At 48.1% G+C, this 135,054-nt stretch overlaps 13 protein-coding genes, 3 non-coding genes and 1 pseudogene across 28 annotated transcripts; 9 read left to right on the forward strand and 8 right to left on the reverse strand.

Annotated features, from left to right (window-relative positions):
- Window positions 1-215: 215 nt before the first annotated feature.
- LOC126067422 (lymphocyte antigen 6G6e-like) lies at window positions 216-1,368 on the reverse strand. Its single transcript, XM_049869306.1, has 3 exons — window positions 1,317-1,368; window positions 577-702; window positions 216-439 (listed from the first exon to the last, which is right to left on the reverse strand). The coding sequence occupies exons 1-3, from the start codon at window positions 1,366-1,368 to the stop codon at window positions 216-218; spliced, it is 402 nt and encodes a 133-aa protein (XP_049725263.1).
- Window positions 1,369-6,278: 4,910 nt separating this feature from the next.
- LY6G6C (lymphocyte antigen 6 family member G6C) lies at window positions 6,279-9,131 on the reverse strand. Its single transcript, XM_049875145.1, has 3 exons — window positions 9,005-9,131; window positions 7,441-7,551; window positions 6,279-6,970 (listed from the first exon to the last, which is right to left on the reverse strand). Exons 1-3 carry the CDS (start codon window positions 9,054-9,056, stop codon window positions 6,756-6,758), a joined length of 378 nt encoding a protein of 125 aa, XP_049731102.1. The 5' UTR covers window positions 9,057-9,131; the 3' UTR covers window positions 6,279-6,755.
- Window positions 9,132-12,085: 2,954 nt separating this feature from the next.
- Window positions 12,086-15,520, forward strand: MPIG6B (megakaryocyte and platelet inhibitory receptor G6b). 5 transcript variants are annotated; one of them, XM_049888963.1, is made up of 6 exons: window positions 12,086-12,279; window positions 12,475-12,828; window positions 12,977-13,067; window positions 13,505-13,545; window positions 13,676-13,755; window positions 13,890-15,520. In XM_049888963.1, the coding sequence occupies exons 1-6, from the start codon at window positions 12,225-12,227 to the stop codon at window positions 13,992-13,994; spliced, it is 726 nt and encodes a 241-aa protein (XP_049744920.1). In that variant the 5' UTR covers window positions 12,086-12,224; the 3' UTR covers window positions 13,995-15,520. The 5 variants fall into 5 exon arrangements, with proteins under 5 accessions (XP_049744920.1, XP_049744935.1, XP_049744944.1 ...); XM_049888978.1 differs by having other exon boundaries at window positions 13,657-13,755; window positions 13,890-13,975; XM_049888987.1 differs by lacking the exon at window positions 12,977-13,067 and having other exon boundaries at window positions 13,657-13,755.
- A 259-nt stretch (window positions 15,521-15,779) lies between these two features.
- DDAH2 (dimethylarginine dimethylaminohydrolase 2) lies at window positions 15,780-19,302 on the reverse strand. 2 transcript variants are annotated; one of them, XM_049888935.1, is made up of 7 exons: window positions 19,071-19,302; window positions 17,881-18,239; window positions 17,637-17,736; window positions 17,440-17,513; window positions 17,181-17,300; window positions 16,358-16,507; window positions 15,781-16,169 (listed from the first exon to the last, which is right to left on the reverse strand). In XM_049888935.1, exons 2-7 carry the CDS (start codon window positions 18,175-18,177, stop codon window positions 16,053-16,055), a joined length of 858 nt encoding a protein of 285 aa, XP_049744892.1. In that variant the 5' UTR covers window positions 18,178-18,239; window positions 19,071-19,302; the 3' UTR covers window positions 15,781-16,052. The 2 variants fall into 2 exon arrangements, with proteins under 2 accessions (XP_049744903.1, XP_049744892.1); XM_049888946.1 differs by lacking the exon at window positions 19,071-19,302 and having other exon boundaries at window positions 15,780-16,169; window positions 17,881-19,027.
- A 333-nt stretch (window positions 19,303-19,635) lies between these two features.
- Window positions 19,636-24,899, reverse strand: CLIC1 (chloride intracellular channel 1). Its single transcript, XM_049888994.1, has 6 exons — window positions 24,631-24,899; window positions 22,605-22,714; window positions 22,282-22,407; window positions 22,018-22,124; window positions 21,035-21,216; window positions 19,636-20,033 (listed from the first exon to the last, which is right to left on the reverse strand). The coding sequence occupies exons 1-6, from the start codon at window positions 24,667-24,669 to the stop codon at window positions 19,872-19,874; spliced, it is 726 nt and encodes a 241-aa protein (XP_049744951.1). The 5' UTR covers window positions 24,670-24,899; the 3' UTR covers window positions 19,636-19,871.
- Window positions 24,668-32,986, forward strand: LOC126067470 (mutS protein homolog 5-like). The gene is made up of 9 exons (XM_049869441.1): window positions 24,668-24,734; window positions 28,455-28,578; window positions 28,967-29,136; window positions 30,684-30,764; window positions 30,937-30,999; window positions 31,799-31,920; window positions 32,106-32,215; window positions 32,461-32,496; window positions 32,848-32,986. The coding sequence occupies exons 1-9, from the start codon at window positions 24,668-24,670 to the stop codon at window positions 32,984-32,986; spliced, it is 912 nt and encodes a 303-aa protein (XP_049725398.1).
- A 280-nt stretch (window positions 32,987-33,266) lies between these two features.
- LOC126067522 (mutS protein homolog 5-like) lies at window positions 33,267-46,840 on the forward strand. Its single transcript, XM_049869566.1, has 16 exons — window positions 33,267-33,306; window positions 33,426-33,467; window positions 33,653-33,698; window positions 36,194-36,332; window positions 36,471-36,533; window positions 42,945-43,073; window positions 43,365-43,437; window positions 43,583-43,692; window positions 43,922-44,002; window positions 44,228-44,315; window positions 44,545-44,734; window positions 44,850-44,976; window positions 45,435-45,584; window positions 45,928-46,002; window positions 46,190-46,333; window positions 46,534-46,840. The coding sequence occupies exons 1-16, from the start codon at window positions 33,267-33,269 to the stop codon at window positions 46,807-46,809; spliced, it is 1,773 nt and encodes a 590-aa protein (XP_049725523.1). The 3' UTR covers window positions 46,810-46,840.
- A 155-nt stretch (window positions 46,841-46,995) lies between these two features.
- Window positions 46,996-49,166, forward strand: SAPCD1 (suppressor APC domain containing 1). 2 transcript variants are annotated; one of them, XM_049889002.1, is made up of 6 exons: window positions 46,996-47,255; window positions 47,746-47,863; window positions 48,078-48,218; window positions 48,704-48,799; window positions 48,883-48,987; window positions 49,080-49,166. In XM_049889002.1, the coding sequence occupies exons 2-6, from the start codon at window positions 47,750-47,752 to the stop codon at window positions 49,164-49,166; spliced, it is 543 nt and encodes a 180-aa protein (XP_049744959.1). In that variant the 5' UTR covers window positions 46,996-47,255; window positions 47,746-47,749. The 2 variants fall into 2 exon arrangements, with proteins under 2 accessions (XP_049744959.1, XP_049744964.1); XM_049889007.1 differs by having other exon boundaries at window positions 48,898-48,987.
- A 212-nt stretch (window positions 49,167-49,378) lies between these two features.
- On the reverse strand, window positions 49,379-59,145 carry VWA7 (von Willebrand factor A domain containing 7). Of its 4 annotated transcripts, none has more exons than XM_049888907.1 (18): window positions 58,972-59,145; window positions 58,395-58,643; window positions 57,799-58,080; window positions 57,126-57,222; window positions 56,411-56,521; window positions 55,750-55,945; window positions 55,466-55,635; window positions 53,675-53,787; window positions 53,330-53,446; window positions 52,675-52,860; window positions 52,074-52,206; window positions 51,774-51,926; window positions 51,569-51,661; window positions 51,166-51,216; window positions 50,747-51,048; window positions 50,529-50,668; window positions 50,155-50,329; window positions 49,379-50,046 (listed from the first exon to the last, which is right to left on the reverse strand). In XM_049888907.1, the coding sequence occupies exons 2-18, from the start codon at window positions 58,626-58,628 to the stop codon at window positions 49,873-49,875; spliced, it is 2,727 nt and encodes a 908-aa protein (XP_049744864.1). In that variant the 5' UTR covers window positions 58,629-58,643; window positions 58,972-59,145; the 3' UTR covers window positions 49,379-49,872. The 4 variants fall into 4 exon arrangements, with proteins under 4 accessions (XP_049744864.1, XP_049744855.1, XP_049744869.1 ...); XM_049888898.1 differs by having other exon boundaries at window positions 51,166-51,222; XM_049888912.1 differs by lacking the exon at window positions 51,166-51,216.
- Window positions 59,146-59,397: 252 nt separating this feature from the next.
- Window positions 59,398-73,255, reverse strand: VARS1 (valyl-tRNA synthetase 1). 2 transcript variants are annotated; one of them, XM_049889018.1, is made up of 30 exons: window positions 73,025-73,255; window positions 72,365-72,785; window positions 70,230-70,364; window positions 69,988-70,126; window positions 69,631-69,752; window positions 69,456-69,543; window positions 69,110-69,210; window positions 68,846-68,973; window positions 66,397-66,561; window positions 66,065-66,146; window positions 65,484-65,603; window positions 65,293-65,401; window positions 65,106-65,200; window positions 64,827-64,917; window positions 64,469-64,593; window positions 64,280-64,383; window positions 64,040-64,198; window positions 63,832-63,922; window positions 63,581-63,686; window positions 63,424-63,494; window positions 63,213-63,338; window positions 62,962-63,066; window positions 62,812-62,880; window positions 62,068-62,146; window positions 61,812-61,939; window positions 61,294-61,449; window positions 60,942-61,148; window positions 60,756-60,867; window positions 60,294-60,619; window positions 59,398-59,537 (listed from the first exon to the last, which is right to left on the reverse strand). In XM_049889018.1, exons 2-30 carry the CDS (start codon window positions 72,749-72,751, stop codon window positions 59,469-59,471), a joined length of 3,795 nt encoding a protein of 1,264 aa, XP_049744975.1. In that variant the 5' UTR covers window positions 72,752-72,785; window positions 73,025-73,255; the 3' UTR covers window positions 59,398-59,468. The 2 variants fall into 2 exon arrangements, with proteins under 2 accessions (XP_049744975.1, XP_049744984.1); XM_049889027.1 differs by having other exon boundaries at window positions 69,456-69,540; window positions 73,025-73,254.
- On the forward strand, window positions 71,059-71,282 carry LOC126078488 (cytochrome c oxidase subunit 6C-like; annotated as a pseudogene).
- A 1,406-nt stretch (window positions 73,256-74,661) lies between the features above and the next one.
- LSM2 (LSM2 homolog, U6 small nuclear RNA and mRNA degradation associated) lies at window positions 74,662-80,369 on the reverse strand. The gene is made up of 5 exons (XM_049889051.1): window positions 80,129-80,369; window positions 79,453-79,520; window positions 75,489-75,519; window positions 75,313-75,372; window positions 74,662-75,161 (listed from the first exon to the last, which is right to left on the reverse strand). The coding sequence occupies exons 1-5, from the start codon at window positions 80,129-80,131 to the stop codon at window positions 75,036-75,038; spliced, it is 288 nt and encodes a 95-aa protein (XP_049745008.1). The 5' UTR covers window positions 80,132-80,369; the 3' UTR covers window positions 74,662-75,035.
- A 1,712-nt stretch (window positions 80,370-82,081) lies between these two features.
- On the reverse strand, window positions 82,082-91,279 carry LOC126078505 (heat shock 70 kDa protein 1-like). 3 transcript variants are annotated; one of them, XM_049889060.1, is made up of 2 exons: window positions 90,953-91,279; window positions 82,082-84,465 (listed from the first exon to the last, which is right to left on the reverse strand). In XM_049889060.1, exons 1-2 carry the CDS (start codon window positions 90,970-90,972, stop codon window positions 82,527-82,529), a joined length of 1,959 nt encoding a protein of 652 aa, XP_049745017.1. In that variant the 5' UTR covers window positions 90,973-91,279; the 3' UTR covers window positions 82,082-82,526. The 3 variants fall into 3 exon arrangements, with proteins under 3 accessions (XP_049745017.1, XP_049745021.1, XP_049745027.1); XM_049889064.1 differs by having other exon boundaries at window positions 90,229-91,279; XM_049889070.1 differs by lacking the exon at window positions 90,953-91,279 and adding an exon at window positions 85,134-85,231.
- Window positions 85,615-98,819, forward strand: LOC126078518 (heat shock 70 kDa protein 1). The gene is made up of 2 exons (XM_049889086.1): window positions 85,615-87,736; window positions 98,435-98,819. The coding sequence occupies exons 1-2, from the start codon at window positions 85,820-85,822 to the stop codon at window positions 98,441-98,443; spliced, it is 1,926 nt and encodes a 641-aa protein (XP_049745043.1). The 5' UTR covers window positions 85,615-85,819; the 3' UTR covers window positions 98,444-98,819.
- Window positions 98,820-102,983: 4,164 nt separating this feature from the next.
- LOC126057948 (small nucleolar RNA SNORD48) lies at window positions 102,984-103,045 on the forward strand. Its single transcript, XR_007513027.1, has one exon. It is a non-coding gene; the product is annotated as a small nucleolar RNA SNORD48 (small nucleolar RNA).
- Window positions 103,046-103,567: 522 nt separating this feature from the next.
- Window positions 103,568-103,634, forward strand: LOC126057915 (small nucleolar RNA SNORD52). The gene has a single exon (XR_007512994.1). It is a non-coding gene; the product is annotated as a small nucleolar RNA SNORD52 (small nucleolar RNA).
- A 341-nt stretch (window positions 103,635-103,975) lies between these two features.
- Window positions 103,976-104,058, forward strand: LOC126058065 (small nucleolar RNA ZL8). The gene has a single exon (XR_007513074.1). It is a non-coding gene; the product is annotated as a small nucleolar RNA ZL8 (small nucleolar RNA).
- Window positions 104,059-135,054: the final 30,996 nt, after the last annotated feature.

The raw sequence follows: 135,054 nt of genomic DNA on the forward strand, positions 1-135,054 counted from the left end.
CAAGTGTTCTTTATGAGGCTGGGCTCTGTAGGGGCTGGGGCCACGTCCATAGGAATCAGGTCTTCAGAGGGGTCTGTGGAGGTGTTGGATTCAGGGATCTCAGGTCTCCGTACAAAATCAGGTTCTTGGCCATATCTAAGAGTGTCTGTGCAGGTGTTTCCAAGGCCATGGTGATGGTGGAGGTGTCCTTGGTTGGGGGCTGCAGATCTGCATGGTTAGTGGAGGAGGCAGCCTCCCCAGGCAAAGCTGGCAGTGAGGAGGAGTGGGGCGGTGAGGAGAGGGCTGGGGAGCCTTTGCAGGGCTGCAGCCACGTTGCACAGGTCCTGCTCACAGCAGCGGTGCTGCGAAGTGTAGGAGCGCAACCAATAGGTGGCGTGGCCCTGCAGGGGGCACTGGGACTTTGGGAGGCAGCTCCTCCGTTCAATGCTCTCACCCTGCTCTGTGGAACAAAGGGGAACACTCAGGCAGGGGCCCGGAGGAAGGCAAGGGGCCCTGGGGTGACAGGAAGGGCAGGAGGATGGATGGAGGTGGAGGTGGGGAGGGACCTGGAGAAGGGCCATGGGACTAGGTTCCTACCTGAGGTGCCAATACTGATGCCACAAGCTTCATCATCCTGACACTCGGTAGGGACAGGGTAGCAGGGTTTCGCAAAGTTGCAGGTGTAACAGTGGAGCCGTCTTGGGGTAGGGGAAGTGCTGAGACCTGTGAGGGCAGCAGAGATAGGGCAGAGGGGAGAGATGAGGCCATAGGAAGGAGGCGAAGGGGGGAGGGAAAAGCGCAGACGGGAGTAGAAACAGAGACAAAGAGAAGGGAGGGGAGCCCAAGCAGTAAAAGAAACAAAGGAGAGGCAAGAAAGGTTGAGACGTGACATAGATGTGAATGGAAGCCAAGAGAATCACACCAGAACACACAGACAGTGACAAAAAAAATCAGACGAGGCAAGTAACGACGTTAAGTAGATGGTTCCAGAGACAGGTGAGGAAACAGAAATTGACCGAGGGGGGCAGGCAGAGGTTCAAGCAAAGAAGCAAAAGATGAGGTGAAGGACAAAGAGGACAGAGGCAGGTTGAAGGGTCAAAGACAGAGCAATGAAGAGACAGCCGTTCTCAAATGCCTTTGAAAGAAAACTTTTCTTCCCTCAACTTTTCCCGTTACACCCTACAGGCTGGCCTGACACCATTCCCAGTAGTTCTGTCTAAAGCTCCCACAATTCTCCTCTCAACCTCTTCTGGACAGCCCCTCCCCAGTCCTCAGGCTCCTCCACAACCCTCTTCCCCAGCCCCCTGGCCATGAGGGTTCCCGGAGACCACCTGTACCCAGCACCCCACAGAGGTACAGGAGGCAGAGGAAGGTGCTATAGGTGCCCATGGCTGGCTTTGGACCCCAGGAGTCTGGGAGAATGTGCTCTGCACCCAGAGATCCTCGAGAGTTGGAGCATGGGCGCAAGACAGGGAGGGATCGGAAAACAAACATACCTAGGGAGTGAATCTGCGAGGGAGGGAACCAGGACAAGACTCACCAGCCTGACACAGCAGCAGAGGGCTCCTGACCTCCTCTCCTGCAGCCCCACATTTCTCACCTCCTCCCTGCCCCCCACTCAAGTCCTCCCTGCCCTTGAGGGTCTTCTCAGTTCCCTCAAAGTGTTTGTCTCTGTTACTCTTAGCTCTGTCTGCCACGCCACTCCTAGGGTGCGTCTGCCACCTTCCCTTCTGCTCTTCTCCCTCCCTCCCCTTGTCTCAGCTGTTCTCTCAACTCAGTCATCCCATCTTTGTTTTCTCTGTCTTTCCCCAACAGTGTGTTTGTGTCTCCCAAGGTCACCCAACTAAACAGACTCATCCCAGATCTGAGGGATTTGTGAGTGAGGAGTCAACAACACGCCCCCCTCCCCACGCACAAAGCCCAGCTGTGTGAGAGAGGACCCCACCCAGCTTCAGATCCCTTTGATCCCCCCAAGCCTCAACATTCCTACCCCATAATTATCCCTCCTAGCTTTACTACCTTGGAGGAAAGACTTAATCATGGGTGGACAGGAAGGACAGATGTGTTCCACTGGTGGGTGGGAGGTTTGGCGGTCCGAAGGACTGGAAAGGAAAACGTGGATAGGATACTCTAGGAGGATTTGGGGGAGGGGGATGTTGTGATAGAATCTGGAAGACTGGAGCTTAAGAGTTTGGAGGGGAGAGAAAAGCTGCTTCTAGAAAATCAGGGCGAGAATGTGCCAGGAAGATTAAAACTGGGAAGGAGGTAGATGGGACCGGGGAGACACAGGTTCTGTAGAACAGCAGTTTTCAAAAAAGTTTTTGGTCTCAGAAAATAATGCACACATAATTTTTTTTTTTTTGGTCTCAGGATGTCTTTACAATCTTAAAAATCATGAAAGACCTCACAGAGCTTTGCTTTATATGGCTTAAATCAGTATTTACTATACGAAAAATTAAAACAGAAAAAAATTTAAATAGCCATTTATAAATTCTTTTAAGGATAAAAAAAAATAAATCCATTACATGTTAACATTTTTACAAAAAAATAACTACTATTTCCCAACAACATAGTGAGAAGAGTGGCATTGCTTTACATTTCTACAAATCTATTTAATGTCAGGGTTAATAAAAGATGGCTGGGTTTTTATATCTGCTTCTGCATTCAATCTGTTGGAATATGATGTTTTGGTTAAGTATATGAAGAATATCTGGCTTCATACAGATATGTAGTTGAAAAAGGAAGATACTCGAGGATCCTTCAAAAGGGTTTTAGGAACTCCTAGGGGTTCTTGGAGGTCCCTGGATAGCAAATGGTTTGCGCTTCTTGGCTGCTTACCTCAAGATTGACAGTTGGAACCCACCCAGTGGCACCTCGGAAGAAAAGCCTGGCCATTTGCTTCCATAGAGATTACAGCCAAGAAAACCTTACGGAGCACAGCTCTACTTTGCCACACATGAGGTTGCCATGAGTCAGAACAGACTTGACAGCAATGGGTTCATGGGTTAGGGGTTCTTGGGTCAGTTTTAGAATGGCTGCTGAGGATGGAGGATTTTGGGGATTCCAAAGGATGCAGAAAGGTCTTTGTCCTATGGGGGCCCCTCCCTGTCTGTCCCCATTTAGGCGCCCCCCCCCCAGCCCTTGGGCTGAGACACAACTCTTCCCTCCCCTTTTTATATTTTATTACCCTATAAAACTCAAGGCAAGGGGGATATAAGGCTGCCAGAACAGAGCCAGGGAGGGGGGTGGGTGGGAGGGAGAGGCACTACAGACACAGGCAGACACAATGAACCCCCAACTAGTTGGGATCCTGCTGGGCACCTTGCTGGGGGCTGCCTTGGGTAAGGAGGAGGCCAGGAATCTCTCATCCATTCTGCCCTCCGCTCTGCCAGCCGGCTCCCCTGGAGGGCCCAGGTATCCCCATCCAGGGCCTCCTCTCTCCTACCAGGAAATCGCATGCGGTGTTTTGGCTGCGGAGGAAGCCCAGGAAGTTCCTGCAAAGAGACTATGACTACCTGTGATGAGGGTGAACGCTGTGGCTTCCTGGAGCCCAGACCCCACTCAGGCTCAGAACAGATGAAAGCTTCTGGGAACCGTGAGTCCTCAGTTTCTCCCGCTTCCCCAGTCCTTTCCTGCCTCCAGCCTCCATTTCCTTCCAATCCTTCTGGCTTCCAAATCTTCCAGGCTCAGCCTGGCTCTGGACAGATGGTGAAGCTGTCAGCGTAGAGCAGTCTGTAGCCCCTTCTGGCTCCTGGCACTGAGCCCCTCAGAAGCCCAGGGTCCTTGTGCTTCACCTCCCTCCTCTTTCCTCTCCAGAAGGAACCTCATAGACCCATTCACACAAGTGCAAATGACCAAAAAAGTTCTATCCCTTGAAGGCAGGGACCAAAATACTAAACCAAACTTCAACTTTCAGGCATCAGCTAAGGACTAGGGAGGTATGTATGTTTTAATGTTTTATTTTGAAATAATTTAAGATGGACAGAAAGTTGCAAAAATAGTACTAGTTTCTGTATATCCTTTATCGATCTTCCCTTAATGTTAACATCTTATATAGCCATGTCATTGGGTGCCATTGAGTCGATTCTGACGCATAAGGACCCCACGTGACAGAGTAGAGCAGCCTGATAGGGCTTCCCAGGCTGTAATCTTACAGAAGCAGACTGCCACATCTTTCTCCTGAGGAGAGGCTGGTGGGTTTGAACCGCTAACCTCTCAGCAGCTGAGTGCTTAGCCATTGTGCCACCAAAACCAAACCAAACTGGTTGCCATCAAGTCAATTCTAACTCATGGCAATCCCATGAGTGTCAGAGTATAATGTGTATTCCACAAGTTTGTCAGTGGCTGAATTTTTGGAAGTAGAGTAAGTGCCATGCCTCTGGGTGGACTCAAACCTCCACTCTTTTGGTTAGCAGCCAAGCATGTCAACTGCTTGCATCACCCAGGGACTCCATAATCACAGTACAATTATCAAAACCAGAAAATAACATTTGGTACCATACTACTAACTAATATTATTCTATTTAGCCAATTGTTCCACTAGTGTCTTTTTTCTGGTCCAGGATCTCACATTGCATTTAGTTATAATGTCTTCTTAGTCTCCTTCAGTCTGTGACAGTTCTCAGTCTTTCTTTGTCTTCTGTGACCTTGACAGTTTTGAAGGTTCTTGGTAAGTTATTTTATAGAATATCTCTCAATCTGGGTGTATCTGATATTTTCTTATGATTAAATTGAGATCACACATTTTTTGGCAGGAATGCCACAGAAGTGATGTTGCGTCTTTCTCAGTGCGTGCTAATCAGGAGGTTGACAATATCAGTATTGATTTTGATCACTTGGTTCCAGGAAGGTGTTTTTTGAGGGGGCAGAGAATCCCTTTGGGCTCCCAGAAATCACACCTGCTCTGCCCCAGAAAGCAAGCCCTCAAGCCAGGGTCCAACACTCCAGGCTCTTTCTCTTCCTCAGCCTCAGTGACTGTGAATCATCATCATCTGGCCTGCGTGGAGGCACATCACTGCAATCAAGTGGAAACAGAGCTGGTAGGAGACGTGACTTATACAACCCACAGGGACTGCTGCCTTGGAGATCTATGCAACAGCGCCGTGGCAAGCACTGGAATCCCGGCATCCATCTTGACTGCAGCAGCCACTGCTCTGGCCTGGCTCTTGCCAGGGCTGTGGAGAGGGTAGTGGTAGGGAAGGGCGTGAGGGAGCAAGGGAGATCTGGACATCTAAGGTGAGGAGACAAACACTGCTCTGTGAGCCATTAAAATCTACCAACCACTCTACAGCTGACTGGAAAATTCCATCTACCTTTATAGGGTCGCTAGGAGTCAGAATCGACTCGAAGGCAACAGATCTGATTTTTGGTTTTTCTTGTTGGGTGGATCCCTGATGGTGCAGTGGTTAAGAGCTTTGTTGCTAACCAAATGGTCAGCAGTCTGGATCCACCAGTCGCTCCTTGGAAACCCTATGGGGCAGTTCTACCTTGTCTTATAGGTTCTAGTTTTTTGTTGTTGTTGTTGATGAGAGGGCTGAAGTGGTAACATGGAGACATCCAGGTTCTAGTTTGGGGGTTACCAAACCTCAGTGGACTTTATTACAAGGGTCCATGCACTTCTTAACCAACTAAACCCCAAGGGACAATGGCAAATCTGCCCTAGGTGACTCCTTGATCCTGTCACTAGGGACAATCTTCCTTAGCGAACAAGAATCACTGAGAGAGCTGGCTCTGAGTTCTGAGTGGAGATCATCAGGACTCCATGAGCCTGATGGTCTGTGTTTGTTCCCCTCTCCCCGCTATTTACAACTGGCTTCCAGTAGGACTATTTTGAATTGAGAAAGGAAATGTAAGCACTGTGATAGGAGAGTTGCTTGGTGTCCCACTTAGTAACCAGGCCAGCTGAGGCCTGTGGTTGTAACCTGAGAGACCGAGGCCTGGGAAAAGAGTCCTGGACCCCATCTCCATCCAACTCTCCTGCTCTTTCTGGGGAGCCTTCAAGCCAGGCAGCACCTCCTTTGGGGCAACACAACAGAGGTGTGGCCTAAATTTGGGAAAAGGATTGTTTCTTCAAACACTGGGGCCTATGTGTCTCCCTTATCCACTGGAAAGGAAAACAAAGGCTGCAAAACCTGTTCTTCCAGTCCCCCCAGCCCAGCCCCCCCCCCCCCCCCCCGCCCCAAACTCCCTGGAGGATTCTTGTGTGAGTGACAGGGACAGAGAGTATTGTAATGGGGATTAGGTTATTTCATGGGAGAGTGCTGACAGGTCTACCAACAGCAAATACACAATTTTCCAGACATAGATGTTTATTATTCAAACTGGAAAGAGGTGAGCTTGGGGATGGGGTACATATGGGGAGCCAGGGGTTGGGGAATCAGCCCCGTGCAGTGAGGTCATATCAGGTCCTTTCTGGAAGCCTTCACTTGGGACAGGACAGAAGCCCAATTTCAGGCCCAGATCCCAATCTCTCTCCTAGTGGGGCAGGGGAGGGCACAGGAGGCAAAAGGGGGAGCCCTTCAAGGGGGGCACTGGAGGATCCAGGGTGGTCTAGAAGGGAAATGGGAAGGGACTGGATAGAAGCAGAGTGGAGGGGTGGGGATGGAGACCACTCAGGGAGTGTCTAACAAAAGAAACGGGAAGGGATGGGGAAACCTTCACAGAGCAAAAGGAGATAGGGAGAGACCATTCTGGGAAGCCAGGGGAAATGGAGACACAGGAAGAGAGGCTCTGGCTGAGGCAGGTGGGAGGAGGGGCAGCCACTGAGTGAGTGAGTCTCAGTGCAGCAGCCAGAGGCCAACGCCAGCCAGGGAGGTGAAGAGCAGGAGGGCCAGGGCTGGGGTGGGCCGGGGGGCTGGGCTGTTGCAGTTGTCCTTGTTGCAGCAGGTGGTGTTATAGGTCAGGCCCAGCTTGCTGCTGTTTTGGTTCAAGGCCTCAGTACAGGGCTCTTGTGGTGTGCCACAGCGCAGGTTGGAGAAAACCCACATTTTACCTGGGGGTAGGAATGGGCAGGGGGTCAGTTGGGATGGGCACCTGGCAGGCCTGTGTCCCCCTCTCCACCCCTTGCATCTACCCAGGTTTCCTCCCTTCTAACCCTGCCCTTGGCCCTCCCCTTCTTTATCTGTCCTCAGTCTAATCTTCCTGTCATACTTCCTTACCCCCGCCCCACCTCACAATTCTGGTTCCATCACTTGCTGGCTGTGAGGCCTGGGGCCTGTCACTCTCTCTTTCTGAGGCTCAGTTTCCTCAGTATAATAAGAGCACCCACATCATAGAGTTGTTATGAACATTAATTGAAACAACCCATGTAAAGACTTAGAACAGTGCTTGACACATAATAGTCCTTGGCCACATATTATTATAATTCTCTGTTTCATCTCAGCCTTAATCCTAGTTGGGCCTCGGTCCCTTCCATGGAGTCGCCCACCTGCCCCTTGTCCCCACTGAAGAAGGGGCTGTTACCGAGGTACACTTTTGTTGTTATGCATTGCTGGTTTGGCTCCAGGCGGCAGGACTGCCGGTCCACACAGCCCAGCACAGGGAGCTTGTAGCAGGAGTGACAGCGAATGTCAGCTGGGGAGACACAAATTGGGCTGAGAAGATGGGGTGCCTGGCTGCCTGGCAGGTAGCTGAGCTGGAGTGGGGAGCAGGGAGAAGAACCAATCCATGTAAGCACTGGGACTCTGGTCAGGACAGAGTAGGTGAGTGATGCAGCAAAAGTAGAACGTCAAGTGGGGGTGGCGGGGGTGGGGGTGAAGTTGTTGCTTTGTGAAAGGCCCACACCCTAAATACCTTCCTTCACTTGACGCCATTTGCAAATGAGTCAAAAGGGGCAGAGTTCTGAACAAAAACTAGAACACAGACTCCGGACTGGGAATAGAATGGAATGTGGGGATATCATGGGGAAGGACTAAGGGGAAGTGAGGGAGAAGATGAAGTAATTCAGAAGTGGTCACAGACAGAGACCTGAAATGGGGGGAAACTTTAAAAATAGAAATCAAGGGGTTTACAACATTGGCAGCAATGCCAAGGACCCTGAGGCTGGAGGGAAAGCCATCTGTGGCCAGCTTTTAGAAACTTACTCTTCACCCCCTGGGATTGCCAAGAGTGTAGGAAGAGGAGCCACACCTGACTGGAATCCTCTCACCATAGCAGCTCTCCGGGAGAAAACATCTGGGAAACATACTGTCAGATTCCGTCCTAGCACCGTACTAAGATGGAAAGGGTGGGTGCAGAAGGTGGCGCCCCCAAAGTTCCTGCCTCTGCTATTTCAAGGTTTGGACATGCAAAGTTTGGGGAAGGAAGGCTCCAGTCCAAGGGTGGAGGAGCCTTGTGAATATACCTCAGTGAAGCCCATTCTAAACTGGGTGTGAGCCTCCCTGGCACCACCTCCCCCCACCCCAGAAGGCTCACAAAGTCTCTCTGGTTCCCCAGGAAGTTCTAAAGAGAATCATCCAGAAAGCCACTTCAGTCTTCAGGAGGATGTGGGGGCTTGTGTCCCTTGAAGGGAAGGGGGCTTTGTGACCCAGGGAGAAGCAGGGGGTACTAGGAAAGGCCCAGGCTGAGGGGCTGAGCATCTAGTCCCTAATGGAGGAGGTGGAAGGGTGGGGCACAAAAGGAAACTGGGGCTGGACATCTGGTTTTCTGAGAGGATACCCTGCTGAGCACAGGAGAAGAGAGGAGAAGGCAAGTGAGCTCATCCTGGAGAGTTGGGTATGGAAGTAGGGGCCTGTCTCGGGAACTGAGTTTTGAGAAAGGGGCTTCTTGGGGTGGGGAACAGGGGCCAGGAGCTTTGGCAGGTGAGAAGAGTGGGTCTTAGAGGCAGGGAGGAGTCTGAGGATGGAGGCCTGGGCCCCTGAGAAGTGGGACAAGGGCTCTGCAGAAGGGAGGCCTAGTCCTGGAGGCCTAGGAGCGCTGAGCCAGTTTGGGCTGGGGTCCTTGGGATCCTGAGTAGTAGGTAGTGTAGGGCAGGGTGTATGAAAGTCTTGGGCAGGTTAATCAGGTCCTTGCACCCTCAGATGCTCACCTGAGACCCAGCAGAGCAGAGTAGACAGGGTGAGCAGCAGAAGACCTTTCATGGTGAGGATCCTGAAAAGGGTAACAGCCACAGCAGAAGACAGTAGTATTTCAGGAACCCCAGCTCTGGGAGCTGAGTGGCCTTTTGTGAGTTTATATTCTTAAAGGCCCCTCCCTTCCCTGCCTCTGATAGCCCTTCCCTCTCTATCTACGCACAGCTCACCATAGGGAATAACAAGGGGTGGGGAGAGGTAAGGCAGGCTTAGGTGGGTGAAGAGGAGAGAGGACTGGGAGAAAACAGGTGTCAACTCCATTTTCATTCTTGCCTTCCGGCCAATTTCCTCCTGGTCCCCAGCTGAGGGCCTCTGAAGCAGTGTCGCCAAAAGGCTCCGTGATGTTCTGATGGCCATGGTGGTGGCTTCTGCTGGTTCCTGGGAAGTGGACAGTGGGGTACAGTCCAAGCTGACTGCCAAATTTGGTTCCTGTCTGGATCCCCGGAGAGCACTTGTGGGGGCATGCAGCAACAAGCAAAATAAGAGGATGGGAGGGGTTGAATTAATCTTAATTCTGCTCTACTTGATCTTCCCAACCCCTCTGCAGCCCCAGGATGGAGTGGAGTTTGTGACTTAAGGAAGGATTTCTAAGACTTCATAGCAGCACAGTCATGGGCTATGGCTGCAGGTCTAGGAGATCTGCCTGCTGAGAGGCAACTGCTTCAGGCCCCCTGAAGGTTCTTGGAACCCTGCCCTGACTCCACTTGGAGTTGGCCTGGCCTCAGTCACTTAACTCCAAGGAGGGCTGCTGAAGTCCTGGATGTGGAATGTGTGTACCTTCACCAGAGCACGCCTACCCAACCAAAGCATGTCAGCTTGGGCAGGGCACCTCAGCTGGGAGGGGCAGCGTGGCCACCAAGAGGTGAGGTGAGGTAGAAGCTAAAATAAGAATAGTAATAATGGAGTCCTTGAGTGGTTAACTAAAGGTTAACTAACTCGATCCCCTGAATGCTCCAGTCTACCCAGAGGCATCTAGGAAGAAAGGCCTCGCAGTTCAAAAATTAGCCATTGACAGCTAACAGATACATGAGAAAATGCTCTCGATCATTAGCCATTACAAGAAAAAAAAATGCAAATTAAAACTACGATGAGATTCCTTCTCACTCCAACAAGGCTGGCATTAATCCAAAAAACACAAAATAATAAATGTTGGAGAGGCTGCGGAGAGATTGGAACTCTCATACACTGCTGGTGGGAATGTAAAATGGTACAACCACTTTGGAAATCTATCTGGCATTATCTTAAACATTTAGAAATAGAACTACCATACAACCCAGAAATCCCACTCCTCGGAATATACCCTAGAGAAATAAGAGCCTTCACACAAATAGATATATGCACACTCATGTTTATTGCAGCTCTGTTTAAAATAGCAAAAAGCTGGAAGCAACCAAGGTGTCCATCAATGGATGAATGGTTAAATAAATTGTGGTATATTCACACAATGGAATACTACGCATCGATAAAGAACAGTGACGAATCTGTGAAACATTTCATAACGTGGAGGAAACTGGAGGGCATTATGCTGAGCGAAATTAGTCAGAGGCAAAAGGACAAATATTGTATAAGACCACTATTATAAGATCTTGAGAAATAGTATAAACTGAGAAGAACACATACTTTTGTGGTTACGAGGAGGGGAGGGAGGGAGGGTGGGAGAGGGTTTTTTACTGATTAGTCAGTAGATAAGAATTGCTTTAGGTGAAGGGAAGGACAATACTCAATACATGGAAGGTCAGCTCAACTGGACTGGACCAAAAGCAAAGAACTTTCAGGGATAAACTGAATGCTTCAAAGGTCAGCAGAGCAAGGGCGGGGGTTTGGGGACCATGGTTTAAGGGGACTTCTAAGTCAATTGGCAAAATAATTCTATTACGAAAACATTCTGCATCCCACTTTGAAATGTGGCGTCTGGGGTCTTAAATGCTAACAAGTGGCCATCTAAGATGCATCGATTGGTCTCAACCCACCTGGATCAAAGGAGAATGAAGAACACCAAGGTCACACGATAACTAAGAGCCCAAGAGACAGAAAGGGCCACATGAACCAGAGACCTACATCATCCTGAGACCAGAAGAACTAGCTGGTGCCCGGCTACAATTGATGACTACCCTGACAGGGAGCACAACAGAGAACCCCTGAGGGAGCAGGAGATCAGTGGGATGCAGACCCCAAACTCTCACAAAAAGACCATACTTAATGGTCTGACTGAGACTAGAGGAATCCCGGCAGCCATGGTCCCCAAACCTTCTGTTGGCCCAGGACAGGAACCATCACCGAAGACAACTCATCAGACATGAAAGGGACTGGACAGTGGGTAGGAGAGAGATGCTGATGAAGAGTGAGCTATTTGTATCAGGTGGACACTTGAGACTGTGTTGGCATCTCCTGTCTGGAGGGGGGATGGGAGGATAGAGAGAGTTGGAAGCTGGCAAAATTGCCAGGAGGGACTGGATGGGCTGACTCATTAGGGGGAGAGCAAGTGGGAGTACGGAGTAAGGTGTATATAAACTTATATGTGACAGTTTGACTTGATTTGTAAACGTTCACTTGAAGCTCAATAAAAGTTAAAAAAAAAATGAAATGATTAAAAAAAAAAATTAGCCATTGAAAACCATATGGAGCACAGTTTTCTTATATACATGGGATCACCATAAGCCAGAATCAACTGGATGGCAATTGGTTGGTTGGTTATTAGTAATAATAATGGCAAGCACTTAGGTAACCTTTCTGTGTCAGCCTTTGTTTTAGGCGTTTTACATGTGTTGATTTATTTAGTCCTCACAATACCCAATGAAGTAAGTGCTATTATCTCCATTTTACAGATGAGAAAACAGGCCCAAAGACGTTAAGAGACTTGCCCACATCATACAGTCAGTAGAGGGCAATGGCAAGACTTGAACTTAGAGAGCCAAGACCCAGAATTCTAAGGTGCTCCCGGACCCTGCTAAACCGCAGGAGTTAAAGTATGCGGAAGTGCTTGTGTAAACGGCCAGAGGATGGATTTTAAGTGAGCACTGTTTGAAGGCCCAGAGTTGGCCTGCGGGGAGGATCCCATTCCGAAGGGATCAGGGCAGCTGCTGGCCCCGCCCGGCTCTTATCTGAGCCCCCTGCGCCCCACTTCCCTCCGGTCTTCCCCGCTGATTCATTGTTCCCTCTCCCCACCACATCCCAACCATGGCCCTGGTTCTGCAGCTGCTGCTGCTCTCAGGGACTCAAGGGGACCCGGGGGGTAAGCGATGTCTGGGGAAGTGGGGATGCGCGAGTAAAGACGGAGGCGGGGTAAGGGCGCCTGGACGGGGGACGCGGGAAGACCCAGGATGGCTCAAGGTCAGATGCCCTGAAGAGAGGAGACAGGGAAGGGGATCGTCTCGCTCTATTTAGCTGTCCTAACCACTGCCCCCCCCCCCCACCGCCGCTCTCCTAGCTCTACCTTTCTTGGAGGGCCGCCCTGGGGACCGGGTGAATCTCTCCTGCGTAGGAGTCTCCCACCCCATCCGCTGGGCCTGGGCACCTAGCTTCCCAGCCTGTAAGGGCTTGTCCAAAGGACGCCGTCCGATCCTGTGGGCCTCATCGAGCGGAACCCCCACCATGCCACCTGCCCACCCCTTCGCCGGCCGTCTACGCGCACTGGACCCTGGCATCCAGCGGCTGGAGCTGCTCCTGAACGAGGGAGATTCGGGCACCTTTTTCTGCAAGGGCCGCCAAGACGAAGAGAGCCGTACGTTGCTTCATGTGCTGGAGGACGGGGCCGATTGTAGGGCCTCGGGGCCTCCCCACGGTAAGTCAAGGTCTGCCCGCACAAGGGACCTTATCTTGGACATACACCCTTAGGAAGGAGAGGGGACTTGGCTGGAGGCTTCTGAGTGGGAGAGCTAGGTATCAGTCTTTGCACTCGTGATTTGGGTACCCTGATCTCTTTCCTCCAGGGCCCACGTACCCGCAGCTCTTGATCCCGCTGTTAGGCGCCGGCTTAGCGCTGGGACTGGGAGCGTTGGGCGTGGCCTGGTGGTTGCGCAGGTGAGCACCGGCAGCTGGGTCTGGTTTAATGGGACCCGACCAGAGGCGGGAGGGGCGGGGCCATAACCCGGAGGGGCGGGACCATAACCCGGAGGGGCGGGACCATAACCCGGAGGGGCGGGACCAGAAGCCGAGCAGGCGAAAGATCTAGATCTGGAGCCCTCGGGTGTGGGTTGGAGAATGGGAGAGGTCAGAATTTGGGGGCGAGGCCAGAGGCCTGGTGGGTGGAGTCCTGGTAAGGAAGGCGAAGCTAAATGAGGGCGAGGGAGGAAAAAAGGATCGCGGAGTAGGCGGGGCTGTCTCTGTGGGTGGGGTCTATACGATTTTGTGCGTCTAAGCCTCCAAGTCCCTGAGTTGTCTACGGTGGGGCCTGGGGCCCAGGAGAACAAGCAAGAAAAGATTGGTGCCTCTCGATTACTCCTATACTTCCCTTTCAGGCGCTCTCCCCCACACCAGCTTCCACCATTCTCCAGATTTGGTGAGACTAACTCCACCCCATTTTCATACCCGCACATCCCCACTCCTCAGTTCCTGAGTCTGAGCCCTTGCTGGGAGCAGACAAGTTGGTCATCCTCTCTCCATCCCTCAGCTCTGTCCCCCCCACATAGCTCCACTCGTGAAAACCGAGCCGCAGAGGCCAGTAATGAAAGAGGGGCCCAAGCTGCCACAGGATCCTGACCAGGAACCGGTAAGGGTGTGGAGATGGGGGGGGGGGGGAGCTGGACAGAATCCCTGAGGGAAGTGGGCTTGGAAAGACAGAGGCCTCAATCCGCAAGGGAATCAGACTGCTAGTTCCATCCTACCTTCCTCCCCACCCTTCAGAGCCTGCTCTATGCGGATTTGGACCATATGGCCCTGAGAAGCTCCCGCCCGCTGTCCCCAGCGGTCCCTGCTGATGCCTCCACCATCTATGCAGTTGTAGTTTGAAGGGAAATCCTTACTCCAAACCTCATAATCTGAGGCTCATAGCTCTCCATAGCTGCTGTCTCCCCCCCTCCCCCAAAAAAAAACCTGGAAAAGGAAGGCACCATGGGATAGAAATGAGAACTACACTGGGTGGGTTCCAGGCTCTTTCTGCCGCTGCCCTATCTTCTTCAATTACTCCAATCTCTCCTTCATCAATCTCTCCTTCATCACTGGGACCGTCTCCCAACTCCTAAACCTGACCAAGTCCTGCCTCCCCATCTTAAGACATCAACAACTCTCAGATAGTTGCCCTATCTCTTCCCTGCACAGTTAGCTTTGTGAACAAGTGTCCTACACCTGCTTCTTCCACTTTCTTCTTTTTCCCTCCCACTGCTCATTTGCGCTCCATAAGGTGCCAATGGTGTCCTAATGGCCATATCCAGTAAACATTGTTTAGCATTCATTTGGTTGGCCTTTGACTGCTGCATTCTTTGAACTTTTCATTCACTGCTGGTGACTTCCTTCTGGACTCCTCTTCCATGTTCCCCACATCCACAGCATTCTCAATCATTGTAGGTTTATTTTATTCTTTCTTCCTCTTTGTCTTCTGGGATGCTCTTATTCACAGCAAGGCATTCAGCCCTCACCTCTGCAAATGACACCCAGATCTCTCTCCACCTCACATCTCAGATCTGGAATTTCCAAAACTGTCCCTGGAACATCCCTGCCTGGCTGGCCCCAGGCATCTTAAACACAGCATGTCCAAAGTCCAACTCATTGTCACTTCCCAAAACACGCACTCAATCCTCTGGATTCTCTCTTTGTCAACCCAGTTGCCAAGCCAGAAACTGGGAGTCATACAGATCTCTTTCCCTTCTCACCCTCAGACAGTGGGCTACTAAGTCCTCTCTGTTTCTATTTTATCACTGTCAAATCCACACCCAGCATTGCTGCCTAAATGTATTCTCATTTCCTGCTTGCCTTGCCCATAGCCCCACCTCACTCCTGCCCTTGTCCACCAGAATTTTTTTTTTTTTTAGCCAGAGGTCCTCCCCAATTGCTAACCTGCTCTTAACAGCCCTTATTCCAGAAATGTAGTATTTCTCTCCTTAGTCTCCAGCTCTGAGCCCATGGCCCTTGGCTTTGGGTTCAAGGTGCTACAGGACTGTCCACTCTCCAGGGTCATCCCTGTCACTAATACACATGTGTACAATATACCAGCCTTAGTGAAATTCTCCTCAGCCCCCACATATGCCTTTGCCTATGCAGTTCCTTCTTCCTGGAGTACCCTTTCCGCTCCTTCCCACTACTTGCCTAATTCTTATTCATCTTCAGGACTCAGTTCAAATGTAACTTTTTCTGGGAAGCCTTTCCTGACCCTTCTTGCCCTATCCCTGCATATTCTCTGATGCCTTGGAGAGCCCCTGACTTTTCTCATAGCAACAGCCTCCTGTGAACTGTTCCATTACAATCTGTATTTCAGTTTGCAACTGAGCTCCCTGACATCAAGGGACTGACCCTTTCTGTATCACTGCTACACCTCAGTAAATGAGTGAATGAAAATGAATGTCATCATTTCTTCCTCTCTATCACATGAGGTGGGCTGGTAATCTACCCTTTTCTGAATCATCTGATGTTTAGATAAATACAGAGAGTGATCCACCCACATTCTCCCTTCTCTGTTCTGGACGCACTCCCCACAATAGAAATTCTCTCTTGTCCATCTTACAGCCAAGCACCCATGACAGGGATGGGCAATGAGTAAGTACTTAATGAGGGTTTGTTTAATGAGAGGCCTCCTTCCCAGCCCTGACCCCAACCTCAAGTTTTAGCCTTGCCCCGTCCCTCTGGCCCAGTAAGACAGCAGCCACAGGCCAATCTAAAAGGTCAGTTCTATTTTATTGGTTCTGGGGGAGAACACTCACCCATTGGCCCCTATCTTTTTTCCCACACTCTGCCCTCCCCCCATCTTGGGGCCTTTCCCCACTACTGTCTACTCACCATCCTCTATCTAACCCACCTCTCCTTCTGTTCCCTTCACTGCCCTACCCCTAGCCAGCCAGGACCCAGGGCCAAGCCTCAGCTGTGGGGGCGTGTGCTGAGCACCAGGCACAGGGAGCTGAGCCCAGCGCCCACCTTCTCCAGTTCTGAGCAGGACACAGGTACCAGGGTGACATCAGTGAGCTTCTGTAGTGCCTGTAGGGAGGGCATAGTGGGGGGACGGTAAGATTCTGAAGCCATAGCCAGGCTCCACTTCTAGTCAGCGCAGAGTAGCCCACCCTGGCTTCTAAAGAAGGCACCCCACACTCTGTCCTCCCACCAGAAAGACCTGTGGCAACTTTCTGCTTGGTAGTGGTGCTAGTGGGGATCCTGCTGTCCCTCACCTCCTGACTGTTGGGCAGGTCCCCACCTCCACGGTGAAGGAGGAAAGGGGATGCACCAGGTAACCCAGGACGCAGAAAGAGACAGTCAGCTGCTGTGTCGTCTGGGAGGGTCAGAGAGGCGTAGGGGTGATCAGTCAGCACTGCCATTGCCTGGGGGAGAGATGGGTGGGGAGGGAAGAGGAAGCTTTCAAATCTCAGAACCTCTCTGCAACTGAATCTGTCTGCTTGACCACCACTAAGGGCTGTGGACGTTAAATTTGGAATAATAATGACAGCAAACACATAGCACTTACTATTGCCAGGCACTGTGATAAGTGCTTTAGTTACATTTACTAATTTCTACCTCAAATTCAAGAAGCCCTGGTGTTGCAATGGTTAAAGCGCCGGGCCGCTAACTGAAAGGTCCGGGGTTCGAACCCACCAGTGACTCTCGTAAGGATTACAGCCTAGGAAACCCAATGGGAAAGTTCTATTCTGTCCTAAAGGGTCATTACGAATTGGAATCGACTTGATGGGCACACAACCACCACCTGGAATTCACATGCAGTTCTTTCCGCTCGCAGCCCTCCCTCTTCTTCCCTTCTCCAGCCTGTCCCTGTCTGTCCAACCGATCCTTCAAGTCACATCTTAGATGCTTGAAACGCCAGAAGTAATTGCCTCTGTTCTGTGGCCTCCCAGTGTTCTCTCCAGCTATTGTAACTTATTGTTTTCCACCAGATGGACAGCTCCGTGAGGGCAAGGTTGGGTCTAATTCTCTAAGCCTCCCTAGCTCCCCGCCTCCCCAGGCCGGGGCCACGCCCCATCCCAGTCCCGCCCCCCTCACCCTGACAGCCTTTTGCGCAGCGTCGCTGCTGCCCGCCACTACAGTGCGGGGTCCTCCCATACCGCAGAGACTGCGCAGGTGGGAGGAACCCGAGACCGGTACAGTGGAGACTGCGAAGTCCTAGAAAGAATAAGGGGAGGTATTTAGGGGCGCGGGAGGGGTGAGGGAATGACCTCAAACAAAGATTGCTCTCAGGCTCCCCGGTTCTCCGTTCTCCGCGGGTCCCCTCCCCCCGCCCAAGGCTGGGCTAGGTCCTCACCCGGAACGTGTCCGCCACGATCTCAGCTCCTCGATGATTGGTCCATTTGGAGAGGCCTACGAAAAACTCCCGGCCTGAGCCAGGGAGGCCACGGAGGGTTAAGAGCGAGATTAAGTTGGAAACAAAGCCTGAGACGGCCCAGTCTCCCACTTTGCTTCCCTGTATCAGAACCCGCTGTGCCAGCACCCCAGCCATACCAGTGAAGAGAACATCGGTGCCATCCAGCGTCGCGCTCTCGTCCCCCATCTCCACAATTCGGAGTCCCAGGTCTTGGAGGGCTTTCCGGACTCCATCGACCTTGGGGCAGGAGAGGAGGAGGGCGCGAGGCTGAGAGATGTCCACCTCCCCAATTTCTTCCCATTAGCCTGGGATTCTAGCTCCTCCCGTGCTCGCCCTCTTTCCTCTGGTCCTCTTTCCTCCAGTCTGCGCCCTGGCGCTCACCTCTGGCCTGCGGGCGGGGCTCCAGGGCCGCGTGATTAAGGCTGTGTCCCCTTGGATCACGGCCGTGTCACCAAGCAGCGGTCCTAGCGGCAGCGACTCCTCAGGAGGCAGTTCTAGCAGCTGCAGTCCCAGTCGCTGCCTCAGTTTACCCCCCAGCACTCCGTGCTCCCTCTGAGCTTTGGCCAGGTCCAGCGCTGGGAGACCAGCCCCCGAACCCTCCCCCGAGCCGAGGCTCTCAGGGACCCCCCGGATCAGGGCATGGGAGCAGCGGCCCAGCCCCTCCCCCGGCGTCCCCATCCCATCCACACAAACGCCTCCTCTGGCAGTGCTGGTTCCTTAGTTTTCTCTTTTTACTTCACCTGCCCGGGAGAAGAGACAGAAAGGGGGGGAGGAGAGAAAGAGACATGCAGAGAAGGGCATGGGGGTGGTTAAGAATGCCCAGGTCTTCCTGCCATCTCCGGGCGCCCCTCCCACTCGCCCCACCTATTCTAGACCGCCTCCTTCTGGCGAACCCCCTCCACCCCGCACCCTAACGAGTATGCTGCTTTAGGGGAAGTCCGGCCAACAGGACCGGGATTCCTAATCTCCAAAACACCTGTTGCCCCTGCTTGGGGCCTTCTCGAGATTCCTGTTGGGCGCCCCTTTTGGCAGCCGCTAGGATGCGCTCACTCCCCAAAAATGCAGCGGCCCCGCCTCCTTAACCCTCAGCTGCTCGCTGCCCGAGGGACCTGAAGTCCAGCTAGGGACTCACAGGGGTTATGGGACCGGGGGAGACAGCTAGGGAGAGAGTCAGGGTCTGGGGGATGGAAGTTCCGGATCCCCGAGCAAGGAAAGGAGAGACCGGGAAGGAGGGATTAGCGTGTAAGGAGTTAAACACCCCTCCACCCCGAACGGTCACGCTGCCCCTAGCGCGACCCAGTATAAACCAGACCGAGCCCCGGGGGACTGGGAGAGGTCGAAAACGAAATGAGGGGCGGGGAAACGGGGGGCGTGGTTCAGGGGAGCAGCCGCCACTCCCGGCTCCAGGAGCCGGTCCTCCGGTCGATTTTCCCGAAGCCCACCCACCAAGCTCCACGTACAAATACTGGTCCCCTGAACTCTCCGTCTGGTGCCGCCACGGGCCCAGCACCCCCAAGAACCAAACTCTGGTCCCCACACGGTCCAGGGGACACCCTTCATCCCAGACTCACCTCCAGCGGCCACCCGCACTCCTGCCGTGCTGCGATCTCGGCTTGGCTCCCTCCCTCCCGAAGGCAGAGTTGGTGGAGATGGGCGTCTTAGTCTTCAAGCCTTGGGGATTGGAAGCTCTGGCTTTTGGGGGGGTGCCCCGGGGTAGGCGAGCTGATGTACTAGGATCGGGCGGGGGCGCGAAGGTCTGGCGGCTCCGGGGCATTGTCTAAGCGGGACGGGGAGGGGCTCCTCGAAGCCACACCCACTCCGCCCAGCTAGGCCGCGCCCATTCCACTCAGACTGTGCCCCCCTTCACTGGACTCCTCGGGCCCCGCCCCACGAGCGCAGACTGGGCCCACCCAGATCTGGCCCGCCCTGGCGGCGAGACAGCAAACACGGCATGGACCACCCGGCTGCTATAGGGAGGACGGTGCAGTATCCTGCTTTCCAGCTCACAGGAAAAATGGCAGCCCCCACCACAAACACCCCTTCATCTTAATTCCTGGCTTTGATCTTGAGTTTAAGGTCATTGACCCACCATATCACCCATACTTCAAGACCCCTTCATGTAAAAACACCACTAGATTTTCATTCTGTATTTTATTACTGAAATACATTGTCCTACCCACCCCACCCTACAATAAAAATCTCACCCAGGCCTCCCATTCTTTCCCCTCATCCCCCTAGCCAGCCCTGAACAAATGGCCCAGGATTCCCTGCCCACTGGCCGTTTTGGAGTGTGTCCATTGGGTAGCAATGTGGTAACTACCCAGGGCCTTTGTAGAGAAAATGGAGGGAGGCAAGGAAGCCCCAAGAGGGGCTTATTTGAGGGCTTTGGCCACTTGCTCATAGGCCAACTCAATCTCCTCATCATCTGGACAAGTAGAGGCGAATTCTTCCCGAGCATAGGCATTGCGCAAGTACCGATGCACTCCCCTTAACTGCTCCGGGATGGAGAATCCCCGGTACTTCTTGCATACAACCTAGTGGTGGGGAGAGGAGAGGGACCAACATGTTAGCCCTGGGTAGCCACATTGGCTGTCATACTGGTGGTCTCCCCCTTCTCCCACAGCCTACATGATAAAATCCAGCCTTCTTGTCCAGTCATTAAAGAACCTCCACCATCTGACTTCTTTTCCTATTGATTATAATCTCCCACATGAATCATCTTCTTCAGTCATCTTAACTCCTCACTATCTTGCAGTGTCTTCACCCTTCCTCTCCACTTAACTGAAACCCTAACCATTTATAGCCAGCTCCTTTCCAGACCACCCTATTCCATGGTGCTACTTTTCTCCTCTTGATTTTAAAATTGAGACTCTAGTCACATGCCATAAAATTCTTCTCTTGAATTTCCACAGTGATTTTTTGGTCTCTATTTTTTATTTGGCTTTGAATCATGTATTATTAACTTTCAATTGAGTGTTTTATTTTAGTAAGATTTCAAACACTTTAAGGGCAAGGACCAATCATCACACATCTTTGTATCTTTCAATGCCTAGTACATAGCAGATGTTCAATACATAGTTGTGTGCCAGATTGACATTGGGCCTATGTTTCAAAAACTAAACCATAGCTTTGAGGCTATGAGAAACATTGGGAACCAGCGGTTTTCATCTTCCACAAGAGGAAGTAGAGACTGAAGCTATAAAGGGAGGTAAAGCTTTGACTTCAGGAAAAGGCTGCTTTGTCTGATCTAGGGATTTGGCAGTGATACAGAGGCAGGAAGAGCACTCTTGAAAGTAATACTGGGATGTATTACTTTTGGACAGTCTTTTTGCACCCACAGCTTATATTATAGAAAGTGGTCCTCTCAAGTAGTGGTTTTGCCAGCAGTGCTGACAAGAAGGACTGGGTGGGGTCTGCCATTGGTGGCAGTCTATGGAAACCACCCTAAGAAGAAGGCATCTTTGGAGTGGTTGTCATGGAAAGCCCATGTGGGAGTTCCTTAAAGAGCCATCCTCTCCTCCCATTGAGCACCCACCTGCACAATATGGAGCTTTGGCAACAGGTTGCAGTCAGCCAGGGTAAGCTCATTGCCATCCAGAAACTTCCTCTGAGAGATGCCCTCATCCTCAGCACTGGTCTCATCTACTTCTTCTGGGAGGGGGGATATCAAGTAATTGTCCAAAACCTTCAGGGCTTTCAGGAGTCCCTTCTCCAGATCTTGCAAGAGAAGAATTGATTAGAACACTGGCAATAATCCTTCCTAGCCAGTCCAAGAAGGTCCATGGGGGGGGGGGGCGGGGGCTAGATAATAATGGTTAGGTCAGCCCAAAATAATAACTAACACGAGTGTAGTTAGTTTTCTAAGTTACTCTGAGCATTTTACACATAAAAACTCATTTAATTCTCACAACAACCTATGAAAGTAGTTATTGTAATCTTCATTTACAGATCTGAGAGTGGATTTACAGAAGGTTAAATGACTTGCCCAAGGTCACACAGCTAGCTGGATTTGGACTCAGGTAGTCTGGATCCACCTGAGTCATTGTTCTTAAACCAAAACCAAACCAAACCCACTGCCATCAAGTCAATTCCGACTCATAGCGACCCTGTAGGACAGAGTACAACTGCCCCACAGAGCTTCCAAGGAACACCTGGCAGATTCGAACTGCTGACCTCTTGGTTAACAGCCATAGCACTTAACCACTACACCACCAGGGTTTCCCATTGTTCTTAAACACAACCTATTCTGCCAGAAAGCAGTCCAGTAGCCAATTAATGTCCCCCAGTGGAGCATAAAAAGGTAGGAAACAAATGAGAGAGGTTTAAAAGTCATGGTCAGTGAGAATGTAGGGAAATATAAGGGTCAAGCAAAAATAAGGGGGGGAAGAGTTTTGCCTACATCTGCTCCATCTCCCTGATATTTTGATAACTGAACTTCTAGATGACTCTACTGCCTCCCAACCCTGTGGATCTCCCCCATTCCTCTTAGGACCCAGGCTTCTGACCCACAAGACTCACTGTCATTGAGGGCTGGGTTTGAATTCTTGATGTAGGCAGAAAATTTGGCAAATACATCCAGCCCAGCTGTGTTGGACTCAGGGTTCAGAGCTGCCAGCTTGGGGTACCTGAGAGCCAAGAGGAGAAACAGGGTTAGATATCTTCCTGGGAGGAGCCTCAGCTTCCCTGCCCTAGCCCCACCACCATTCTGTCTTCAACTTCTTCAACCTCTCTCTTTTCCAGAATCCGCCAGCTCCCGTCTCCCCTTTCTGAGTGCCCCTATACCTGGGAGGACACAGTACTGCCTCCAAAAATTCCTCGATCTTGTTGGTATCTGTGTGTACTTCGGTGCCATACAGGAGGAACGGGAGTTGCCCTCCTGGGCACAGCTTCTGCACTGTCTCCGTCCGCCTGGAGGAAGAGGCCAGGCATCAGGACAGGAAAAGAACGCAAGAACCAGAAAGGGGAAATGGAGGGATGTGGGAAGATAAAGGGACTCCGGGTAGAGGGAAAAAAGGTTCTAGATGGAAGGACTCGGGTGGGTGAGTATTTGTGTGTGGCACATGTGTGTGTACAATGGGTGTTTAAAGGAACAGAAGTGGGCCCACCTCTTGGTGTCAACAGTGGTGACGTTGAAGGTGACTCCCTTGAGCCAGAGTACCATGAAGAGTCTCTGGGAGAAGGGGCAGTTTCCAATCTTGGCCCCATCACTGCCAGCCTGAAAAGCAACCCCACCCCAAGGTTAGGCCTGGAGCACCCCATCCCCTTCCCCAGACCATTCTCCGCATCTCCTGTTCCCAGACCCAGCTGTTTTCTGCCTAGTCATGACACACACACCATATGACCCATAAAAGCTCCCCCCAAAACTCAGCTCTCCATCTTTGAGCTGGGTCAAAGCGGAAATTTTCTGCAAAGACAGATTTCTGGCTCCTCAGAGAGTTGAGGACAGGTAGGAGGTAGGCAGAGGGAGTGGGTCTTGGAAAACTTGGACCCCAGAGAGGGAAGGGGAGTGGGACTCTGGTGAGGTCGGAGTTGCAGCTAGAGGCCCAGATTCCCAGTTCCTGAATGGATTAGGACCTGAGGGCAGGATCTGGGGTGGAGCAGGGTTTGGAAGCCAGAGTTCCGGGTCTTTACACCTCTAGGCAAGCTGCTTCTGGGTGGGGAGTCAAGGGGTCCTGAGCCTCCCCCTAGAGATGTGGAGGGCCTTGCAGAGGGGCTGCTCTCTGATTGGCAAGTGGTGACCTCATCCCCCAAGGGACACACACCTCCCCGTATGCTGAGGGTGATTCATCTCTCTGTGTCTCAGGCCTCAGCAGCTTCCTTCCGGGCAAGGAAGTGGGGGCAGGGACCTGTGAAGCTTGGGCCTGGGTAGCTAAGGCAACCTCCTTCTTCCCACCAACCCTGCTGGGGTCTTCCAGCACAAGGAGTCAGTCCTCTGGCTCCAGATGATCCTTACACAGGGCCAGGACTTCTGCTGCACAGCCTCACCCAGGAGTAAAAATAGCCCTGAGGCAGGCAAGTGCAAGAGTGAGGTGGGGACCACACCTAAGGAGGCGGGACCCAGGCTCGGCTGCAACTTCACGGGGAGAGGGAATGGCTGCCTGAGGAACCCAAGCATAAAAGAGAGGGAGAGCCAGGCAGGAACACACAAAGATGAACGAAAGGAAAAAAGCGGAGAGAGGAGACTGGAAAAGGAAGGGTGAGAGAATGCGCAGACAGGGATACAGACAGATGAGGAGAGGATACCAAAGGAAAGGAAGGAGGGGCACAGAGTCGAGGTCCTGGGACAGGGAAAGGCAGGCAGTATGGGTGGGAGGGGAGTGGCTGCTGGCTGCAGAGGGAGCAGGGCAGAAACAGAGAAGGCTGCTGCCAGTGGTTTGATACCCAAATGCCATGAGACCACCTTTTAAACGCCCTACCTCACACTACCCTCCTCCTGATTTCTTTCCCCTCCTATCCTTGTAGCTACAGCTAAACTCTCATATTCTAGCCACCTCCCACTCATGCTTCCCCAAGTCCCCGGGATATGTCATCCCATCATCCTTCTAGCCCTGCCTCATGATCTTGCTCCCACTCTCTTCCCTCTTTCCTTCCATCCCACAAGTCTTTCTAATTCACTTCCTCCCATACCCAGGCCTCCCACCACACACCCTCTTCCTTGTAACCTCGCTTCCCCACACCCAATCTCTTCTCCAAGTCTCCCCCACTACGCCCCTCGCCTCCAACCTCTGAACTTCTGTTAGGGCCACACGTCCTAATTAGTGCCCCTCCCAAACCCTGCTGGACTCCCGGTGCCGTTTTCTCTCCCAGTCCTTCTACCAGCTCGCCTTCGCCCTCCACCCCTAGTCAATCTTTCAACTTCCGGGAACTCTCTTTCTCTACATTCCTCTCCCGTAGGCTGCAGGAAACTTGTGCTTTTACAAACTTTTCAGCGCCAAGCCAGGAACTCCCCTTACCTGCTCACAAGTCAATTGTCTTTCCCTCCCGCAACACCCCTTAAAGATTGCCTGTGAGGCCGGGGATTGGGGTCGAGGAGGGAAGGGATTGGGGAGTTAAGGTTGGAGCTGGGGAAAGGTGAGAAAGTTGGCTTCCAGAAACTTGGAGGGTAGCCAAGGAGGGAGAGGGTGTCCTTACCTTCACGAACAATTCGACCTGTGGTTGTTCTTCAGCCATGGTTGAGACGGGGACCAGGAAGCGGCAGTCGCTGGGGGAACTGGGAGGGGCCGGGGCCGGGGAAGGCGGGTCTCACAGAAAGGGAGACTTTTCCCTGGACCTAGGGCTGTCCCTTCAGCGCGACAGAAGCCTGATCAGGCCCACTCGCTCTAGACACAGTCTCCCCACCAGCCCAGCAAACCCTACGCCCAGCTCCTGCAGCTCCGTCCCTTCCCGGGCTGAACCAGGGAGCCGCTGACTCAGCGACCAGCCCCGCCCTGAACCTAGGGAGGGGACAGGAGGATGGGTGGGACTCATAAGCACAGGGAGTAGGCCGAGGGGGGAGGTCCTGAGGTGTACCGGAGGATTGGGTCTGGGGGTGTTAAGAAGAGGGAGTTCTGGGCACTCTTTTTTTTCCCCAGGCCTAGACACAGGACTTGGTTTCTGCCTCAGTTTCCCTGCTTCATTAATCAGAGGACAAACAGTACACCATCCTCACACTTGAAACTTGACACCAACGACTTGGGCATAATCAATAGGGCCTAGAGAAAGGATTTCAGACCTGAAAGAGTGGTCCTTTATTTCCTCTTCCAGATTCCAGTCCAAATTCTGAGTTAGGACTGTGGTCCAGGAGAAGAAATTGGAAGTGGAAGCTGGGAAGGGGGCAGGGGGTGGTGAAGGGTCGGGCAAGGATTGGGAATCCAGACGCTAAGCCTTGTGCTACAGAAACAGAAAGCTACACCAGGGAGCCTCATCAAGGGGGAGGTACCCTTTCCACAGCCTGGTCAGCTTTAATGCTTTCACTTCTGCCTGCCAACCCTGGGCCCCTTTCTGTGCCCCTTGCCCTTTTCTCACTGACAGGTTGCCTTGGAGATATCCTGGGATTATTGTGGCCCATGGGGTGGTAGTAGCTGGGCCTGTCAAGGGGAAAAAACAAAAATCAGACAGAATAGTGGGAGTGGAGTCCTTGGGGGCACATAAATAAATCAGTAGGGAAAAAGAGTAGCTTTTTCCCTCCTGGTCACCAGCCAGTCTGTGGGAGAAAGATGTGACAGTCTGCTTCTGTAAAGACTGCAACCTTGGAAACCCTATGGGGCAGTTGTGCTCTGTCCTGTAGGGTTGCTATGAGTCGGAATCGACTCGACAGCAATGGGTTTGGTTTTGGTTTGGTATAAAACTTATGATCTGCTGAAAAACAGTCCCAGGGTATGTCCTCCAAATGGGGTTAAAAAAATAAAACCCAAACCCATTGCCATCGAGCCCATTCCAACACTTATTGATCCTATAAGACAGAGTAGAACTGTGCCATAGAGTTTCCAAGGCTGCAAATCTTTATGGAAGCAGGCTGCCACATATTTCTTCCGAGGAGCAGCTGGTGGGTTTGAATCGCTGACCTTTTGGTTAGCAGCTGAGCTCAAGGCTCCTTCCAACCTGGGTAAACACTCGTAATTTCTCCCACATCCTAAATGTCTCTTGTCCAACCATCCCATCTCTTTCTCCCTCATCAGCCTGTGTTCAACAAAAGATCCACGGTTCCAGAAAACATGCAAAGACATAGAAATGAGAAAAAGGGCTGGATACTCAAAGAAAGAGACTTGGGGGTGGAGTGGAGTGGAGTGGAGTGACGCGATGTGCTGCTAGAAATGAGCAGTTGGTGGTTTCCTCTTGTGCTTCCTCTTCTATGGGAAGGCCTGTCTCTGAGAAAGAAAAGATATATTTGGTGTTTGCCCCTTTGAATTGTAACATCCTCCTATAAGAATGTAGAGGGAGCCCTGGTGGTGCAACAGTTAAGAGCTTGGCTGTTCACTGAAAGGTTGGCAGTTTGAACTCACCCAGTGGCTCTGAGGGAGAAAGACCTGGTGATCAGCTCCCATAAAGATTACAGCCTAGAAAACCCTATGGGGCAATTCTGCTTTGTCACATGGGGTCACTCTGAGTTGAAATCAACTTGATGGCACCTAACAAACAAGAGTGTAGAATGATTCCATGTGTATGGGGGGGTGCGGCAGGGAGGGGAGGAATTCCCTCCGTGAATGATGCTCTGCAGTCATCCCCCCCTTGGGGAGGGATCAAAGGAGCCCTACTTCCCAGGGTCCTCTCCTGCTCAAGCTGGTCAGTGTCCTACATAGACCTTCCTCAGGAAATGGGGCCGGCCCTGGGAACAAACAGGTTTGGCAGCCTCTCACCTGCCTCTCTTTTCTTTCCTGCAGTGTTATAGCTGCAATTACTTTGATCATCAATATTAACTTTGACTGGCTGGCATGGATACTCACAAGATATTAAAAAAAAAAAAAAAGATATCTTGCATTAATTCCCCAGATGACAAGCAACGCTGCCCTCTCCTGGAGCCATCCAAGAGTGCCCCATGGATTTGAGGCTGTACCCCTAAATCATGCATCAGAGAAGTTTCCCTCCTTTCTTATCTCCTTGCCCTTTCTTTTTTATCTCATCTCTTCTTTCCTTCTCCAAGCTTTTCTTTCCTTCTCCAAGCTTCTCTTTCCACTCCCTCCTCTTCCTCAGCTTGGTAAACCAGTCCCTAATCTCTTCCCACCCCAGATTAGAAGGTGTGGCCCTCCCTGACACTCCCCAGAACTGTTACCAGCCTCCCCCAGGTTTCCATAGTTCCATTGCTCAAAGTTTTCCAGGGTAACCATTAACCCAGCCTTCAATTTGATCTCCCACTTTTCTCTCTGAAGAGGATTTTCCATCTCTGGTCAGCAGAACCAGGTCATCTCACCCTCACCACCTTTCATAGCCTCTTGGGTGAGTGGGATCTCTCCATTTCAGAGTTCCAGGAACAAAGATCTATTTAAGCGATCTGTTTTATTAAGTGTGTATTTGTTTATTTCTGTCTCCATCACACACACCCCCTCCACACACTCAAAAAATAGGCTTCATGGAGCAAGGACTTAGTTTGGTTCATTGCTTTGAGATCATCACCTGGGCCAGAGTAACCTAACTAACCTAACCCATTGCCATCGAGATGACACCCGACTCATAGCCACCCTATAGGACAGAGTAGAACTGTCCCATAGAGTTGCCAAGGGGTGCCTGGGGGATTTGAACTGCTGACCTTTTGGTTAGCAACCGTAGCACTTAACCACTACCCGACCAGGGTTTCCTGGGCCAGAGTAGGCACTAAATAGTTACTGAATGAATGAATGACAATTTTGTTTTTAAGGGTGTGTATGTGGGGGTGGGGATATGGGAATGTTCCAGAGGGGTGTGGGTGGACTTATCAGGCCTATTTCTCTCTTCTGGAATTTGGTGTAACTGGGGGGCTGAAAATTCTAAATTATGTCCTGAGGTGCCCTTGTGGGGGTGGTTGTATTTGCACCCAGCAAACAGGCAAAGGATGGCTGAGATAGGAGTCTTACTGCTTATTTCCGCTTATTTAACACTCATGTAGCTTTTACTACGTTTGCCAGGTACTGTTCTAAGCTCTTTATAAATATTAACTCAGAGGGTACAAATATTAACTTAGAGCTGTTGGCACAAGTTGAATTCATTTTGCTTATCGCCACTCTCCAGAAAGAACGTGACTCTGGCCCTTTAAGGTTGGCCTCCTCCCCATAACCCCCTAGTGCCCCAGCCCCTTCCACAAGGCTTGGGCCCCAGCCGGGCCTCCAACCTTCTTGCTTGCTCCACCCCGCATCGATCAAAGCCCAGGAACACTTAGAGCCGGAGGGCTGGCTCCTAAGCAAAGGCAGGGGGCGGGAAGTTTGAACTTTCTGGCACCGCCCCTAATCCAAATAGGCCAATCAGCGTCCAGCTTCCTTGAATCTGCGGTCTACTGCTTCCTCTAGCCCTGCTGGATTTCTGGTCGGGATCCGGGTATAACCAGCCAGCTGCGACTAAGAGGAAGGGCGTGTGCGCGCGCACCGCGCCCTCGCGCCTGCGCCTTCGTACTGCAAGCTTGTCGCAACCTCCGTGACGGAAAAGGCGGGAAAAGGCCGCGAGTTGGCTGCGGCTGGGGTGGGGAAGTGAAGCGCGTGAGGCAGGGATCGTGAGGAGGCGTGTACATTTCGCCCCTCTGGGCCCTCGGACCACTTCTTTACAAAGTACAGCCGCGGCGTGACAGAAACGAGGGTGGGGAGTATGGGTTTTCCATAATCTGCACTTTAGCGAAATACCTGAGAAATCGCCCCCTTAAAGCCCCCCATACCAGTTCCCACAGCTCTCAAAGCTTCCCGCAGCCTTGCCCCTCAGCCCTCTCCCAGAAGTCCTCAGTGGATTTGGGTTTCTGTGCGCCACTCTACCCCGGCTCCGTCGCGGGTGAAACCGCTTCTGAACCACTTTAATTTTCTGCATTCTGCAGTCTCAAACTCATGGCCTCCTTGGGAGCGACCCCAGGCAGGACGCCGCAGGGACCGGGGCCCGGGGCAGCCTCAGCCAGCTTCCCCATCCCGACCCCAGTGCCGGCCCCTGGGGAGGTGGAGGAGGATGTCGACGAGGAAGAGCCGGCAGAGGTCTCTGGGGGCCAGCGATGTCGCGGGAGAGCTCGGATCAGGACAGCTGGGAGTTCATAGGAATGTTAGGATAAAAAGGGGTTAGGTAGAGCTGGGCAAGTCACTTATATCACTGAGGGTCTTTCTGAATCCGATGATAATGCCTGTCTCAGAGATTTGATAAAATGATTAAAATTAAGTAATGCATGGCACTATCCCACGGTGGTTAAATGATAGGGTTGCTACTCTAAAGGTTGACAGTTCAAATCCACCAGCCGCTCCTTGGAAACTATGAGGCAGTTCTACTCTGATCTCCAGGGTCGCTATGAGTTGGAATCTACTCCATAGCAAGGGGTTTTTATCCTGCCTTAGGAGACTGGGTGGCACAGTTTGCAGTGGCCTACTAACCTAGAGGTTGCCAATTGGAATCCATACAATGGCAGAGCAGAAGAAAGGCCTGGAAAGCTGCTTGTAAAGATTGTTAGGTGCTGTAGATTCTATTTTGACTGATAGTGACCCCATGTGACAGACTAGAACTGCCCCATAGGGTTTTCTAGGCTGTGACCTTTACAGGAGGAGATTGTCAGGGAGCAGATTGCCAGGTGTTTCTCCACAGAGCTGCTAGATGGGTCCGAACCACCAGCCTTTCAGCTGACAGCCGAGTGCTTGACTGTTGTGCCACTAGGGCTTCTTCAGTAAAGATTACAGCCAAGAAAACCCTATGGAGCAGTTCTACTGTGTACCACATGGGGTCGCCATGAGTCAGAATTGACTCAACTGACAACTGGTTATCCTGCCCTTATGAGTAATTCAAATATTGGTTTACTTTCTTCCTCACCGGACAGATCCATCTGTGTGTACTGTGGAATTCAGGATACTTGGGCATTGCCTACTATGACACTAGTGACTCCACCATCCATTTCATGCCAGATGCCCCAGACCATGAGACCCTCAAGCTTCTCCAGAGAGGTGGGGGCAGAACCATAAATTCCTTTATTCTCTGGGTTTGGGAGTGTGTCTCACTCATATGCTCTTACCTGACTCAGCCTGTCTAACATTTTATTAATTGGCTCCCAGAGACTTCCTCTGTTGTTCTTAGGAATTCATTTCACTATTCAACCAATACTTATTAGGTGTTTACTATGTATCAAGTGCTGGAGACGTATGATTCCTTTGGGCCAATTCCAACTCAGCAACTCTATAGGACAGTGAAACTTAGAGTTTCCAAGGAGCGGCTGGTGGATTCTAACTGCAGACCTTTTGGTTAGCAGCCAAGCTCTTAACCACTGCACCATCAGGGCTCTGATGGAGATAAAGTGCTGAGCAAATTAGTCTTGCCTTTCTTCCAGGAGGTTATAGTCTAGTGACAATCTCCAGGGCACATCTCTTCCCTCCTACCCCCCAGGCAATCTCACTACTGTTTCTTTCCCTGAATCTTATTCCTGACTCTTGTCTATGCTCCCAATGTGCAAAGCACTCCCTGCTCTTAGATGGAGAAAATAAGTTTTTGAGGGAGAAGGTAGCAAGGAGAGGTTAGTCAAAGGATAAAGATCTCTTAACTCATCAGGTCTTCATTCTCTTTCCAAGTTCTGGATGAAGTCAATCCCCAGTCCATTGTTACAAGCGCCAAACAGGATGAGAATATGACTCGGTTTCTTGGGAAGCTTGGTAAGGATTGGGCAAAGGACAGAAAACTAAGCTATGGAATGTTCAAGGAGACAGAAGGGTTTGGAGGGAGCTAGAGCCAGAAGCTAGAATTGGGCAACAGGGAATATGGGGCAGAGGCAGAAGAACTTAGATGTACAGGGTGATGGCCTCTCCTCTTTTGCCTCCCCCACAGCTTCCCGGGAGCCTGCAGAGCCTAAGAGACCTGAAATCATATTTTTGCCAAATGTGGATTTTGGTATCTCCTTCCTTTTGCTTTGCCCAACTACCCATCTCAGTTGCCCAACCCCTTCTCCTAGCTTCACCCTTATTATCAGAGGTCTCTCCTTAGCCTTATTTTCATCCTAACCTTTGTGATCTCCATGCCCCATGACTAGTTTCCCCAAGATCTTTCTTGCCCCCTATGCTTTCATAAGCTGCAGACGTCCACTCAGGCACGTCTAGAGATGAGCCCCTGCCCGCGCCCCCCAGAAGAGGGAGCAGTGACACTTGGACAGCTCTGATCATTGCAATTTTCCCCTTTAAGCCAAAGTCATTTATCCCTAAAAAAAATAAAAAGGCACTGCCTCAGTGACCCTGGTGATCTGTAAGGCACTTCCACCACCTTCCCAGATTTGCGAAAAGGACAGGGAATGTTCCACCCTAATTAGATTTTAGAGCATTAGTGTTATTAGTTCCTCTATTAATACAGTCTTTTTGATAAAAAATCCCCAGTTCCAGACAGATATCTTATTCTCCTGAGCCATTTATCTTTCTCAGGTTGTGCCCTCAGCCAGACAGCTTTATCTGATATGTAGAATGAAAAGATAATTAGACTAAGAGTCTGAAAATTTGGTTCTTGCGTCCGCTTTTCATAAACTGCCTATATGAGTTTGGGCAAGTCACGTAATCTTTCTTGCTTCTATTGCCTCCTTCTTAAAATGGGGTGAAAAAATTAGGCTAGAAGATCTCCAGTCCCTTCTAGTTCTAAAGCTCTAGAATTGTTTCTATGGCCTTTCCCTCCCCCTCCTCTATCATCTTCCCTTCCCCTCAATTAGGTCTGGAGATAAGCAAACAGCGCCTCCTCTCTGGAAACTACTCCTTCATCCCAGACTCCATGACTGCCACTGAGAAAATCCTCTTCCTCTCTTCCATTGTGCCCTTTGACTGTCTGCTCACGGTGAGATGGGGCCTGGGCAATAAGGGCTGGGATGAGGAAGGTTGGAGAAAGGCATGAGCACCTCAGTCCTAGTGTGGAATACTGAGAGGTACTGGCCAAGCCTTGGAAAATATAGTCTTCCCTGGTGTTGTCTAGGCTCCAAGACACTGGGATTTACCCCAACTCCACTACTGATCTCTTTCCAGGTTCGAGCACTTGGAGGGCTGCTCAAGTTCCTGGGTCGAAGAAGAATTGGAGTTGAACTGGAGGACTATAATGTCAGCGTCCCTATCCTGGGCTTTAAGAAATTTGTGTTGTAGGTGATTCACCATAACCTCAGCCAAAATAAAGGTGGGATTGGGAGGCCTAAAGAGTAAGACAGAATGTGGGGAGGGGCAGGGATCCAGCAGGTCAAGTGCTCTGGGACACACGGGAGAACCTGAGGATTGTGGTGCTCTGGGGAGACAATGAAGTCTGTATTCAAGGGTGAGGGTGGGGCGGCCATGCTTTGGAATGAATTCAGACCTCTCACACCCCAGCCACCTTGTTTTCTGTCCACAGGACCCATCTGGTGAGCATAGATCAAGACACTTACAGGTAAGGAGGAGGAGACAGGCTGCTGTCTCTAGGGAGGGAGGAGGATTAAGCTTAATGCTTCTAATAAGCATAATTGAGGCTCCAGTTTCCCTAATCCTGGGTTATTAAGATCTCTTTCCCTGAAGGAAAAGGAAGAGGGGGGTATAGGGAAGAGAGGAAGGAAAAGCACAAAGCTGTCACTCTCCTTTGCTAAAGGGAGAAACTGAGGCACACAGCCGTGAGGGGCAAACCTCATATCCAGGATTGCTCTCAGGAGGATGTGTTATACCCTTTTTTTTCAGTCCCCAGCTCCCATTCTCTTAAAAAAACTCAAGCCGTCAGTTATCCCAGACTCCTTCATTTCTCCAACAGTGTTTTGCAGATATTTAAGAGTGAGTCTCACCCCTCAGTGTACAAAGTGGCCACTGGATTGAAGGAGGGGCTCAGCCTTTTTGGTAGGTGTGCTTCATCCCATACTATAAAAACCTGCCAGAAAACCAGTTGCCTCTAAAGATGTGTCTCAGCCCTCCCTTCCTACTTTACCTCCATTGCCGGGTGTTTCTTCCACTCCATCCAGCTTTCTTATCCTCTCTGCACCCTCTCTGAGCTTGGGCATCTCCCAGCATATCAGCTGTTACTTTACTAAACCGATGCTCATTGTCTGGGTTTGTATGAATGTTTCTACTACATGTACCTGTCTAAGGACTTTGGGAAGGCTCCATGTATAAAGGAGAGGTATGTAATTGCTTGTTTTTGATTTGCATAGTCTTTTTTTTTTTTTTTTTTATCAGATGTCTCTGGCTTTAGGGCTTATTAAGGGCATTGCCCCAAGTACCCACATGGTTTCATTATGCATATTTCAATGAATGGGTTGTGTCTAATATTTATGTATATGTGTTGGGCTTTTTGTGAGGCTAACTCAGCCTGTTCTGTGTATTTTTCTGCCCAAGTGTTCCTGCTAGTGCCCAGCCCCTCTCGAATCTCCGAGTACAGTAATCCCAGCTGACTTATGGTCAGGCGCCGGCTTTGGCTACCTTTGTGTTCTTTATCTGGGGAACACCTTCTGACCAGCCCGCCCAACACCCATGCCCCTGACCCAGATGCTTGGGCTTAGACACACACACATTCCTTTCCAGGCCCCTGCCTGTAACAAGCTCATTCCTTGCCCCTCCCCCAGGAATCCTCAACAGATGCCGCTGTAAGTGGGGAGAAAAGCTGCTCAGGTGAGTGGGTCTCACACACACGCTACACTCTAATGCATGACTTACATGTATACGCTACATACTAATGCCTACTAATAACCATATACAGACCCTCACACACCCACCCGTGCATCTATCAGTAATAACAACTGTCCTTTACCCAGTGCTGACTAAATGCACTTAATCCTTACAACAACCCCATGTGGTAGCTAGGATTATTCTCATTTTATATTGTCAGCACAGATACACACATACCCAATGATGATACACAGACTCGGACACATACAAGCAGCAGAAACACATCCATAAAACACCAGTGTACATACTGTAATATTTCTGTAATTATAAAAAACTTCAAATTTGAGCTATTCTCTGAGGACTCTCAAATTTGTGTCTCTAGTTCCAAGCCCTGTATGTGGTGTGCTAGTTGCACATCATCACCACCTGCAATTTCCACAGGCAGCTCAAACTCAGAGCATCCAAATCTGACACTCACCAGATCTGCCCCTCTTCCTGTGTTCCCTGTCTGGTTAATGACATTGCTGGCAATGTGTGCTCACGTAGTGCTTGTTATGTTTTTCCGGTTGCACTGTCACTTCAGGTTAGAACTAGCAGTCTGTGAATCTGCTTGCCCTCATAGCTATGAACAGTGTGCAGTCGCTAGTCCTGTAACCTCAGTGCCTGGCACCTGGCCTTGTACCTGGTAGCACTCAGTGAGTGAACACAGCACATGAACACAAGTGCAGTGGTCACCTCATCTCTAAAATCTCAGAGTAGAAGCCTTTGCTAGCCTACAGTTAGTTGTAGAATCCTTTCCCTACCTTATCTGCCCTGCAATGGGTATCTTTTTTAGGTTAATTTAATGAGGTTATCTCCAGGTAATTGATGGGGTAATTTAATTACCCACACATTCACCAGTGCTTCGTGCGCAGCTCTCTAATCTTAGCAAGGTATGGGAGGGAAGGAATTCTTTGTGGAGAAGACAACTAAGTGAAAGGTGGAGGAGGAGTACAGATGCCCCAGATAGGATCTGGCAGGGCATTGAATCATAACCTGAATAGTGAACTAAGGTCCCAGCTGCCTAAACCTACACAGGACACCAGGAAGGTGAACTGAATGTCACAGTATGCCCTAAAGAGCGTTGACCTAGCATCTGGAGACCTGAGTTTGACACACCCAGCAGTGTTGCTTACCAGCAGTATGACTTTGGACAAGTTGCTTGTCCTTTCTGGGCCTCATTTTCTTAGCTGTAATATTAAGGAGTTTGGCTAGATTAGGTGATCACTAAGATGTCTTCTGGCATGAGCAGTGCATGAGTCAGAGATACCTAGGTTTTTCACAAGAGGGTTGGCTTGGTGAGGCTTATATGCTGTCCAAAATGGGGACGGGTAATCACAGACTGGCCTGTCCTGCCTTGTCTGGACACTCTGTGGCCAAGAGCCAAAACCAAACCAAACCCATATCTGTCAGGTCGATTTTCACTTATAGCGACCCTATAGGACAGAGTAGAACTGCCCCGTAGGGCTTCCAAGAAGCAGTTGGTGGATTTGAACTGCTGACCTTTTGATTAGCAGCCAAGCTCTCAACCAGTGTGCCGCCAGGGCTCCAAGAGCAGAGGTGCCTAAAACCAACCCTCATGTCCAGTTGGAACCTCCACCTCATTCTAAGCTGGGGTGTTCTAGCTTGGGGTAACTGACCATGGACTCCAGTGTGAGGTACACATCCTCAGGCCCCATCGTTTCCACATGTGGGCTCTGATAAAACGGCATGCCTAATAGCTCACTCTAATGTAGAAAAGAATCCCTGGGTTCACAAGTCCTTACAGATTCTCACAGTCTTCATAGCCACAGGGAGATAGGGGCACCCAGGATTAGACAAGCACAGATGAGATATCTATTTCTGTATACAAATTTATTTAATTTCTAAAGATATACTTCAGACACACAAAAAGGTATAAGTATTAATATTACAAACTTCCCTTCAGTGTTCCTCCTCCATCCTCCTTTCTTTCCTGCAGAAATGACCATTGTTATGAAGTGAAGGTTTATTTCACATGGGGCAGTTATACACTCTCACAGGAAGAACACAAAAAGACTAATTTCGGTGCTATTACACCCAGAGACACTTTGACAGCTGAAAAAGATGAATAAACACATACTGATTCACGCCCTCCTACTCAGCCACAGAGAGAGTCGGAGTGTTGGCCCAGAAATACCTCAACACACTACTCTTCGTTTCAAATATTGACACGCTCCATCACACATCCATTGGAATGACACATGCTGATACCCACTGTAACTATAATATACGGACACAAGCATGCTCACTCCCAGTGACTTTCAATAACTACATGTAAACACACTGTGTGGATAAGGACACTGCCCTTGCCGTACATTCCTATAGCATGTCAGATACAGATGACCCCAATTCCCAGAGACTCCAAACATATATGTTGGCAAATTGAGATCAAGACAGCAATGAGAACAGGTATAATTTTTACCCCCATCCCCTTCCAGGCTGTGGTTCACACGTCCAACTCAGGACCTGGGAGAACTAAATTCCCGTCTAGATGTCATTGAATTTTTCCTCCTACCCCAGAATCTGGACATGGCTCAGATGCTGCATCGGCTGCTGGGTCACATCAAGAATGTGCCTGTGAGCAGAGGGCCTTCCTGTCCAGGGTGGCAGACGGGGTGGGGAAGGAAGCCCGAGACTGATACTGGACATGGGGCTTCTTGAGGGGAGTTCGGATCCGGGAGGGAAAGCAGTGGCTATCCTCTTGTCTGACTGTAGCTGATTCTGAAGCGCATGAAGTTGTCCCACACCAAGGTCAGCGACTGGCAGGTTCTCTACAAGGTAAGGCCTCCCTTCCTGAATCCCAGAAGCCCAGGTTTAGCCCCTCAGGCTCTGTTTCAGACCCTCTGTACTCTGGTCACCTGTCCTTTACTCCAACACTTTTTTTTAACTTTGTATTATGGAAATTTTCAAAAACATTAGAATAATATAATGTACCCCCATGTATCCATCATGCAGCTTCAACACTTAACTCATGCTGATCTTGTTTTATCTATATCTTTACCCACTTTCACCTTCCTGGATTTTTTTAATTTAATTTCTTTTATTTTTTGTTGTTGTTGAGAATATACACAGCAGAACATACACCAGTTCAACATTTTCTACATGTATAATTCGTTGACGTTGGTTACATTCTTCAAGTTGTATAACCATTCTTACCCTGTTTTTCCAAATTGGTCCTCCACCATTAACATAAACTTACTGTCCCCTAAGGTTCCTGTCTAATCTTTCGAGTTGCTGTTGTCAGTTTGATCCCATTGTGTTCTTAAGGCAGACATTCTTTACTAATTGAGCTAAGCTTTTATTTGGCTTAAAGAAGACTTTAGGGAATATTTTTGGTTTAAGGTTTAAAGATTATCTTAGGGCAATAGTTCCAGGGGTTCATCTAGCCTCAGTGGCCTTCCTGGATTATTTTGAAGCAAATTCCAGCCGTCATATCATTTCATCTGTAAATATTTCAATATGATTTCTAAAAGAAAAGGAATTTATAAAAAGAATCACAATACCATTATCTTACTTAAAAATTAACAGTTCTTTAATATCATCCAGTATCTGATATTTAAATTTCCACTCATTTATTACATGTCATGATTTTCTTTATTACAGTTTGTGTGAATTAGGATCCAAATATGATCAACATAAGGCAATGGGATGATGTCTCTTTAGTCTCCTTTAATCTATGGGTTCCTTCTCCATCTTTCTTCTCCCGCCCCCAACCCCCTTGTAATTTTTTTATTGAAGAAACTGGACTATTTGTCCTATAGAGTTTCTCTTAATCTGAATTTTGCTGATTACAGTCTCTAGGAGTTTTTGACACATTTCTCTCTCTTCTATACTTTCTGTAAATTAATAGTTGAATCTAGAAACTTGATCAGCTTCAGGTATGATTTTTTTTTCTCTCAAAGACTGTTTCATAAGTGGAGGAATATAATGTCTGCTTATCTCTTCGTGATGTTAGCAGCCTTTGATGTTCAATATCTAAATCCATTAATTCTTTAGGGATTGCAAAATTGTGTTATTCTAACTCTGTCATTCCTTCTTCATTTAGTAGCCAGAACACTTCTATAAAGAGAAACTTCCTCTCATCTACTATTTGGTTGCCCAGTGATACAGTTCATATAGAATACAGAAAATTGCTTGGCTTTATTTCTGCCTTTATTTACCAGTTACCAAAATAGTAAATTAGTTTCCTGATATCCACCAAGGCAGCCGATGAGGTTTTTTTTTTTCTTTTGTCTTTTGGCTTTATTACATACTCATGGATTTATACTTGTGCCTCAATCCACTGCACTTTTAATCTTTATACATGTTCAAATAATTCCATCTTTGGCCACCGGGAGCCTCTTCTTGTTGGCTTCTGCATCCTTTAAACAGAACCCAAGTAGACTTTGATAGCTTCCTTGCTTTCTGGCTTGACAAGATGTACCAGATTTATCATTGACAGCTCCTGGTTGTGACCTAGAATCAGCCATTTCTCTAAGGAGCCTTAGTTTCTTTTAGTGGGAAATGGTATTTCAGTACCACAGTCTGGATGCTAGAGGGTGCTCAGCACATTTTGCTCCTTGCTTTTAGGCTTGTTCTGTGGACAAATGCAGGAACTTAAAAAAAAAAAAAATGTAGTTGAGTTCATACTGAAACTACCAATTTAAATCCAGAGTCACAGGGCTCTTACTTACCTTCTGTATATCTTCACTTACCCTCTTCAATATTTCTTTCTTCCACACTGGAAATTCTGGTTCTTAATGACACTAACCAAACCCAAAACCAAACCTGTTGCCATGGAATCGATTCCAACTTATGATTTTTTTTTTTTTTTTATGGGACAGAGTAGAACACCCCATAGATTTTCCAAGGCCATAATCTTTATGGAAGCAGACTACATCTTTCTCCTGCAGAGTGGCTATCTTTCGGTTAGCAGCCTAGCCGAGGGCTTAACCTCTGCACCACCAGGGCTCCTTTCAATGACGCTGTTGCTGTTGTTAGGTGCCGTCGAATCAATTTCGACTCCTAGCGACCATATGTATAACAGAATGAAACACTGCCTGGTCCTGCACCATTCTCACAATCGTTGCTATGTTGCTTTGTTTGAGCCCGTTGTTGCGGTCACTGTTAATCTACCTCACTGAGAGTCGTCCTTTCTTTTACTGACCCTCTCTACTCTACCAAGCTTGATGTCCTTCTCCAGGGACTGTTCCCTCCTGATAATATGTCCAAAGTACATGAGATGAAGTCTCACCATCCTCTCTTCTAAGGAGCATTCTGACTGTACTTCTTCCAGGACAGATTTGTTCATTCCTCTGGCAGCCTATGGTATGTTCAATATTCTTTGCCAAAACCATAATTAAAAGCATCAGCTCTTCTTCGGTCTTCTTATTCATTGTCCAGCTTTTGCACGCATATGAGGCAATTGAAACACTATGGCTTGGGTCAGGTGCACCTTAGACCTCAAAGTGACACCTTTGCTTTTTAGCATTTTAAAGAGGTCCATTGCAGCAGATTTGCCCAATGCAATAAGTTGTTTGATTTCTTGACTACTGCTTCCATGGGTGTTGACTGTGGATCCAAGTAAAGTGAAATCCTTGACAACTTCAATGTTTTCTTCGTTTAATAATTCTAGCACTATTACCAACTAAATGATTATTGAAAACTGTCTAAAACATTTTTGGGGGGGAGGAGTAGTTCTTTTTGTCCCCACCAAAAAAAAAAAAAATTTTATGCCACTGTCTGTGTATATATTTATGTTCATTTATTTCAGTCTTTTTTATTTTTAGAAATTGCTTTAAAATTTTTTAATTATATGAAATATTTACACAAAAGCAAATCTCTCAAACAAGGTATGGTCAACTAACTCTGGCTTCTATCCCTACCCCCTTCACTGTATTCCTTCTCTCCACCTATAGATAGCCTTTTTTTTTTTTTTTTAATTTTGGGATATATTTTTCTATTTTTTTTAATTAAAACAAATTTTATTGTGCTAAAATATATGTAACAAAAATTTGCCACTTTAACCATATTTAAGTATATAATTCAGTGACATTAATTACATTTATGTTGTACAATCATCGCCACTATTTCCAAAAGTTTTTCATCGTCTCAAAAAGAAATTCAGTACTCTTTAAGCGATAATTCCACATCTATTGTTTTTATAGCTTTTTAATTTTGAAATAATGTAAGACTTAAAGAAAAGTACAAAAACAGTACAGAGAGCTCTCATATACCTTTCATCCAGCTTCCTCTAATGTTAACATCTTCCATAGCTATAGTGTAATTACCTCATAAATATTTATTTTAACTAAATGTGTTAAAATGCAATGCTATCACTGTTATTTTTGTTGAAAATTTTCTAGCTTTAGTCATTGGGAGCTCTTTCAGGTTAGCTTTTGATATGCCCTTTCAACTTGGTTCCCATCCTTTTTTGAATACCTCCTAACTTCTAGCACTGCAAGAGGTTCCAGGTTCATCTTGTGTTTTCCTTGCCCCAGCCCTGGAATCAACCATTTCTTCAAGGAGCCTTGGTTACTTTTATTGGAGAATGGTATTAGAAACCTAGATCTGGATGTGCTTGTTGCTACTAGGGTGGCTGTCACTTCTAGGCTCTCACCACAGACAGAGCTAAGAAATACACGTATGTATATTAACCCATGCCTACACACACACATCTATATTCCTCTATCTATCTGTCTATCTATCTGCCTACCTACCTATCTGTCTATCTTTTAAAAACCCATGAGTTCATACTGATACCTCTGATTCTAATCTCATACCATGGAGTTCACTCTAGGCTTCCTTCCCTACCTCATTTGTCACCTCTTTCTCTAACAGTGAGAAACCTGGTTCCCGTTGTTGTTGGCTGCTGTCAAGTCGATTCTGACTCATAGCGACCCTATGCACAACAGAATGAAACACTGCTTGGTCCTGCACCATCCTCACAGTTGTTGCTATGCTTGAGCCCATTGTTGCAGCCACTATGTCAGTACATCTTGTTGAGGGTCTTCTGCTTTTTTGCTGACCCTCTATTTTACCAAGCATGATGGCCTTCTCCAGGGACCAATACCTCCTGATAACATGCCCAAAGTATGTGAGACATAATCTTGCCATCCTTGCTTCTAAGGAGCATTCTGGCTGTACTTCTTCCAAGACAGATTTGTTAATTCTTTTGGCAGTCCATGGTATGTTCGATATTCTTTGCCAGCACCACAGTTCAAAGGTGTCAGTTCTTCTTCAGTCTTCCTTATTCATTGTCCAGCTTTCGCACGCATATGAGGTGATTGAAAACACCATGGCTTGGGTCAGGCACACCTTAGTCCTCAAGGTGACATCTTTGCTTTTCAACACCTTAAAGAGGTCTTTTGCAGCTGATCTGCCCAATGCAATGCATCTTTTGATTTCTTGTCTGCTGCTTCCATGGGTATTGAAATCCTTGACAACCTCAATTGTTTCTCCATTTATCATGATGTTGCTTATTGATCCAGTTGTGAGGATTTTTGTTTTTTTTTATGTTGAGGTGTAATCCATACTGAAGGCTGTAGTCTTTGATCTTCATCAGTAAATATTTAAAGTCCTCTTCACTTTCAGCAAGCAAGGTTGTGTCATCTGCATAATGCAGGTTGTTAATGAGCCTTCCTCCAATCCTGATGCTCCATTCTTCTTCATATAGTCCAGCTTCTTGGATTATATGCTCAGCATACAGATTGAATAGGTATGGTGAAAGGATACAACCCTGTCGCACACTTTTCCTGACTTTAAAACATTCAGTGTCCCCTTGTTCTGTTTGAACGACGGCCTCTTGGCCCATGTACAGATTCCTCATGAGCACAATTAAGTCGTCTGGAATTCTCATTTTCTGCAGTGTTATGCATAATAAGTCGAATGCCTTAGCATAGTCAGTAAAACACAGGTAAACATCTTTCTAGTATTCTCTGCTTTCAGTATATTTACTTAACACATAAATTAGTTTCATTTCTTTTTTAATATGAGCAGATATATATGACTATCTCCTTTTCTCACTGCTGCTTAAAATTTATCCTCTGCTTCAGCTAGGCCAGGCTCTGTATTTAAGCACTCTGCCTAGGATTCCCACTGTGTTCATTTTCAGTATAGTTTGATGATTAAAAGCCAGACTGCCTGTGTTCGAATCCCAGCTCTTCCATTTACTCTCTGTGAGACCTTGAGCAAATTATACTACTACTTTGTGCTTTAGGTTTCTCACCTATAAAATGGAGATAATGCTAGTACACACTTTATAGGATTATTTTGAGAAGTGAATGAAATTAACACATGTAAGAGGTTCGGAACATTGCCTGGCACATAGTAGGTGTTCAATAAATGTTAGCTCTTATTCTTACCTCAATGCGTCTGCCCAAGCTCTTGCTCTCACCCAGAATACCTCCTTCTTTTTAAATAGTCTTATTCAAAACCCAACTTATTTCTTTTTCTCTATTAAGACCTCCCCAACTATTTTAGCCCATATTAGTCTTATTCTCTAAATTTAAGTCTTATTCTCTAATTTTAGTGAGTTCCACAACTTGGTCAATTATGGATAGTCATTGTTGTTTAGCTGTTTGTTTCTGTCATGGCTAGACTATAAACCCTTTGATTTATATACTTTGTATATTACCCCTCCACCACCACCACAGAGTAAGGCTCAGTAAATGTGTGATGGATTGGGTCTGTCCATTCAACCTAATCCATGATTAGATCAGCTGCCTCAGGTCACTGACATTCACTCTGGGGAATTAACTCTCAAGGGTTCCCACCCTTTCTCTCTTCCTGCTCTTTCTTACCCCAGTGCTGTCATTGTCCCTTCTTCCTTCCCTTTCATGTTGCTATTTCTCTTTCTCCCTCCTCTGTGTTCTCTTGGGAGTTTGGGCAAACCCCTATCAAAGCACCTTCCACCTTTATTTTTAAATTCTCTGAGTGTTTTTATATCTTCCTCACCGAACTGTGATCTCCTCTGGGACAGGGACCATGTCTTATTTGTCTTTGTAACCTCAGTGTTCAGTGTAGTGCCTGGCACAGAGTTTAACAAATGCTATTTCCTCTCTCAGTATCTATTTCTTTTTGCCTTCGAGATCTTCTCTCTTTGCTGTTGTTTTTTTGCCTGTTGGTCTTTGTTTGTCTCAGTCCATCCCTGTCCCCTCACTTCAGCCTGGCCTGGATGTGGATCACCTTTCTCTGTCTATTTCTCCACAGACTGTGTACAGTGCCCTGGGCCTGAGGGATGCCTGCCGCTCCCTGCCCCAGTCCATCCAGCTCTTTCGGGACATTGCCCAGGAGTTCTCTGATGACCTGCACCACATCGCCAGCCTCATTGGGAAAGTAGTGAGTTGAAGGAAAGAGGCCGAGCACTGAGAGGAAGGAGAGGGAAGTGGGGTTGGAGAATGCGGAGGGACTGGGGTCTGGGGAGTGTGGGAGATGGGCAAGCATGGGAGACTTTGAGGTCAGTTAGGTGACTAAAGAATGGAATGGTGAGGGGAGAACATCAGGATGTGCCTGGAGGGTTAGGGTTGAAGCAGGCACTGTGCAGGGAGACTTGGGGCCCAAGGAGAGGTGAGGAACAAGACTGAGCGATGGTGCTGGGATGAGAAGAAACAGGACTTCTTATCTCCTCAGGTGGACTTTGAGGGTAGCCTTGCTGAAAACCGCTTCACTGTCCTCCCCAACATAGATCCGGAAATTGATGAGAGTGAGTGTTGGGGATGAGCCCTGACACACGGGTCTGCCCAGTGATGGGGTACCATCGGCAGGCGTTCACCATAATTCAGGATCATCATAGTAACTAGGATAGGAATTGGGAGTCAACGTTCCTTTTGTGTCTTCACCCTTCCTAGAAAAACGAAGGCTGATAGGACTTCCCAGTTTCCTCACGGAGGTCGCTCGGAAGGAGCTGGAGACTCTGGACTCCCGTATTCCTTCATGCAGTGTCATCTACATTCCGCTGGTGAGGGCAGGAGGGTGCGTGTAACCTCCAGCGGTCTTTCAGGAGAGACCTTAGGCTTATGAGAGACACACTGGCAGATAAGAAAAATTCTGGGAGAGTCTGAAGAACATGAACGTCTGTTGGTGGCTTTAGCCTCCTGAGGGGGATACAGGGGTCTCTGGGCTTACTCTAGGGAGACAAGATGCCTAGTCAGTCACACTCTGCATTATCTCCTCCGTACTATCCCCAGATTGGCTTCCTTCTTTCTATTCCCCGCCTGCCTTTCATGGTGGAGGCCAGTGACTTTGAGATCGAGGGACTGGACTTCATGGTGAGTCTCTCCATCTGTGTAGGAGGGTGATAAGAAGCCTCACCCCATCAGTGCTGTCCAATATGGGATCTCTCCTCTGTAGTTCTACTTTGATTTTTATCAGCTCTGAGGTGAGACAATGGAGGGAGAAGTCCTTGTGGGAGGGTGGAGGTAGGGTTAGAAAGATGGAAAAGGAGAGGAGGACCAACAGGAGCAAAGCCTACAGCTTTGAACCCTTGTGTCTAGTTTCTCTCAGAGGAGAAGCTGCATTATCGTAGTGCTCGAACCAAGGAGCTGGATGCATTGCTGGGGGACCTGCACTGTGAGATCCGGGGTAAGGAGAAACAAGAGGTTTGGGGGAAGGGTGGAGCTTGGAGATTATCCTAATGGGCTTCTTCTCTTCCTTCTGTCTCTCTCACTCTGACTCTACATCTTCTCTGCTGTCTCTCAGGGTCTCAGACTGTATCTGAAAGCCTGTTTCCAGGTCACTCTGTTGGTCTCTTTGCCTCTGCTTAATTTTGCCCTGGCCCTGACCCCCAACTCCCTCACGCATCTGCTCCCAGACCAGGAGACCCTATTGATGTACCAGCTGCAGTGCCAGGTGCTTGCTCGGGTGGCTGTCTTGACCCGGGTGTTGGACCTTGCCTCCCGCCTGGATGTCCTGCTGGCTCTTGCCAGTGCTGCCCGAGACTATGGCTACTCAAGGCCCCACTACACCTCCAGACTTCTTGGAGTACGAATCCAAAATGGAAGGTGAGAACAGAGCTGGTGGAGGCATAAGCCCAGGGGCCCAAATGCCCTGTCTCCTAAGGGGTTCATCCACCTGAGCCCACAGGCCTAGTGTAAGGTAACTTTCCACCTACTGCAGACATCCTCTCATGGAACTCTGTGCCCGAACCTTCGTGCCAAACTCTGCAGAATGTGGTGGGGACAAAGGGAGGGTCAAAGTCATCACTGGGCCCAACTCCTCAGGGAAGAGCATATACCTCAAACAGGTGAGGAGAATCTTTACAGCCTGGGCCTCTGGCATCTACTCTACCTTCTTCACCCCTCCCCCAACCTGCTAACCAACCCAAATCCCTCCAGCTCTTCTCCCCTCTATCCTGACCCCACCTGTCATGAAAAGACCATAGCCCATACATACCCCATACTACTCCACCTGACATCTTCTGTTCTCTACTAGATCTAACAGATCTTTCCATGGCCCGAGTTCCCTTCACCCACCTCTGAATAGGAACACTCCATTTCTCAGTACGCCTCTGCCCACTCTAAAGTGAGCTTAAGGAGCGATGACTAGGATTGTGAGAGGAGAGGAACAGTATGTCCTATTACCTTTTTTCTTCTATTGAACTATATCCACTTCTCCTTGATTTATCATTCATGCCCTCAGTTTAGCCTCACCTCACCTCAGCCTACACATCAGGCCCCAGGTCCTTTCTCCTCTCCTGTTCAGGTAGGCTTGATCACATTCATGGCCCTGGTGGGCAGCTTCGTGCCAGCAGAGGAAGCCGAAATTGGGGCAGTAGATGCCATCTTCACCCGAATCCATAGCTGCGAATCCATCTCCCTTGGCCTCTCTACCTTCATGATCGACCTCAACCAGGTCAAAGGGTACAAAGGGAGGTGGAATTTAGGGAAGGGAGAGGTGGGGAAGAAACCCCACCCTGAAAAATGCTCAGAGCAGGCAAACCATTCCCTAGGGGCAGAGAACACCCAATTCGGAGACTGGCAGAATCAATACCATAAGCATTTATTGAACTCTTGCTTCATACAAGGCACTGTTGACAATAAGGGGATGAACAAAACATGTGCCTTGCCATGAAAGAACTTGTAGTCCAGTAGAGCGGACATACATACAGCTTTTTTCCCAGGCACACTGTGGCTGGTGTGCCACAGGCCTCTCAGATGCTAACCAAACTCTCCTTTGTCAACCTCATGTCCAGCAGGTGGCAAAAGCAGTGAACAATGCCACTGAGCAGTCTCTGGTCCTTATTGATGAATTTGGAAAGGGAACCAACACGGTGAGGGGAGAAATGATCAGAAACAAAGGAGGGGAAAATGGAGGAGGATGGAGCACAAGGGTGCGGCTGAGCCTTGGGGAAAGAATAGGGATGTGTGAGCAGAAGAGAAACAGAGTGGGAGATGGGGAAAGGGCAGGTGGAGGGGGCACATGGGCTGCCCCCATCCACACCCCTGCCCTTCGCACAGGTGGACGGGCTTGCGCTTCTGGCTGCAGTACTCCGACACTGGCTGGCGCTTGGACCCATGTGCCCCCAGATCTTTGTGGCTACCAACTTCCTGAGCCTTGTTCAGTTACAGCTGCTGCCACAAGGGCCCCTCATTAAGTATTTGGTGAGGAAACCACACTAGCCACTAGGGGCCCAATAGGCTGGGCATTTCCCAAGGTGGGGATCAGCTCCTTCAATAGAACAGGGTCTCCCTGAGCACAGGGACCATTCCCCTTCCCACTTCTCCATGAGGATTGGCCAAGAGTTTCAGGGCAAGATGCAGGGTGATGGATAACACGCTGTCTCCTTTTATTCTCTTTTAAGACCATGGAGACTTGTGAGGATGGGGACGACCTTGTCTTTTTCTACCAGATTTGTGAAGGTGTTGCCAACGCCAGCCATGCCTCCCACACAGCTGTCCAGGCTGGGCTTCCTGACAAACTCATTGCTCGTGGCAAGGAGGTGATGGTATCAAAACGTCAAACCACCTCTCTCCGAGGGACCCTCTCAGGGACCTGGGTTTCTGGGTCCACAAGATTGACCCTTACTTCCTCTCTCTTACCTGACCTCCTCTCCCCCCTTCCTTCCTGTTGGTCCTAGGTCTCAGACTTAATCCGCAGTGGAAAACCCATCAAGCCTGTTAAGGAGTTGCTAAAAAACACTCAAATGGAAAAGTGAGTGTGTGGCCCAGTGTCCCTGTTCTCTTTAGCATCTTCTCTGGAACTCAGAGAGCCTTCTTCCAGCACTTTACCCTTCAGAGACCCACTCTTTCTTTCTGAAATCCCTACATCTTCAAGGTCCCAGGTTTCCTGTGTTGCAACCTTTCCCCTCGGCCCTCAGAGACTCATGTATCTCTTCCCCCATAAATCCCACCATTCTCTCTCCCCTTCAGTTGCCAGACTTTAGTGGATAAGTTTCTGAAACTGGATTTGGAAGACCCCAACCTGGACTTGGACATTTTCATGAGTCAGGAAGTGCTGCCTGCGGCCACTTCCATCCTCTGAGAGCTCTTCCTCTGTGCTCCCCAATTTCCCAAGACCCCAGTGGTACAAGCCATGCCCTCTTTGTTTCCTTATCTCTCTCAGACCCAGAGTCCTCAGTTTTCCTGGACATTTTGTTTCATATTAGGAATAAAGTTTGTTTTGGATAGAGTTATTGTTTCCTTAGACCAGTCAAAATGAAACAAGAGAGCAGGCAGGAGCTGAAACTCCAGGCAGGAGTCCATAGAGGGACCTGCCCTGCCTCATTAAAAACACAGTGACACTGCTGTAGGGAGACCCTCGGATTCTACCCAGGGGGAATTCATGAAAACAGAGCACTTCAGGGAGGCCCTACAAAAACAGATTAGAAGGAAGACAGAGGAGCCCAAGGGAGATGGTGTTTCCCCATAAATAGGAACACCCCAGCGTCAGACAGACACAGCAGGGAAAGCCCTGAGAGGCTGAAAGACAAGGCAGGATGGGTGCAAAACAGGGGTGGAGGGCAGGGACCCGCCCAGCTGCACCAGTGGGAGTGGCTCCACCTTTCCCATCTCAGAGCCATGGGGAGCAGGGCTTCTAGTGGGCTGCCCCTGGTGCAGATCCCTTACACGGTCCTGCTGCTGCCACTGGAGACAAGCCGCCAAGACCCAGGGGCCCGGAGCTTCTTCCTCTGGGTGAGTGTTAGTCAAGGGAAGCCCGTCTCCCTAGATCTGCGCCCGCATATTTCTACTCAATGTTAAGGACTCATAAGTCTTCCCCTTCCCCCTGCCCTCCAGGTCCCCAGTGGTCAGTCTGGGTTCACACTCAGTGACCAGACAATGAACCCAGCCAGGGATTGAGAGGAAGGGCAGTGGCCCAGAGTCAACTTCTGCTTCCTGCCTTTTCTAGCTTCAGAGGATGCAGGCTCTGGAGCGAGAACAGGATGCCCTGTGGCAGGGGCTGGAGCTGCTGGAGCACTGCCAGGCCTGGTTTGGGGGCCATCTGAGGGAGGCACAGCGGCAGCAGCTGCATCTGGGAGCCCTTGGAGAGGTACGGGGCTGCCCCTGTATGTGTGTGTATTTGGGGGGTAGGGAATGTGTAGACATAGCCTGAGACCATCCTGGAGAGGGAATTGTTAATGGGCAGGAATCATGAATCGGACGCAGCATTCTAATGACAGGATGCCACCGTGGTAGGTGCTGTCCATTGTTGGAGATGGAGTAGGCTGGTCTGCATTCCATTCAGAGGACATGATTTGGATCATTCCATCGACAAGGGGGAATGGCCTGGATTATTCCAGTGAGACAGAGATGGACAGGGAGAATCCATAAAGATAGAGAAAAGGGTATTGTGCTATTTGAGGGGATGGAGGAACTAGAATGTTGACGAGATGGAGGTGCAGACTATTGGATTTTTCCACCTACTGGGATGAGGTGATCCATGTGGAAAGGAATGTCCTGTGGGGATAGGAAAAAAGTGGCAGGTGGACCTCAGTTTTTCTACATGTTGTCAGCCTCTAACTCTCCTTTCTTTAGAATTTTCTTACAGATTTATACTCAGAGCCTCGTGGCCCCCAGTTATCCCAGATTCAAAAGGTGAACATCTGTTTGCAGAATCTGATTCAGGGGAAGGTGAGTTTATTGTTTTTAGTTTAGGCTTTTGGGAAACGGAGAGAGAGGGGAGTGGGTCAGCACTGGTTTAACAGAAAACACAGCTCATTTCCCCCCAGTTCTCCCTACATCCACTGAACAAGGCTAGTTCCTATACCACCCAGGATTGGAAGGAAAAGCCAAGGAAACAGAACTTGAGGCAGCAACAGGTAAACTGTAGGGGCGTGGGGAACGCGAAGCCCTCGCCTCATGGCACAGGGAGGACCTCTGATGCCCAGGCTGTTTGTCTCCTCTTCTCCAGGAGTTCTCAAGGCAGCAGAAAGGAGTCATCCAGCCAAAGGAGGAGATGGCTAAGCCCAAGGGGTGGAAGGGCCCTACCCTTGTCTAAGGCCTCCTCCCACTCCCCTCAGTCTGGTGAGGGAGGAGGTCGAGTCAGAACCCTCAGCCTGCTTATTCTCCTTCTTAACCCAACAGCTAAATGGGTTAGCTGGTAGGTCATCTGAAGTTCAGACATCTTGGTGTAGTTTCTCTTCTGCTCCTGAAAACTTCCATTTCATCTTTTTGGTGTCTCATGCCCTCACTCTCCCCTATATGATGTGCAAAAATGATCTCTCTTTGAAATCTCTCTGGGGAGAAGACATGTTCATTGAAACTGTCCTTCAGCTTTAAGTACAAAAATAAAATAGAAGCTGCTTTGGAGTTTCAAATTTAAAAAAATTTATAAATAACACTTCCTGGTACCTCCTACCCTACTCCTATCCTTAGTCTCCTCCCACATACCTTCCCCTCTACCTGAGCCTGGGCAAGAATGAGTACATAGTAGAATGAAGATGCTGCAGAGAAACAGAAAGCAACTCTCTCTAAAAATAAGTCTTTGGTTTGGTTCCCACAGGGTTGGAAGGGAAAGTGCATTGTGGGAAAATCCATTGCCTTCTATCCCAAACTGATGGTTTTTTAAGAAAGAAGCAATAAAGTGCATGAGGAGAACCCCCATCCCAGCTTAGAGAGGTGGGGCCCTGAGGCCCATAATCCCTTCTCTTGGTGGGGCTGAGTGAAAACAGCCCTGGAGACCCACCCCTCTAAGGAGGATTGTGTTACCAGGAGACCAGGCTAAGCAGAAGCAGCATCCCTCCAACTGTGCCCCACCAGGGGTTGCCCACCATCCCTCCCCCAGCCCTGCCCGGAGTCACCAAAGTGGAGAGGCGAACGGCAGGGCGGGCAGTGGTGAGGGCAGGGCCGGTTGAGTGAGCGGACGCAGCGAGCTTGTCCTAGGGGGACAGGAGAAGAGACTGTCAGGGCAGGGATGGCGCTGCCAAATTAAGCCCACACCGCCTACCCCTTACCCTACGCACTGAAGGAAAGAAGAGGTGTCTCACCTGCGGGGCCGGGGCCAGCACAAGTAGCCGAAGGAAGGCATGGGTCGGGGGCACTGAGTTGGCTTCTCGACCCACCGCAGTCACTGTCACCAACACCACGGAGTCCGGGGAGGCTGAGTCTGGGACCTCCAGCCACAGGCGTCCCCAGGCAGACTCATTCCGCCCCAGACGAACCCTGGAGAGTGAACAGACAACCTGTGGAAGCCCCAGACTCCAAGGATCCAAGAGCCAAGGGGCGGAAACAAGTGCAGCCCGCGAGGACTCTGAGGGCCAATCAGTAGGGGTCAGAGGCGGGGCTCGGAATAATAAACGTCCCAGGCCCGGGGAACCGACTGGTGGGGCCAGAAGGAAGCCGGAGGGTTCAGGAGCTTCACCTGGAGAGGTTAGAGGTGAGGGCAAAGCTGGGGTTGACCGATGTCCTAAGGTCGAGATCCTGAGGGCCCAAGAAACTGGTGATATGGAGGCTGAGAAGGGCTTTTCTGCCCGGGGCCAGGAAGCCAGGTGGGCCACTGAGCTGCGGAGATGAGCTGGTCAGAGGATGATCCAGCCCAGCTCGCTCCAGCCCCAGCAGCATCCTTTCCTGGCGTCTCACCTCTAGAAGCACAGGGACCACAGTGCAGGGTTGGCGGGCCGCCCTGTGCAGGCCCCGCCCCCTTCCGTCCTGGCCAATCAATTCCATAGAGAAGGGTCCTGGTGTGGACAACAAGGTGGGCGGCAGCGAGGCGGCGAGAAGACCTCGTTCCCGGGGTCCCGTGGGCTCCAAGGGCACCCAGCCTAGCTCGGCGCCCTCCGGGACCCCTCGAAGGACAACGTGGGAGAAATGGGGCTTATGATCCCCAGAGTTGCCTCTGGAGCCGGGCCCTGTCACCTCTACCAGCAGCAGGGTCTGGAGACCTGGGACGGGGGCGGGGAGAAGAGTGGCCTGCGTGAGATTCAGCGACACGGAAAAAAATGAACGGCCTTCGGAATAAGGGTTACCCCTGGGGAGTATGGATGGAGAAAAGGGGTTACCTCTGAGGGGTACTGATGGGCAGGGCCAGTAGCTGGGGTGTTGGAAATGTTCTGTTTCTTGAAATAGGTGATGATTACATGGGTTTGTATATATGAAATTCATCAAGCTCTATACTGAAGATAAGTGCACTTTAATCCCCCTCCCCCCGCCCCCAAAAAATACTCGTTGCCAGTCAGTTTCGACTTATAGTGACCTTATAGGACAGAGTAGAACTGCCCCCTAGGGTTTCTAAGACTTCCACATCTTTCTCCTGGCTGATGTCTTTCGGTTAGCAGCCAAGTGCTTAAGCACTTTGCCACCAGAGCCCCTTAGTGCACTTTATGTAAATTATTACATAAAAGTTTAAAAAATATTTTAAGAGGATTAATGAAAAAGGTGGAGGAGGGAGGGTAACAGGTGTACCTGCAACTGGCTGAGGCAGGGGGTAGAGGCCAGGGTGGGGCCCATCCTCCACTGGGATCCCAAAGTGAAAGAGGAAGTCCAGGGAGGTCTGGGCTGGGGGAGGGCACAGGCAGTCAGACACCCTTCTGAGATGAATGTGATTGACCCGGCTCTCTGAGATCTGCATTCTCCCCCTTCCTCTTCACAGGAGTACCTCCCACCTTACCTTGCACTCTCACCCTGGGGGTGCCCTCAGCTGTGACCTGGATCTCCCAGGTCCCTGTCTGTAGAGGGTCATTCATGGTCACCATCCAGAACTGCCCAAAACGTCGGGTGTGACCTAAAGGACCCTCACCTTCCTCCTGGCCCTGGAAGACCCCTGGGGAGAGGGGACAAGAGATTGCCACATGAGGCAATTCCTTTTGTCTCTTCCCTCCAAGTCCCAGAACTGAAGTCCCCTCTCCCATTTCCCTCATTCTCCAGTCTCCATTCTTCTCCTTCCCTTGAGACACAAACATGAAGGTACCCGCAGGATTTATGATCCAGAAGGTGCTGATCTCCCCGTGAATTCGGACTGTAATCCTCTGTAGCAGCTCATCCACACTGAATGTAAATGGCCTCCCAGACACCACGACAGGGGGCTCCAGGGGAAGGGTCACCTTGAGGGATGGGCAGGAACAAAAAATAGGGGGAAGATAAGACACAGAACAAAGACAGGAGAAAGAGATAGAAATTAAGTCACACATGGAGAAGGGATACCAGTGAAAGAGGGGTACAGGATCAGGGGCGAGATTATTATAGTCAATGGCAAACTTGGCGGCAAGGGATTAAGGAAGAGGTGTTCACTTCCTGTCCCCCCTTGAAAGATGGCAGAACTTCCTGTGGCAGCCTGGAGGGCAGAATACCAAGATGGGAGGTGGTACTAATATGGAAGAAGCAATGTGGAAGGTGGATAGCAATGAATCTCAGAGGGAAGGAATCTTCCTTTCCCACCCTTCTGACTGGAATGACAACACAGCAATGGGATCTATTTCCCTTTTGACTGCGGGAAAGAGAGATATAATATCACCCATCCCCTCAGTTCTGAGTGCAGGACACTGGCATCTCTGGCCCCCACACTTACTCACCAGGTCAGCCATGCTTTCCCCAACTATGGCTGCCACATCCTGAATGTGCTGGTCTTTGGTGAAGATCACTTCTCCTCCTGAGGCTAGGGCTACTGCCTCGTATGGCTCAAAACGCAGAGGGGACAAGACCTCACGCCGGGCCCGAATCTGAACCCTTGATGGGTCTTCAGTCACTAGGAATGTCACCTATGGCCAGAAGAGATCCTAGTACTCATCGTGTCCAAGGGCCATCTACTATCATGATTGAGGGGTCTCCTGTGCTCAAACTTTCTACAGAGCTGATGATTGCCGATAAGGTCTCTGTCTACCCTCTGACTGCTTCTGTGGGGTCTTCAAGGACACAATCCCCTGGACTTCAGTTACTAGTTGGCCACCTCTTGTAACTGTCGCCATAATATTTCACAGTATCTCCAGTTCTTCAAATGGTTTATTGGAGCAGGTTCAAATATGAATTCAACATCAGTAAGGGTAGGCCCTCTCATTCTTGAGTATTATTAAAGGTATTGGGAAATGTGACATTAACTGCCTGCTTCACCCCACCCCATGCCCAGGCTGCTCTACCATCATAGTATGGTATGACATGTTATGAGATTGTTGCTATAGGGTCTTCCACATCACTGGGTGGCTAACATTGTTTCCCACCAGCCAGGCTCACTCTGCAGTGTCGCTCCTGAGTCAGAGATTCCACCCGGTTGGTGAGAAAGGCATCCTTGGGGGAGGCGTCAGTGAAGACAAAGATGTCTGAGAATGGAGGTGTGTGCAACAGGGCTAGCTGGCAGGGAGGGAAAGGGCTAGTGTTAAAAATGGCAGTGGCAGGGAGATGGGGAGAGAAAGGGACAGCAGAGTAGAAGGAAATATGGCCCTGGAATGCTGGAGTGAAGGTGGGGAAGGGAGGAGGGAAGATGGTGGTGGTGGGGGGTGTCCCAGGAAGTTTCTAGCTTCTTTTGGTGGTAGGGCCTGGAAAGAAGGAGATAACAGAAGGAGAAGGGATGGGCCAAACCTCCAAGGCTGATAGGCACATCTCAGGCTCATCTCCACCTCCCAAGGCATGGATCTCACTGAGTTGTTGCCAGAAGCTATCTGGGTCACTGGTTGAAAAGACAGGGCCAAACCCTGGTGAGAGAGAAAGGAGATTGAAATGAGCCAGGAGAGGGCTCCCCTCATTCCCACCGAGGGACACCTCCTCAGTTGACAGGTCTGCTGTGCTCCTGGGGTGAACAAGTACTGAAATAACAATATTCCCTTATATTTATGGTGGCACAATGGTTAAGTGTTTGCCTGCTACTCAAAAGGTTGGCAGTTTGAATTCACCAGCCACTCTTTGGAAACCCTGTGGGGCAGTTCTACTGTGTCCTATAGGGTTGCTATGAGTCAAAATCGACTCAAGAGCAATTTTTTTTAATGTGTATATATATATATACTTGTTAGTATAGGACAGGGCAGGTGTTGGGCCTGGTGGGAAGGTGGGTCTCATGACTCCACTACCTTAACAAAATGGTGGCACTTCCTGTGTTCTTGAGTGGGCCTTTATTAGGTATGTGTGTGTATAAAAAAGCAATTGGGGCCTCAGTTTCCTCATCAGAAAACTCAGAGACAACAATAATACCTCAGAGGGTTATTGGGAGAACTATATGAGTTGATTTTGTAAATCTTAGAATAGTGCCTTGATGTATAATAAGTGCTAAATTCCTAATTATTCATTCATTCATACCTTCAGCAAACATGTAATAAGACCCTATTAAGTGCCAGACACTAAGAGATGTGTATAGGCAAATCAGACTCAAACTCTGCCCTTAGGGAAATCCTAGCCCACTAGACTAGCCTACTAAGCATTTTATTTGATCATCCCTTCAGCCCTGGGAGATAGGCAGGAGAGACCAGACCCAGTGCCGTCGAGTCGATTCCGACTCATAGCGACCCTATAGGACAGAGTAGAACTGCCCCATAGAGTGTCCAAGGATAAGGCAGGCATAAAAACCAAACCAAACCAAACCCATTGCTGTTGAATTGATTCCAACTCATAGTGATCCTATAGGACAGAGTATAGCTACCCTATAGGGTTTTCAAGGGTGTAATCTTTATGGAAGAAGACTGCCACATCTTTCTTCCAAGGAGCGGCTGGTGGGCTTGAACCACTGTGCCACCAGGGCTCCTTGTATGGCAGGTATACTGACCCATTTTATGGATGACAAAATTAAGGCAAAATGAGGTTAAATGACCAGCCTAAAAACATATACTAAGACTGGTCAACCCATACTAGATCTTTTGATTTCCAATTCAGTGGGGAAAGAAATGTGATATAACTAGTTGTCTTAGACACTTTGCAGAAGGATGGACCCACCAACGCCCAATCTTCATCCCAATCTCTGTCTACAGGAAATGGAGGGAATTGAAAATGATTTATTAGCATAGAAGCTTGAGAAAACAGAGGCCATCTGCCTAAGCATGGATCATGAAGCTTAACTCATACGGAACACTGAACAGTACATGTGAGGACTGTATAAAAAGCAAGTGTTTTGCTACCTATATATTTACCACAATTAAAAAAAAAATCAAAACATAGTATTAAAAAAAAAAAAACTGTCATGGAAAATGCTGCCATTTTGGAAACATGGAAGTGCCAATTGTTTCCCATACACACATGTACCCAGTAAAGGCCCACTCAGGACTATAGGATGTTCCACCATTTTGCTAAAGAACTAGAGCTACAAGGCCCATTTTCCCACCAGGGGTACTCACACCTTGCCCTGGACTTTCCCTCCCCTGACTCTCCTCTCCAGACCACAGTTACCTGGGTCATGGAAAGGCACCAGGACATAGTGGACAGGTTCCATGGGGCTGCCCCGCCGCTGCTCCACAATGTGGCGAGCCTGGATTTTGGCAGCATTGATCTCCTCACCCATACTGCCTGTGGTGTCCAGGACAAAGCTCAGACTGGAGGCTGGGGTGATGTCTAGCAGCCTAGGGAGCAGGCAAAAGACCCAGTGAAAGGTCTGCACATTCGTCCCCAATCCTAGGTTTCTCAGCTTCCCCAGGAGCACTTATCAGGGAGCGAGCCTCCAGGATGCCACTCACCTGGAGAAACCCCTGTCTCCCAGGCGGCTTCGAAGGAGGCTGAAGGCCTGGATGGAGGCTAGAAGGGCCAGTTTTGCAGCCTGGGAGTGCAGCTTGTGGTGGGGAGAGAAGCCTGGGGATGTGCTATCCTTGTTGATGCCTCCCCGGGGTGGCTGGGAGCTGCTCTGGTCAAAATGGCCTCCATGGCTACATTTCCCTGGGATGGGAAAAGGGATCCTGGAGGGCGGAGGTCAAAAATCCACTGCTTTCTAAGAAAATGATGGCCTTTCTGGCCTTGCCTGATCCTCTCTTACCTTTGCAAAGGATCAGCAGGAAATAGTGACTTTTTGTGGAGGGCAAATGTAGAGTAAATGTGGAGGGGGGGTCAGTCACTACGGCAAACAGTGGCTTCCTGCTCCCTCCAGTCAGCCCCCAAAAGCTGCCCATTGGCAATGGAGAAGTCCTATCACCTGAGCAAGAAGCTGCCCCCACCCCAATGGTCATGGCCACCTCAGTGGGCCTTCATTCACCCACCCCATTGCCAACATCCTCTCCTTCTTCCAGGAAGTGATGCCGTAGGAAATGGGACAAGGGCCTTCAGCACTGAGGACTCAAGGGAAAGGGTCAGCAGAAAGGCAGGGACTTTCTCCCCTTGCTTCTAAGGGGCTTTTGTGTCTGGTACCTGGAGGTTTTGGGGGATGTGTTCCAAAGTAGCCAGAGGTGAGAAGCCGGAAGTCCAGCAAATTCCCAAGGCAGCTTAGCTGCTCGCAATCAGAGCAGGTATGGTCGATTTCTGGGAAGAGAGACAAGGAGCTAGAGCACACGATTCCCCCGGCCCCAGCCTATATCCCTGTCCATCCAAACTTCTTTGGCTTTTCTTCCCAGCTGGAACAAAGTGAAAAGCCTGTAGGTACCATGACGAGGGTTTCAGAACTGAAACGTGAAGTTCATGCAACTGTCCATGAGACTGAGTGTTTGAGGCTTGTGACCATGCTTGAACACCCAAGAAGTTTGAGAACCTATTCTCTGGGGATTATCCCTCTGTGAGCTGTGGACAGGAAGTGAACTTATAATGGGCACAAGAAGTAGCTTCTGGTTTTGAGTCTAGCTGGGAGGATGAGGGGACTGTGAGATGGCACTCTGTGACCCAGTACGAGGTGAAAGCCACATGAAAGACAAGCATTCAGGTGAGGCCTGGAAACCTGGCCTTGGCTCCGTTCTTCGATGTGAGACCTTGGGGAAGCCACATAGTTGGCCCTTGGTTGGACTAAGGGAGCTCACAAGTCCTTCCAGAGATGAAGTGATGCCACATCTTATGTCATGTGACACTGTGGCTGAGTAGACAGAGAGGAGGTGGCTCAGTGGACTTCCACCTATCACCTGGGTCATGTCTGTACCTTGTGCCAGGCTCCCAAGCTCCTGCCTTGGCCACAAGAGGTGAGGGTGTGGCTGCTCCTTCTCCAGTTCCACCCAGTTGCTGTGGCTGTAGAAATCCTGGTTCCGGGGGACGGAAGGAGAAAAGTGAGGCACTAGTCTGATTGCTCTCACATCTTCTGCCCTAACAAGGCACTCCTTGGAGCTCCCCACCCAGAAAGCCTCCCATCTCCACTGTGCTTTGTCAGATACTCTGAATCTCCCTCTGTTGCTCTCTCACCATTGCCCAGAACAATTAATTACAAATTCATTCATTTATTTTGAGTTTTACCCAAAGTGGGAACTCTCCCACTGTTTCTTTCCATCTCACTCAGAGAAGCTTTTCAATGGCCTACCAGGCCCTACATGATGTGCTGCTCCCCCTCACCTCTCCAACCTCACCACCTTCCTCTCTCACTCTCACTTCTCTTTAGCCACAATGGCCTCCTTGCTGTTTCCACAGGAAGTGCTGCCATTTTGGGTGATAGGGAATTAGGAAATAGCCTCAAGGCATTGGCAGGCAGTGCCCCAGTCCCTTCTAGAATAGGGGGAGGTGTGATGAAGAGGGCACCATCAGAAAGTTCTCTATCTGAGAGATAGGAAGACTGGAAGTGAAGACCCCTCTTACCGTTACCTTATATGCAGCTCTGTTCTCACCTGCAAGGCATGAAGGGCAGCACCAAGGCGCTGGCGGGACAGGGTGTGGTCAAGAGCTCTGGCCGCCACCACAGTCTCCCTTAGAGCTGTCACCAGGCGTGCGCGCCCCTGGCCCAGCCGTTCAGCATCAAAGTGCAGGTCAGGGTCATTCTTGGAAGTCAGCAGGAAGTCCTGGGCTGCATTGGCACGAGACACCTCCCCTAAGGCTGCACGGAACCGCCGGGAAGGAAATCCAGACCCAAAGTAGGCGGCAAAGAGGTCGTCAGCAAGAAGGGTGCGGCCCTGGGGAGAGTGGTAGGGGATAGGGGCTCCAGTGGAAGCCTCTTGGATTGGACCATTGCCTATCTTTACCTCAGCAACTGGCAGTCAAGGCTGGGTATGAAAGGATTTGAGGGTAATGTGGGCCCTACCAGGGAGAGGCGATCCTGGGCCTTTCTAAGGAGGGAGGACTCTTTGATTTCTAGGACGAGACCTCCTGCTCTATTGTTGCTGACGGTTGGGGGAGTCTCCCTTCTTTTGGTAACCAGGTCCCTGAAGTAAAGGTCCCGGGGAATTGAGGAACCTGGCTGGGATATGATAGGGTCCAGGATGCTCACCAGGAAGTCCTCCAGATGAAGAGGCGGCCGGCCAGGGGGCGGCTGCTCCAGGAAGAGCTGCAGAGTGACATTGAGTGCCGCCTCCTCCGTCAGGTCCTGGTGGGTGATGGAGCCAGGGGCAGCCAGGAGGCTCCAGAAATTGGGGAAGAAGGCGGATGTGGGAGATAGCAACAGCTGCAGCAGGAGCAGCGCTGAGGGGCCCAGGTAGGGTCGGGGCACCTCTGCAGGAAGCATGGCCAAGACATTGACCTGGGGGACAGAAGGCTCTCAAGGGGGGAGAAAGCAGTGATTCCAGGGCAGGCCCAGCTGTTTGTCTCCATGGGCACCTGCTTGGGCCTCTTCCTCATACTTCCGCTTTGCCTCAAGCATGTTATCTGCTCCTGCCTGGCTTCCCCACCTTCTCCTCGGTCACCCAGACAACCTGAAGGCCTTATTACGCCAGCAGGACAAACACCTGCCGAGAGAGGTCCTAGGCCTCTTCCCCAGGCCCCCCTCACCAGCCCCAGACTGAGTCCCTAGCCCCACCACAGGGACACCCCCCACACTGGAAGTCTCTCCACTCAGGCCTCTCCCCTACCTGGCTGCTGGGTCTCCTGGGCAGGGCTGGCCCAGGGTGTGGTGTCACAGGGCACTTAGGTCAGAGTTATAATTAACCAGGACTCAGTGGAGGGGGAGGGAGGCCCATGCAGGGTCAGTTCAGGCCCGGATGGGTGGCCCCTGGCCCCTCTTCTCATGCCTGCCCAAGGCCAGAGCAGCCTCTGATATCAGGGGCGGGCCTCCCTCAGCTGCAGTGTGGAGGTGAGTGGTGAAGAGCAGGGCGGAGGAAGGGAGCTGTGAGCAGCATGACTCAGGCCTGGCGTGGTGCCAGGAACAGACCCAGACAGACACACCCCTGTGCCCACCAGGACCCAGTGCCTTAGTCCAGCCTGCAGACCTCCCGCAGCTCACACTACCTCAGGAGCCCAGCCCCTCCCCCTCACATACACAGACAAGAAATGGTTTGTGGCAAAATAGTTTATTGCTGCCATCCCCATGGTGGGCCACTGGGGGTTATGAGGGTTGCAGTTGGGTGTATCACAGCATCTTCTTGAATAGGGCAATGGCCTCATCCACCTTCCTGAGCTCTGCTTCTGTCTGTTGGAGCTGGGGGTGGAACAAGGGGGTGGTGGGTGGTGAGGACCCGGGCACAAGACAGCAGACCCCCAACACCCATATGACAGTGGGGGCAAAGTTGGAAAGATGGGTGAGGACCATGGGAGGGGTAGTTCAGGGAGTGTGTACTTGCTTGGCTGGCCTCCCCCACCCCTAGAACTCTCACTGGCCTCCCAACCAGCACCCCTGCCCTCTTGGGTCTGCCTTGTCTCAGAGTGGACCATCTCCATAGACAGACAGGCCTCAGAGCCCACAAACTCAGAGTCAAAGTGCCCAGGCATCAGCACCCCCACCTGGGTTGACTGCCATTACTATTTCCGTATGTGTGGTTTATCCCACTGCTTTCCCAAGGAGGGGCACGCCCAGTAGGCTCTGAAGTAGGTGCTAGACCTGGGGCTCCCTGACTGTATGTGGGGTCTCAAGCCCTGCCCCAGGTCTGTAGGATTCCAACTTCAGAGCAGCTAAGTGGGGTGTGAAGGGCCTGACTGGGGGGCAGGATACCCAGTTGTAGGCCTGTAGGCCTGCCTCTGCCTCCAGCTTGCTGTGTGGCCCTAGGCTGTGCCCTCCCATCATGTGTAAGGGGGATTCCATGGCCTCCTACAGACACAGACCCCACGTACTCATGGGCCTGGGCTTTGTGCTCCCCCCCGATTTCCCAGGCAAGAGGCCAGCCTCTTGGCCTGGACCTGATGATGGGGGGGGGGCTTTTGCAGGGGGGAAAGATGAAGAGCGCTCCCCACCACACACCTTGGCTTTGTCTGCCTCCTGGACGTTGAGGGGAACCTTGGCTGGGTAGCCCGGGGCAGCACGGCGCTCCTGCAGACGCTGGGCTTGCCGCTGCACCTCCCCACGCTTGGCCTGCAGCTTGCCCAGCTCTCGGGCTGGGTCCACCAGCCCCTGCAGCTGCAGGTGGACGGAGCAGCGGTCAGAGGCCAGGGCCACAGCACAGCCCTGTGGAGCAGGAGCCCCCAGGGCCAGGACAGCTACCACTCCCGCGCTGGCCAAAGTCTGCACGTAGGCTGACACGGCGGAGGCCTGGGCACCTGTGGTCTCGTCAGCTACTTCCAGGAAACCTGTTGGAAGAGGAAGGTGGTAAGGCCTGGTCCCAGGGAGACGGGAGGGCTGGCAGCCGCAGCCTGATATAGATAGGGTCGTCAGAGTGAGCAGAGGGGCCTGTGGGACAGGGTGGGAGTGGGGCCTAAAGCTCACAGTCTGGCCGGATGCGGGTGAGGTTGTAGTCAGCACGCAGGGAACGCACAGCTCTCGTGATGCTTAGTGCCAGCTCAAAGGCGGCTTCCGCCTCAGGGTCCTTCCAGGAGCACTGTGGGGCAGAGGAGGGGGTGAGGGAGGCTGAAAGAGAAGGCCAGAGCTCCCCCTCCAAGCCATACCCCATACCTCCAAGGGCTCTGGGTAGGGAGTAACACAGAGGCTAGGGGCAGCTTGTGGAGTCCGCCGAGGCAGCCGCTGGAACAGCTCCTCAGTCACGAAGGGCATGAAGGGTGAGAGCAGCCGCAGGCCAACGTCCAGGCAGGTGTAGAGGGTCTGGCGGGCACAGTCAACTGCCACCTGGTCTGCCCCATTCAGCACAGGCTTCAGGCACTCCTAGGAGACAGAGAAGGACAGTGGTCAGGGCAGGAGAAGGGGTGACTCAGGTCTCATGGCCCACCACTGGCCAAGTTGGGCCCAGGGCTCTGCTGTTTCCCCACTCCTCTCCTGCTTCCTACAGGCCCCACTTGCTCCTTCTCACCAGGTAGACGTCACAGAGCTCATAGAGCCAGAAGCTATACTGGGCGGTGGTGACAGCTGGGAAATCGTAGGCCTGGAAACCTTGGTTGCTGAGCCTCACGGCTTCAGTCAGCCGGCTGCGGATCCAACGGTCCACCAAGCTCTCGTGGCCTCCAGGCTTAGGGGGGAAGTGGACATATCAGCCAGGGGGCCCCATATGGCAGAGGCCAGAACTGAGGGCCCCTAACCCATTGGGGCAGGAGCCAAATGGGGTCCAAAGCATCCAAACATATGCCTAGTATCTGGGTAAGAAGGGACAGGTCCTGGCCACCTCTACAGAGAGCCCCAATGCCCCAGGCTTTCCCTGTAACAAATCTGTTCTTATGTATCTGACCCCACAACTACATGGAGGCTCCTTGGGGTAGGGGCTGCGCCTTGACTCTCTGGCTGTGATCCTGGCACAACATGGCCTTGATGACTGAGTGGCAGGGGTACAGCTTGTATGGGTGCTGCCCGCCTCCCCATGTACCAGGCCCTCACCTCAGAGGTGGGTGAGGGCACAAAGTCCTTCCCAAGGCCCCGGAGGGAGAACTTGGTGGCGTTCCAGAGCTTGTTGCAGAAGTGGCGGTAACCCAATATCCGGTTCACATCCAGGTTGATGTCACGGCCTGGTTGAGGGTGAAGTGTGAGTCCTCACCAAATCTCTCTCCTGCCCTACCCCAGCAGGGCCAAGAATGGAGGAGAGGGGTGAGTCTCACAGAAGGAGGTGGCCGAGGGAGAGGCTGTCGGGCCATACCTTGGGACGTGTAGGCACAGAGTCCAAACCGGAGGGCATCGGTGCCACACTCAGGAATCCCTGCCGGGAAGTCTGCCTTCTACAGGGAGGAGACAGGGAGGGGATGTCCTCAGCCAGCCCACCTGCATACCTGCCTTTAATTTTCTAACTGTGGTAAAAATATATATGTAACAAAACATTTGCCATTATGACACTCTTTTTTTACACTTCATACATATACTGTAACATTGGTTATGTTCATCACGTTGCGTGCCCTCACTATTCATTTCCGAATTTTTCCATCACCCGTAACAGAAACTCAGTGACCCCGAAGCAACGACGCCCTCTTTCCACCTACATCGAATAACCACGGATAAATATTGGTCTCTATACATTAACCTATTCTAGATATTCCATCATATGATATTTGTCCTTCAGTCACTGACTTAGTTCACTCAATGTTTTCAAGGTTCGTTCATGTTATGGCACACATCAGAACTTCATTCTCTTCATGGCTGAATACTATTCCTTTGTGTTTTTGTTTATCCATCCATCAGCACCTTGTTGGCCCAGTGATTAAGAGATCGGCTGCTAACCAAAAGGTTGGCAGTTTGAATTAACCAGCCACTCCTTGGAAACCCTATGGGGCAGTTCTACTCTGTCCTGTAGAGTTGCTTGCTATGAGTTGAACTTGACTCAAAGGCAGTGGGTTTGGTTTTTGGTATCCCTCCATAAGCATTTACATTGTTTCCAGCTTTTTAATACCTGCCCTTCTTTAGCCTTCTCCACCTCACTGGGATCCAGGTTGCTGTTCAGTAACTGGTCATGGAGCCCCTGAGGGTGGAGGCGGGAATGTTAATAGCTGTGGCTGCAGCCCCACAGCCCCCCTTGGCCTGGCCCATTGCCCAGCCCCACCTGCAGGGAGACTCCAAGGATGACATCCAGGGGGTCGATGACATTGCCTAGAGACTTGCTCATCTTCCGGCCATGGGCATCTCGCACGATGGCATGGAGGTAGACCTATAGGGCAGGTGGCAGGCAAGAAGGCCTATGAGCCTGAATACCCTCCAAGGCCCTCCCACAGCCCTCCACAGAAGCTCTGCTTTGAGCCCCACCCATGCTAAGCCTTGGGTAGGCTGTGGGAGGGGTCTGGGCAGTCTTCACACCTCTCGGAAGGGTAGCCTGCCAGTGAGCTTCAGGCCAAGCATGACCATCCGGGCTACCCAGAAAAACAGGATGTCGTGGCCCGTCTCCAGCAGTGTCCCCGGGTAAAACACACTCAGGTCTTCTGACTGAGGGCAGAGGAGGGCATGATGGGGAGCAAAGCACCCACCTCCAAAACCCCCACCCCACCCTTGCCCGACACTAGGAACCCACCTGGTTAGGCCAGCCTAGGATGGAGAAAGGGAAGAGGCCAGAGGAGAACCACGTATCCAGCACATCCTCATCTGAGGGAGGCCAGAGGTCAGAGGTCAGAGGGAGTAGGGAGAGGATCAGAGCCCCAACCTGTCTTGACCCCCAGAGCTCGCCTTGCCTTGCTGGAGACTGATCTTGTCAGGAGACATGCCAAACTCCTTGGCCGCCTTCTCCAGGGCCTCTCCCTCGTTGCGCCCACTCACCCAGTACCGCTCATCAGGGTCCTGCCAAGGGTAAGATAAGCACCCAAGGGGGCTCCTTGGTCTTGCTCCCTGAGCCCTCAAGCCCTGACCCCTCCCTGCACCAAGTACCCAAAGAATTCACAGCTGCCCCAGATGTTGTAGCACCTAGCCCTGCCCCCGGCCTCACCTCCCCAGGGGGCACAGCAGGGTCATCGATGGTGATGAAGTAAGCTGGGATGCGATGGCCCCACCACAGCTGCCGGGAGATGCACCAGTCCCTGTAAATGGTGGGCACAGGGTGAGAGTGGTGGGGTCAGGGAGGGCAAGAAGGCACCCTGGCCTGGGCCCTGCCTAGCCCCTCACCCAGCTGCCCCTACTCTAAGGGTCCTGCGCACCGAATGTTGTCCATCCAGGCATGCCACGTCCGCTGATGGGCCTCGGGCAAGATGCGGAGGTCACCCCTCGTAACGGCAGCACTGGCAGCCTGGGCCATCTCCCCGCAGCGCACATACCACTGTGGCCGAAGCAGAGGCTCCACCACATCCTTGGAACGGCTGAGATGTACACGGGGAGGTCAGGACCCTGAGGAGCAAGGAGCCCCTCCCCCTCCTACTCTGCCCCAGCCCTGTCCTCACTTGCAAAGCGGTACCACCATGGGGTTGTCCTTTATGTCCCGGAACAATCCCTGTTCCTTCAGTGACGCCAGCACTGCCTTCCTGGCCTCAAACCTGGGCAAGCCCTTGGTGGGAGAGAGGTTTTGTCAAATCTATACCAAGATAACCTTCCTCTTCCCCACCCCAGGCCCCATGCCCCAGCAGCCTCACCAGGAAAGGTGGGGGCACGTTGATGAGGGCCCCACGCGAGTCCATGATGCTGATGGCCTCCAGCCCGTGCCGCTGCCCAACGTCATAGTCATTCTGGTCGTGTGCAGGAGTGATCTTCACCGCACCTACGGGTGCACATGGGGTCCTAGGCAGAGTCCCACGCTCTCCTGCATTTCCCGAAGGATGTACTCCCAGGCTGCCCCGGGTCCCCCACTTCCCTAAAGCACTCCTGAGAGATCCAGCCCAAGTCCAACATGTGCAGTTGAAGCTTATTTTTTCTTTAAGAGAGAAGACGGATGGTCGGGGGCGCTCAGGAGCTCCAGTCTTCTGCTTCCCACGGGACCAGCCCCTTGCTCACCTGTGCCAAACTCCATGTCCACAAAATCATCAAAGATAATGGGGAGACTCCGAGACAAGAACGGGTGGACGACACTCTTCCCCTTTAGGTGCTGAGGACAGAAGATGTCAAAAATGTACTAAGGGCTGGGTCTGAGCCCTTCCCACCCAAGGTTCTGGCTGTCCCAACACTCAAACCCCTCAAATGATCACTGAGGGCTCCATCTTCAGGGTTAAGAAAGGAGCTGGAAGACCGAGTTTCTCGTTCTCTCTTTAGCCCAAAGTTTCAGTCCCTGCGCACCTGGTATCTGGGATCTTTGGGATGCACAGCCACAGCCACGTCGCCCAGCATCGTCTCAATTCGAGTTGTTGCCACCACCACCTCCTCGCCATTGTCTGGGGTGACAAGTGGCCTTATGGTCTCAGCCCTGGCCCCTTCTCACATCCCCACCCCACCCACCCCAGGATCCTGGTGCCCAGGCTCCCACCTGAGCCTTGGACCTTGTAGGCAAAGGAGACAAGGACCCCAAACTCCACCTTCTCCTTGTAGCCAGGCACGGAGAGCAGCGTGCGGCCCGGCAACTCCTTCTTATCCACCTGTGAGAAGGGTATTAAGGGAAGTGGTCCAGCGCCTGGGGCTGGGTGGAGATTGGGAGGGTGTGGGGAGCAGGGGCTGCACCTCGATGTCAGAGATGGCGGAGTTGAGGGTACAGGACCAGTTGACAAGACGGGTGCTGCGATAGATGACTCCTTCCTCGTGGAGCCGGACAAAGGCCTCTGTCACAGCTGCTGAGAGTTTCTGGGTGGAGCAGGGGGAGTCAAGAGAGATGAGCCTTGGTGCTCAGGGGCCTAGACAGACCTGCCTAGGCAGCAGGGTCCAGAGAGCCCTGGCCAGACCAAAACAGAGGCTCAAGTCCCACCTCCCGGCACTCAGACCCGTTTGCGGGCTGGAGGAGAGAAGCACTTTTATTGAGGGGAGAGGGGACGACGGGAACAAGTCTCGTGATGCCGGAGATGGTGGGGACAATGCTGGCGCAGAGAATCTTGAGAGTTCAGACTCCACAGGGGGCCAAGGCCTGGTCAGGGAGCCTCACATGTAACTAGAGGGTCTAGGAGCTCACGGAAGGGCCACGACGAGGGCGGGGAGTGACATTTGTGGTAGGGCCCTCAGTGGTTTCCTATGAGTGGGCTCCCCTCCTGAGACGCAGCAGGTTGACTCTGTCCATTCCCCCCCGGACTCTTGAGACACTTTATACTCACAGGGTCCATGGTGAAACAGGCTCGATCCCAGTCCAAGGAGCTGCCGAGCTTTTTCAGCTGGTGGTAAATCCGGTCACCTTTCCTGGGAGTGGACAGACAGGCCAGGATCAGCAAGGAGTCCTGGGCTGGAGGGAGACACTGGTGGGCTGATGTGGCAGCATGGGGATCACTCATCCTTTTGACCTGATTTGGGCTCAGGAACCAGCTGACCCTCAGCCTCTGTGAGGGACTCTGCCTCCTACTGCCGGGGTCACTACAGGTGACAGAGGTCTTTACTGGGGCAGGGGCAAGGAGGCAGGGCTGTGGTGCCCACAGGGATGACGCATACTCACTCCTCCTTCCACTTCCAGACCTCCTGCAGAAAGGCCTGGCGGCCCAGCTGGTGTCGGCTCAGCCCCTGCTCATGCCACAGTTTCTTTTCCACCACCACCTGAGTGGCAATGCCCGCGTGGTCACAGCCAGGGTTCCACAGGGTGGTCTCCCCACGCATGCGATGCCTATGGGAGTTGGGTGGAGGACCAGGCTCACCCACAGGCTGACTTAGTGGGTGAGCTGGGCCGGGGTAGCCTGGCTCCAAAGGGAGAAAGGGCTTGTGGGCAGGGAGTCAATGGGCTGTAAGGAAGGAAAGGGCTGGTGAAGTTTGAACCCCTCGTGGTTCTACAATCAGTCAGAAAAAGAACATTTGCAGGAATAGCCAAGGTAATTTTGAAAAAGAACAAAGAGGATGCCCTTGCCCAACCAGATAGCAAAACATATGAGAAAGATATGATCATTGAAACAGTAAGTTAGTGCAGAGAAACAAAGGAACAGTTAGGAGAACAAAGTGACTGGAAACAGACTCAAGCAAATGTAATATTTGTTAACGGTGGCATTTCACATCAGTAAGGAGGGATAACCTAGTCAGTAAATTTGTTTGGGACAGAGAGAGAGCCTTCCTATAGAGCTGGTGCCCTGAACTTGGACTTCTAGAATCTTAAACTGTGAGAAAAAGGAGCCCTGATGGTACAATGGTTAAGCGCTCTGCTATGAAGCAAAAGGTTGGCAGTTTGAACCCACCAGTGGCTCCACGGGAGAAAAGACCTTGCAATTTGCTCCTGTAAAGATTACAGCCTAGGAAACCCTATGGGGCAGTTTTACTCTGTCACATAGGGTCACTATGCGTTGCAATTTACTCCATGGTACGCAACAGCAACAAACAGTAAGAAAATAAATTTCTGTTTATTAAAGCCACCCACTTCTATTTCTGTTGTGGCAGCACTAAGAAACTAAGACAGGCGTCAAGGAAACTTCAGACTTCAAAATACTCACAATAACAGTATATTAAAATATTTCTTGATTAAGTTAAAATAAAGCTATTTTTAGTAGAAAGAGAAGAAGGGAAGAGAGCCCACAAGTGAGGGTGTTGGATGGGGCTACCTGACTAGGGAAGGATGCTATGTATTAACAGAGGACAATGTCCAGAAAGAGAAGTGTAGTGCCACCAGGGGGCAGAGCTGAAGGCCAATAAAGAAGGAAAGTAGGTTGCAGAGCAGATTAATGTAATTGCTGTCAATAAGGTGTACACCTCTAAAAAGCTGAACTGGCATAAGTTGTGTAGATATATTTACAACAATGACAAAAAAAAGAGTAGCTACTGAGGCTGCTTATGTACAACCAAATACCTCATGGGATCTGGTTCCTTGATTTGGAGGTTTAGGGTCATAGTTTCATGGGACATTCCGGTTAACTGGCCTAATAACATGTTTAGTGCTTCTGTTCTACCTCCTAGCAACAGACGGAGAAGAACAGTCAGGGATAGGAAGAGGAAATGAAATGTGTGGCTAATTGCCTCCACGAATAGCCTGCTTCCTTTGCCATGAGACTAGAACTAGATGGTGCCTGGCTACCACTACAGAACATTTTGATCAAAGATTCTATACATGTAGTCCCCGACTTATGCTGTATTCTACTTATGATACACTATACTTACAACCCTCTTTTTTTGTACTACATACAATATTACAGTGTGTAATTTGCTGATGTTATTCTCAGATGTTCACTCACAGATGTTTACAGGTAATGTTTCCAACTCCCAAAGACAAATAAAGATCGGATTTATAAAGATACTGATAATAAAAACCATTAAAAAAAAAAAAAAGAGGTATTTGACTTAAGTCAGAACTGAATTATAATGGAGTCATCAGAACGGAACCCCATTCCAAGTCAGGGGCTACCTATGGAATAGCCCTGATAGGAAGCGGGAAAGTGCAGAACAGAATTTCAAATTCTCATGGAATCTAGATTTTCTGGAGCCATGGAGGGTGTAAGAACCCCTAAAACTACTGCCCTGAGATAATCTTTAAACTTTAAACCAAAAATATCCCCTAAGTCTTAAAACCAAGCAATAGTTTAGCTTAACTTGTAAAATACGTCTGCTTTAAACATTATGCTCTTTCAAGAACTATCTATATGGGATCAAACTAACAGCAACTTGAGATATTAGATAGGAACCTTAGGGTACAGTGAGTTTATGTTAATGTGGGAGGAACAACTCAGAAAAGAAAGGTGAGAATGGCTGTATAACTTAAAGAATGTAATCAATGTCATTCAACTGTACATGTAGAAACTGTTGAATTGGTCTATGTTTTCCTGTGTATACTCTCAACTACAACAAAAATAAATTATTCAAAAAAAAGAAAGAGAGTGGACAGAGGGCACCAATCAGGAAGAGAAGGGAGCCACAGGAGTGGGGAAAGAAAGCAGAAGAGGCCAGCTCAGCTCAGAAAGAGGACAGGAGCTCACCATCGGGTTAGAGAGTCCTGGATGGCGTTGGTGAGCGCATGGCCCAGGTGCAGGGAGCCCGTCACATTGGGGGGTGGAATGCACATCATGAAGACGCCTTGGGGATTTGGTGCTGACACACTGGAACGCTGATGGGGGTGGGGGGATGGGATACATGCTTAGGCCTCATGTGACCTCTCCCCACCTCCTCCCAAGTGATGTGTCCTTCAGCCCTGCCCTTTCCTTCCCCATCCCCTCTAGGCCTGGGTGGCAGTGCCCACTCACCCCATACTCTGGTTTGAAGAAGCCCTGCTGCTCCCACCAAGGGTACCAGGCAGCCTCCACATACTGAGGGCTGTAGGAGTCGGGCATGGTGCCGCTGACATCTGGGGTAGAGGGGAGGTGGGGTCAGTGCCAAGGCTAGGAGGAGCTGGGAAAAGGACAGGCCAGCACAGAAGGAGCTCTGGGCTTCTCGCTCACATCACAAGGCAGTGTTGGGGGTCTGGGGGATCTGCAACCTCACCAAGTAAAGTGGTGGGAATAAGGATGAAGCAAGAAGGGATAAAAGTTTGGGAGGAGCTGCTAAGGAGGGTTGAGGTGAAGGGTGGGTATCCCTTCCCCATCCCAGTACCTTTCTTTTCGCCAGGTGGGGTTGGGATGTCATAGGTAATGACCCCAGGATCCCGTTTCTCCTTCTTCTCTGGTTTGGGTTTCTTCTGCTTAAGAGGAAAAAGACACAGGCCCAGACATTAGTCATCCTTTGCAAGACACTGGCCTTTTTGTCAGCTCTACCCTCAGTCTCTCACCTCCCCTGAAGGTGGCTGCTGTTGGATCTTCTGCTTCTGTTGGAATTTCTCTAGCTTTTCCCGTTTCTTTGCCTCTTTCTTGAGCTGAGCAGCTGTCTTTGGGGGTGCAGGAGCCTCAGGGCCTGGAAAGGGGTACATAAATGCAGACTCAGCCTGAACCTGCTAGGGACCCTCCATGAAGATGATACTATGTTTCACGTGGGCTATTTTAGCTGCCTGAGAGCTCCCCTATACTGATCCTCCCATTGTACCCTCCCCAGACCCCTGCAACCCCCTACCATTTCTGAGAGAAAAGAGGAAGTGAGCTGCATGGAAGGCCCCAGAGACTCCTAATCCTTCACCCCCACCATTTGTCACCTGTCTGTTGGGAGAGGGGCCTGGCCCCTGAGTACAGAACCACCTCTCCCAGCACGGCCCGGAATTCTGGCTGCTGGACACACGTGATAAACCAGCGAGTCACGTTACCCCAGATCCGGCGGGCTGAGGGGTCTAGGACCTGGGATGAGGATGAGGAAGAGGGAAAAGAAATGAGTTACCCTTAGTCACAGTGAGGTCTGAGGGGAGCTGCCCTCATCCTTCCCCAGGCCCCAGTGACTCACGTATCGGAAAGGCAGCAGCAAGGCTGTGACAGCTGCCAGGTCAGCCAGAGTGGGGGCCTCCCCAGCCAGGTAAGTGTGCAGCCGAAGCCACTCCTCCAAGGGGCTCAGGGCCCGGCCCAGGGCCCCTAGTGCGGCCTGGCAGGAAGAGGAAGGGGTGTGAGACAAGGCTTGGCCTGCCTCAGTCCCCACCTGGCTCCCGGAACTCAGTCCATTTGGCTTCCCTCTGCTCCCACAAATCCCAAAGGCCAGTTTCCTCTTCTCTCAAATGTTCATAATAAAAGTGCTTCCTCCCCATTCATTTAACAAACCCCTACCGAACACTTACTACATGCCAAATGCTATTAAGAACAGGTTAGTACGTGAGGTAACAAAGTACTTGCTTCAACAAATATTTATTAAGCACCTACTATGCACCTGGTGAGAAGCCCTGGTGGTACAGTACTTAAGAGCTCGGCTGCTAACCTACAAGTCAGCAGTTCTAACCTAACAGCTGCTCCGTGGCAGAAATATGTGGCAGTTTGCTTCCATAAAGATTACAGCCTTGGAAACTCTGGGGCAATTCTGTTCTGTCCTACAGGGTCACTATGAGTTGGAACTGACTTGATGGCAATGGGTTTGGTTTTTGGTATGTACCTGGCAGAAGTCCCTGGGAGGTACAAACAGTTAATGTGCTTAGCTGCTAACCAAAAGGCTGGCAGTTTAAGTCCACTTAGAGGCACCTCAGAAGATAGGTCTGATGATCTACTTCTAAAAAAATCAACCACTGAAAACCCTATGGATTTTCTCCACTAGTCAGGAAGGACATTGGTGTTAAGTGAGAAAAACCACCATGTCTTCCAGCGTATTGGGGAAACCTCAGATGCAAGGCCTTCTGCTCAGGTGTCTATGAATTCATATCGCTGGAGCACTCATTATGTCCCTGGGGATTGCAGCTCTCTGTAAGTTTGCAGTAGCTGAACCATGGAGGCATCTATGGATTTCTACAGAAATTATGATTCCATGAAGGATTCTGAAGAGATGAGAAAAGCTGGTATGCTTCAGAGTGCAAAGTGATTTGGAATATAAAGAATTTCTTTGGATTGAGTTTCATGGAAGTTGTCACTGGCCTATGTTCCTGAATTATGAAACACGACTCTGTGGGCTAAGGAATAGTTTCTCTTGGTAAATGAACAATTAACAAATGAAAAAAAAAAAAAAAAGAAAATTCTACAGACCAGTTCTACTTTGACACACATGGGGTCGCCTTGAGTCAGAATCACTCCACCGCAACTGGTTTCAGTTTATTTTTTTATGTGCCAGACACTACTCCAGGGTGAGATCAGAATTTGAACAAGTAGGCCAAGTCCTTGACCTGGTAGAGTTTACATTCTAGTGGAGGAGACGATAAATAAGCTAATATATAATGTAGCACCCTATTTAACTGCTATGGAGAAAAACAAAGCAGCGTGAAGGGGCAGGGAGTTCCAGGAGAGGGTGGCTCTCTTTTTTTTAAATACGGTGACCAGGATTTCAAGGAACAAGCCAGGGCCTATGCTACATATCTATCCATTCAGTCAGTCGGTCATTGATGAGATACTAAATACCCACCACATGCTTCATACTCTGATAAGAGCTACAAGGACACTCAGGCACAGCCACACTCTGGAGGCACATTTACAATGTGGTGGAGTGATGCATTGAAGTTAAATCTCCCCTTTTTTCCCCTTAATTTCTTTCCTCATTTCATTTCTCATTCATCTCCTCCTGGCAACTGTTATCTCTCCCCACCCTGCCCAAGCTGCCCAAATCTAATCATCTCTCCCTCACCCGGTCTTTCCCACCATTTCAAAGTAATCCCTATCACTCTCAGTTTCAAACTCATCACTTATTCTGAGCCTTTAAAGAGCAAAACCCTGGGCTATGTGCTCTGCACACATTCTTTCATCTTCTTAACAACTCAAAAGTATTACATCACTTTTGTTTCACAGACACAGTGAAAGCAAGGCTGACAGTTTTAGAAACGTGCTTAGAATAACCATACCAGGTGGGAATTGGGATTTGATCAAATGTTTTCACTCTCTGAGAGAATATTCTCATTATCCATTCCAGTCCTTGCTTCCTTCCTCTGAATCTCCCTGTTCTTTCTCTCCACTCACCTGGGGGTCCTGGGCAGAGCTTCGGAGTCCCAGGGCTGGCAGTGTTGCCCCACAGGCAGCTGGTATGAGCTCCGTGTCGGCATAACTGACCCACTGTTGGACAAGGACTGCTGCCTGGCTACCCCCAGGGCCCCCCAGGCCTGCTGGCCACAGCAGCTGCGCCACAGCTGTGGCCCCCCACACCCAGAGCCCACCTGGCCCTTGCTCCAGGGCGGGCAGGCGGGGTGGGGGAAAGGGAGTCCTGCTGGTCGGGGGGGGCTGAAGACAGATGCGAGGGTGGGCACCCCCCCATCCGGGACCCTCTCCAGCCTCCCCATAGCGGGCGGCTATGAGGGCTCGGAGGCTGGGGAAGGCGTCTGGGTGAGGGGAGACGTAGAGGATGGACATGGCTATTCAGGGACTCCGAACAAGACGGAAAAACCTGAGAAAAAAAGACAGGGTAAAACGAGAGATTCAAGGGGGGTCCTATCCCAGCAGAGGGGACCCTCACGGGGACTCCTCTGCCAGGGCTGGAGGTCTGATGAGGCCTCGGGAGCCGAGGGGCGGCTGTGGGAGCGCCTGGGGCAGAGGGGGGCGGGACTCCCCATGATCACGGTCCTCAGGAGTGTGAGGGGGCTTTCCGCGTCAGCAGGGACGCACGTTCGGGCCGCGTGTACATACTGGAGGGAGGTGGTTAGGCCGGGCTGGCCCGCGGCGGGATGGGCCGGGCGGCCTGGGCCGAGGAGTCGGGCAGGTTGGGGCGGCGGCGGTGGCGGTCTTTCGGGCGATCCTAGTTTCCCTGCGACCGCCTCCCGGGCCGTCGGCACCCACGTGTCCCCCGCCTTTATGACAGAGAGCGTTTCCGGGCCCGCGGATCCTGGCGCGGGCGGCCGCGTCCCGCCTGCACGGGCGGGCTCGGCCCCTGGCCGACGCTGCTCCGGGGTCGAGCCGCCGCCGGGGGCCGCACTCACGAAGAACGGGGAGGGGCGCAGGCACAGCGCGGGAGGGCGTCCCCGGGACCGCCCTGCAGTCAGGCGCCGCCGCGGACACCCTGGCGGGGTCCTCGGAGCTGGCAGTGTGGGTGGTGGGCGGCCGCTAGGCGGGCCCGGGAGGGCGGTGCCCAGCGGGCAGCCGGCGAGTATCATCCTGCTGGAGCTAGACTCTGCCGCACCGATGGGGAGGGGGAGTCCACCCTCCTTCCTGAGCCTCATTTCTTCACGTGTGCGATGATGGCGTCACATTAGGTGGCCTCTGTGGCACTCGGCGGCACTGGGTTAGGTTATGGTCCTTGTAACTGAATTTTCGCCTGTGGCGGGAACTCATTTGCTGAATGAATCAAGAGTTTAGTAATTCCCTGTCATAACTCTATGCAATACAAGTTATGTCCTGTGTTTATTTACCTTCTTAACAGATATTCAGAAAGACTACCGATTTCGCTAGATTGAGAAAGAAACTCAAAACCTATCATGGATTTTGATGTCTCATAGTATTAACTGCCACATAAATGAGAGAGCACAGAAGTGTTAAGGGTACCTGGGAAGTGTGGAACCCCCTTGCAGTAAACAATTTGGCCTTTCGCCCTGGTTCCTGAGAGCCTGGCCAATGAGGCCAATGCGGGGGGGCTGACCAGACAGAGGGAACCTCTGGAAAAAGGATGTACCCTATCATGGCCATGTGGTGAGGTCAATAAAAGGCCTTTTAAGATGTTCACTGGAGCTTCCTGGGACCTCCTGGACCTCGCCCTTGGTGTTTGTATCCTTTTTTCTGCTGAAGATAGCCCGTTCCCTGCAGTTTTTGAGTCGTTTCAACAATTAAAGCACCTAGGAAACAGAAGGGGCCTGTACTTGCTGACCTAGCCCCAGTGACCGGGGACGAGAGACAAAGAGCTGCATGGAACAGCTGGAGTCTGAACTGACCAGGGAAGGGAGCTGAGATTCCCACAGGACGAAGCTGCATGTAGAGTGGGATTTGTTATCCACCACACATTTGACATCAGAGGTGGATAATCTCAGCCTCCCTGGACTGGTTATGACACCACAGTGGCAAAACACTCCAGTTATAGGTACAGTATAAGCAAAAGACCAGGGAGAGAAAATAAGTAGGGGCATATTCAGGAAAACATGGTGTATAAAAAAAAAAAATAGTCCAGGTTATTACACGGTTTATACAAAGGGGAGTAGTGACAGATAATGCTATGTAGTTGGGGTGGGCTCTTGGCTATGGGAGTGGAGAGTAACAGGGCTTGAATGAATCCAGCATCACCTTCCTGCCCCCTGCCCCAAGTCCCTGCCCAAAAAGACATACCACAAAACCACAACTCAAATTTGCATCATGAATTTTATTCCCGATGCGGGACAGATTCCTTCCAGCCCCAAAGAGAATCACACCCTGCCCTAGAAAGATCTAAGAGGCTCTCCTACAATTTCCAGGGAAGGAGTGAGAAAGGCAGGTGCTGGGGACTGGGAAGGCTTTGCAGTTACCCACACTACTTATCCTCCCCTTCTCAACAGAGGAAACCTGCTCCCCACTATTATCCCTCTCATCTGCTCATCGTTAAAAAAAAAAAAAAGCCTCACTATTAAAACTCAACCAGCCAAAAACAAAACAACTCCATGGGTGAGAGGGGCCCTGGGCTGGGATATTAGGTTATGGGTCACCAGTGGAAGAGGGCGGGGAAGCAGAGAAGGAACCATCACTGTTTCTGCTGCAGGGCCTCCTTCCTTGCTGCATCCTGGAGCAACTGTGTGTCAACCTCATCTGCTGGCAACTGCACATAGCGGACCACCGAGCCCCGGATGAAGCAGTTCTTCACTGACAACTATACAAAGACAAACAAATGTGAAAACATCCTTAAAATATCCTCTACCAAAAAAAAAAAACATATCCTCTACCAAAAAAAAAAAAACATATCCTCTACCCACCCTGGGGCCTCCTACTTTTGGAGGTGTTTCTTCACCATCCCTACTCACCATGTGAGGGTATTTCTCAGGGTCTGTGACGCTGATATCAGTTAGTTTGATGTTGAGATACTAAAAAAAAGATGGAATACCATCATTAACCCTAGAGACAAGATGCAAGTATCCAGCCCTTAAGCTCTCCCCTCTCCTTCCCCAAGACCCAATTCTGGGCTCTTGCTATATCTCACCTGATCCACAGAATGGAGTGTTCCACAGATGCTATCAGGGGGTAGAGGGAGAGAAAAACCGAATTAACTTACAGCAAAGTCAACAAACATAGAGGTGACTTCAAAGGTGGGCCAAGAGAGACATCTTTAAGCCCTGGAGTAAGAAAAAGCTTTAAGAATGGTGTATTTTAGACCCCGCATCTTCCCTCTCTAAACCAACCCACTCAAGAGCTACCATTAAACAACTGTTAAACACTAGACCTGTACTGTGCATAGTTATTTGTAATCTTTACAACCACCTTACAAGGTAGCTATTACCATGTGGCACTCAGAGAGCTGTCTAACTTGCCTGACTTTAGAGCAAATAAGCAGGGACTTCAGGTCTGATGCTTGCAGCATGAGCTATTTTCAAACATTTATTGCTTTGGAAGCAGAAGCCCCATATGTAAAGTAGATAAAGGTAGTCAGCATTGCTCTTGAAGATGCAGACATAAAGGGCATCTGTGCTCCCAATCTGTGTTCTTCTTATTAATTGCCATCAAGTCAGCCCCCAACTCACGGCAACCCCATACACAACAAAATGAAATGCTGTCTGGTCCTGTGCCATCCCCATTAACAGATTGCAGGTTGAAACGTCATCACGCATAGGGGTTTTCACTGGCCAATTTTTGGAAGATCACCAGGCCCTTCTTCCTAGTCCATCTTGGTCTGGAAGCTTCACTGAAACATGTTCAGCATCACAGCAGTACACAAGCCTACACTGACAGATAAGTGGTGGCTATGTGTGAAGTGCATTGGCTGGGAACCGAACCTGGGTCTCCCACATGAAAAGCAAAAATTCTTATCGCTCCACCACTGTCCGAAGCCCTCTAAAATGTTAATGGGGAATGCTATATAAACACCAATGCTCAAAGTTATGCTTCCTCTCTCTCTCAACTTTAATTTCTATCAATGGCTTCAACAATTTAGTCCCGTAACTTCAAATCCTGTAAGTTGTACTTCTTCGCTCTCCATGTCCTGTGAATCTTCATCATCTGCTGACTTCTGTTTCTGTAATTCCTTTTCTAGTTGGACTTCTACAAACCTAGGTCTTATTATTTTGAAGCTCGACCCAGGCCAACATCCAACCTGGTTGTGGTTTCTGTTAAACTGATTTTAATGTTTTTATATTTACCTTTTAATATATACAAATTTGCATAGATCAAATATAATTACATTTTATATTGATTAATTTTATTATGGAGACACACAAATGTTATGACTCCCATGTGAACACTGCCCACCCTTACCAGTCCTTCCCTATCAATACCTCCATCCACTCCTCCATATTATTTTGAAGCACCAGTCGCCTTGATTTTAACCATCTTGCATGTCATCCCCAAACTCAAGCTCCTCGGAACTGTGGTTCTCAAACAATGACATGTGCATGTAAAATCTTCAGTAAATACAATATAGAGAATACGTGTATGCGTGTTGTACTTAGGGCTGCCAATAGCTTTTTCCAAAGAACACTGCTCTTTAATTGCCCTTCCTTATTTTTTTGTGGGGGGGGAGGTATTAAAAATGTTTTAAATGAAATGATAGTAATAATGGCAGTTTAAAAAATATCCTGTCAAAAATAAAGTTGGCAACTCTAGGTTGGACTCCCAATTTTTGTAAAATTCTATAAGTCTTTGAAATCCAGTGTCTGAGATTTACTGCCTCAGTGATGTTCTCACCATGTCCCTGGCTGCTCAAAGCCTGTGACTGCTGCACTTCACTGCCTGCAGCAGTGGAAGCAACTTTCAGGAATTGAATCAGGTGGTGTCATTTTATTCAGTCCCTTAAGGAGGAGACACTTGGCGTAAAACTGGTCTGACAACAAGGATGAGGGAAAGAGCTCTTCTCCCAACCAAGGAAACATCTTAGAGTCTTCCAAGTCCTTGCTTTAGGCCCTGGGCTACAACCTAAGTTATTTATCCTTGCCATGATGAAGGCCTAGGAAGGAGAAAAGAGGGAACTCAAAGACAAGTCATCTCACAGAATGGCCTAGGGCTGGTTTTTGTCTTGCTCTACAGCCCCAACCCATATGCCAATTAAAACTGTCTGCATCGCCGGTGGCATGAGTGCCATAAATTGAAATCTCTGGCCTAAAAGGCTAACGCCTTCCAGTTCAGCCCCTCTCCTCACCATTCCCTGCCACATCAATCCTTCTCCCACAAAGAAATAATTTCACATTCTCCTGGGTGGGAGAAACTGTTGGGGAGAGAATACATTAATTCAATCTCTTCCTAAAGTATAATCGGATAATAGTTATAAATACGTTTTACGTATTTATAGAAATAATCAGATGTATACATAAGATGTTCAAGATAGCATCATTTGTAAAAGCAAAGAATCAGAAACAGCCTAAGTGTCTAAAACAGATCTTGGTTAAATACCAAAACCCAAAACTGTTGCCATCGAGTTGATTCCAACTCATAGCGAGCCTGTAGGATAGAGAACTGCCCCACTGGTTTCCGAGGAGCAGCTGGTGGATTCGAACTGCCAAACTTTTGGTTAGGAGCCATAGCTCTTAACTACTGCACCACCAGGGCTCCTGGTTAAATATAGCCATCTAACAAATAATAAAGTACTAGACAGTAGTTAAAAATTTTAAAGGATCAACTTTATTTACACAGAAAAATATCCATAAGTGAAAAGTTTAACAATTACATAGAGAATATGATCCTATTTTTAACAGTTTTTTTTTTTTTTTTAAACTGTTTAACTTTTTTAAAAAGGCACCAGACAGAACTGGATTTCAGTTCTGGCTGTATGGCTTAATTGTGAGGACTCCAGTGAGTTTCTAACCTAAGCTTCAGTTTCCTCAAGTATAAAACAAGAACAATAATATACACCACATAGGGGTGTTGTGAAAATTAAATGAGTTAAAAAAATGCAAAGTACTCAAAACAGTGCCTAGTCCAGAGGAGGCTCTCAAACATTAGCAATTTTTTTTTTCATTCAGCACACATTTATTAAACTCCTACTATATACCAGGTCTATGTGGTGTAGTGGTTAAGAGCTATGGCTGCTAACCAAAAGGTCGGCAGTTCAAATCCACCAGGTGCTCCTCAGAAACTCTATGGGGCAGTTCTACTCCGTCCCGTACCGTCATTATGAGTCAGAATCGACTCGACAGTAGTAAGCTAAATGTGGTCCTGGTCCTGCAGGGAGGACAGGCTCTAAACAGTAAATATATTTCTATGAAATCACAATTTGAGAAGTACCCACTAGGAAGAAAGTAGACTCGATGACAGAAGGGCCTACTTGCCTAGAAGGACCAGGAAGTCTGTCTGAGGACAGAGCACTTAACCAAGTCCTGAAAGATGATTCAGAGCCAATGATACAAGGAGATAAAGGATTTACAAACAGAAGACAATACAGACAAAAGAGACTGCACTGGTCTTGTTAGTCCTCTGTTTTCTTTAGGAAAAGGAAGATTACGCCACACATACTATTTTGCAACAGCTTTCCCATATCAGCACATCTCATTCCTATGGGACAGCCGTATAGTATGGAAATACAACAATTTAATAAACCAATTCTATATTGATAGATTTCAAATTGTTCCCAATTTTTGGCTATTGCAAATAAAGCTACAAGCATCTCTGGACATTCATCTTTCCTTGTGGAATTGATTGTTAAATTTCTAGAAGTTGGGTCAAAGGAACATATGATTTAATCAGAAAAAAATAAAACTGTGTTTGTTTTGGAAAACATTTTATTGACATCTCCACATTCTGACCTCTCTAATACTTACCCTTTAAATTATATATTGCTTTGTATCGTTTTCCCATACACAACTTCCCAGCTAATGCGTAAGCTTAGGGCACAGGTTGGGTCATTTATTTCTTCTGTATCTCTCCCACCTTGCCCAGCCATCAAATACTTATCAAACTAAAAAGGTTCCAGGGCCCTGGGCACACCCACCCGCTGCAGACTTATTGAAATAGATACCTACCTCAGGTCATTTTTTAGTTCCACGACCACATCCTTTCCAACAAGGGACTTGAAAAAGGAATAGAAGAGCTATACGGGGACAAGGGAAAAACCATCACGTGGAGAAAACAGGTAGGGCAAAATGTCCCCCTGCCGGTATTCTCAAATACTGGTATTGGGATCCCCACCACATCCCTGGCAGTTCTAAAAACTCCACAGGAAAGAATACTCGGTTGACAGGCGAAAAGCTGGAGCAGAAATGATTCCGCACATTAGCTAAGTCCCTTACTTGAAGCACCAGAGGGCAGCTCTGTCCTGCACTACTGGGGCTCCCGGACCAGCTCTCCCAATCACCTCTTCTGGGCCCCTGCATACTCCTTCTAGTTAATTGTTGAAGGCATCCCACCCGCCCTCTCGAGACCTGGTCTCTGGCTGGGAAATGCTACTTGAAATCTAGCTTTTCCCTTTCCTGTTATCTCTGCCTACTCTTTTTTCTCAAAAGGGAGGGAAAAAAAAAAACCCATTCGTTCCCACATGCCTCCGCGAAGAACTTGATGCGCAGTAACTAAGAATGGAGGGAAAAGCCCAGGGCTCAATACCAGGCTAGAGAAGCAAAGCCTGGACTCGCAGCTCGCCCCCAACCGCCTCAACCGTCCTGGATCCCCGAGGGCGCCCCCTTGTGACGTCACGGTACCTACCATGATGCTCGCGCCGCGCGCTGCAGACCGGACGGGAGAGGAGAGGCACTGGTGCCGCGAGCCGGAGGCCGGGCGGCAAGTGCAGCGCGAACTTACGCGTGGGACAAGCCGGGGTCGTGCAGGCGCAGCCGCCGCAGAAAGCTGAGAGCGAACAAAGGAGAAAGCGCAGCAGACTCGTGGCTAGGGTAAACAGACCGACGGGAGAGAGCCGAGGAGAAGATAAAGACGGGAAAGGGGCGGGACTTCCTGCCTCCCGACTTCCTCCCGAAGCGGCTGGCTCCCACCGCGCAGGCGTTGGCCGAGGAACATTGGAGAGGCGCCTCACCTGGTCTCAAAGGTTTTTGTGCAGTTAACAGCTTAATGTACGCACACCTACACAAACTTCCTACTGGAGATTGTGAAAATTTACTACTATTTGTGCACTTTTTATGTTACACTTGGATAAAAAGTTTTAAAAATTGTTGAGTCCCCAAGATCAAGAGCAGCCTGGGCACAAATCTTGATTTTATCAAAGCCTTTTACTGGCAGTGGATTCTGACTTATAGCTACCCTATAGGACAGAGTGGAACTGCCACATAGGGTTTTCAAGGAGTGGCTGATGGATTCCAACTGGTCAGCAGCCATAGCTCTTAACTACTGTGACACCAGGGCTCAGATTTTATCAAAGGTTCCTTATAAATAGATTTCTCCCAAGGACCCAATCTTTGTGTTCACATTTCTTATACACTTTTGCCTAAGAGTGTCCTGTAAAAGGCCTGAGTAGATAACTAGGCACAGACTGGCTCGGGGGTAGAAACATTGCAATATTTTACTTTCAAATATTGCTTCCTCAAACACAAAACAAATGCTGTTAGATATACTTCTATACTCGTGTCCCCCAGGCATATATAACATGCGGTATTATGACACAAGAGGGTTTTTTTTTTTTAATGTTATAAGACTACTAAATCATCCTTGCATTTACTCTGCACAAAAATATCCGTTTTTTTCTAGGGAACACCTAGCTCATTTGGCATAACAGTTCATAAAAGTGTTTTACATTCTACATTGGTGAGTAGCATTTGGGGGTCTTAAAAGCCTGTGAGCCGCCATCTAAGACAACACTGGTCTCACCCCTTTGGGAGAAAGGGAGAGTGAAGAAAACTAAAGATACAAGGGCAAGATTAGTCCAAAGGACTAACAGACCACATCTAACACGGCCTCCAGCAGACTGAGTGTAGTACAACTAGATGGTGTCTGGCTACCACCACCAACTTTTCTGACAGGGATCACAATAGAGGGTCCCAGACAGAGCTGGAGGAAAATGTATTAAAAAATTCTAACTCACAAAAGACCAGACTTACAGGTCTGACAGAGACTGGAGAAACACCGAGAGTATGGCCCCCAGACATCCTTTTAGCTCCATTATGAAGTCACTCTCCACGTTCACCTCTCAGCCAAAGATTAGACAGGCCCATAAAACAAGGCTAAAGGGGCACACCAGCCCCGGGGCAAGGACTAGAAGGCAGGAGGGAACAGGAAAGCTAGTAAAAGGGAACCCAAGGTTGAGAAGGGAGAGTGTTGACATGTCATGGGGACACTAACCAATGTCATAAAACAATATGTGTACTGTTTAATGAGAAACTAGTTCTGTAAACCTTCATCTAAACTACAATAAAAAAAGTTACAAAAAAAATCCATTTGTCAGGAGCTGGTTGTAGAAACTTTTTTCATGGAAAAGAGGTAATAATAGACTCAGTACATAGACCCTGGATTGCCTGGATCCAACCTGTAAATAACTACAGGATATCAAGCAGAAATGTGCCTCTCCCAGTTGAACCCTAAGCACTTAAACCAGCCTATCACTGGATATGAGCAGTAACTACAGTTAGCAATTGCTGTAGCTAGGGTTAAAGGTACCTGATAGACAAAAATTATTTGCCTATTTGGAAGGATTAGCTCATGAAAATTCAAATACTTTGCCCTTACCAGATTAATCATTCACAGTGAGCTCACAATCAGGGTACCCATACTGTCCCCATGAGCTCTTTTCATTACTTTTCAAGATACACGCACAGCCTAAAGATACCAGAAGTAATTTGCTTTAGGAACAAATTTAATGACTGACAACCATCCACACAGGAAGGAGAAAGTTGGGGCTAGCCAGAAATAAACAGATGTTCAAATTCATCAGATGGTTCAAAGAGAGGCCTAGTTTTCCTAAGAGTCCCATTCCAGAATCAGAAAAAAGGACCTTTGTGTGAAAAGTTGGTATACAAAACTCCTCCATCAGAATCCCAAACAGATGGTAAACTTAGGTTCAGGTCCAGTCAATTCAAGAATCATAACAGTGTTTGAAGATGAGGGGAACAAAATTCACCTTACAGACACTCTAGAACTCTCCAGTTCCAGAATGAAATTAATCTACTTCTTCAATGGTGGGGCCTGTGGCAGGCCTTCCAGATGGATACCCTGTTCCACATGCAGGCCCAGTGCATCCTCCCTGGTAGAGTTTTGTAATGACTGGGTTACACACCTGCTCCAATTCTTTTCTCTTGTGATCAAACTCATCTTTGTCAGCCAGTTGATTGGCCTCCAGCCACGAAAGGACTTCACTGCATTTATCCAGTATTTTCTTTTTATCAGATTCACTAATCTTGCCCTTCAAGCCTTCATCACTCACAGCGCTCTTCATGTTAAAAGCATAGGATTCTAAAGCATTTTTTGCAGCGATTTTCTCCCTCTGGACCTCATCTTCAGCTTTATATTTCTCAGCATCCAGAACCATGCGCTCAATCTCCTCCTTGCTCAGGCGGCCCTTGTCATTGGTGATGGTGATCTTGTTGGCTTTGCCTGTGCTCTTGTCCATGGCTGTGACATTGAGAATACCGTTGGCATCGATGTCAAAGGTCACCTCAATCTGAGGAACTCCCCTGGGTGCAGGAGGAATTCCAGTCAGGTCAAAGCGCCCCAGCAAATTGTTGTCCCGGGTCATGGCCCTCTCACCCTCATACACCTGGATCAGCACCCCGGGCTGGTTATCCGAGTAAGTGGTGAAGATCTGTGTCTGTTTGGTGGGGATGGTGGAATTGCGCTTGATCAGGACAGTCATCACACCCCCAGCTGTCTCCAAACCTAGGGACAAGGGAGCCACATCCAACAAAAGCAGGTCCTGTACCTTTTCAGATTTGTCACCCATCAAAATGGCTGCCTGTACTGCGGCGCCATAGGCTACTGCCTCATCAGGGTTGATACTCTTATTGAGATCACGACCATTAAAGTAGTCCTGCAGCAGCCTCTGCACCTTGGGGATACGGGTGGAGCCCCCTACCAAAACAATGTCGTGGATTTTAGCCTTATCCATCTTGGCATCACGTAGAGCCTTCTCCACAGGCTCCAAGGTGCCCCTAAAGAGGTCCGCACACAGCTCTTCAAACCGAGCTCTGGTAATGGATGTGTAGAAGTCGATGCCCTCAAACAAGGAGTCAATCTCCAGGTTGGCCTGGGTGCTGGACGACAGGGTCCTCTTGGCCCTCTCACAGGCGGTGCGCAGCCGCCTCACAGCTCGCTTGTTCTGGCTGATGTCCTTTTTGTGTTTCCTTTTGAACTCCTCCACGAAGTGGCTCACCAGCCTGTTGTCAAAGTCTTCCCCACCCAGATGGGTGTCGCCAGCTGTCGCCTTCACCTCAAAAATCCCATCATCTATAGTCAGAATGGACACATCAAACGTGCCTCCACCCAGATCAAAGATCAGGACGTGTCGCTCTCCCTGACCACCTTTATCTAAACCGTAGGCAATGGCAGCAGCTGTAGGTTCGTTGATGATTCTTAGCACATTGAGTCCTGCTATAACACCTGCATCCTTGGTGGCCTGGCGTTGAGAGTCATTGAAATAGGCTGGCACGGTGATCACAGCATTGGTGACAGAGTGGCCCAAAAAAGCCTCAGCAGTCTCCTTCATCTTAGTCAGCACCATAGAAGAAATTTCCTCAGGATAGAAAGCTTTATTTTCTCCTTTGTAGGACACCAACACCTTGGGCTTGCCCCCATCATTGATCACTTGAAAAGGCCAAAGTTTCATGTCTGATTGCACCACAGGATCATTAAATTTCCTTCCGATCAAACGCTTGGCATCAAAGACAGTATTCTGGGGGTTCATGGCTACCTGGTTCTTGGCCGCATCCCCAATGAGCCGCTCAGTGTCAGTGAAGGCCACGTAGCTGGGGGTGGTGCGGTTGCCCTGGTCATTGGCGATAATTTCCACCTTGCCATGCTGGAACACTCCCACGCAGGAGTAGGTGGTGCCCAGGTCAATGCCTATGGCCGTTCCCTTAGTAGCAGCCATGGTTTTCCGAGGCCTGTGGAGAATGAATAAGAGAGGGTTTTAGCAGGGTGATTTTGGACAAGGTAGGCAAGAAGAGTCTCAGCCAACTCCAAGGAGGTGGGCTGGGGGATGCAGAGTGGGCATGTACTGTTTTGAATTTCTCATAGGATCTGATTCAACTGTCCCATTCCCACCTCTGCGATATATTTTATTGTGGGATTGTACCTGTCTCTTGCTGAACTAAGATGAGTTTATGTTCTGATCTCCTCAAAAACATTAACCTTCGATTTGGGTTTTGCTGTCTTCCTGGGCTCCTTTACCCTCTCATGGGGGGATTCATAGGCAGTAAATTCAGGCAATCTCAAGTTGACTTCTAGGAATCCAATCAAGCCCTTACAAGTTTTCTCCTCAGAGGAGGTAGGCTGCTCCAGGCAGTCTCTTTCTCCACTCTTCTCCAGAATAAAAAGCCTGTTCTCTGGAGCCAATGACAAGCAAAAAGGAATTTCTGCTTCTTTCTGCCCCAAACTCCTGCCCTAGGCAGCTCATCTGGCTCTTTTCCACAGCTCTGACCAATCCCTGCCACCTTGGAGCTCAATTCTTCAGAACTAAACGAACTAGACAATTATCCAGCACATTCTCAAACAAGGACCCACTGGTCTTGCTTAATCCCACTCCATTCGCATCAGAGCCCTCTCAGCTCACCTATTCCCCTGCCGCTTCCGCTCCAGTTTGGAAATGTTCCGGATTGTGGAGGCCCTTCGCGTGGGGTCTCCCTCAACATCCAAACTGCGCAGCGGCCGTCCCCCTTCCCACCCTCCCCTCCCTGTCCCACAACTTTGAGCCAGGCCCTGTCCTGTCATTCTGATTCCAAACTGGCCGGTGATGTCAGAGGCAGCATGGCCATTGTAACGCGACTGAACAAACGCGGCGTCAACACACACCTCCTCCCCCCGTCCGCCCCCGCTGCCCGAGACTGAGCCAGTCCAGCGAGCCCTAGCAAAGTCTAGAGCGTTCTGGGGAGGGGCGGTCCCTGGACACTGATTGGTCCCAGGAAGCCTGGGGGCAGGAGGCTTGGGGAAGCTCCTGGAATATTCCCGACCTGGCAGCCCCGCCGAGCGCGCTGATTGGCTCAGGAGGGACAAGGAGGGGCTCTATGGAGACTTATAAAAACAGAAGCACGGGGCGCGGAGAAACAGCCACCTGAGGTGACGCTGACTTGGCTCGCTTTCCGTGAGCGCGACTGCAGACCCATATTCTCTGAGAGCGACCTTTACCGGGCCCGGTGCGTTCAGGCTCCAGCTTTCCGAAGAGACAGCGCTCCTTGTCGCGGCTTCCGCCTGCCATTTCCAGGTCTGAGCGTCTGTGCAGGGTGACAGCAGCGGTCCGACATGGCTAAAAGCACGGCCATCGGCATCGACCTGGGCACCACCTACTCCTGCGTGGGGGTGTTCCAGCACGGCAAGGTGGAGATCATCGCCAACGACCAGGGCAACCGCACCACCCCCAGCTACGTGGCCTTCACCGACACCGAGCGGCTGATCGGGGATGCGGCCAAGAACCAGGTGGCGCTGAACCCGCAGAACACGGTGTTTGACGCGAAGCGGCTGATCGGCCGCAAGTTCGGCGACCCGGTGGTGCAGTCAGACATGAAGCACTGGCCCTTCCAGGTGATCAACGACGGAGACAAGCCCAAGGTGAAGGTGAGCTACAAGGGGGAGACCAAGGCGTTCTACCCCGAGGAGATCTCGTCCATGGTGCTGACCAAGATGAAGGAGATCGCCGAGGCGTACCTGGGCTACCCGGTGACAAACGCAGTGATCACCGTGCCGGCCTACTTCAACGACTCTCAGCGCCAGGCCACCAAGGATGCGGGGGTGATTGCGGGGCTGAACGTGCTGAGAATCATCAACGAGCCCACAGCGGCCGCCATCGCCTATGGCCTGGACCGGACGGGCAAGGGGGAGCGCAACGTGCTCATTTTTGACCTGGGTGGCGGTACGTTTGACGTGTCGATCCTGACGATCGACGATGGCATCTTCGAGGTGAAGGCCACGGCCGGGGACACCCACCTGGGTGGGGAGGACTTTGACAACAGGCTGGTGAGCCACTTCGTGGAAGAGTTCAAGAGGAAGCACAAGAAGGACATCAGCCAGAACAAGCGAGCTGTGAGGCGGCTGCGTACCGCCTGTGAGAGGGCCAAGAGGACCCTGTCGTCCAGCACCCAGGCCAGCCTGGAGATCGACTCCTTGTTTGAGGGCATCGACTTCTACACGTCCATCACCAGGGCGCGCTTCGAAGAGCTGTGCTCCGACCTGTTCCGCAGCACCCTGGAGCCTGTGGAGAAGGCTCTGCGTGACGCCAAGCTGGACAAGGCGCAGATCCACGACCTGGTCCTGGTGGGTGGCTCCACACGCATCCCCAAGGTGCAGAAGCTGCTGCAGGACTTCTTCAACGGGCGCGACCTCAACAAGAGCATCAACCCCGACGAGGCGGTGGCCTACGGGGCGGCGGTGCAGGCAGCCATCCTGATGGGGGACAAATCTGAAAACGTGCAGGACCTGCTGCTGCTGGATGTGGCTCCCCTCTCCCTGGGGTTGGAGACTGCCGGGGGCGTGATGACTGCCCTAATCAAGCGCAACTCCACCATCCCCACCAAGCAGACGCAGATCTTCACCACCTACTCCGACAACCAGCCTGGAGTGCTGATCCAGGTGTACGAGGGCGAGAGGGCCATGACGCGAGACAACAACCTGCTGGGTCGATTCGAGCTGAGTGGCATCCCTCCGGCCCCCCGGGGTGTGCCCCAGATCGAGGTGACCTTTGACATCGACGCCAATGGCATCCTGAACGTGACGGCCACCGACAAGAGCACGGGCAAGGCCAACAAGATCACCATCACTAACGACAAAGGCCGCCTGAGTAAGGAGGACATTGAGCGCATGGTGCAGGAGGCTGAGAAGTACAAAGCGGAGGACGAGGTGCAGCGCGAGAGGGTGTCTGCCAAGAATGCCCTGGAGTCCTATGCCTTCAACATGAAGAGCGCAGTGGAGGATGAGGGGCTCAAGGGCAAGATCAGTGAGGCTGACAAGAAGAAGGTGCTGGACAAGTGCCAGGAGGTGATCTCCTGGCTGGATGCCAACACCCTGGCGGAGAAGGATGAGTTTGAGCACAAGAGGAAGGAGCTGGAGCAGGTGTGTAACCCCATCATTACTGGACTGTACCAGGGTGCGGGTGGCCCCAGGGCCGGTGGCTTTGGGGCTCAAGCTCCCCAGGGGGGCTCTGCCTCTGGCCCCACTATTGAGGAGGTGGATTAGGGACCCTTCTCTCATTTGTCCCTGTGTGTCTTTGAGATGGTTGGGATTCAAGACTTTACATTGCCTTATATTTTCTGCTTTCTCAGCTCTCGATTTCATACGTTGGTTGTAAAGTTGAATTGTATCTGTGTTAGCAAAGTGATGAACGTGCTTTTTTCCAGTTTCTAAGTGTAACGATGAGTTCATACTGCCACCCTTTGTTTCACTTTTTGTAATAGTCATACCCAAACTTGGGCTTTTTTTTTTTTGTTTTTTACTGGTTATTTCAAAGTAAAATAATGTCAAAATATCAAGTGTGTTGTGTACGTTTGTCTTTTATTTCTACTTAAGGGTCTGCATAGTTTGTTTTTTTACAATGTCTGAAATTGAATGGCAATTTGTGTCTTATGTAAGGAAAGGGATTTGGGAAAATATGGCTATATTGCAGTATGAATCATTTGTGTTAGGCAAATGGTATCCTTGGGAGGGTAAAAACAACTTTATTCTGAGTGGGTTAAGTCTCTGAGCCAAGAGAAAGTTAAGAGCTTATGGCATGGTGGCCTCCAAGTGGGCAAGAGGGCAGACCTGCATTAGAGTGGCCACAATAAGGGGTGAGGTGGAGAATTTCTGGAGGAGGAAAGGAGAGCCAGTTAAATGGGAGGACCACGGCTACTCACTCCTGCAGGTGCAGCTAATACATTCAGAGGCCTGTGTTTCATCTGGATTCAATATTAAAAGTTCTAAATTGGTAGTGAGGAGATGTGGGTTTAAGCACTGGCTTGTTAAGTTATGCACAAGTGCCGTAACCACTGATCCCTAGTTTTCATCTTTTAAAACGAAAGGCTTTCCTCTGAGGCCACATTTTAAGTACTCCAGTTTTTGGTTGGGAGCAAGCGCTTTAGAGAGATGTCACCTGAGTGTGGGGCCACAATGGCAGAAGGGACCCAACATTTGAGTGTCTCTTACACCAGGCACTACAGTAGGGCCTCTTATGTGGTAATTCTTGGACCTACCACATTGAGTTAGGTAATGTTCTTTCACCGGTGAACATATGGAGAAACCTAAAAGTTACATAACTAAAGCTGCTTAACGGTTAAAAAAAATCACGCAGGGCTGCTTAGGTATTTTGCCATGCTGCCCCGAGTTCACAGGGCTTTTGTTTCAGCATGCCTGGTTTTAGGTTATATTTCTACCCTAGGTTTCACAGTTACCGTTTTTGCCTTTACTTTTTATAAGCCTAAAAATTATACCAAATAATAGAATTGGTGATAAAGGTTTAGTTTTTGTTAATTTAGAGGAGAAAGGGAGAAAAACCTGCAGCCTTGCGTAAAAGGGAAGCAGGCTTCCCTCCCATGTACTTCCTTTCCTGTGAGGTTCCTTATGCCCTAGTTTAGCTGCTAGTATCTTAGAAGTAATCCCTTCTATAGCCTTCTTGTTGGAAGGGCCTGCCACAATCCTCAGGGCTTGGGAATTGAGCCCCATTAAAAAAATTGGAGGTGATGGTTGCACATTTGGATGTACTAAATTTTCACTGAACTGTACACTTTAATGTTATGTGAATTTCACCTAAAAATAAAAATATTCTATCACCATTTCATAAAAGCCCTTTGTGGCCTTAATGTGTACCTCACAGTACATCAAACCTTTCAGTAAATATTTCCTTTTGAAGAATTCCAATATTATGGGCATGGCACATACAGGTATTCCTTGCCTTGGAAACTCAGAAATTGGAAAAAAACCTTAAGAGATGCTTAGGCTTCCAGAGCCCTGGTGGTGCAGTGGTTAAGAGCCCAGTTGCTTAACAAAAGGTTGGCAGTTCAAATTCACCAGCAGCTCCATGGAAACCCTGTGGGGCAATTCTACTCTCTCCTATAGGGTTTGCCATGAGTTGGAATTCACTTGACAGCAGTTGGCTAGGTTTCTAGGCCATCCTATAAAGGCATATTTAACAACACTCAGAGTAGAACTGTAGCACTACAGACTCTGGCCACAATGTCAACTCATCATCATGGTAATAGCATTTGCTACAGGACCTCTTCTCCTCCTTAGAGCTTTGGTTAGCATTTGTGATTGTCATCTTCCACAGTGAGTCCATTTAAGCCAGTGGTGAGGGGAGGCTGAAAGTGGGTGAAGATTGGTAAGGACCTACCAAACACCTCTGATAAGACAGAGTTTAGGGAAATCTCCAGAAATAGCCTTGAATGGAGAAAATAAGTTCCTAGGGCTAGATCATCAAGGCTACTGACAGTGTTTTATTAAGAAATTAATACAAGGTAAGTTATTGCCTGCATGCTTCCCCCCCCCCCCGCCCCCCACGAAGTGCCTAGAAAATAATCACTTTCTAACTTCACGTTCAGGGGATTGTAGAATTAGCAAGAGAATACAGTACCATCCCTTAAAGAAGTGGTTTGGGTAGGAAAAACAATTTCTTTTTGAGGGGGGTGATCTGGGAAAATAACTGAGGAAAAAATTTAAATCAGTACCTTCCCTGATCCCAGTCTCACCTCCTGTCTTCAAATGCCAGGTCTCAGCAGGCAGGTGCCTAAGGTAATAACACTGATTTTATATGGTTTTTGAACCTAGGCTATTGCTTTATTAGTAACACATACACTTATTTTTGGGTTTCACCAGGGCTCTGTCATCCTCAAAAGATGAAGAAAAAGATAACCAAAATTTAACTGATTCATAAATGTGAAGGAAGTGCGCAGGAACATGGGCTTCAGACTGAAAAAGATGGGGGTTATACCAAGCGAGAAGTTAATGTTGACTTCTGAGGGGGCGATTCTTACAGTAGAAATAAGAAACGGTGACTGCCATCATCCCCCACCCTAACTGGTCGCCCTAAATCCGTCCCCTGGGGTCCCCCAAGATATCTGGTGCAGTTGTGAGCTATGGAGCGACCCCACCCGTCCCTCGCTCTCTCCTAGCACCACTAATTAAAAGGATGTTTAAGCTTAACATAATGGACAGACTAGTGATGTCTGGGGACCCGGGAGAGGAGCTAATTCTAGCGAGGTCAACCAACACCGCCCCGGCCCCGGTTCATCAGAATCAAGAACTGGGAAGGGGAAGCAGAAGTGCAGAGAGGGGGCAGATCCACAGGCTGGGAAGGGAGAGGAGTCCAGAGGGCCTAAAGAACCCAGCAGGGTCCACTCCACCTCCCTCTCCGCCGCCCGTCCCGACTCAGCCCGGCGAGCGGTTCCCTCAGGCTGTAGGACCTTCTCTTACCGCGTCTGGCCCCAATTCATCTTTCTTTGTTTTAAGAAAGTTACAAAATGTCTCAATTTTTCCGCCTCATAAATCAACTAGCGCGAGAGAAACTCGAAACGTATCTCCTTTTTTGTCCTTTAGGCCCATATTGAAAAAAACAATGGGAAAATGCAGGCACCGGGCCAGGCAGCTCCGTGGCCAGCCCCGCCGTCAGGACCCAGGGGCGGCCTTAGGGCTCCGCCCATTTGCACCCCGTCCTATCGGAGTCGTCTGGCTCTGGCTTCTTCCCCTCCCTTCTGCCAATTCCAGGAACTTTCTCGAGTTTTCTAGGTCCGAAAGCTGAGATGGCCTGTCATGACTCATAGGAATGCTTCTAACAAACAAACTGCCCCACCCGAGTCTCCCTACTCTCAAACCCCGCCCCACCCTAGAATATCAAGCTTAGCCAGGGCTCAGCATTTTAATTTCCAGAAGATTCTGTGAACTATAAGTCAGCTTTGTCACGTAACCGGGGCTCCACCTCCTTGATCGGGGGCTGGGAGAAGCTGGAAGGGTGAAGAAGGCAGGAGCTTGGGGGAGAATGGTGGTGAGCCAGAAGTAGGGAACGGCTGCTTGGCGGGAAGTCCCTAGCTGCTGACTCCGGAGTGCCCATAATGTTCCCAGAGCCCTAAGATCACTCTTTACTCCCTTCCTCTGTGTCCATCCATTACTTTTTTTTTAGCCATAAAATGATTGGATAGATGCCAAAATTTGGAGGAGTCCAAAATAGGGAGTGTGAGAACATGTAGGTTCAGTGACGGCTCTGTTATTACCTGTCTGAGTGTACACACCAAGTCGCACAACCTCTCTGATTCTTTGTGCTGATTTTTGAAAATAAAAGGGTTTGGCTGAATAGTCTCTGCCTATGCCTGAAGTTCCTAGGACAGTTTCTAAAAGAAACCAAAGTAATGGCACAGTACTGGTAGTGGGCCTGGACTTTGTAGTAAAAATGACTGGGAGGTCAGACCTGAGAGTATGTGATCCCCACAAAAGAAAAGGAGAAAACTTTTTTACACATACTCTGTGATGACACGCAGTGAACTAAGACTTTCTAAGTGTTATTAATCCTCGATGCCAACATCCTATGAAATAAAAAAAAAGATATCACTAATTCTATTTTAGAGATTAACATATAGAGACTTACATAATTTAGGTATCTTAGAAGTACTTCATAGTTTTAAAAAAAAAAAAAGGAACAGCTTCATCGAAGAAGTCGAGCCAGGCTTTACTCCTCTTGCTGGAAATTCCCAGGGTTCGCATATCTTGAAGCTTTTGCCATTTCGTTGTTAAAAATGCCTGATTCTAGGTTCCACAATCAGTTATCTTTTATGCGTTCTTCTGGATAAATTTAAGAGTTACAACGATGGAAAACGGTTATACCGGAGAAAACTACTACTTGAGAAACTGTAAGAAAAAGAGGAGGAGAGGGAAGAAAAAAGATCCTGCAACCTCAGTAAAGAGGGCACCCCCACTCTACTTCCTTTCTGCTGTGGCTGTCAGTGTTTTTGACACTCTTTCTTGTGCTCCCCCCGCCCCCATTTAAAAGAACCTGACAGCTGTTCCAGCTTGGGGAACTTAAGCCCTGATCCAACACTGAGCCCAGTAAAAACTTAATTCCACAATTAATCAAATTAAAATTCTGGGAAAGTTCTTGGGGTTCTTTTTGTTGTTGTTGAAAGTGGGCATTTTTATTCACTATTGAGAGCATAAATTATCACAGACTTTGGCTCTATCTAGTAACATTTTTTTTTTATGTGCTTACCCTTTAAACCCGCAATTCTCCAGGGAATTTAGCCTACAGTAGAGATAAATTATGTACATTTATGCAGTGAAAAATGCAGATGATAAAAAGAATGTTAACTGTATTTCTAAGGCATTTTGATGCTGGTGCTTTCTTCGACTTACTGGAAAGATGGAAGGTTTTTACACAGTTACATCGTAGTGTTACCTAACTGATAGCAGTTGTAAAACACTATAGATTACAAGTAACATTTTAATTTCAGAGATATTAAAATGTAGGGGAGGGGCGTGCATCTTAGAGTCAATGAAATAGGGTCGATCTCATTTGGAAAGATGTCCAAGATAATAAAATAAAGCATGTTGCAGAAAGTTTATATAACATGACCTTCCCTCCCCCCTTTTTTGAGAGTATCTGTATACGTGCCTACATATTTTTTAAATTATTGCACGTTTATAAAAAAGTCTAGAAGAACATTCAACAAATTGTTAGCAGTGGTTACCTCTGGGGATTTGGGTTGGCCAAGGGAAGGACATACATGCAAGAGAGCCTTTCAGTTTTTATAATTTTTTTAAATAAAATTTTTCTTAAAAAAAGGCCAACAGCTGATCTTCAGATAATAAAGTCGTGCCTCTGGCCTTTAGACTACTGTGTTACAAATTGCATTTTTACAATAGAAGCTGCTTTACCACTAGTTTCCAACAATCTCTAATAAAGCTGCTCATTTCATTTTGTGTTGCCTGGGATTTCATGAAATGGAACTCAGCTCCACTCCAATATGGCTTCCATCTCTTTGGATCTGAAGACAGATTTTCTTGTTAGTGTATTTGTCATGGCTGCCAGTACTTGATCTTGGGGTTCTTATATTCATTTTAGACACCAGTTAAACCTGTGACTGGACTTCTGCCTTGGGGAGCATCCAGCCTAAAAGGAAAGATAAAACTCACGTGACTCTCTTCTTAGGAAATGGAAAGGAATATAGAAGATGTTTAGACCAGTCCACAAAGGGAGATTTAACCCAAAAGGTTGGTCAACAATAGTACTGTAGACTCTGACCACAATGTGTAGCTGTCTGACTCATGGAAAAAAGCATTTCCTGTGGATATTTTTTGGTTACCTGCTGCAGCAGCAGGATTTGGGTCCTTATCACCATCTTCACCTGCCAGCAGTGGAGAGACAGTGACTCCCTTAGCTCCAAGCCAATAGCTCCTGTATCCTAAATTGCAAGAGATTTGGAGGGAAGGGAGGAATGAATGCAGGACTCCCACTGACAGCAGGTGGTGGTGAGGGGACTTCCAGAGCAAGAGTGTGAGTTTGAGGGCCTCTAGAAGTGTTGAGACAATAGGCAGCTGGGATGCAAGTTTGGGTAATACCCAGCAAGACGTTGGGTACGGAGAAATGGAAAATTTCTGAAATTTGACCAGTTTAGCTAGGTTAGGAAGTGATTCATCAGGGACCCACTTTTGAATGTAAACAGTTAGTGCCTGTCTGCACACACAAACACACACAGGATTGTTAAAGCAATTTCTTTGCAACATCAGTTTAGAGCAGGTTGAGCAAATTATATAATAAAACAGCTGAATACCTTTGGATTCCAGGAAGAGGTATTTTGATACCGGACAGTGTGTGTGTGTATGTGTAAAAGAAGGCCAAGCGAGCCAAGTGTTTAAAGGCAGGATTCCCTCCCTCCATCTAAAACTGCCTCCCCCCCAACCTGTGATCTTACGTTTTCTGTGCACAAGACCTATGGGTAAAGTAATGCGTCTACATTTTTGTGGCTTATGAAACCAGTACGATTGTTTTAATGCCCCTCACATTTTCATTTCTGGCACCGAACAAGGGGTCTGACATTCCCACAAAGAATGAAGACAAAAGGCCAAAAGAAATTACCACATTGTATTTAAAACAGGAGGGAGGGAGATGAGCTGGAAGGTGGAATTTAGGCCAAAAGACAAAGCGCAGAAATTAAGTTCACGGCTAATAACCTGAGACTTTAGAGAACTAGAACCTGGAGTCGGGCCAACCCCTCCCGCCTTACAGCCTCACCCCAACACAGTTTGTCTGAAATGGGCCACCTTTCGACTCGCTTGTGGCATGTGTCCCGTTAAGGAGGAATGAACATCACCGCCCCTCCCTCGTAGGCCCACCGTCCCGTTACTTTTAATCCAAAATAGGTGGACAGCCTAGAGGCTGTAGGGGCAGGGTAGAACGTCTAATTGAGGCTCCGAAGTGGGCTCTGGCCCCGCCCACCATCCGGGACTGAGCCAGGGATTGAAGAGAACACAGCAAGCATGGAGGGGTAACCTGACCCCCGGGCTGGGAAGGGTGAGAGAAAAGAAGTCCAAAAAGGCTTCAAGACTTTCTACTTACTGCTGGGAAATTTTCTCTTCCCAAAGCCCAGGCTAAGCCCGAGGCAAAGGGGAGCGGCTGGGGTGGGGCTGCGGCTGAGAACTCAGCCCTGCCCTTCTCGCCCGATCGAGTGTGTTCCTTCCTCGGCGATGCGACCTTCTCCTGTTTTAGAATAGCCTGCTTACCTGCTTGCTCTTCAGTTGAAAAGTCTTACCTTCCCCAGACCCACATTTTCTGTTCGTATAGGTTAAAGATGATATTAAAAATCTTATTGCTCTTGGTACATAGAACTTTAAAAAGAAAAACATGCTGAGTGAAATTAGTTACAAAAGGACAAATACTATGTGATCCCACGTTTATGAAATATCTAGAACAAACATAGAGAGACCAAAGATTATCAGTGGTTACCAGCTGTGGGCAGGAGGGGGAAGGGGGCACAAGTTTCTGTTGATGGTGATGGAAAAATTTGGAAAGGGGGATGGTGGTAATTGTTGCACAAAGTGATGAATTTAACGTCACTGGATTACACCTGTAGAAACGTTGGCTTTTGGGATGTTTCGTTATATAAATTTTTACTACAGTTTAAAAAAAAACGTATTGCATTATCTCTTTCTTTCTAATTCCCCTTGAAACCTAACATGGAAAAAACACAGCGGATGACACACGCATTCCTCAGGCAGCCCAGACTGGCAGGCCCCTCCTCGCGCGCTTCAACGCGGCCTCACTCCCTCACCATCATGGCCCAATCAGAGCCTCTCTGGCCGGCCCATGCCCCGCCTCCTTCTAGAAACTCAAACTTTGTCTTCTGGGGCTATCTGTGTGGGGGGCGGGGAGTAGCCCTTATTAAAAAAAAAACTACCTTAAACTACCAAACTAGTTTCCGTGCCACGAGCCTAGCACTACCCTACAACTACAAGCCAAGGGCTGACCCTTTCAGTCAATTCCAAACTGGCTAAGCGGCTGACGCCAGCCTTGCCAAGGAATCGGATATGGGGTGGGCGGACAGCAAACACCCTACAGACGCCCTCTGCTTCTTCCCCGCCTAGCGCCGCTCCAGGGAAGCCTAGAAAAGTCTGGAGCGTTCTGGCGAAGGGCGGTCCCTGGACACTGATTGGTCCCAGGAAGCCTGAGGCCAGGAGGCTCGGGGAAGCTCCTGGAATATTCCCGACCTGGCAGCCCCGCCGAGCGCGCTGATTGGCTCAGGAGGGACAAGGAGGGGCTCTATGGAGACTTATAAAAACAGAAGCACGGGGCGCGGAGAAACAGCCACCTGAGGTGACGCTGACTTGGCTCGCTTTCCGTGAGCGCGACTGCAGACCCATATTCTCTGAGAGCGACCTTTACCAGCCCGGCGCGTTCAGGCTCCAGCTTTCCGAAGAGACAGCGCTCCTTGTCGCGGCTTCCGCCTGCCATTTCCAGGTCTGAGCGTCTGTGCAGGGTGACAGCAGCGGTCCGACATGGCTAAAAGCACGGCCATCGGCATCGACCTGGGCACCACCTACTCCTGCGTGGGGGTGTTCCAGCACGGCAAGGTGGAGATCATCGCCAACGACCAGGGCAACCGCACCACCCCCAGCTACGTGGCCTTCACCGACACCGAGCGGCTGATCGGGGATGCGGCCAAGAACCAGGTGGCGCTGAACCCGCAGAACACGGTGTTTGACGCGAAGCGGCTGATCGGCCGCAAGTTCGGCGACCCGGTGGTGCAGTCAGACATGAAGCACTGGCCCTTCCAGGTGATCAACGACGGAGACAAGCCCAAGGTGAAGGTGAGCTACAAGGGGGAGACCAAGGCGTTCTACCCCGAGGAGATCTCGTCCATGGTGCTGACCAAGATGAAGGAGATCGCCGAGGCGTACCTGGGCTACCCGGTGACAAACGCAGTGATCACCGTGCCGGCCTACTTCAACGACTCTCAGCGCCAGGCCACCAAGGATGCGGGGGTGATTGCGGGGCTGAACGTGCTGAGAATCATCAACGAGCCCACAGCGGCCGCCATCGCCTATGGCCTGGACCGGACGGGCAAGGGGGAGCGCAACGTGCTCATTTTTGACCTGGGTGGCGGTACGTTTGACGTGTCGATCCTGACGATCGACGATGGCATCTTCGAGGTGAAGGCCACGGCCGGGGACACCCACCTGGGTGGGGAGGACTTTGACAACAGGCTGGTGAGCCACTTCGGGGAAGAGTTCAAGAGGAAGCACAAGAAGGACATCAGCCAGAACAAGCGAGCTGTGAGGCGGCTGCGTACCGCCTGTGAGAGGGCCAAGAGGACCCTGTCGTCCAGCACCCAGGCCAGCCTGGAGATCGACTCCTTGTTTGAGGGCATCGACTTCTACACGTCCATCACCAGGGCGCGCTTCGAAGAGCTGTGCTCCGACCTGTTCCGCAGCACCCTGGAGCCTGTGGAGAAGGCTCTGCGTGACGCCAAGCTGGACAAGGCGCAGATCCACGACCTGGTCCTGGTGGGTGGCTCCACACGCATCCCCAAGGTGCAGAAGCTGCTGCAGGACTTCTTCAACGGGCGCGACCTCAACAAGAGCATCAACCCCGACGAGGCGGTGGCCTACGGGGCGGCGGTGCAGGCAGCCATCCTGATGGGGGACAAATCTGAAAACGTGCAGGACCTGCTGCTGCTGGATGTGGCTCCCCTCTCCCTGGGGTTGGAGACTGCCGGGGGCGTGATGACTGCCCTAATCAAGCGCAACTCCACCATCCCCACCAAGCAGACGCAGATCTTCACCACCTACTCCGACAACCAGCCTGGAGTGCTGATCCAGGTGTACGAGGGCGAGAGGGCCATGACGCGAGACAACAACCTGCTGGGTCGATTCGAGCTGAGTGGCATCCCTCCGGCCCCCCGGGGTGTGCCCCAGATCGAGGTGACCTTTGACATCGACGCCAATGGCATCCTGAACGTGACGGCCACCGACAAGAGCACGGGCAAGGCCAACAAGATCACCATCACTAACGACAAAGGCCGCCTGAGTAAGGAGGACATTGAGCGCATGGTGCAGGAGGCTGAGAAGTACAAAGCGGAGGACGAGGTGCAGCGCGAGAGGGTGTCTGCCAAGAATGCCCTGGAGTCCTATGCCTTCAACATGAAGAGCGCAGTGGAGGATGAGGGGCTCAAGGGCAAGATCAGTGAGGCTGACAAGAAGAAGGTGCTGGACAAGTGCCAGGAGGTGATCTCCTGGCTGGATGCCAACACCCTGGCGGAGAAAGATGAGTTTGAGCACAAGAGGAAGGAGCTGGAGCAGGTGTGTAACCCCATCATTACTGGACTGTACCAGGGTGCGGGTGGCCCTGGATCTGGTGGCTTTGGAGCTCAGCCTCCCCGGGGCACCTCTGCCTCTGGCCCCACCATTGAGGAGGTGGATTAGGGCCATTTGCCACTTTGCCTATGTTCTTTGAAATGATCGGAGCTCAAGGACCTTGCATTGCCCTATGTTTGTTGTACTTTTAACCTTGTATTCTTTCTCTTCTTGTAGTCAAGCTGTAACCTGATAACTGTTTTTGCTTTAAAAAAAATTTTTTTTTGTGGTGGAACTAGTGTGTTTGTTGGAATTGTCTGCATTTTATGTAAGTTGGTACTACAAGTTTGTTTTAATCTGCAAGTGAATCAACACTGCCACCCTCTGTCTGATTTCTTGCTGTCCAAAGCATGCCAAAGCAAGAGACTGTTTTATTTTTATAGTATTGTTTATGTAAAGTTGAGAAATAAAATATCAAAGGTGTTACTTTTTCCGCTGTTTGTATTTGGGAAAGGATAATGGGCCTTCAGTCCCTGGGTGGGGCCGGGTTGCTAACCAAAAGGTTGGAGCATTGAGTTCACCCAGAGGTGTCTGGGGGACAGAGTCCTTGTAATCTATTTCTAAAAAATCCAGCCATTGAAAACCCTGTGGAGCACAGCTCTAAAGACACATTGGATTGCCATAAATCAGAGTAAACTCGATGGCATCCAGTTTAATGGGCCTTCTCAGTATGTTTGACTTCCCTGGACAGGGAAAGGGACGATGCTTCTGAGGGAGGGTACATATACCAAAAGCCATGGCTATTTTTGTTGAGACTTCTTGTGGAAGGTAAATGACATCCTTGTTAGGGAGAAGGCAAAAATTACAGATAAACATTTTTGAGATGGGGCTTGTTTCTGGGAAAAATATGGATGGGGCCCAAAAAAGGGTGCCAAGGAGGTGTGGGTTGACTGGGCAGAAATGGGGAGGCAGTGTGGAGGGTGGTTCTTGGCTCCTTGCTCTCCTCCCTGCACTTAATGTGTGTAGAGCCCTTAAGCTTCATTTCTCCTCACCTGTGAGTCTTTTAGGCTTTTATCTAGCTTATGAACTACAGAGTGGATGAAACACCCTAGCTCTGTAAATTCCAGCTGTTAACCAAGTGCAAATAATTTAAACAACAACAATAACAAAAAACCCATTGCTGTCAAGTTGATTCTGACTCAGTGACTCTATAGGACAGAGTAGAACTGCCCCACAGGGTTTCCAAGGAGCACCTGGTGGATTCAAACTGCTGACCTTTAGGTAACCAGCTGTAGCCCTTAACCACTATGCCACTAGGATTTCCAAAGAATTTAGTCTCCTTTTAAAATCACTTCACCTGAATGGGCTCACTGCCAATGTTTTAAAAATTATTTGAGCAGAAATACGAAATAAATTATCTCCAGCTGTGGTCACATGAGCTGCAATTATCCAAGTGAGAGTGTTGAGTGAGAAGCTGAAAGCTTGGACCCATGGCAGTAAAGAAGAGGCACTATGTCAGGTTCGTTGTGTCACCTCAGGAATTTTCATCCCACCACGCTCTAAATTAGGTATGCTAAAGCTTTTGCACAGGTTAGTATGTGGAGGTGGTCACTTCAGCTGCATTCAGGCTTAGTTCAGAGAGCAGCAGGGTTTTTTCCACACTGCTTGTGTACTGCTGCCATTTAGTTGTATCTGTCTGGTTATAGGAAACCTTGGTGTAGTGGTTAAAAATTTGGCTGCTAACCAAAAGGTTGGCAGTTGGAATCCGCCAGGCATTCCTTGGAAACTCTATGGGACAGTTCTTTTTTGTCCTGTAGGATCACTATGAGTTGGAATCGACTCGACATCAATGGGTTTGTTTTTTTTTTTGTTTTTGCTCCAAATGATGGTTTTACCTTAAGTTTAGCAATTAGTAGCTTTTTTTGCCCTTTATGGATGTTCTAAAAACAAAAGTAATTTTAAAACAATAGCGAATTTAATTATGAGAAAAGAGAAAAGCTGCATAGAACTAGGAAGATAAAGGTTACAAGCTTTGTTCTCACACGACCAGTGTAGGGCATTCTTCCTTCTTAGCAACTCCTCTAGCCTGAGAGAACCACAACTCCCTTCCTCCCAAAACCTGAGCCTGGAAATACCCACCCCAGTGCCCTCAAGTTGATTCCGACTCATAACGACTCTATAGGACAGAGTAGAACTGCCCAATAGAGTTTCCAAGGAGCGCCATCTGGAAGTAGATACTCTAAAATCAGTCAGATTAAAGTCCACCACTGCACTTTTCACTAAATCTTTGCCTTCTGAGAAAATGAAACATTTTAAGAATAAAGTACAGGAAGCCCTCCTTGAAAGCCTGTAAAAGGAATATACTGTAGTAAGAATGGCTTTGGTTCCTTGGCTAGTTCTCAAAGGCCTATTTTACTTGTAAGAAAGTTGAGCCTTCAATACTGTAATACTTTAGTCTCTGACCACAGCACAATGTGCAGCGACAGTAATTGGGACCTTGCTCCTTTTTTTTTTAACCTCCAGGCAGTAGAGGGAACAAATCCTTTAGCCTCGAGTCCTTTGAACCACAGTTCTCTACCGAAGTGGCATATTGAAATCATCTGAGGAACCTAAAAAGAAGTAGGTACCTCACCAGGCCAGTTCAAAGTGGGCCTGGGCATGTGCGTATATTTAAAGCTGCCCAGGTGTTTCCAGTGTGCAGTCGAAGGTGAGCACTGTTGTATGAGAGGCTGTTCCTGATTTTATTTTCAGGAGGGGTAATGGGAGAGAGGACAGGAGGGTGTCATTACTTCCGGGGCAGAAGTTGGTGGTAAGGTACTTTCTGCAGGTGAGTGGGAGCTTGAAGACTTGGAAGGCCTTAAAGGTTTGACTGACTGGCAGGAGCTATGATAAGAGGTTAGGGAAATCTCCAATTACAACTTAAAGGGGACAAAGAGGAGAATTTCTGAGGCTGAGCCCATTAAGTTCGTGACTCCCTAGTTAGGGAAATGGTTCATTAGGAAGCAATATCAGAGTAGAGGTCATTACCTACCTATACATATCTGGGAACTTAAAAGCAATCACTTTGCAACACCAGTCACAAGTGGAACTTGGCCCCTGGGGTCTGAAAATATGTCAGATAAACAAGTGAATACTATTGGATTCTTGGAAAAGATTGTGATGGAAGGCCGAAACTTTGGGGGAAAAGCAATTGCAGGGGAGGAAGTAAAAGCATATTCCGTACTTGAGCTATTCGTGCGGTCCCCCTCGCCAAGGAAGCAAGCTATACCCTGCCTTATTCTGTGGCCTGTTATTTATGTGTGCGTGTTACTTGCGAAAATATGCTGTTTCCTGTACCCACAACGTTGTCCTTCCAAATTTTACTCTTATGCCTACTGCACCTAAGTTATATGACTGAAAAAGAAAATTGATTTTGCACGGTTTGTAGCCTCCAAAGCACCCTATTATATGTGGCTTTCTCACAAAACACGAAAAAAAGATGTCAACATATATCAGCAAACATTATCTGCATTTGTAAACAAGAGAGGTAAGGAAGGGGCCAGGAAGGTGGGATTTGGGATAATATACAAATTGGTGCCTTAAGGGCCAAGAGCAAATTACTAAGAAAAGGCCTGGCAACAATCCCACCCCAATTCGGTTTGCTCACAATCCCCCTGTGACATTACGGTGCTGTTCAGAGTGTACTGAACACTTCCCCTCGCCTCTCGCCAACTCCCAGGCCACGCACTGCTCATGAAAAGGACATGAAGCTTAATGTGCCTGACAGATCTGCAGGCTCGAGTAGACACTTCTGGCTGGACGGAATGACCGTCCTCCAGGGTGTCTAGACCCCAAGCTGGGACTGGTGAGGACGAGGGAGGAACCTATGGGTCATAACGGCCCCGAAGCTCCATGTCACTCCCCCCCCCCCCCCACCCCAGCCGTCCCAAACAGCCGAGACAACTTGGACAGCCCGGAAGCAGGTGGCAGAGCGCCAGGAGGGGGCGGCAGAGAGCCAGACCGCCCGCGCCTCCCGTGGCACCGGGGGCTGTCTCCCGCCTGGCCAGCCAGGTCACTTTTTTGTTTTTCAAAATTCACAAAGCACCTCCGAATATTTGCTCAGAAGAGTATGAAACATATTTCCATGACCTCTCTTTCACTCTGTTTTATTCCTGTTTGAACGAACGATGGAGAAAATGCCGCGAGTCGAGCCAGGCATCTAAGAAGACAGCCATGCCTCTCAGGCCCCCGACCCCGCGCCTCATAAATAGCCTTGGCCCGACCGTTCCGGTCTTTTCTTTGTGTGACAAGCTCTCTGGTCCTCGGACATGGAATCTTTTTCGTCCCTTCGGGGCCCGCCGCAGAGGCTGCCCATGAGCGAGGGAAGGGCGGCTGGCCACGGCGCCACATTGCCGCGTGCAGGTACCGCGGGGCCTTGCTGGGAGAGGGGATGTAGTCCCGGGCTGAGAAGGATGAATTACCATTACGGACTAGAGTTTCTGATGTTTCTGTGACGCCACTGCTCGGAACTGACCCAGCCCGGGGCAAGGGGGAACTTGGCCGGAGTCGCTCCGGCGTCTGCTGACTCACTGCTTTCCAGGCTCCTGAGTTCGCAGGCAGGTGTCCAGCGCCACGAGGGTAAGTATGTTGTGCGAGGTGAGGTGGCGGTCGCTAGTGGGGAGGATGGGGATGATTGATGACCCCAGGTGATTCTGAGTGTCTCGCTGACGCCATCACCGCAGCGCGCTGACATCCCTACTGTCCTCACCCCGGGCAGGGATCCCTGGTGCCTGGGCTTGGGGAGAAGGCGACGGCCATGAGCCCGTAGTAATCCTTTATTCCGGTGCCTCATTTCTCATCTTTCAGGGGTTTTAAGACGTCCTCCGGGTTGTCATCTTTGGATGAAGGTGAGTATTTTTTATCCAAATGCCTTTATAGATCATTTGTTCCTAAGCTATTCTTCAGCAGGTACTATAGGGTTTATTTTCTAACGAGCGTGTGCAGCGTTGCGAAAATTGCACTTATTGGTTTATATTTCTCATGACTTATTCTTTTGTAATTCTACACATTTTTGTGTAAGCCATTTTCTTGCTCAAATATACGTGTCCACCCCACCCCAAGTGTTTTTTGCAGTTCTGTATTTCCTACTCCTTCACTCACTTAGACTTGCCATTTCTGAACTCTCAAATGCTATATCTTTATACCTACTGAGGCCCTGTACTAGATCTCTTTTGAGAATGGCTTCCCTGGATCCAAGTCTCCAGTTCCTGAATTGGGAATGATGATTTCTCAGACTAGAGTCTCTGATGCTGGTCTTGATGTCAAAAATAAATTCTGACTCATTTGGGGGTCTGGGTACTTGGGTCTCTGGGAAGGGCCAGCAAGTTTCCTCAACCTCTCTGCTTATCCATCTCTTCATTGGTTATTGTTTACCTCTTTCTAGTGTGAGCGCTGGAAGCTCAGCCAGGGGCAGTGTCCCCCCCAGAGTGTCTGTGTTAACTTGATGACTGAAGGCCTAAGGATTAGAATCTACTGTCTCAGAGAAGTGCTGTCAAATGGTTGGGAAGCCTAGTGTTGGTGGTTCCTGATAACCTAGTTATTGCCACAGGTTGTGATAAAGAGAGAGCCATGGGTCTTCTCCACGGCTGCAATGGTGAGTGTCATCCATCTTGGCAACCAGCCCCAGAGTGGGAATGATGACCTGGTTGGACTAGAGTCTCTGAGCTTTTCTCTGAGGATCTTCGAAACCACCTGATCCACTTTTCCCTCCCTCAACTCTCAGTGTCATGTCACCTGCCCACCTGCTTTATTTGTTTTTTTTACTGTCGATGGCTTATATGGTTCTAACATGTTTTATGAAATTACAGGACTTTGCTGGCACAAAGAATGTTCTCTCTCTGGTGTTGGACAGATCCTAGGAACTTGGCATCTCTTCTTTCCTGTGTTACCTGTATGAGCAGCAGGCAACTTGTGAAAAAACAATTTAGAAATTTTGGTTCACTTAGTAACAAGTAGATAGCTTTTACCTGTATATACTTTGTTTTGTATAAGTGCTTGGTTTTTTTTATAAAATGAGTTCCAATAAAATAAAGCAAATAATGAGTTTTTTTTTTTTTTTTTTTTTTTTGTCTCAATGAAAATAAGATTTAGGGAAGTGAAAGGTAATACCCCATTGACTTAACATTTGAGGTTTTTATTACGGTGAAAAATATTACCATAGGTCCTGAATTTACCTTTTCATGAATCAGCTAAAAGTATGTTGAACTTCTCTTAGAGAGCCGCCTATGCTAATAACAGTACTGATTCTGTTTTTTGCACCAATTTGCAAGTGCCTTTGTAAAATTTCAGAAGAATTTGTCAGGATATGAACGTTTTAAAATTCTGACAGATAGTGCATCCTGTAGAGGTGGTATTAATTTGTATTCCCAACACGAGTGCCTTCTTGAGATTGCTGGTGTTCCCGCCATCCTCTCACTGTCACCAGTCCGGGTAGTAATACTTCCAGCACCAGTTTTTGTACCCATTTGGCTGAGATTACATTTTTTTTTTCCAAATCGAAATGCTTTTATTAGAATATTAATAAATGCATTTTAAAAATACACAGACAGAGGAAAACAAATGCTATTTCAGATTAGACAAGTTAGTTGGAAAAAAATATGTCTTCAGTGTATAGAAAATGTAAGCATGTGCTCTGGGACTTCCCACAAATGGCACACCCCACAAGGACTTGGAACAAAAACTTGTCTATTGAGTCTCCAGCATAGCCGATATACATCAACACACTTCCTACGTTGGAAGTTCCTAACACCCAAAATTTTCCATGCAAAAAACTAAATGGCTCCCAATCAAGGCAACTTGAACTGCTACGGGTGGAAGCAGAGGCACTGAAGAAATTCAGTCTTCCAAAGCTCAGCTTCCACAGATCAGCTTCCACTCACTGTACTAGCTGTATTTACATTTGCCTTGACAGAGATTACAAAAACAGTATATAAAACCCACTACTTCAGTCTGGGATGGGAGATGAAATACTTATGAAATGCTCTGGAGGCATCAAATCAGTCATCTGAAGTAGGGGAGAGGGTACTAAGAAGAGGCCCTCTTCTGTTCAGAAAATGGGGACTCATAAACCCCCATGGGTGGGCAGGTGCTGATCTCCATAAATGTCATCAATTTGGGAGATGGTCAGCCAGAATTTGTTCTATGGTTTCACAAAGGGTAGTGGGAATGCTGCCACCTCGCTAGAATACAGCCAGTCCCAGTGAGAGGATATGACACAGGTCAGGGAGTGTGGAGACATCTCAGTGGGTCAATCCCGGGGTCAGTGCGGCCCTCCTTGTCAGGAATTTCTTGCTGAATGCTGATCATCGCATCACAGAATCAGTCCAGCACTGCTTTGTCTTCTGACTCGGTGGGCTCAACCATGAGGGTCCCTGCCACTGGCCGGGACATGGTAAGGGTGTGAAATCCATAATCCTGGAGCCTCTTGGCCACATCCACAGCCTCAATATTTGCAGACTTTTTGAAGGGTCTTGTGTCCAAAATAAATTCATGAGTCACATAACCTCTTGCATGCCTGAAAAGGACTCTAGTGTTTTTCTGATCGTTTGGCCACATAGTTAACAGTTAATACAGCAATTTCTGTGGCCTGCTTAAGGCCACTGCCTCTCATCATCTTGATGTACACCCAGGAAATGGGCATGATGGAGCTGGAGCCCCACGGGGCCAGGCTCTCAGTGCCCACAGGCCGCGCGTCTGCATCTGGCTTTGCTGTGATGACAGGATGGCTGGGCAGGAAGAGGACCAGACGTTTCTTCCTGTGTCTTCAAATAAAGTAGAAATTTGTAAGATGTAAAAGGATTCAGTCCAACTAAACAGGCACGTGCTGGGCCATCTTGGGAAGCTCTAAGCAGAAGAACTGAAAGCAGAAGGGAACTGACTTCTAAGAGGCAGATGTTCGGGACGGCTCCCCCTGCCACTGCTGCCCCTGTGGCACGTTTCCCAGCCACCAGCCTCCCCAGGCTCCCACAAGCACTGATGCAGAGGATGTGGCAGAGGCAGGCAGGCAGCCAGGAAAGGTGTGCAGAGCCCTGGACTCAAGGCGACAGGAGCGAGATTGCACCCTTGAACTTGCTTTCACAGCCAAACAGTGACGATGGTGCTGTGTTTCTTCTGCATCTATCTTCCTATTGAACATTTCCAGTTTGAATTCCTACCACTTTACCTCATCACCAAAGTGTTTTTTTTTTTTTTTTTTCAGTGATAACCACTTAGGATTATTTTCTCTCCTTGAAATTGCCCTGTTCAGTTTTTCCCTGGGGACAGTGTCTGGTTCTCCTACTGCTAGTCTCTGATCAAGGGTCCCTGAGTTTCAGTCCTTAACTGCAAACTTTAGGCTGGTTTACAAGGAACTCTAAAACATGACAGGTTAAAAAAGGTAATGTTTTATTAAAAATTTAAAACCTTTCACTGGCTCACTAGGGTTCTTAGGACAAGAAGCAAGCATGGTTAATAGAAGTTTTGTATATTCTGGCCCAGTCTATCCTTAAGCCCTGTACTTAGCCATTCACCGTCCTCACTGCCTGCTTCCCCCTGCACATAGTCAGTCATTCAAAAAGTCCAATTCCTCAAAAGTATTTTTTTAATGATGATTATTTCACCTGAGACCCTCACCCATTCCACTCTTCACCTTGCTGATACTGCTTTATCCTTCAGATTTCCTTACTTCTAGGAAGGACTTAGGAATCTCCTAGGAGCCCTGGTGGCAAGGTGGTTAAGAGCTTGGCTGCTAACCAAAAGGTTGGCAGCTGGACTCCACCAGCCGCTCCTTGGAAACAGTATGGGGCAGTTCTACCCTCTTTTTTTTTTTTTTTAATTTATTTACTGTGCTTTAGGTGAAAGCTTACAAATCGAGTCAGTCTCTCATACAAAAAACCATACCCACCCCACTGTGCACTCCCAGCTGCTCTCCCCATAATGAAACAACACATTCCTCCTCTCCACCCTGTATTCTCCATGTCCATTCAGCCAGCCCCTGTACCCCTTTTCCTTCTCCTCTCGCCACCAGACAGGAGTCAACCACATAGTCTCATGTGTCTACTTGAGCTGTGAAGTTCACTCCTCACCAGTATCATTGCCTATCTTATAGTCCAGGCCAATCCCTGTCTATAAAGTGGATTTTGAGAATGGTTCCAATTTTGGGCTATCAGAGGGTCCGGGGACCATGATTGTCAGGGTCCCTCCAGTTTCAGTCAGACCATTAAGCCTGGCCTTTTTACGAGAATTTAAGATCTGCATCCCACTGTTCTGCTCCATCAGGGACTCACTGTTGTGTTGCCTGTCAGGGCAGTTATCGGTGGTAGCTAGGCACCGTTTAGTTCTTCAGGTCTCAGGGTGATGGAGTCTGGTTTATGTGGCCCTTTGCGTCTCTTGGGCTCATATTTACCATGTGTCTTTGGTGTTCTTCACTCTCCTTTGCTCCAGGTGGGTTGAGGCCAGTTGATGCATCTTCTACCCTCTTCAATAGGGTTGCTATGTATTGTAATTGACTGGGCAGCAAAGGTTTTTTTTTTTGTATGTGCTGCACAATACCTCCACTTCAGGTTCTTAACTGGAAGGTGGCGCACTTGTTTAAAAATTCGCATCCTTTGGTGTCGCTTTGTCACCTATACCACGGGGCCAAGGTCCTTGGAATAATCTGTGACTGTTCCTTTACCATCTTCCTTCTCTCTACCCTTATAGTCGTGGCCCTGGCCTAGGCCCTCACTTACTCTTCCCAGGAGTTACAGCAGCCTCCCTGGTGGCTTTCCTGACTGTTGTTGTTGTTAGGTGCCCTCGAGTTGGTTTTGACTCATAGCAACCCTGTTTACCACAGAACACAACACTGCCTGGTCCTGCACCATGCTCACAATCATTACACTTGAGCCCATTGTTGCAGCCACTGTGTCAATCCATCTTGTAGAGGATCTTCCTCTTTTCCACTGACCCTGTACTTTACCAAGCATGATGTCATTCTCAAGGGACTGATCCCTCCTGACAGCGTGTCCAAAGTATATGAGCTGCAGTCTTGCCACCCTTGCCTCTAAGGAGCATTCTGGTTGTACTTCTTCCAAGACAGATTTGTTCCTTTCTTGACTGTTGTTGTTGTTAGGTGCCGTTGAGTCGGTTCTGACTCATAGCGACCCTGTGTACCACAGAACAAAACACTGCCCAGTCCTGCGCCATCCTCACAATCCTTGTTATGCTTGAGCCCATCGTTGCAGCCACTGTGTCAATCCACCTCATTGAGGGTCTTCCTCTTTTTTGCTGACCCTCTACTTTACCAAGCATGATGTCTGTTTCCAGGTACTGATCACCCCTGACAACATGTCCAAATAAGACGCAGTCTCGCCATCCTTGCTTCTAAGGAGCATTCTGGTTGTACTTCTTCCAAGACAAATTTGTTCGTTCTTTTGGCAGTCCACGGTATATTCAATATTCTTCACCAACCAAAATTCAAAGGCGTCAATTCTTCTTCGGTCTTCCTTATTCATTGTCCAGCTTTCACAAAAATATGATGTGATTGAAAATACCATGGCTTGGGTCAGGCGCACCTTAGTCATCAAGGTGACATCTTTGCTTTTCAACACTTTAAAGAGGTCCTTTGCAGCAGATTTGCCCAGTGCAATGTGTCTTTTGATTTCTTGACTGCTGCTTCCATGGGCGTCAATTGTGGATCCAAGTAAAATGAAATCTTTGACAACTTCAATCGTATCTCCGTTTATCATGATGTGGCTTATTGGTCCAGTTGTGAGGATTTTTGTTTTCTTTATGTTGAGATGTAATCCATACTGAAGGCTGTGGTCTTTGATCTTCCTCAGTAAGTGCTTCAAGTCCTCTTTACTTTCAGCAAGGAAGGTTTTGTCATCTGCATAACACAGGTTGTTAATGAGTCTTCCTCCAATCCTGATCCCCCGTTCTTCTTCATACTGTACAGCTTCTTGGATTATTTGCTCAGCATACAGATTGAATAGGCATGGTGAAAGAATACAACCCTGACGCACACCTTTCCTGACTTTAAACCTCTCAGTATCCCCTTGTTCTGTCTGAACAACTGCCTCTTGATCTGTGTACAGGTTCCTCATCAGCACAATTAAGTGTTCTGGAATTCCCATTCTTCGCAATGTTATCCATAATTTGTTATGATGCACACAGTCGAATGCCTTTGCATAGTCAATAAAACACAGGTAAACATCCTTCTGCCATTCTCTGCTTTCAGCCGTTTCCTGACTAATTTACATGAATTGAGCACCTGATAGGTATCTGGCACATTATCTATGTTGTGTCAGCGTGTGCACACAGGAAGGGTGGTGTGGAAGTGCAGGAGAGTATGGGAAGAAATTCCATGTCAGATTAACACCCTCACAGTGGTTTTGTCCCTTACCTTAGCTGGACAAGTCTGCCTGCCTCTCCAGACCCCTGCATAACCTGCCCCTATTGACCTGATCTCCTGCCTCTGCCAAACCTTAGCGTGCAGCCCTTTGCTGTCCTGGAACACTCATGTTCATTTCTGTTTCCTGTTTTTGCTCTTTCTGTTCCCTCATCCCCCTCCCAGTGTCCCCACCTCACCTACGCCTCCGCTACTCCCATGGTCTCTTGTCTCAGCTGCTCCTCCTTGCATTCTCTCTCTCTGACCCTGCAGTAGCAGTTACACCTTCCGTCACCCTCCCCCCCTCAACTTCACTGAGGAAAGTGAGACAGCTGGGTGTGAACTCTTTCAACCTCCCATACCATCTCATTATCTTTCCTCCAGTGTCAGAGTCAGTCATCCTCCCAGTGCTCTTGATTCTGTCACCTCCCACCTACGCTAGGACCTTAAACCAGAAAACAAACGAAAAAAAATCAAAACTGTTACTGTCGAATTGATTCTGATTCATGGCAACCCCATATGTTACAGACTAGAACTGCTTCATAGGATTTTCTTGGCTGTAACCTTTACAGAAGCAGATCGCCAGGCCTTTCTTCTGTGGAGCTGCTGAGTGGACTCAAACCTTCAACCTTTAATCAGCAGTCCAATGCAAACCATTTGTGCCACCCAGGAACCTACTTGGACCTTTGTTGTTGTTAGGTGGATTTTCAACTCATAGCCGCCCCGTGTGATAGAGTAGAACTGCCTCATAGGGCTTTCTAGACTGTAATCTTTATGGAAGCAGGTCGCCAGGTCATTCTCCAGCAGAGTGGCTGGGTAGGTTCAGATCGCTAACATTTCAATTAGCAGCCGAGCACTTAACTGTTGTGCCACCAGGGATCCTTGGTAGGACCTTAACCCTCACTTCTTGTAATTCCCTCTCCTATATCTTCAGCTTTCTCACCTCAGACTACAAACAGACTCTGGTCTTTTTAATTCCAGGGGGAAAAAAAAAACCCTCCCTTGACTCTGCATGCCCTCTTCCTCTTCTCCCAGCCTCATCCAGAGTTCTTGAAAGAGTAAGTAGTACACTTTGTATTCATTCTTCTACCCAATGCCATCTGGCTCCAACCTCTACCCACTATTCGATTGAAACTGTTCCCATCAAGCCTACCAGCGCCCTTCCATGTGGCCAAATCTAATGGACAGATTTCAGTCTTCATCTCACTGGACTTGGTGAGACTGTTAACCACTTTCTCCCTGAAACTCCTCTTTTAGCTTCTGTGATGCTTTAGTCTCTTGATCCTCCTCCTACTTTGATCATTCCTATTCAGTCTCCTTTGTGGACACCTCTTCCTCCCTTCCCCTGTCCCTTACACGTTGGAATTAAGAGTCTTCAGCCTCTTGTCACTCCACCTACTCTTGCCCATGTGATCTATCATAGCTTACTTGGTGATATCCAGACCAGTGCTTCCCACCTTGTCTTTGCACTGAATTTCCATTTCATGCAAGCAAATGCTTACTGGGCATCTCCACCTGGATGTCACAAAGACATTTCTAAATTTAACATGTTCCAAACCATCTCGTAGTCCCTTCTGCCCCACACTGGCTCCTCCTCACCATCCACATGGTCTTTCAAGCTGGAAAACTGAACATCACAGCCCCTCTGTGGCTCCCAGTGTCCTGGTCTCACCTTCCCTGGCTGCAGTTCAACTAAGTTCTGTTAATTTTACCCCTTAAATATTTTTTATATTTGTCTTTTCTCTGTCCCCACTACCACCACCTTGGTTTTGTTCTTCATCAACAGCAGTCTCTATGTTAAAGGGAGAGTAATAAGGCAAACCAATTCAGGTCACTCCTTTGCTTTCCTTAAATTAATTCTCTAAGAAATTAAATCCCTTCCCTGGGAATATGAAGCTATCCAAGGTTTGGTTTTAGGCCTGTCTTCGGCCTCAGCTTCACTTAAACATTGTGTTCCAAAAATACTGAATTCAGCATTCCTCATGCTGCAAGGTGTGGGATCACCTTGCAGAAAAACATTTGGCTTTTGTTCTTGGATCCTGAGATCCCTGAAGAAGGAGGCTCACCTGGGGGCCCGATGTTGACTAAGCCTCAGGAGGCATGATGTAATTTATCATGGCCAGGCGGTGAGGCTGATAAAAGCTCTGAACCCTGAGAAGGGGCTGGCTGGTCTGAAGAGGGAGTCATTTACACTCCTGAGCTTGCAGCCTGTGCCTGCTGACCCCACCCCAGGGTGGCCAGGTGTAGGAGAGAGAAGGGCTTCGTGGACAGCTGGGGTCTCAACTGAACAAGGAAGGGAAGCTGAGATTTCCATAGAATGCAGCTGGTGTGTGGAGTGATATTTTATCCACCACACAATTTGGTGTTAAAATTGGATAATTTTAGCCTCCCTGGACTGGTTCACAGAAACCCTGGTGGCGTAGTAGTTAAGAGTTCAGCTACTAACCAAAAGGTTGGCAGTTCAAATTTACCAGGTGCTCCTTGGAAACCCTCTGGGGCAGTTCTACTCTGTACTATAGGGTTGCTATGAGTAGGAATCAACTTGACGCCGAGAAATTTTTGATTTTGGCAGCAAAGATGGGATTCTCCAGAGTGAGCCCGGACAGTACAATTTGGTGTCAGAAGTGGATTAATTTAGTGTCCTTGGGCTGATTTGCATAAATGGTACTGTGAGCAGGATTCACTAGAGCAGATCATTGATGTTGCGCCTGCCATACCTCCAAGATGGCAGAACCCTCAGCTAGAACACTTTCCCCCTTTTCTTTGTCTGGATAAGTTAAAATTCCCCCCAGGTACCACTGCTTTAACTAGTCTCCCATAGTGCACTAGGCATACTTTTGCTCAGTTATACTGTATTTAAATTATGTGTTGGATTGTCTGTCTAGTTTATAAACCCCTTAAGGGCAAAAAAAAAAAAAAAAAAGGTGTCTTTTTCATCTTTAGCTTCCTCTTCCCCCTTCTCCCATGACCCAGGAACCTGTCACTGGGTGTTTGTACAAAAGCTAATAAAAACCTGCTGCTGTCAAGTTGATTCTGACTCATAGTGACCCTGTAAGACAGAGTAGAACTGCCCCTATATTGTTTCCAAGGGGCGCCTGGTAGACTTGGACTGCCAACCTTTTGGTTATGCAGCTTAGCTCTTAACCACTACACCACCAGGGTTTCTACAAAGGCTAAAAGAACCTATTCACACCTCACCTGTTCAGGATCTGGAGCCCTGGCGGTGCCGTGGTTAAGCGTTGGGCTGCTAACCAAAAGATAGTTCGAATCCACCAGCTGCTTCATGAAAACCCTATGGGGCAGTTCTACTCTGTCCTATAGGGTCGCTGTGAGTCAGAATTGACTCAGCAGCAGTGGGTTTGGTTATCTTCTTCTTCTTTTTGTTTTTTTTTTGGTTTCTGTGCAGGATCCACGTTCTTACCATCCCCTCCTCCTCAAAATTATTCCTTAACTTTAACAACCTGTCCCCTCAAAAAAGAAAAGCTTTCCATTTTGAAATCTCATCAAACAGCAGAAAGGGGCCTCTGAGGAAGGCTGGACTTGTGTGGTTGGCCCCCTAGAGCCACACGTGATCTAATCACTAAGCTCACTCCTACCTCCCCCAGGTGTGGTCTAGCTAAGTTTTAGCTTCCTTGTAATACCTATTACAACACTTATCACACTGTATTTCAATTATTAGTTTACGTGTCTGTCTCTCCCACTAGGCTTGAAGTTGAGAGCAAGCTCATATGTCTTTAGTAATCTCTATAACTCAGCTCCTGGCACAGTGTCTGACACCAGAATACCAAAACCAACCAAACCCGTTGCCATTGAGTTGATTCTGACTCATGGTGACCCTATAGGACAGAGTAGAACTGCCCCATAGTGTTTCTAAGGAGTGGTTTGGTGGATACAAACTGTCGACTTTTGGTTAGCAGCCTAATGCTTAACCACTTCCCCACCAGGGTTCCAGCACCTGAATAGGAGCTTGATAAAGACTTCCATTGCATAGACACACACCAGTTGGCTGCCAGTTAAGGTTAACTTTGCAGAGGGGATTGGAATTAGGAACGGGTGGGGATAGGAGGAGACTTGGATCTCTGCGCTTGAATTGTTACCACTAAGGATGTACTACTTAGTGATAGACTGCCCCAAGCACATAATTCTTTTGGGTTCTCAAGGGTCATTCCATATCATTACCATCATTATCGTCATTGTTGTAGCAGCTACCAAGTATTTAGCAATTAGAGTACACCAGGCCTATGCTAGGGCTTTTCTACCCCGAGTTACAGTTAAGGAAACAAACACTTGGGGAGGTTAAATAATTGCCTTTCAGAGACAGAGAGTTTCAGAGTCAGAGGCAGGATTCAAATTCATTTGTTTCTGAATATATATATATATATATACACACACACACACATATATGCTGGAGCCCTGGTGGTGCGGTGGTTAAAAGCTCAGGGGCTAGCCAAGATGTCGGCAGTTTGAATTCACCAGCTGCTCCTCAGAAAACCATGGGGGAGTTCTGTTTCATTTTTTTTTTTTTTTGGTTTACATGTATATATATATATATATATATAAAACCCATTGGTGCTCAGTCATTCCAACTCATAGTGACCCTATAGGACAGAGTAGAACTGCCCCATAGGACTTCCAAGGCTGTGATCTTTATGGAAGCAGACTGCCACATCCTTCTTCTGCTTAGCAGCTGGTGGGTTCAAACCACTAACATTTTGGTTAGCACCCGAGCGCTTAACCAGTGCACCACCAGGGCTCCCTGTATATATATAAAATATATTATCTATATATATCTCCAGTGTACCCTTCACCCAGCTTTAGAACATGACCAGTAACTTAGATGCAAACCCTACCATACATCTGTCAGTTTGTCGTACTGTGGTGGTCTGTGTGTTGCTGTGATACTGGAAGCTTTGCCACCAGTATTTCAAATTACAGCAGGGTCACCCTTGGTGAACTGGTTCAATGGAGCTTCCAGACTAAGACAGACTAGAAAGAAGGACCTGGCAGTCTAATTCTGAAAAAATTGGCCAGTGGAAACCTTATGGATAGCAGCGGATCATTGTCTGATATAGTGCCAGAAAATGAGCCCCTCAGGTTGGAAGGCACTCAAAAGATGACTGAGGAAGTGCTGCCTCCTCAAAGTAACAACAACAACAAAAAAAAACAACCCATTGCTGTTGAGTCCATTCCAACTCATAACAACTCTATAGGACAGGTTGAACTGCCCCACAGGGTTTCCAAGAACCTCCTGGTGGATTTGAACTGCTGACCTTTTGGTTAGCAGTCATAACTCTTAGACATTATGCCAGCTCAAAGTAGAATCGACATTGATGTGGACGGAGTCAAGCTTTCGGGACCTTAATTTGTTGATGTGGCATGACTCCAAATGAGAAGAAACAGCTGCAAACATCCATTAATAATCAGAATGTGGGAAATATGAAGTATGAATCTAGGAAAACTGGATGTTGTCAAAAATGAAATGGAACACATAAACATTGATATCCTAGGCATTAGTGAGCTGAAATGGACTGGTATTGGCCATTTTGCATCAGACAATCACATGGTCTACTATGCCAGGGATGGCAAATTGAAGAAGAATAGTGTCAAACTCATTGTCAAAAAGAACATTTCAAGATCTATCCTGAAGTACAATGCTGTCAGTGATAGGATAATATCCATACACCTATGAGGAAGACCAGTTAACATGACTATTATTCAAATTTACACACCAACCACTAAGGCCAAAGATGAACAAACTGAAGATTTTTACCAAATTCTGCAGTCTGAAATTGATCAAAAATGCAGTCAAGCTGCATTGATGATTGAAATGTGAAAATTGGAAACGAAGAAGGGTCCGTAGCTGGAAAATATGGCATGGTGATAGAAATGATATCTGAGATCAAATGATAGAATTTTGCAAGACCAATGACTTCTTCATTGCAAATACCTTTTTTCCACAACATAAATGGTGACTGTACATGTGGACCGTGCCAGACGGAATATACAGGAATCAAATCAACTACGTTTGTGGAAAGAAACAATGGAGAAGCTCAATATCATCAGTCAGAACAAGGCCAGGGACCAACTATTGGATGGACCATCAATTGCTCATATGCAAGTGCCAGTTGAAGCTGAAGAAAATTAGAGCAAGTCCATGACAGCCTTTAGTATATCCCACCTGAATTCAGAGACCATCTCAGAAATAGATTTGATTTGAAGCTTTGACCTAAGACCAGACAAGTTGTGGAATGACATCAATGAAATCATACATGAAGAAAGCAATAGGTCATTAAAAAGATGGGAAAGAAAGGAAATACCAAAATGGGTGTGAGAAGAGACTCTGAAACTTGCTCTTGAACATAGAGTAGCTAAAAAGAAAGGTAGATGCAGTAAAAGAGCCGAACGGAAGATTTCAAAGGGCGTCTTGAGAAGACAGTAAATTAGTATGATGAAACGTGAAAAGGCCTGGAATTAGAAAACCAAAAGGGGAGAACATGCTCAGCATTTCACAAGCTGAAAGAACTGAAGGAAAAATTCAAGCCTCGAGTCACAATATTGAAGGATTCTATGGGGAAAATATTAAATGATGCAGGAAGCATCAAAAGAAGATGGAAGGAATAGAGTGTCTCTGTACCAAAAAAAATTGGTAGACATGCAGCCATTTCAGGAGGTAGCGTATGATCAAGAACCAGTGGTACTGAAGGAAGGAGTTCAAGCTGCACTGAAGGCATTGGCGAGTAACAAGGCTCGAGAAATTGATGGAATATCAATTGAGATGTTTCAATGAACAGATGCAAGGCTAGAGGTGCTCTCTCGTCTACGTTAAGAAATTTGGTGGACAGCTGCCTGACCAACTAACTGGAAGAGATCCATATTTGTGGCCATTCCAAAGAAAGCTGGCCCAACAGAATGCAGAAATTATCGAACAATATCACTAATATCACACGCAAGTAAAATTATGCTGAAAACCATTCAAAACCTATTGCAGCAAGTACATTGACAGGGAATTGCCAGAAATTCAAGCCAGATTCAGAAGAGGTTATAGAACCTGGAATATCATTGCTTATGTCAGATGGATCTTGGCTGAAAGCAGAGACTACCAGAAAGATGTTCACCTGTGTTTCACTGACTATGCAAAGGCATCCAATTGTGTGGATTATAACAAATTATAGATAACATTTTGTAGAATGGGAACTCCAGAACACTTAATTGTGCTCATGCAGAACCTGTACACAGACAAAGAGGCAGTCATTTGAACATAGTTTAAACATGGTTTAAAGTCAGGAAAGGTGTGCGTCAGGGTTGTATCCTTTCACCATACTTATTCAATCTGTAGGCTGAGCAAATAATCCAAGAAGCTGGACTATATGAAGAAGAACGAGGCATCAGGATTGGAGGAAGACTCATTAACAACCTTCGTTATGCAGATGATACAACCTTACTTGCTGAGAGTGAAGAGGATTTGAAGCATTTACTGATGAAGATCAAAGATTACAGCCTTCAATATGGATTACATCTCAACATAAAGAAAACAAAAGTCTCACTACTGGACCAATAAACAACATCATGATAAAGGGGGAAAAGATTGAAGTTGTCAAGGATTTCATTTTACTTGGATCCACAGTCAACACCCATGGAAGCAGCAGTCAGAAATCAAAGGACGTATTGCATTGAGCAGATCTGCTATAAAAGACTTTAAAGGGTTAAAAAGCAAAGATGTCACTTTGAGGACTAAAGTGGGCCTGACTCAGCCATGGTGTTTTTAATCTCTTCATATGCACATAAAAGCTGGACAGTGAATATGGAAGACGATAGAAGAATTGATGCCTTTATCGTATTGGTGAAGAATATTGAATATACCTTGGACCGCCAGAAGAATGAACAAATGTGTTTTGGAAGAAGTACAGCCGGAATACTCCTTGAAAGCAAGGATGGTGAGACTTTGTCTCATGTACTTTGGACATGTTATGAGGAGGGACCCACCCCTGGAGAAGGACGTCATGCTTGGTAAAGCAGAGGGTCAGCGAAAAAGAGGAAGACCCTTGATGAGATGGATTGACACAGTGGCTGCAACAATGGGCTTATGGATAACAATGATTGTGAGGATGGCGCAAGACTGGGCAGTGTTTCATTCTCATGTACATAGGGTCGCTATGAGTCGGAGCCGACTCTACGGCACCTAACAAACAACAACAGATGAAAACCACGTCTCTGATTCAATCTCCCTTTCTCTCCCTCCCCCTCAGTGGAATTTACCAGGCTAAACTGTGGCTATATCATTCCCTGACTTGACTTTATAGTTTACTCTGTGAATGCATCCCTAAATAATACATTGTTTAGTTTTGCATTTTTTTGAATCTTTAAAAATGGACTAATCTTCATGTGTTCTACAATTTGTTTTTTTTGTTCATGTATTTTCCTATAGTTAATTTAGATTCTACCCCTCCACACACATTTCTGTCCATTTTTATTTTGAACCTTTAAAACTTTGTATTTCTTTGGGTTGATGGATGTCTCTGGGTAGTAAATAGGTCGTCCCCAACTTATGATGAACCGCACCTATGACCATCTGTTTTTTTTTTGGGGGGGCTACATCTTATCATTAGTAACATGTACCACATACAGTGTTGCAGTGTGTGATTTGCTGATGTTGTCATTCTCAGATGTTAACTTGCAGGTGTTGAATGTCATGATTTACTGTTCAAAACACCGCAGTATAGCAGGCGATAATGAAAACTAAAAAAAAAGGAGTTCATTTGATTTACGTCAGATCCTACTTACGATGGAATCATCAGAATAGAACCGCGTCATAAGTTGGGAACTACATGTATATGATTTGTATATCACTTGACAATCTATCAAGTGAATTTTTCTAGGATGACTGTCACAGAAGGGAAGTAGTGGGGACTAGTTAAGATTCTGGAGCCACACTAAATACTTATTAGCTGTGTCACCTTGCCTAAGGTACTTAACCACTCTGTGTCACAGTTTCCTCATTTGCCAAGCAACAATTAAAGAGTACCTACCTTATAGAGTTGTTGTCTGGATTAATTAAATAAATGTAAATGTCTTAAAACGGTGCCTAGCACATAGTAAACCCTATGTATATTATTTCAAATATTTTAGTTACTAACCTACATAGCCAAGGTGGTACCTTGTTGTTGGGTGCCATCAAGTTGATTCCTGTTCGTAGTGACCCCACGTGACAGTAGGACCGCCTTATAGGGTTTTCTTAGCTGTAATCTTTATGTAAGCATCACCAGCCAAGTGCTTACCCACCCTTTTTTAATCTTCGGCAACTTTATTAGATAGCTTCATTTCTGTGCCCATGGTTAATGGTCTCAACCGGGGGCCTCTTCTGCTTGTCCATCTTTGCATGGTTCAAGCCCTCTCCCAGGTGGTGGGACCCTCCTTCCCAATGCCAGCCACAGGTTTGAGATAAAAGATTAAGCTACAGCCAAGGTGAGGATGGTCATGTAAACTTTTCTTTTTTCCAGACATGGAAATCGCTGTCCAACCTTCCTTCCCATCCGTGAGCCCCACAGCCTTCCCTCACAGGGGTGATGGTGATTCAATAAGACCTCCAGCCCCGAACGCTGTCTTTTCTCCTCACTCCATGTGGCCTATTCCTGCACACGGGCAATAAACAGATAAAAAATACATGATTTATGATGTTTTTCTATGAGAAAGAAGGAAGAGGTGGCTGGGGTCAGCACTCCTTCTGTGTGGACTTTTGTCCTCTGAACTGGCATGACTGGCAACCCCACCCTCTTCAGCGATTGTAAAAATGGTGTGACTGAGGCCTTCCTACCTCATCTAACTTCACAAAGGAGGAGGAGAATCAAAATCAACAGCATTAATCACCCAAGGCTGATTCCTATGAGGTGGAGGTCAGACATACCTCCTCTGGCCAATCTTTTTACCAGTTCTCACACCAAGCGTCCCTCCCACAGCACTCTCTACCTCTCTGCTGAGTTTGATAATTCATTGCAATGGCCATGCAGAACTCACAGATAATACTCACAGTTACGGGATTTATTAGGGAAGTAACAGGTTACAATTCAGGATCAAGAAACAACTCGGGGTACAGTTCTTCCATTAGGACAGCCTCTTCTCAGCCATGCCCTTTGACGCTTGGCACCTCGGCCTGGCCTCTGCCCCACTTGGGCAAGTGCTACGAAGGTCTTTCAGCTCTGTAGGTAAGTGCCCAGAGGCACCTCCCATACACATACTCTGCCAGTAAGTCTTGGCCCAAAGATGCTTAGCTTTCTCACTCAGTGGATTGGCTCCACCAATAAGTGCCCAGAGGCACCTTACTCCTCCAGTGAGCCTCCTGCCCAAAGGCCCTCTGCTCTCTTGCTCTGTGGGTCTGTGAGCCTAGCTCTGCCAAGTGCCTGGAGGCACCCCACTTCACCAGCAAGTCTCCTGCCTGAAGGCACTCAGCTTCCTGCTCCATGGGCAGGGAAGCCCACAGCGTTGTTTCCTGCTGGTCTGCTAGCTCTGTTGTCTCTGCTGTTGTTTCTCACAATCTCCAGTGTTACAGCTCTCTCTTTCTCTAGGGGGTTCTTGGCGCAGGGACTCCTGGTCCAAAGGATGCACTCCGCTCCCAAGTCTTCTTACTGGTGGTGAGGTTCCCCGCTTCCTGCCTCTGAGATGGCTCATTTTAAGCCTAGCAGGGTGGCAAAACTGTCCAATTCTCTTGTTAGGGTCCCATACACCTTATTTGCATGGTACCACCCCTACAAGGGCACCATGCACATTATTTACATTATTAGCAAGCTATCTAATCCCCTTGGTGGGCCACAAGCACCTCATTTGCATAGTCTTACCCAGTCATTTGGTGGGAGTCACAAAGACTATGGCTAGAAGGGCCATGTTAAGTAATTCAGTGCACTGCAGCCATGGTGTCTCCTGTCCACTGGAACAGAGCTCTCAGGACCACCCTTATGTTCAAGTAGCTTCACCTACTGGTCAGAGAAGAGGGTTTTGCTTTCTGTCGTCTGGGCACTGGCTCCTATAGCTATTCCCTTTTCCCCTCCTGGCTCCATCCCCTCCTGATGCTCAAAACACACACACACACACACACACACAGACATGCTCTATTTTCCCAACTCACTGATACCTATGTAGCACTGGCTTCTCTTATAGTCTACCCTGACCAGTGTTTTTCACAATAAAATGCATATTTACATAATATACATAAGAGAAAGGTTTCATTAAATAGCATTTATCCATAGTACTACAAAGCATTTTTATATTCTCTATTCTGTTCTTTTTCATTTTAAAAAACGCTAGTTGAATACTGAAGAAGTTATTAGCAAAATGACATGAATACTGGGATTTGCTCTAAAATATATCAGTGAAAAGTTTAACAATAAAAGTGGGTTGGTAGGAATAGATGAAAATGATTGGCAAATGTTGATAATTATTGACGTTGTGTGATATTAATACTATTAAAAACTGTTTTGGATATTGTCTTTGGAATGTAACTTTATACAATCCCTTTGGAGAACAATTTGGCAATATCTACAGGTAGTCCCTGACTTATGTGGTATTCTGGTTACCACGAACTGCTCTTATGACCACCAGTGTATCTGGAACATTGCATCTTTCTGGGAGGAAGTTACAGGAAAATGCATGCAGTGGATATAGAAAAAATTGCTGAGTTATGGGAACACACTCCAAACATTTATCAGGATAATATGATGGAAGAGATCTGTGGAAAAGTCAATATGGCAAGAACACTGAATTTAGAACTTGATATTGCTGATGTGGAACAGCCCACAGATCACAAAGAAGGGGAATTGGCAGATCAGGGCTTAACGGATTTTGAACAAGAAAGATTCTGCATCCCACTTTGGTGAGTGGCATCTGGGGTCTTAAACACTAGCAAGCGGCCATCTAAGATGCATCAATTGGTCCTAACCCACCTGGAGCAAAGAAGAATGAAGAACACCAAAGACACAAGGTAATTACAAGCCCAAGAGACAGAAAGAGCCACATAAACCAGAGACTACATCAGTCTGAGACCAGAAGAACTGGATGGTGCCCAGCTACAACCAATGACTGCTCTGACAGGGAATAATACACAGAATTCCTGATGGAGCAGGAGAGCAGTGGGATGTAGACCTCAAATTCTCGTAAAAAGATCAGACTTTTAGTGGTCTGACTGAGACTAGAAGGAGGTTATGGTCCCCAGACCTTCTGTTAGCCCGAGACTGGAACCACCCCCAAAGCCAACTCTTCAGACAGGGATTGGACTGGACTATAAGATAGAAAATGATATTGGTGAGGAGTGAGCTTCTCGGCTCAAGTAGACACATAGGACTATGTGGGCATCTCCTGTCTGGAGGGGAGAAGAGAAGGCAGAGGCGGACAGAACCTGACTGAGTAGACACCGGAATACAGGGTGGAGAGAAGGAGTCTGCTGTCTCATTAGGGGGAGAGCAACTAGGAGTATATATAGCAATGTGTATAGAAATTTTTGTATGAGAGACTGACTTGATTTGTAAACTTTCACTTAAAGCACAATAAAATTTTTTTTTTAAAAAAACGTGAAGAAGAAGAAAGAAATAATGAGGAAGAGGAAGGAGAGAAGTTGTCAAAAAATTTTACTGTGAAAGGATTAGCTGGAGGTTTTTCTAAACGAAATCAGGGGCTTCAGTTGCTTGAAAACGTACGCAAATGCTGATCGCTTCACTAAAATCAATAGCCAGATTCAGGGAGCAATGAGATGTTGTCATGAAATATATAAATAAAAAAGGAAAGGACCATACAGACAACTCTCACTAATTTTTTGACTAGAAACTATATCCCCGTTGCCAGAACCCTCCACAAGGGGAGTTACTGCTGCAACTGACAAAATGCCAATGTGGTCCAACCCTTCTTCATTGTCAGAGTAAATTTTTATGATTTGTGTATTTTTGTGCATTTTTAAAAATTTGTGTATTTTAAAATACATCTGTAAGTTTATATGTAATGTTTCAACCACAAAGACAAAGAAAAATTGGATTTATAAAGATATTGATAATAAAACACAGTAATAATGCAAATTAAAAGAAAGAAAAGAGGTATTCAACAGAACATCGTCATAAGTCGGGGACTACCTATAATTTTGATGAGGCACATCCTCTTAAGCCCAGCATTTTCACTTCTGGTAATACATCCTAAAGAAACTCACATGTATACACAAGAATTTAATGAACAAGGAAATCGCTGGCAGTATTGTTTGTAACAGAAAAAGAAAAAGGAAACAACCCAAATATTCTCCGAAAAGAAAATGGAGGAGGGATTGTGGTATATGCATGAAATGCATTATCCTGTGACATGCAAACTACAGCAGTGACAGGATTAGTATACAACAATGGATTAATCCCACAAAGAATATTAAAAAAAAGGTAAGTCACAGAAGGTTACGTATACAGCATATAATGTTAAAAAAAATTCACAACTAAACAATATATTGTTTAAGGCTAAGTATAATATAGTAAAAATAGAAAAATATGCACAGGATTGCTCAGTACTAAATTCAAGAAAGTAGTTACCTGGACTGGGACAAGGGGGTGGGTAGGGAGGGAGAGGGATGCAGTCAGAGAGGGTACATTGGGGCCCCAATTTTAAGGGTAATTTATTTCTTAAGCTGGGTCGTGGATACATGAAAGCTCATATAATTTTTCGTATTTTTTGTATGCCTGAAGTGTTTCTTAATAGCTTAAAAACATGGCTTGGGACCTGTGAATCTCAAAGGGCTGAGGAAAAGCAAAAGCTAAACAACTCCTTGGGGGACGCTTCCATACTCTAAAGCTAATGCTTTCAGCTCCCTGGGAAGACAACCGTTTAGAAGATGAGTCAGATTCAAAAACACAGGGAAATCCACCCCCACGGGAGCAAGTCAGCAGAAACAATAACAGGTGACTTTACAGCTAAGAAACTCAGATAACAGAGCACCCTCCAAGAGTAAACAGAGTAAGGGAGGCAGGTTCAAAGAGATAAAGGAAAGAAGTTAATCCATAGTGCAGGAACACGGCGTTATAAAGAAAAAGCAGGTGGATTTGAAAAAGAATCAGGAAGAAATTCTAGAATTGAAATTAAAAAAAAACATATTTATTACATATATAAACAGGTTAAACAGGAGACCAGACACAATTGAATAGAGAATTAATAAGTTGGAAGAAAAAATCACTCATAATGTGGAGCTGAGATATGAGAGAGAAATAATATGAAAAGGAGGTTATGAAACATGAAGGGTGGAATGAGATGCTCCAACTACCAGGCATTGCTTGTTTAGAGATGTCGTCACCATGCTGGTTGTTCAGGATGCTGCAGCCAGAACAGCCACGGGCGCCATGTTTAGCTCTGTCCTTTGGCTGAGGGGGAAGTCTGGCTTTGAGCAGCTGAGGCACCTCTGTTTATTACAGTATTTTCCTTGCCATCAACGTCCCACTTTCCCATTATTGCCTTTTGATTGTTGTGTTATTTCCCAAAGAATAAGGAAACAGAAATTATTATAAGGGATGAAATACCTGTTGGCTGTTAAAATGTTAAATTCTTTGCCCTCCAGCCAGGTGAGCCACAGATAACTATGGGTCAGTTCTAGGCTGGCTATTGCCAGTCATTAAACCATTTAATTCTAAGGAACCCAGCTAAGATAAAGATGTTAACCAATAATCCCCAATTATATGCTGATGTTGGTAATAAACTTGGAGGTGGGAACTATTTCTACAGGGCATTGCAACAGTGGCAGGTACCACCCTGGTTCAGGGAGCCCTCCCATTTCCCAGCACCACACCTGGGATGGCTGCGTGCCAAGTCCTGAGGATTTCTCCTGAAGGAGGCTGGGCATCCTTAATAAAAAAAGTACTTTTAAAACTTTTTATTATGAAACTTTTAAAACAGTAGGAAGAGTAGTATAAAGAACACCCATATCCCTGCCACCTAAATTCAACAATTGTCAGCATTTTTTCATATTTGAAAAAGTGTCAAAAATATATATTAAATTATGCGTGTGTGTGTGTATTTTACCAGTTACCCTGGAGTTGATCACAACTCATGGCGACCCCATGCGTGTCTGAATAGAACTGTGCCCCATAGGATTTTTGATGACTGAATTTTTGGAGGCAGATAGCCAGGCATTTCTTCTGAGGCACCTCTGGGTGGACTTGAAGCTCGAACTTTTTAGTTGTCAATCGAGCACATTAACTGTTTGCACCATGCAGGGACGCCAATATATCACTATATTCATAAACCCACTGCCTTGGAGTCAATTTTGACTCATAGCAACCCTGTAGGATAGAGTAGAACTGTGGCATAGGATTTCCAAGGAGCAGGTGGTGAATTCGAACTGCCAGCCTTTTGGTCAGCAGCTGAACGCTTAACCACTGCAACGCCAGGACTCCAGCATATCACTATATATATATATACACATATATATGTATATATATACACGTGTGTGTATATTGACATATTACTGGGATTATGTCAAAGTAAAGTACAAAGATCATGATATTTTAACCCTAAACACTTCAACGTGTATCTCCAAAAAATAAAGATACTCAGCTACATATCCAAATGCTATTACCATGACTAAGAAAATCAACAATAATTCCCCAATATTACCTAACACTTAATCAATATTAATATTTCTTCAATTGTCCCCAAAATGTCTTTCATGGTCTACTTTTTATTATTTTTTTAAAGAGCCAGTATCCAATCAAGGATCAAGCATTGGATTTGACTATTACTTCTTGTAAGTCTTTTAAAATCTAGAACCCCATCTTTTCTTGTTTTCCATGACATTAACCTTTTGAAGAGGCTAGGCCCATTGTCTTGTTGAATGTCCCACATGTTGGATTTGTCTATGTCCTGTTGTGCTTTTAACTTGTTTCTCAACCTGCATTTTCTTTAAACTGGCAGTTAGGTCTAAAGGCCTGGTTCAATTCTGATTATACAGTTTGGGCAAGAATACTTTGAATACATCATGAGTGGTGCTGTGTATTAGTTTCCTATGGCTGCTGTAACAAGTTCCCATAAATGTGGTGGTTTAAAATGAGCAAAAATGTATTCTCTCACAGTTCTGGAGAACAGAAGTCCAAAATCAGTTTCACTGAACTAAAATCAAAGTGTTGGCAGGGCCTAACTCCTTCTGGCAGTTCTAGGGGAGAAACTGTTCGTTGCCTTTTCCAGCTTCCAGTTGCTGTTGTTTTTAGGTGTCATCGAGTTGATTTAGGCTCATAGTTACCCTATAGGACAGGGTAGAACTGCCTCATAGGGTTTCCTAGGCTGTACTGTAGTTTTCGTAAATAACATGCCCACATCCACATAAATAACATGCTCATCGAACTTAGGAAAATAATGTGTGAGGGGGTCGGAAAGTGCATAACGTGTATACTGTTTGTGTAGAATATGGTAACATTTTCAGGAGTAGATCACTAGGTCTTTCTGTTTCCCTCCCCTGTGGAGCTACTGGTGGGTTCAAAAGCCTACCTTTTGATTAGCAGCCAAGTTCTTAACCATTGCACCACTAGGGTTCCTTAGATGCCAGCGTTCCTTGACTTGTGGCCACATCACTCCAATCTCTGCCTCTGTGGTCACATTGTCTCCTCTTCTGTGTGTCAAATCTTCCTCTGCTTCCCTCCAATAAGGACTTATGTGATTGCATTTAGGGCCTACGCAGATAATCTCCTGTCTCAAAATCCTTAATTTAATCACAGCTGCAACCCCTCCCCCTTTTTTAGGCCATATAATGTAACAGTCATAGGTTCCAGGGACTAGGATGAGGATAAATTTTGGGGATGGGCATTTTTCAGTCTATTATACATTATGTACATCATATGGCCTCACATTATTATTGTTGTTGTTAGTTGGTTCCGACGCATAGCCACCCTATAGGACAGAGTAGAACTGCCCCATAGGACTTCCAAGGAGCGGCTGGTGGATATAAACTGCTGACTTTTTTTTTTTGGTTTGCAGCCAAGCTCTTAACCACTATGCCGCCAGGGTTCTTCATTAGGAGGATCATAAGGTCTACTTGTCCCACTATTCCTAATGCCAGTTTGATCATTGGGTTAAGTGGTGGCCCCAGATCTCTCCATTGTAGAGGTACTTTGTCCCCCTTCGGGACTGGCAAAATCGGGATAATTCTTTGGTATCACGTGAACGAAAATCCAGTTCCCCATCAACATTTCACCTAATGATTTTAGTATCCGTTAATGATCTTTGTCTGAGTTGATTATTTCATTTGAGTGTACAAAATGAGGACTTTCTAATCTGATTACACTGATTAGCTGACATTCTTCTGTAAAAGAAAAAAGTAAACCATCTCGTCTGCTGATTGAGGTGAGTCAGGTGATCGTTTCACCTGTACTACTGTTCCTATTGCAAAGGCATGATAAATGATTCATTTTCTCACTTTATTTTCAATATTCTGTGTAAGGAGTGGTGTAAAAGTCTTATCCAATGGTGGCAAGTGAGTTTCCCCCTCTTTTTTGTATACATGGGTCCAGTAAATGTTCCTGTGGTCCTTCTGATCTTGTCAAATACCTTGCTGAAATCCAGACATGCTGAGATACTGGATTTCCTGTGGTCTCTCCTCTATAACCTCGGCCAAGGAAACGACATTGGAGTTGGAATGCCATCCCCAGAGAACCCATGTTAGTTCCCTGACATTGCTCGGTACTGGGATCCCACCTGTGGGCACCTCAACTTTTCCAGGGATTCCAAAGTATCAGCATCAAGCTTGTTAGAGGTCAAACAACACATGTTCCCTATAAACTGGTAGGAAAATAGCAAAGTTAGCTTGGCTTAAGATACTGCAGCAAAAAACTGATTATTTACTTCTTCCTCCAGCCTTACTTTCTCTGGACTCGTGTGGGATCATTTGCTCTGAGCACCACCTTCTTTGTTGCTCTATATTTGCCAGGTTATCAAGAAGTCTCCATTTATCTTTTTTCTTCTATTTTATTTGTTGTGGGGCATATAATATATACAAAGTGTATTTAATAATTTTGTCCACCGCCTGTCTGTCAGTTTCTCATACCTTGGAGGCTTGTGTGTTGCTGTGATGCTGGAAGCTATGCCACTGGTATTTCAGACTAAGACAGACTAGGAAGAAAGGCCTGATGATCTACTTCTGAAAATCAGCCAATGAAAACCTTATGAATCACAATAGAACATTGTTCGACTTGCTTGCTTTGGACATGTCATCAGGAAGGGTCAGTCACTAGAGGAGGACATCATGTTTGGTGAAGTGGAGGCCCAGTGAGAGCGTGGGAGACCCTTGATGAGATGGATTGGCACAATAGCCACAACAAGGAACTCGAACATACCGGCGATTGAGAGAATAACGCGGGATCAGGCAACATTTTGTTCTGCTATACATAAGGTCAACGTGAGTCGGAGTCAACTTGATGGCAGCTAACAACAACATAATGATAATGACCTACATTTTAAGGAAGAATTATAAGTACCATGTACTCATCACTGAGTTTAAGATCTGGTACCACTAAATTTTTGGCTTGCAGAGTTGGGGGCCGCAAGAAATGTGTTTTCTGGTCCCAACCCCACATGAGCGTGAACTTGTTAGGGATTTTCCAGAGGCACCTTTTTTTTCTTCTTCCTTTTCTTTTTTTCTACTCTTTCCAGAGTGTCCAGTATTGGTTCACTCACTGAGAATATGGCCTTTTTGATACTATATTTACAAAAAGAGGAAACGGTGGTGACATAGTGGTTAAGAGCTATGGCTGCTAACCGAAAGGTCGGCAGTTTGATTTCACCAGGCGCTCCTTGGAAACCATATGGGGCAGCTCTACTCTGTCCTATAGGGTCGCTATGAGTCAGAATCGACTCGACGGCAACGGGTTCTACAAAAAGAGGCAGCAGCCTGTAGGCTGTAGTTCGCAAGGTTTGATTTTTTTGAATATTGCATTAAAATATTATTTATCTTAATTCCTGAGTTTTTATGTTCCCTTATTTTGTGTGCCAGGCAAGTGTCTCACTCAAGTCCTGCTTTGTGGGGGGTGGGGAGGGCTGTTATTTAACTTCCAACCCTTCTTAGGCCCCTAGGTTTGTCTCCTGACCTGCAAACATGTGATCCATTGAAACCCTGATATAGGCCAATGCCCTCAGGGCAAATGCCAGCACCCAGCTCACAGGCCTTTCTGGATTCTTCCTAATATTTATGGTCCTTGAGGGTTTCCCTTACTCTCCTGTCAGCTTAGCCTTGCACTAAAAATGTGTTTTTAAGAATATTCGACCCAGAATATCAGGAAAGAGAAGACCTGTACTTTCCTTGCAGTAATTCGAATATATGTATTTTTTTTTTTTTTTGTCAAAAAGAAGTGTAAATTTCTGCCTTGACTATCATGCTCTTTTGAAGAACTATATATATGGGATCAAACTGACAATAGCAACTCAAAAGGATAGATAGAAAATTTAGGGGGTAGTGAGTTTATATTAACAGGGGAGGAAGAAATTGGAAAAAAAGGGTAAGAGTATGTACAACTTGAAGAATGTAATTGATGTCACTGAATTGTACACGTAGAAACTGTTGAATTGGTTATGATCATTAAGGTTGTGTGTCAACTTGATTGGGCCATGATTCTCAGTGGTTTGGCAGTCATATGATTGATGTGGTCACTTCCATGATGAGATTTGATATAATGTGATCACCTCCATGACGGGATCTGCTGTGAGTAGCCAGTCAGTTGAAAGGGAATTTCCTTTGGGGTGTGGCCTGCATCCAATATAGGTGGACTCTCTGGCAAGCCTCGAAGGCTTTTGCTTGCTCTGGATCCTGCATCTGGCTCCTGTTCATCTGACCTCTGGTTCTTGGGACTTGAGCTAGCAGTTTATCTGCCTTCTTGCCTGCTAATCTTGGGATTCACTGGTCTTCGCAGCCTGTGAGCAAGAGCCCTGCTCTCTGACCTGCTGATCTTGGGTTCCCCAGCCCGTGGCTACATGAATCAGAAGAAGCCTCCAGACTGACCCATGGACTTGGGATGTTCCAGCCTCTACAACCATGTGAGCCATTTCATTAATCTAAATCTCTCTATATATTTATATGCTTTACTGGTTTTACTTCTCTAGAGAACCCAGCCTAAGACATTGTCTTGCTGTGTATATTTTCAACAACAAAAACAAAAATAAAATAAATTATAAAAGAAAAAAAAAGTGTAAGCCTTTGTCCTTGATCTTCTTTGTAGATCCCTTTATGTGTGTGTGTGTGTATGTGTGTGTGTAGTAGGGGGAGGGCAAAGAAACCTCCTCCTACTCCTTCCTGATATTAAAACAAAAATCATATTAACCCAATAATAGAAATTGATTAAAGTTTATTTAATACACAATTTGCAAATTGGGGTAATATTTGCCTACCAAAACCAAAAAACCCACAGCCATTGAGTTGATTCCAACTCATAGCGACCCTGTAGGACAGAGTAGAACTGCCTCATAGGGTTTCCAAGGCTGTAATCTTTACAGAAGCAGACTGCCACATCTTTCTCCTGAGGAGCGGCTGGTGGGTTCAAACCACCAACCTTTTGGTTAGCAGCCAAGTGCTTTAACCACTGTACCACCAGGGCTCCTATCATTTGATTAAAAAAAAAAAACCAAACCAGTTGCTGTCGAGTCGCTTGCGACTCATAGCGACCCTATAGGACAAAGTAGAACTGCCCCACAGGGTTTCCAAGGACTTTTTGGTTAGCAGCCGTAGAGCTTAACCACTACTCCACCAGGGTTTTCATCATTTGACTAAGGAATCAGAAATGTTCCAAAGATGAAAGAACTTCCAAAGATTTTTATACACCATGTTATCAATATTGCCATGGAAACAAGGCCAGGACAGCGTGTTTATATACTAAAATTTACCCTAAGACACAGCTTCTAGTCTGACCTTGGAGGGTCTGACTGCATTGCACATAGATAACCCTTCAAAAGACCCCAATGCCAAAACAGTTTTACTAAGCTACTTACTAGGCTATTATGTGACTTCCAGGTGACTTTAGGAAACCAGTTTTCTCAAGGCTCAAGGTTTGAGAGAAGCTCTCAGGGCAATGGCCTGGGTGGGTCACTCCAACTTCGTGGAGCCCAGAAATCTGGATTCCAGGAGAATTAAACTTCATTTCTCAATTTGGTAATGACTTTTGATTGTGAGTGCTACGTTAGTTAATTCGTGTACATGGTGCCTGGTCCCTGGTATTTGCTGCTTAGTCAATATCAGTCATCGCCATTGCCTTCGTTCAAGGGCAGCTGGATAAGACAGCCAGAGCCCCGAGCTGGAGCAATTCTAAGCAAAGGGCTGGGAGAAGGGGACTAGTGCATGTGACGGGGAGGAGACCTGAGCTAGAGCAGTGTGGGACTCCACACTAGAATTTGGCTGCTGACCCATTTGGCCCTCACCAGGCTGTGGTTTCGAAGTCCACTTTGTCCCATTTTACAAATAAGCGCTATGTTGTGCTTTGTGTTCTATCAAGTCGGTTCTGACTCATAGCAACCCTATGGGACAGAGTACCACTGCTCCATAGGGATTTATAGGCTGTCATCTTTACAGGAAGGAGCCCTGGTGGCAAGGTGGCTAAACACTTGGCTGCTACCTGAAAAGCTGGCAGTTCAAACCCACCAGCTGCTCCGCAGGAGAAAGATGTGGCAGTCTGCTTCCTTAATGATTACAGCTTTGGAAACCCTATGGAGCAGTTCTACTCTGTCGTATAGGGTTGCTATGACTTAGAATAGACTTGGACAGCAACGGGTTTCTTAAATCTTTATAGGAGCAGATCACCAGGTATTTTCTCCCATGTGGCCACTGGGGGTTTTGAAGTGCGGACCTTTAGGTTAAAAAAAATTAGCAGCCCCTTAACCATTGTGCCACCAGGGCTCCTTATATAGCTTCCCCTTTTCTATCTCTCTAAGCAGAGGGTTCTTGGGTATGAAGAGGGAACAAGGTCACTTTCTCACAAGCCTCCAGCCACCTCTACTTCACCAGGCAGATCTCCATGGTACCATTTTCCCTCTTTCTTCTACTTGTTGTTGTTTTCTGTCAAGTGGATTCCGACTCACAGTAACCCCGTGTGTGCAGAGTAGAACTGCTCCACAGGGTTTTCAAGATTCTGAAGCAGGTGGCCCGGCCTGTCTTCTGAGGTGCCTCTGGGTGGGTTTGAACTGCTAACCTTTCAGCTAGTAGTTGAGTGGTTAACAGTTTGCACCACTCAGGGACTTCTTTTTCTTCTACTATTTCTGATAAAATTATCAGCAAGACTCTGTCAGATGTGCAATCTTTAGTGGTATTAGACATGCAGTAAATGTCCCAGTTGCTGGAGAGGCCACCCTAACCATTCTCCTTTGCTTCATATCCATTTAGTGATCTTAGAAGACCTCCACAATCATAGCACCTGTATTTCTCCATTTATCTTCCCTCGGATGTTCTCCCCCTGCTTCCTCCTTCAGGCCCATGGGTTCTGCCTCCTAATGTGTCTCCTGGTTGGTAACAATGTACTTTGCTGACCAAGTCCCAGTATATTACTTTAGCCTGAGAACTGGCAATTAAAGGAGGAAATTAAGCCTTCATTCTGCCTTTCCTATACAAACTGTGTTTCAGGGCAACCGAAGAGCCTTGATGAGGGAAAGCTCTTCCTTTCAGAAGAATTCCAGCTACCAAATGAAGAAGAAATGATAGAATTTTAAAATCACTATTTTATACCCCTGGAGAAATAATTTATTTAGGCAAATGTCGCCCGTGGATGAAACTGTCAGTTAAAAGGTCAATGAGGGAACTTTCCAAGGGAGGGTTCAGACTGGGGCCATCTGAACCCGCTGCTCAAATGCAGCTTTAATCAGAGAGGAACAAACAGACAGTATGTGTCTTCCATCGGGGTGCAATAGGAAGCACACGATACCTATGAAGGAAGCTTGTCCCCGCAAAACGGAATCTGAGTCCAATCAGACCTTCAGAGTTTTGATAACTGGAAAAACAAAGAATACAGGGAAAAGTTAAATGACACTCTGAGGAAGCAAACAGACAAATCCAGAAATTGGAATGTTTCATAGGACAAATGACCTTGTTTCTGAATAAATGGCAATTAAAAGAAGAAGGAAAAAAAAAAAAAAGAGGAGAGGAGGTGAGACTTCTATAGATTAGAAGAGATTTAAAAGACATAAAAGAGATTTGAATAACATTGTGAAGAATGGGAATTCCAGAACACTTAATTGTGCTCATGAGGAACCTTTACATAGATCAAAAGCCAGTTGTTCGGACAGAGCAAGGGGATACTGAGTGGTTTAAAGTCAGAAAAGCTGTGCGTCAGGGTTGTATCCTTCCACCATACTTATTCAATCTGTATGCTGAGCAAACAATCTGGGAAGCTGGACTATACGAAGAAGAACGGGGCATCAAGATTGGAGGAAGACTCATCAACCACCTGTGTTATGCAGATGTCACAACCTTGCTTGCTGAAAGTGAAGAAGACTTAAAGCACTTCCTGATGAAGATCAAAGACCATAGCCTTCAGTATGGATTACACCTCAACATAAAGAAAACAAAAATCCTCACAACGGGACCAATAAGCCACATCCTGATAAACAGAGAAAAGATTGAAGTTGTCAAGGATTTCATTTTACTTAGATCCACTATCAACACCCATGGAAGCAGCAGTCAGGAAATCAAAAGACGCATTGCATTGGGCAAGTCTGCTGCAAAGGACCTTTTTAAAGCGCTGAAAAGCAAAGATGTCACCTTGGAGACTAAGGTGCGCCTGACCCAAGCCATGGTATTTTCAATCGCATCATATGCATGTGAAAGCTGAACACTGAATAAGGAAGACCAAAGAAGAATTGACACCTTTCAATTGTGGTGTTGGAGAAGAATATTGAATATACCACGGACTGCCAAAAGAACGAACAAATCTGTCTTGGAAGAAGTACAACCAGAATGCTCCTTAGAAGCAAGGATGGTGAGACTGCGTCTTACATACTTTGGATATGTTGTCAGGAGGGATCAGTCCCTGGTAAAGTACAGGGTCAGCGGAAAAGAGGAAGACCCTCAAGGAGATGGATTGACACAATGGCTGCAACAACGGGCTCAAGCATAACAATGACCGTAAGGATGGCGCAGAACCAGGCAGTGTTTTGTTCTGTGGCACCTAGGGTCGCTATGAGTCGGAACTGACTTGAGGGCACCTAACAACAAGAACAACAAGAGACAACTTCACAACGTAATATGTAGATTTTCTTTGGATCCTGATTTGAACAAATCGACTATAAATAAGATATTTTTGGGCTATTTGGTAAAATTTGGATATCGGCTGCGTATTAGATACCACAGAATTATTGCTAATTTTGGGGGGCGTGCATGGCATCATGGTTATAACAGAATGTTCTTTTTTCATTAATATAGTTGAACTAGATCAATAGTTTTTGTTTCTAAATTTTTCTTATTTTGTTGTGGTTGTTGAGGATATACACAGAAACACGGATTCAACAGTTTCTACATGTACAATTTAGTGACACTGATTACATTTTTTGAGCTGTGCAACGATTCTCATTCTTTTCTGAGTTGTTCCTCCCTCATTAACATAAACACACTGCCCCCCTAAGCTTCCCATCCAATCTTTCAAGTTGCTGTTGTTGGTTGGATCCCATATAGATAGTTCTTTAAAAGAGCGTAATGCTCAAGGCAGACCTTTCATACTAGTTAAGCTACACTATTGTTTGGTTTTAAGATGACTTCAGGGAATATTTTTGGTTTAAGGTTTAAAGATTATCTCATGGCTTCCGAAGGTCTAGAGTTCATGAGAATTTGAAATTCTCTTTTTCATTTTCCCCCTTTTGATCAGGAGTCTCCTGTGGAAACTTTGATCAAAATGTTCAGTAATGGGACCAAAAGCAAAGAATTTTCCTGGATAAACTGAATGCTTCGAAGGTCAGTGGAGCAAGGGCAGAGGTTTGGGGACTATGGCTTCAGGGGACATCTAAGTCAATTGGCAAAATAAATTCCATTAAGAAAACATTCTGCATCCCACTTTGAAGTGTGGCATCTGGGGTCTTAAATGCTAACAAGCAGTCATCTAAGATGCATCAATTGGTCTCAACCCACCTGGATCAAAGGAGAATGAAGAACACCAAGGACACAAGATAATTATGAGCCCAAGAGACAGAAAGGGCCACATGAACTAGAGACTTACGTTACCCTGAGACCAGAAGAACTAGATGGTGCCCGGCCACAATCGATGACTGCCCTGACAGGGAGCACAACAGAGAACCCCTGAGGGAGCAGGAGATCAGTGGGATGCAGATCCCAAATTCTCATAAAAAAGACCAGACTTAATGGTCTCAGACTAGAGGAATCCCAGCGGTCATGGTCCCCAAACCTTCT

The sequence above is a fragment of the Elephas maximus genome, chromosome 1 (assembly GCF_024166365.1).
Source record: "Elephas maximus indicus isolate mEleMax1 chromosome 1, mEleMax1 primary haplotype, whole genome shotgun sequence".
Lineage (NCBI taxonomy): Eukaryota > Metazoa > Chordata > Mammalia > Proboscidea > Elephantidae > Elephas > Elephas maximus.

Excerpts from the sequence above, each read along its gene's own strand:
- LY6G6C (XM_049875145.1), bottom strand. The coding sequence starts at position 9,056 with ATGAAAGGTCTTCTGCTGCTCACCCTGTCTACTCTGCTCTGCTGGGTC. Across the intron at positions 7,552-9,004 it reads TCTGCTCTGCTGGGTCTCAG|CTGACATTCGCTGTCACTCC; the intron begins GTGAGCATCTGA and ends GTGTCTCCCCAG. Across the intron at positions 6,971-7,440 it reads AACAACAAAAGTGTACCTCG|GTAAAATGTGGGTTTTCTCC; the intron begins GTAACAGCCCCT and ends TCCTACCCCCAG.
- LOC126078518 (XM_049889086.1), top strand. The coding sequence starts at position 85,820 with ATGGCTAAAAGCACGGCCATCGGCATCGACCTGGGCACCACCTACTCC.
- VARS1 (XM_049889018.1), bottom strand. The coding sequence starts at position 72,751 with ATGTCCATCCTCTACGTCTCCCCTCACCCAGACGCCTTCCCCAGCCTC. Across the intron at positions 63,495-63,580 it reads CAAGATCAGTCTCCAGCAAG|ATGAGGATGTGCTGGATACG; the intron begins GCAAGGCGAGCT and ends GGCCTCCCTCAG. Across the intron at positions 63,067-63,212 it reads GCAGGCTACCCTTCCGAGAG|GTCTACCTCCATGCCATCGT; the intron begins GTGTGAAGACTG and ends CCTGCCCTATAG.
- LOC126067522 (XM_049869566.1), top strand. The coding sequence starts at position 33,267 with ATGTCTCTGGCTTTAGGGCTTATTAAGGGCATTGCCCCAA. Across the intron at positions 43,438-43,582 it reads AGATCCGGAAATTGATGAGA|AAAAACGAAGGCTGATAGGA; the intron begins GTGAGTGTTGGG and ends CACCCTTCCTAG. Across the intron at positions 45,585-45,927 it reads TCATGATCGACCTCAACCAG|GTGGCAAAAGCAGTGAACAA; the intron begins GTCAAAGGGTAC and ends CATGTCCAGCAG.
- LOC126067422 (XM_049869306.1), bottom strand. The coding sequence starts at position 1,368 with ATGGGCACCTATAGCACCTTCCTCTGCCTCCTGTACCTCTGTGGGGTG. Across the intron at positions 703-1,316 it reads GTACCTCTGTGGGGTGCTGG|GTCTCAGCACTTCCCCTACC; the intron begins GTACAGGTGGTC and ends CTGCCCTCACAG. Across the intron at positions 440-576 it reads CATCAGTATTGGCACCTCAG|AGCAGGGTGAGAGCATTGAA; the intron begins GTAGGAACCTAG and ends TTTGTTCCACAG.
- VWA7 (XM_049888898.1), bottom strand. The coding sequence starts at position 58,628 with ATGCTTCCTGCAGAGGTGCCCCGACCCTACCTGGGCCCCTCAGCGCTG. Across the intron at positions 53,788-55,465 it reads GGTGCCTTTCCATGACCCAG|GGTTTGGCCCTGTCTTTTCA; the intron begins GTAACTGTGGTC and ends CTCTCTCACCAG. Across the intron at positions 52,861-53,329 it reads CTCAGGAGCGACACTGCAGA|GTGACATTCCTAGTGACTGA; the intron begins GTGAGCCTGGCT and ends TTCTGGCCATAG.
- LSM2 (XM_049889051.1), bottom strand. Across the intron at positions 75,520-79,452 it reads GAACTAAAAAATGACCTGAG|CATCTGTGGAACACTCCATT; the intron begins GTAGGTATCTAT and ends ACCCCCTGATAG. Across the intron at positions 75,373-75,488 it reads CACTCCATTCTGTGGATCAG|TATCTCAACATCAAACTAAC; the intron begins GTGAGATATAGC and ends TCTTTTTTTTAG.
- SAPCD1 (XM_049889002.1), top strand. The coding sequence starts at position 47,750 with ATGGGGAGCAGGGCTTCTAGTGGGCTGCCCCTGGTGCAGATCCCTTAC. Across the intron at positions 48,219-48,703 it reads ATCTGGGAGCCCTTGGAGAG|AATTTTCTTACAGATTTATA; the intron begins GTACGGGGCTGC and ends TCCTTTCTTTAG. Across the intron at positions 48,800-48,882 it reads AGAATCTGATTCAGGGGAAG|CTCATTTCCCCCCAGTTCTC; the intron begins GTGAGTTTATTG and ends CAGAAAACACAG.
- CLIC1 (XM_049888994.1), bottom strand. The coding sequence starts at position 24,669 with ATGGCTGAAGAACAACCACAGGTCGAATTGTTCGTGAAG. Across the intron at positions 21,217-22,017 it reads AAACCCAGCCCTCAATGACA|ATCTGGAGAAGGGACTCCTG; the intron begins GTGAGTCTTGTG and ends TTCTCTTGCAAG. Across the intron at positions 20,034-21,034 it reads CAAAGCTCCATATTGTGCAG|GTTGTATGCAAGAAGTACCG; the intron begins GTGGGTGCTCAA and ends CCCCACCACTAG.
- DDAH2 (XM_049888946.1), bottom strand. The coding sequence starts at position 18,177 with ATGGGGACGCCGGGGGAGGGGCTGGGCCGCTGCTCCCATGCCCTGATC. Across the intron at positions 16,508-17,180 it reads CTGCGCAAAAGGCTGTCAGG|GCAATGGCAGTGCTGACTGA; the intron begins GTGAGGGGGGCG and ends TCTCTCCCCCAG. Across the intron at positions 16,170-16,357 it reads ACCTGCCCAACAGTCAGGAG|GCACTACAGAAGCTCACTGA; the intron begins GTGAGGGACAGC and ends CCCTCCCTACAG.
- MPIG6B (XM_049888960.1), top strand. The coding sequence starts at position 12,225 with ATGGCCCTGGTTCTGCAGCTGCTGCTGCTCTCAGGGACTCAAGGGGAC. Across the intron at positions 12,829-12,976 it reads GGCCTCGGGGCCTCCCCACG|GGCCCACGTACCCGCAGCTC; the intron begins GTAAGTCAAGGT and ends TCTTTCCTCCAG. Across the intron at positions 13,068-13,504 it reads GTGGCCTGGTGGTTGCGCAG|GCGCTCTCCCCCACACCAGC; the intron begins GTGAGCACCGGC and ends CTTCCCTTTCAG.
- LOC126067470 (XM_049869441.1), top strand. The coding sequence starts at position 24,668 with ATGGTTGAGACGGGGACCAGGAAGCGGCAGTCGCTGGGGGAACTGGGA. Across the intron at positions 28,579-28,966 it reads GCAAGCTTGTCGCAACCTCC|TCTCAAACTCATGGCCTCCT; the intron begins GTGACGGAAAAG and ends TGCATTCTGCAG. Across the intron at positions 31,921-32,105 it reads CCTTTGACTGTCTGCTCACG|GTTCGAGCACTTGGAGGGCT; the intron begins GTGAGATGGGGC and ends ATCTCTTTCCAG.
- LOC126078505 (XM_049889060.1), bottom strand. The coding sequence starts at position 90,972 with ATGAATTGGGGCCAGACGCG. Across the intron at positions 84,466-90,952 it reads ATGAATTGGGGCCAGACGCG|GCCTCGGAAAACCATGGCTG; the intron begins GTAAGAGAAGGT and ends CATTCTCCACAG.